The sequence below is a fragment of the Eretmochelys imbricata genome, chromosome 1 (genome assembly GCF_965152235.1).
Source record: "Eretmochelys imbricata isolate rEreImb1 chromosome 1, rEreImb1.hap1, whole genome shotgun sequence".
NCBI lineage: Eukaryota > Metazoa > Chordata > Testudines > Cheloniidae > Eretmochelys > Eretmochelys imbricata.
In genome coordinates this window covers 28,813,660-28,955,675 of record NC_135572.1, presented here as the reverse complement: position 1 = coordinate 28,955,675, position 142,016 = coordinate 28,813,660, and the positions used below count along the sequence as shown (strand labels likewise).

Below are 142,016 nucleotides of genomic sequence, written 5' to 3'. Positions count from 1 at the left end.
GCGTTAGGAATTTGATTAATTATTCCCCCAATGACTTTAATTCCTTCAGGAAACCTGATAACTCCTCCACTGAGCCAGGGATATAGTCACTAGCTTGCCCATAATAATACATATAACAGTTATCAAGTTGATACACTAGTTTTTAAATATGCCATGTGTCCATAGCATCAGTCAGAGAGAGTTTTGCTGTTGACTTGGATGGGACCTTGTGTGGCTCATAAGGATTCTAATCTCAGCCACTGTGCTAGTCTATGATCTGTTCTCTAAAGAAATAGCTAGTAAACTGTTTCAGAATGAGACAACCAAGAGGCACATGGTAGATAAAATGTGTAAGCAGAAACCCACATATGTGTAAGGTATGAGCTAAACACTGAAGGTGTTTGCCAGGAGAGTATATGTGAAAACCCCACCCACTGGCAGATATTCACCCATGCCTGCCAAAACAAACAGCCTTTTACATTATAGCGTTAGTTACATAGGTTTATAGCCACACCTAGTTTTTCCAGTTATAAGTGAGAACTGTTAAAGATGTCAAGGAGCCAACACAGTAGATAATCAAGTTGACTCCGCACCTCTGATCCAGAAAATTCAGGAGATTGTCATTCAGGCCTGGTCTACACTACAAAGTTAGGTCAATATAAGCTGCCTTGCATTGACCTAATTGTTCATGTGTCTACACTTAATTTGTCTCCTACCAGTGTAAGTACCCCATTACAGCGATGCAGTAACACAACCTCTCTGAGTGGTGTTGAGCCATGAGTGATGTACTGAGGTTGATGCAGTGAGAATGTAGACACTGCATTACTTATGTTGACCCTAACAGTCCTCTAGCAGCTGTCCCACAATGCCTGACACTGACCACTCTGGTCACAATTGTGAACTCCATTGCCCAGGGGTCATGGAGACTGGAAACCCCCTTGCTCCCCGCTTTAAATCCCCACAAGTTTTTGCAATGCCTTTTCCTGATTGTCCAGCTTGGCGAGCACATCTAGCAGATCTCCTTTGTTACGTACAACTGCCCAGTTGACCATGCCGGCTACACTCTCCAGATGTGCTCTAGCTTGGAGTAGATAGGAGATATTGGATCTCCTGCGCCTGTGGGGAGAAGCGGCTCCACAAGCACAGATATGGACAAGCTGTAGAAACATGGACATCTATGAGCAGATTGCATGGGGGATGCAGAAGGGGTACAACAGGGACCAGCACTCGTGCTGCATGAAAGCAAAGGAATTGCATCAGGCGTATCAGAAGGCCAGGGAGGCCAACAGTCAATCTGGTACCAAGCCACAAACCTGCTGCTTTTACAAAGAGCTGCATGACATACATAGGAGAGACCCCACTACCACCCCACAGACCACCATGGATACCTCCAAGGAGACTGAGCCACAGGCCCCCGGGGTGAACAGCAAGGATGAGGCAGAGGTAGAGGAGGCCTGGCTGATTGCATTGCTCCCAAGGGGTTTGAGTGATTCCCGGGATCTGTGTGTGTTGGGGCACTAGGGAGTGGGTGGTTCTGTGTGGGGTGTTGGGCAGTTGTGGTGGGGCTATAGGGGGGTGTTGGGCAGCGGTGTTGGTGTGCAAGGCACTGTGCCTTTATGGTGGGGGAATTTGTGGGGGGGGGGGTGCTGGGCATAACGGGTACGGGGGGCACTGGGCATAGGGATGTTGGTGAAGCTTCCTTGGTGATCCACCAGTTCTTGCATAGCCACAGAAAAGTAGCTCTTTCTGTTGTACTCTGTGACAAGGTGGTCTGGTACTAAAATAGGGACATATGTGGCATCTATTGCTCCCATGCAGTTCAGGAACCCCATTGCTGCAAATCCATCCACTCTGTCCTGCACAAAGCCGAGAGTCACAGTCCTGCATTGCAGCGGATGATTAATGGGTCCTGCACACTTGCATGACAACAGCACCCACAGTGGATTTTCCGACTTCAAAATGATTTTGCATTGACCAGTAGCAATCTGGCATTGCCAGTTTCCACAGCATGATCGCCACTCGCTTCTCCACTGTCTGTGCAGCTCTCATTTTGGTGTCCTTGTGCTGGACGGTTGGAATGAACCCAGCACCCAGATCCAGGAATGTAGCCTTGCACATCTGTAAGTTCTGCAGCCACTGTTCGTCATCCCACCCCTGCGTTATGATGTGATCCCACCAGTCAGTCCTCATTTCTTGGGCCCAGAAGTGGCACTCCACCGTCTGCAGCTGCTCTGTGAACACTATCAACAACCTTGAATTGGTTCTTGCTCTGTCTTACAACAATCCGTCCTCCAAGAAATCATCATGTTCCACACTGATTCCGGTCTTCTTATGGCTCTGCAAATACTGGTGGATTTGCATCCTGTGCTTTCAATGCTTATGACAATAGTACAGAGCTGCACAGGCTCCATGCTTCAATCAGAGATGGCAGACACAAAGAGGGCTCTGCAGGTTCCTGAGATTTTTTAAAAAGCACAAAAATTACAGATATAGATGACACTATGGGATGGAGACAGTTGCACATTGAGAAGTTGGCCCTTTGCGCCCAGTTACCCTTGAGCTACTCTTTCTGCTCCATCAAGCATTGCCAAATTCCCCAAAAGACAGTGAGCTGGATGGTTGCAGGTTGCACACTAGGATACCTAACCATGGTCCTCTGACAAAAGCACTCCTGGGGACTACACACAGCGCCACCACAAGTATGCATGCACACAAGCAATATACGACCTGCGGCGGCTTTATGCTGATATAAGTTGCATCGACCAAAGTTCGTAGTGTAGACGTGGCCTCAGTCCTTTTCAAACAAATGGGAATCGAGACTGAAGTGCTGGAAAATGCAGCCTAAGACTACCAAGCAGATCATAATTACAGAGCTGATCCCCAAAGATGAGAATATTCTCATGAGTAAGTGATACTCACTGGCAAGTAAGGGCTGCACAATCAGACTCTTAGCGGGCTCCAGACAATATATACGTTTTAAACACCAGAGAGAAACTCCTATTGTTCGAGGCCTTTGGGTGGAAAGTTTTAAAAGTGCTGGTTACAGCAATCGAAGGTCATTGTTACTGGATGTAGAAAATAGAGAGGGAACCAAACTATTACAGTAGGTGACCTAGACGCACCCTTGGCCAGTGCAGGATTGTTCCCTAGAATAGTACAATTACTTGTGCACTGTCCCATCTTGGTTTAAATGCCCTCCAGCCCTCTGACCATTTTTGTTGCTTTTCTCTGAATTCTCTCCAGTTAGTCAATAATAAGGCGCCCGCTCCCTCTCTGTAATATGATACCTTTGTCTCTGCTGCCCAAAATTGCATTGGCCTTTTGTTGCTTGCTATATCACATTACAATCACACAGTATCAGCCCAAAGTCACTGTTAGGCAGTGCTGTCTTCAGGTTTCTCCATTCAATTGAATGTCTGCTTTTTGGATTATTTCTCTCCTCCCCTACCCCTGATCTCTCAGCTTCCTTCCTCCCCTTCCCCCCCAAATCCACAGTATCCAGATCCCATAGCCAAAACCACAACACCCATATTCATGTGATAAGTGGACGATGACCTGAAATGGGATTCATTGTTGTGTGGTGCAATCTGTAAACAGTAGGAAAATCCACAGGTGGTTTTCTTTGATAGAAGAATTTTCCCTAACTGTTGCTGAGGATGGATTTTAACTTCAGTTCCATTGGCAGGTAGCCGTTGCTTTTTCTATAATCAAATTGGTCTGCTAAATCTCTTCTAAATCATTTTAAAATTGTAGCAATATAGCACATAAGCATGTATATCTCTTTGCCAAACTCCAGAAGAAGGAAATTCGAGCTGTAAAGGGAAGGAGACAACGTGTTTGCTGATTGTTTTTCTCTGACAATTGGGAGAGAGAAGGGGAGAAATTGAAATTCACCTGAAATGGCTGCTTTTAAACTTAATCAGTTGCGTGAGCATCTGATTTTTAAGAGGAAGCTGCATCTCTGCTGTATCAACCAGGCAAGGTACTAACAAGCTTCAACAGGACTTTATTTTCAAAGTGGAAACCTCTTTACCAAGCTGCTGCTGCACCCTCTTTTCTCTCTCCCAACCCCTCAGCTCCTCCTCCTCCTTCCTGTTTCCTGTCCTTTCAGACTCCCAGCTCCCAATTCTAATAATTACAAGCAACTTCTAAACACCACAATCTCCCCACAACAGCACCCATCCCTAATCCAAGGGAAAATTGAAGCTTTTTGTTTGCGTAATTGTTTTCTCTTAGTCCTCAGGAGAAGCAGAGCCATCTAGCTATTGCACATTGAAAAGTCTATAGATTCATAGTTCCCAAACTGTGGTCAGCAAAGAACTTAGTGACGTTGCAAAAAAGAGCTGGCTGGTCACCTTGTGATGCCTCATCTTCCTCATTTCCAGCTGCTAAACTGTATTAAAAGAAGTTTAAAATACATGAACCTAAGATTACTTTTGCATGTCTGCATTTTCTCTAGTTGCCACTGGGATGTGATTGTCATCACGGACGTAATGAGAGGTCATACATGAAACAATCTGTGTATTAAGGTGTGGTGCACGCTCTGAAAAGCCTGAAAACTCCTGATTCTGTTTTTATGGAGAGGAAGGGTGGTTCAGGGTTAGAGTGCTGGACTTGGGACAATCAAGTTCAGTTTCTTCCTTTACCACAGACTTCCTTTGTGACCTTGGGTTAGTCACTTAGTCTTTCAGTTCCCTCTCAGTAAAGTGGAATTATTACACTTACGTACCTCAAAGAGATGTTGTGAGGATAAATACATGAAAAAATTGTGAGACAGTCTGATACTACCGTGATGGGACCACATAAGTTCCTAAGATAGATAAACTGAAAACAAACCAGGAAGCAAAAATAACAGTTTCTTAAAGTAAATAGTGATTTTGGCTTCCCAACTTGAGACACCTTAAAGGGGCCCAGTTTTCAGAGAATGCTGAGCATCCATCCTTAGGCACCACCAAGGTGTCTCCAGTTGGGCACCCAAAGACTGAGGTACATAATAAAATCACTAGTCACTTAGGAAAATCTGTACCTCTCTTCCCTCTACCTTAAAGGAGGAATGCTACAGTATTGTTTAAGCCTGGCATTAGTCTGAAATCTGATCTGTTCCTGACCATTAGCCACTGTCATGCTGATCACTCTAAAATAATGTATGAACTGCCCTCACTATAAGTCATGCTTGCTGTAGTACTGCATCAGCACTCACTGCCCAACCCTCCCTTGTTTTTCAGCCCAAGGAGGAGTATCTTTATTAGTCCCGCAACCCAACATAAACGCCACTGTGGCACAAAATATTCTCCTCTCTGTTGAATATTCTTGCAAAGGCATAGTCTCCATTGAGTGGAAGCATGTATCGAGTTGGGGCACCAACAAAATTGTGGAGTGGAAACCGGGGAGTTATACTAACATATCCAAAAGTTACAAGGACCGAGTGAATACTTATGAAAATGGCTCTATACAGCTTCTGAACGTAGGCGTGAGAGATGCTGGCTATTATGTTGTCACCATAACAGAAGAGTTGGGAACGAACATCTACGGCACCATCGTATTAACTGTCTATGGTATGAACTAATCAGTAGTTCTTTTATTCTACCATTTAAATATATATGTGCTCATGACCAACTTCATAATGTTATGTTTTTCCCCCCTTAGAGATTATCTATGAAGATTTACATTTTGTAGCTGTCTTCTTTGCATTTCTCACTGCTGTGTCTGCAGTTTTAGTCTGCTGCATGTGGTTCTGTAATAAATCTGTGCATCTATTCCAGAATAAGAGAGACAAGCTTAAAGGTAATTTTCTGAGTGTGGACATCATCATGTAATGAGATTTCCATGCCTAAATTATGAACATTTGTTCACTTGTGATTTGGTCCTGGGAGGTGCTGAGCATCGATACCTCCCACTGACTTCAATGAGAGTTACTGATCCTCAAGATCAAGCCTCTAATGTAGGCCAGTGAAGACTGCTCGCTATTGTTAAAAGTCCTACTTATAATTAGACTTTTTTTAAAAAAAAACACTAGGAAATGTACTGTCAGGAACAACTCTGAATTGCAACGCTTCAGGCAACTTTTGTACTGGCTGAGTAACAAGCCGAGATGATACCAGATTATGCTACAGAGAATATGCTTCCTTCTGTACCCAGGTCCTACCCAACCCTTCACTAGTTTGAGGCCCTCAACCATCTTCCTTCTCAGTGCAGACCTTCCAGTGGCTTTTTCCTGTTGGTAAAAAGTCGGTATTTTTGCCTATCTGGGTACAATTTAAATTTTTTAATTGTGACCAAGCAGGAAAAATAGACCTTTTACCACACAAATAAAGAAAGTTTAAGTTCTGAGGCAGTGTGGTCCAAATCATCTTTTTTTTTAACTCTGCTGAAGTCAATGAGTTATAGAAGGGATAAATTTGGTCCAGTAGGTCTCTTTCATCTCTTACTTCTATGCTTGTAAGACCCCAAAAGGTTTTCATACATACACAACGTATTTCTGTAACTGCTGTTGCAGCTGAAAACTCTTTCATTATGTGCACTAAATATACATTGCCATGGTTTACCTAAGCTGAACATTTACTCAGCCTCTTAGGGGACGGCCATTTTGTACAACATACTCCCCTGTGGGCACAGATGCAGAAAATAGGATATTTGACTCAACAGGAAACAAAATTTGTTGTATCAGACCAACCCAATGATCCATCAGCTTCAGGACCTCACCCATGGGAATGGTCTAAATAGAGCTCAGTTCTGAGATTCCACCCCTTCCCCCATCTTCCATCAAGGAATTTGCAATCTAATGCTATTTTTGCTGTGAGTCCTGATTTAAGGAGTTTGTTCAGAGAAGGTCCACCCGCTCTGAAACGAGCCAGTGCAGGCATTCTGCCAGAGCCAGAGCTTTGTAAACATCAGAGTAAAGTGCAACCCTTATCTGGCTGGCCAAATTTGGGGATGACAGTGTATAGTCAGCCACAACAGATTATGGTATCTTAGTGGTCTTCTCTTTGAAGAAGCCAGTATCGTTTATGTTTTTAAACATGGTGAGGGGCAGTGTATGTGGTTAACTGAAATATTTTTAAATACCTTTACTAAATTTAAAAAATAATATACAATCCCAGAGTAATCATGTCTGAGCAAGTTTGTACTAATGACAAAAGGTTCAGAGCAGCTCTGATATTAACATTAGGTGGATTGTTAATTTTGGAATGTTGATCTTCTAATTGATTTTCAGATCAATACATTTCTTTTTTTATTTGCAGAAAGAACAGCTGAAGAGATTGAACTGCAAACCATTGAGTGTTAGCCAAGAACATTTCATAACAAATAACATTTCTACCTCAAGAAAAAATAATGGTAAAGGAAAGGGGGGGAACCCACAAAAGGTAAAGTTTTTATACAATCTTTTTTTAATATGACCGATATAGAAACTTCCTGACTTGGAAATAAGATGAACGTCAATTGGAGATGGAATCAGAGCTGTATGTATGGAGCCTCTTGCAACTGTGAAGATTTCAGTTCTACCATTTACACTGGACAAGGTCAAAGTGAACAGACTGCTTTCTTTGTTGAGCTTGGGCACTATTTATGGTCTATATAATAAGATCTATAGCCTGTATCTCTCTCAAAAAAACAAACCGATCATACTACATTGGCTACGTAATACTGGGAAATATAAAGAGGACTTGGTTAGGGTCTTAACAGACATTTGTTGTGCTAATAAGCATCCCAGCTAATGCAAGTTTCCCATCACAAATAGGCAGCAGACTAGACCTCAACATTCTTTCACATGTCGTAATTATGCATTAATGTATTAAATTATTAATTTAAAAAAATTAAGGACAGTATACTGTATACTACATATTATGCTGCTATCTTCAGGCAAAAAGAATTCGCTGAAGCCTCTGAAGACTATTATAATTCATCATGAGACAAAAGTGAATTTGAGCCAATGACCCCATGGTTGAAGTTCCATCACTCAGTCTCTTTATGATTGTTTACATTGCAAACACCTAGAAGATAATAAGTTGATAAATAACAGTCAGCATGGATTTGTCAAGAACAAATTGTGTCATACCAACCTGATAGCTTTCTTTGCCAGGGTAACAAGCCTTATAGATAGGGAGGAAGTGGTAGATGTGGTATATCTTGACTTTAGTAAGACTTTTGATACTGTCTTGCATGACCTTCTCATAAACAAACTAGGGAAATACAACCTAGATGGAGCTACTAGAAGATGGGTGCATAACTCATTGGAAAATCGTTGCCAGAGAATAGTTATCAGTGGTTCACAGTCATGCTGGAAGGGCATAATGGGGTCCCGGAGGGGTCGGTTCTGGATCCCGTTCTGTTCAATGTCTTCATCAGTGATTTAGATAATGGCACAGAGAGTTTGCGGATGATACCAAGCTGGGAGGGGTTGCAGGTGCTTTGGAGGTTAGGATTAAAATTCAAAATGAACTGGAGAAATGGTCTGAAGCAAATAGGATGAAATTCAATAAGGACAAACACTAAGTACACCAATTAGGAAGGAACAATCAGTTGCATACATACAAAATGGGAAATGACTGCCTAGAAAGGAGTTCTGCAGAAAGGGATCTGGGGTCATGGTGGATCACAAGCTAAATATGAGTCAACAGTGTAACACTGCTGAAAAAAAGCAAACATCATTCTGGGATGTATTAGCAGGAGTATTGTAAAAAAGACATGAGAAGTAATTGTTTTGCTGTACACCGCGCTGATTAGGCCTCAACTGGAGTATTGTGTCCAGTTCTGGGTGCCACATTTCAGGAAAGATGTGGACAAATTGGAGAACGTCCAGAGAAGAGCAACAAAAATTATTAAAGGTTTAGAAAACATGATCTATGAGGGAAGATTGAAAAAATTGGGTTTGTTTAGTCTGGAGAAGAGAAGACTGAGAGGGGACATGATAACAGTTTTCAAGCACATAAAAGGTTGTTACAAGGAGGAGGGAGAAAAATTGTTGTTAACCTCTGAGAATCGGACAAGAAGCAATGGGCTTAAATTGCATCAAGGGCAGTTTAGGTTGGACATTACGAAAAACTTCCTAATTGTCAGAGTGGTTAAGCACTGGAATAAATTGCCTAGGGAGGTTGTGGAATCTCCATTACTGGGGATTTTTAAGAGCAGATTGGACAAACACCTGTCAGGGATGGTCTAGATAATACTTTGTCCTGCCTTCAGTGCAGGGGACTGGACTAGATGACCTCTCGAGGTCCCTTCCAGTTCTGTGATTCTATGATTGTTCCATGATCTCAATGCACACTTAACAATCTTATGGAAAGTTCTTAAACAAGGAACAATGCAAATGTACAGAAGGTGACACCGTCAATAGACTATGATTAGAACAGTCAGAAAATTTCTGGTGGGGTCAAAAAGTGACATGGAGCTTAATCCAGAGGGGTACAAAGTGCCATGGATTCCACAAACTCAGGCCAGGGAACGATTGAGTCTACCTTGTATGGGAGAGCTGCTTAACAAGGTGGTGGTGTTTTTTCAGAATTTACGTTTTAAATTACAGCAAAGCGTCCTTTGCTTTTATTTTTTGTAAGCAAATATTAAATGAACTAACAAATACTGGACTGTATTTGTGTGCTGCACTTAAGGTTATTATATAGGTCTTCTGGGTGGAATAATACTGGCTCTTTGAAACAGAAAGCACTAAAAGTTTGTTTACTTAAGTTTAAAAGCATTAAACTCTAAATTACAGTACTGTATCTTGTTTTTGTAAGAAGAGAGGAATACTACATTATGAAATAAACCTTGAAAATGATGAGACGCACTAGATCAGTCTGTATCTGAACTGATATCTATAATCTTAAATACTTATATGGTCCTTATTATCATAGTATCTAAGTTCCTCATGCTCTTTAATGTATTTATCCACACAACACTTCTGGGAGGTTGGGAAGTGCTATTATTGCCATTTTACAAATTGAAATCAATGGAAGTGAGGCACTTTTGAAAATCCCAGTAGGCACCTATCTGCTTCTTAAAGCATCTAAATACCTTTAAAAAGCTGGCCTTAAGTAACTTGCCCAAGGTCACATAAGAGGGTTGTGATAGAATAGGGACTTGAACCCAGGTCTTTCACATGCTGGACTAGTGTCCTAACCACTAGAAAAAACTTCCTTTCATGTTAGATTTTATCATTGTAATAAAACATCACAAAAAGAATGTCATAAGTTTCAGGGGAGTTGCTGTGGTCTGCAGAGATGGTACCTGAAACACATGAAAGAATGCATTCAAAACTGTAACCTGCTAAGCAACTTGGAAAGAAAAACAAACATGTAACATCATGCAGTCCTGCCACCATACAGCGTAAGGACAGATCTGGAATCAGGCAGACCTACAAGCAACACCCAAGTGTACAGGAAGTATTGTTAAGGATTCAGGAAGTGGGATTTTTCCCCATTGGTTTTGAATCAACATGCCAGCAGGGAGGAGGATTATGCTACTTGAGTTGCCAACTTTCAGATGAAACATAAACTTTAAGTTTACCCAAGTGCAGTCACGAAAAATCCCATGGCGTTTTCTGTAAAGCAGAGGGGTGGACACAGACACAGGAGGAAGCCTTACTGTTCTAGCCAGATTCTGATTCAGGTTATTACGTTTTGCCTGCTCCCTGAAGTTTCGGCTGGACTCTTAGTATCCATCACTTGCTATTGTGCTGCACTGTGTTTCACTAATGGATAATGTGATTCCAAATCTTCCTGACTGCAGCACTGACACACCTTAATATCGGTAAAGCAAGACTCTCACTGCTGAAGCCTTCAGGATTTGTTACTTTTAAAATCCATTTCACAAATATATGTGCCTAATTTATAGGTGAAAATCACAGAAGCAATAAAATACAAAATTTACTTGAATGATAAAATTGCGCTACATTTTTATGTTGTGGATATTCCTACTGCCCCTTCTCTTAAAGCTAAGTAGAGCAGACCAAACCAGGAATAACTAGAAAATAGACTACAAATTTTGGCCTACAAGAAAGTATCTGAGCCATAAAAGAAAAACACACAAATAAGCTTTATAAAAGATTTAACTACCAGTGTCTTTCAGGCTATATTGTATTAATTTCCTCACTGGCACCCACTGAGTACATATCATATTCAGGGGGCATCATAGGGATTCCTTTTTTCCCTCATATCTGCTACAATAGACTGCAAGGATGTGGACAAGTCTTTATTACTTCAGAGATTTAGTGTCTAGAGCTTCATCCCCTGAAAAAAGAGAAGTGTATCTGAAATTTATTCTTGCAGAAAGTACACCATACATTGGGAAAATCTTTGACTATGAGAAAAAACAACATATGGCACAAAGAGGACTTGAGTTTTGGTCTGTTTGTATAGCATCCTTCCTCACAAAGTGCTTTACAGTGACCATGTATACATACAGCATAATATTGATAACGTTACAGAACAGTCTGCAGTTTTTGTTGTGTGAACATTTTGGTTGCTTTTGTGGCTTTATCCTTAAAGATTTAAGCCTTAAATGTGAAGTTGATCACTAAGACAATCCAAGTGCATATAGTACTGATGTTGGACATCAGCGAACAAAACAGAATAAGAGAAATAGGAAATACCAAAATGTCATCTCATTGACTGATATTTGCCCCCTTAACAATTACAGGGACTATTCAGCAAATGCATATATGTACAGTAATGCACTAAGAAAGGCTATTTGCAGCTATACCTTTGAGTTACAATACTAAAAATGCTATGATGAAGTATTAAAAAGGGACAATTTGAAGATTTAAAATGCATTATAACAGCATGAAAACTTTTCACAATTTTGCATTTCTTTCATTTTGGTTAATGAAATATTGATTTAGTGTCTCTCCCCTCGACTATTCAATTTTGCTTATAGGTGCTGTCACCCACTTCCAGATTCTAATGCACTAGCTGAATACTGTAATGGGTGGGTTCTAAACAGCCCAGGAATATTTAAAGCAGGGGTTCTCAAACGGGGGGGGGTCACGAACTGTCAGCCTCCACCCCAAGCCCCGCTTTGCCTCCAGCATTTATAATGGTGTTAAATATGTAAACAAGTGTTTTTAATTTATAAGGTGGGGGGGGGGGGTCGCACAGAGAAACTTGCTATGTGGAAGGGGTCACCAGTACAAAAGTTTGAGAGCCACTGATTTAAAGAGTAGCTGCAGTAGTTTATAAAAATAGTAGCATTTTTACCGTATATCTTACAAGAATCCTACATTTTAATCCAAATTTAACCTGTCGGTCTCCCTTTATGGAGAGACCCATTTATGAAATAAAAGAGTTTCTCTGCATGTACCATCATTGCCAGTAAGGTTGGGCAAAGCTAAACAACGCCAGAATTATGTCTCAGGTGCTAATGGTGGGATAATTAAGATATTTATAGTTTTATGGTTAAATAGTTGGGGGGTTCAGTAGTTGAAAGGTGTGATATATACGAATGTAGCTACCACAGCACACTAATTGCAAGATTTCTGCTTGGAACATTTCAACCTATCTGGGGGATTAAGAAACCTTCCATTAAAACATCCACTTCTATTAGATGGCTTTGAAAAGCTTAACCTTAGAAATGAAGGAGACACTACCAAAATTTTCAGATTTAGGTGTCTGAAATTAGGTACTTAGCACTTGTGAAAATAAGGCTCCTTGGAACTCCCATTGACAGCTGTAGAAATTCAGCACTTTTGAGACAGGCTCTTATTAAGGTGTCTAACTAAAGGTTTAGGAACCTAACTTTCGACACCCTGTCATGGGGCTCACTCAATCCTAGGGTGCCACCTCCTGGCTGCTCTAGAGATTAGCTCCTTCGCCAGGCGCCGTGCACTCTTCTGGTGGTCTCTCTACCCATTGTCCTCTCTCACGCTGCAGCCCTTATTGCTCCAGGAGCTGCAGCTTCCTCTTGTTGACTTGGACCTCCAGCCAGGTCTCTGTGGTCCTCCCCTTCTGTGGTATCACAGTCTCTTGGGGCAAACTATCCCAGGCTTTCTGCTCTCCACTGCTGGTCTGTGACACTTCCCAAGTAGCTGGTAGAGTAACCTGGGCTTGCCTCTACTCCAGGTTCCAATGCAGGGACCCTCTGATCAGCAGCCAAGGTCTGCACTATCCTAAATCTTGCTGCTTTTCCCCTGAGCCTTTCTGATCACCCTGCACCGCTCTGCATAAACTCCCTCCTCCCACGGAATAATTGTTGACTACATACCATAGTCCTAAACCCACCTCCCTTCACCCAGAGGCCTGCAGGGAAGTAGTCTGCAGTCAGTCCCTTTCTGCTCTCAGCTCCTGTTCCCATCCGAGCCTCATAGAATATCAGGAATATCAGGGTTGGAAGGGACCTCAGGAGGTCATCTAGTCCAACCCCCTGCTCAAAGCAGGACTGATCCCCAATTAAATCATCCCAGCCAGGGCTTTGTCAAGCCTGACCTTAAAAACTTCTAAGGAAGGAGATTCCACCACCTCCCTAGGTAATGCATTCCAGTGTTTCACCACCCTCCTAGTGAAAAAGTTTTTCCTAATATCCAACCTAAATCTCCCCCACTGCAACTTGAGACCACTACTCCTTGTTCTGTCATCAGCTACCACTGAGAACAGTCTAGAGCCATCCTCTTTGGAACCTCCTTTCAGGTAGTTGAAAGCAGCTATCAAATCCCCCCTCATTCTTCTCTTCTGCAGACTAAACATCCCCAGTTCCCTCAGCCTCTCCTCATAAGTCATGTGTTCCAGTCCCCTAATCATTTTTGTTGATCCTCCTTTGCTGTTCCAGAAACACTGCAGTGACTGACTATAGGTTTTACTGTTTAAGTTACTGCACACTGGCTCCTCCTCCAGGTGCAGCCTGGCAGTTAATTGGCCCACCTAGCCACCTTAACCCTTTCAGGCCTCAGATGGGGTGGATACCTCATTACAAATGCAAATCTCAACATCTTGGCCAATTTCTTAAGTACAAGTCCTTTGTGCAGTGCCTACAAAAACGTGTTTCCCTTGCATTTACTTTCCTTTTCAAAGTGACAAAAGTAGCAACCAGCAAAATTAGTTTAAAAAAAAAAAGTAGCCCCTCTGTGACCTCAATCTGACATCAGGGAATGCTTGTTCATTATTTCTGGGTGCAGTGGTATCCCTAATGTGAATTTACATTCCAAAGGAAGTCCTGTGATTTTCAGCCTAGCTCACAATCTCACATTTTCTTGTATTGAACTAGAGAAGCACGGGGTGGTAGTGTGAGCACAGGAATGGGAGCTGGGAACAACCTCATTCTAAATCATGTCTCTGAGGCAAAGGTCTCAGACACAATATCTCCTTCTCTACCTGGAATCTGACTATGACCAGTGTTTGTAAAGCCTTTGCAAGAGGGGGGGAAAAGTATCTTTAGTGTTATGTTATGGAGAAGTCATATGTATCCTCCAGTAAGGTTTCTATCACCTGTAAACTATTTTCAATTGATATTTTTTCATTGCTCCCTTGAAATGTCCCTTCAATAAGAAGCTAAAAGGAAAAGTTTTCATTTTTATAGATCAGTTATGATACAAACTAGTGCTTCAATGTATTGAAAAAAAGCCATATTCCATATTTGTGATTAATATTGTAATTAAAATAACTGGCTTGGAAACACACACACACACACACACACAGAAAAACCAATCTGCAGAATGTATTGTCTAATATATAGTTGCTATAGCTAGTCTCTATCACCAGGGGAAGATAGCTGAAATAGTCACTATTACCACAGAAGTAACATGGTTCAATCAATCCACACATTTTATCTGTGATTTATAAGATGTACTAACTGACCTCAGTGTACAGTATGCACATAATTCTAGAACTTACAGATGCCGAAACAAACCACTAGCAATTCAACTTCAGGCAAGAGAGAGACGCTTTGCACAATAACCTAAAAATAAACTAATGAGAGGTGTCAATCTCAACCACAAATGGTCCCCCATTCTTTCCTGTTTTGAGTACCACTAAAACCAATCACCCAAAAAAGTTATTGTGTGAGTGAACATTGAGGTCACCCAAAGTAGACAAGAACAGTGTTAGCTTGCAAGCACAATTACTACAAGAGGTGTTCATCACAACAGTTCCAGTCTTCAACCTAGTCTGGGATTTGCAAACATGGGGTCCATACAAAACAAATTCAGTTTAGGAGAGGGGACTTCTTGCATCTTCCTTCAGATGCAAACACAGAAAGACCCTCCCTTTTGCCCTCTTTCGGGTGCTACACAAAAACACTTCTGGAGAAAGCCAAAATCTGAATCACACCCAGGTAGGTCCATTCCAGGTCAGTGACCTCCATCCATGATTACTGGTGATAGAAAATTTGTCAACAAACAGGCATCGAAGAGCATTCCCACAGATACAGTCCCACATATACTTGCCCATACATTCAGGGTGAACAAACTTCTTTTCCCTTAAAAGAATAGGAGAAAGAACGTCCAGAGGCCACACCAAAGTAGGGTCCCACGGAGACACTCCAATTTAAGGGCTCATGTCAGAGGCTCACTCCAAAAGGATGACATGAATTATGAATCTTATGAGGCTTTAATAATTCATTATGGGCTCTGCTGTTCCCTTCATTGTCTATTTCCATCCAAATAATCCACTAGCAGTTAAAAGAGCAAGCCACTGAACACGCTATGACTATCAGGACTGCTCCCACAAATGCTCAGTGGTAGCATAACATATATTCTCTAAAAGCCAAAAACCATCACCTCTCAGAAGAGCTTATAGGTGGTATTTTGAGGAAAATAGCAAAGACACATGAACAGAGGTTTTTCCATACAGGAATGAACAGGCTGTTGAGCTTCATTATAAAGGAAAAATGGGATAGCCAATTGGATCTGAACCACTCTAAAATATTACCAGAAAGCTATATTATGTCTGTAGTTTATTAGCTCAAGTATCTTTAAAAATCTGATCACACGAATTAGTCAGATGTTCTCTCAGTAACTTTCAGTAGTCAAATGCAAAGGCAATTTTAGGCATCTGCAATAAACAGCAACCTTCAGAACTCCACCCCTGGTATCATATGAACACTACAAGCTAGAAAAATAAGGTCATATTTTAATGGTATTTTTAAACTAATTGTAAGGAACATTTAAAAAAATCATTTACTTCACATAGCAAGTAACACAGTTCTGACATAATCACAATGGATACACATCTATAGAGAACTGCAAAACTGAACACTTTTGCACTGTTTTCTATTTTCATGTATTGTCTCCCAGAGTAGGTTTCCCTTTATTGTGATCATTGATACCACTACAAATGAGTGGCAATCCAGTGTCCTCCTTAGTAAGATGTCAGGCAATTAGCATGGAGTTAGGGCAGCCATGAGGAGCTCCAATTTATATACAAAGTTACGCCCTTCCATTTTATTCCACTGAACTTCCTTGAATGGCCCACGAAGATGGTTCCATTTACTGTCTTGTAGCACATCACTTTTGGGGAGGTCTTTGCACTGACATCGTGGAAACTGAACCATAACTTTGCTGCCGCTTTCAGGACCATTACGTACTGCAATGAACAGAAAATACGTAAGTATAAAGCCTTTACAGCTTTTTTAATTCATCATATTAAATATCCCTATACAAAGTACACTAACCAGACACTTTCCCTTTAAGTACATTTCCATATTGTAACTAAAAAAAAATTAAAACACTGTTACTTCTAATGAAGTCTTCTTCTGACTTGCTCTCAAGTTTTCCTATTTTCCCTGCATGTTTTCATTGCTCTTTTGCACTACATTTTCCTGGTCAGAGCAAACCAGTAGTCAACAACTGTATTCAGGAAAGTTAAATGAGCACAGGAATCCTAAAATGTCTCCAACAATTCCCACTGAGCTTTATCCCAAGTCTGAATCTTATTTGTGGGCTTTCTCAAGAAGATTTTATAGAGGAATTCTTTTCCAGTGTAATCTTTCAAAGAGACAATTATGAAGTCTCCCAACATTTTTGTTACAGCTACTATCGGAGAGATCTTTGCCATTTTTTTAAAGTACTGTGGGAATCTAGCTCTCTCTCTAAGATAGCACAGTCAAACTGATTTAGTGAGGGGACAAAGCTTTTCAGTGCAGCAATATCAGTGCATATGGAAGCATAAGGGCTGGTGATCAGAGTACAAGACCAGGAATGATTAGTTCTAGTGGCCTTATACTATGTGTAATGCAAAGTTACTTTATCTTAAATATGCAACAATTTATTTCTCCTGCATTTATTACAGAACAAAATCAGAAAACAATATTTTAAAAAATGCTTTAAGCTGATTACCCCACGTACTAAACAGCAATGGGTAGCCGACTTGATTGAATCACTACTTTGCATAGATGTCAATGCTACCCATAAAATAAAAAGCTTGTTTATAAAGTACTCTGTTACATAATGATGCCATAAACTCTCAGGATTGATTCTATAATCAAACTGCTAGAAAGTTCTCATACATTTATTATAAATCATACAAAAGTCTACCTGAAATAGCATAGTCTCCACTTGGCGATGCCACAGTTATTGCTGATGCATTGCCGATACTCTCTACTGGTCCCAGACCCACATGATTACTGAAACTTAACACGTGCCATCCCATAACTTTAGCAAGCTGCTGAACTGCATGTACTTGATGTTGGGACATCTGAAAGAAGACAGAGGATTAGGTTATTTTTATCTTTGTCTCTTACTGTTTTTGTTGTCCCTGGTTCCTGTTCTTTGTTTCCTGGTAATAGCTCATCTTAAGTGATCACTCTCCTTACAATGCGTATTTTTTCATGGTCTGTGTGTATATAAATCTCCTCACTGTATTTTCCACTTTATGCATCCGATGAAGTGAGCTGTAGCTCACGAAAGCTTATGCTCAAATAAATTGGTTAGTCTCTAAGGTGCCACAAGTACTCCTTTTCTTTTTGTCCTGTATTACTCATTTAAGAAAAAAATAAGTGATTTCCACCTGAAATGCACCACCCTGTTTCAGAAGAATTGGTCATTTTATAGAAATACCTCAATACATATAATAGCAAGTAGAAATTTGACTTCATACATGCCTGTTACTAGCTCATTTGGCGGTGGAGAAGATAGAGTTATTCAGTATACACAAGCTACACAGTTCAATACATCTATAACTCTTTCAACGTATAGTTTTTGTGAGGTTCTCTTACAAGTTCTGGATTTTAAACTAACACAAGTCTCTAAAGCTACTCAAAAATCTTGTATATGGTTAAGGTTTCAGAAGTGTCCTTCCTTTAGTCCCACATCCAATTAAGAGAGACACCTAACCCTTTTTGTGAAGCATTTACAGGGTATTATGCAGAAAAGTGGTAATGAATCATTCCAACATGGCAAATTTGGGAAGATTAGAGTTGGGGTTACCAAACACACTTTACACCCGTGTAACATTCTAGTAGAAACTACAGCAATTGTTTATAAGAAAAAGCATTTTAGTTTGCTTTTAACACGATTTATTTGTTGGAAACAGAGAGGAGCCAATGCCATGTAACCAGCCAGGTCTCTGTGAACCAGTTTGAAAACTACTTTATTAGAGGAAAATAATACCTCCCTCAACAGAATCTGTTCCAACTTGTTTTGTCTGAGCATTCCACATTATAAACTGTAAAAAGGCAATGGCCTGCATCTTTACTACATAATGTGTATTGAAAAGACTGTCACATATGAACAAAAACAACAAGACTCATTGTAAACAGTTAAGAAACCACAGTTCATTCAAACATTAGTGATTTAGTAGTGTCACATGCAAAGTTGGAAACCCTGACACAATGTTGAAAGTGATGTTAATTAAGGGCATGTTAACTATTAAGAACTCCAGTCCTGATGGGGTTTGGCTAGAACAAGTTTGTTTTACATAAAAAAATACCTTAGTGTCCGACATGGCTCCCACCAAGTAGAATCTTATGATTAAGAAAAGCAGCATGCTTATTAGATTGGCACGGTGTTCTGAAGGCTCACATGGTGAACAGCACAAACAATGCATTTAAATGTATTTCAAATGAACTTCTTTGTTAGTATTTCTGTACTCACAGCCACCTGGCTAAAACGTGATCCCACAGTCGATACACAAACATTTCTTTATGGAGAATGTGGTCAATCATCACTAAACCTGCAAACTTACTGACATTCTTGTATGCACATGTGGAATTTCTACCTAGTTTCTATCTGACAATAAACAATACTTTTGTTTCAAATACACTCATGCTACTTATTACTGTTCGTCCCAATCGCAGACACAAGACAAACACATGCAAGAAAAAGTCCCAGGAATTGAACGTGAGTTTACCTGAGACAGAAGGAAATCCTGTAATTCTTGCTTTTGATGGGACAACGTAATAACTCTTCCATCTCTGTGTACTACCCTGATCTGTTCAACTCCAATGTTCAGCTGTAGCTGAATGGACCTTTTAAACAAAAAGATACAATCAGTATATTTATTGAAAAGTCATCTAGAAATTGGTAGTTTACAACTACATTAATAAAAGTTCCTAATTTAAAAAGTCACTTTTAAAAGACATCTTACAAACGCTAAAGGACAATCCAAGAGCAAGCTACCATCTTGACACCCTCATGTTCTTGATTAGGACAGACATGGGAAATGGCTTCTATCTGAATGAATAACAAAGCATGAACCTTGTTAGATATGGTAATATAGTATTGAGGCCTGTTTATTAGCCTGAGATAGAATTTTCAGTTTTGTTTGCCTTTTTGCCTTTTAATATTCTTATATCCTTACTAAGATATGTGAACAAAGACACTGTGTGTTGCTTCTGCCTACAGATGGGGTTTTTTGTATAATGAGAAAAGATAAGAAACAGAGCTTAAGTGTTGTATGGTGGGAGTTTAATATACAACTGCCTCGACTCCCAGTCAGGAGGGGCGGTATAAGAAACACTAAAAAACAAAGAAAAGGTAGCCTTGGCCAGTACACAACCTCACTCCCTACCCCTCCCATGGGGTACAAAAGAGGTGGTACTGAAACCCAGAGACTCAACACTCTCCAAAATGGAACATGACCATAAACTGTAATGGGTGGTACCAGGGGCGAGCACTACAGGTATGATTAAGCCTGTTAAGAAGGAGATGGTGGGGAAAAAAGAAAAGCTCTACTGGTGTAAAGAGATGGGATTATGCTTGCTTCGTAACCCCAATAAACATTGCATTGCCTGCACTTTGGACTCTGGCTTTCTGCTTTCTGTCTGTGTGACAAGAACCAAGGAAGGGCAGGGGGAGCCCTAACAAACCTTTCAAGGTTGCTTGGTAAATTCTGTTTTTAAAATATTTTGATTAACTTAGAACAGTGGATGTTGGTTTATCATCAGAGATGCAGGTGACATGACATACATCCGCTCTCTCCCAGCCAGCTCTATTCTTGTCAATATCAATCCGACTCTAGCTGGTAAGATTCCTGTTCGCTGAAGTGCTCCAAGAGCACAGAATCTCATCAACTGCAATTCCCTGTCAACTTAAAAGAACAGAGCCAGCAGAGGGTGAAGACCCAGTACAACCCACATGGGACTCATCTCTGCTCTCAATAAATTCAGGGTCACCCAATGCAGCACAGAACTGAGGACTTACCAGCATGGCAACTGGAACCAAAGTAACTAAATGAGTAGGAATTCATGCCTTTAATTATGTAATATTCAATTCTGCAATATGAATGTCTATTTTGGTGCAAGTCTGTGTACAGACACCTGTATTACAGAACGTCCACACACAGAATTGCACTGAAATAACTAAAGGCATGAATTTCAAGTGATTATTTTAGTTCCAGTTTCCGTACAGACAAGCCAACAGATATTAACAAGGTGCAACTCTTGGTTCAGAAATCTAGCAGTTTCTCCAGGCCACTAATGTGGAAGTAGAGGAAAGCGTTTTAAAGACACTTTTAGTAACCAGGCCCAACATTTGACTCTTCCCCTAAAGGAATACCGTCATAGACATTTGAAGAAAAAGGTAATATATATATGTACTAAATTCCTATATGAATGTAACATTTTTGCTACAGAAGGCAGATAGACTTTTAACTTTAGGGTTTCTCTTCTGAAAGCTGTTTTGGCAGAGTGTTACTTTTAAGACAAGGTTATCTTAATCTATGGAAAGTTAAATTTTCTCTCATTCTCTGCAACCACATTAATATTCCATACCTGAACATATAAAGCAAATACACAAATACTAAGCTCATGTTGGTCTGCCTGAAGTTGGACTGGATCTCATAGGAGCAACACAATGTTATATGCACTCAATCACCATAGCTAAAAGAGATAACTATCTATCTAAGTAGAGAATATTTCAGTTTTCATACTTACTTGCATATTTGCTCATATCCTTGGGAAGTTATTAGAACTTTGACACTGGATTCATAAACATCATTTATGTTTGACCAATGGGCCTGAATCTGTGGATCCTCAATACGACTAGCTAGGCTGTCAATGGTTCGAGCAGTTCTAAAAAAACAAAAGCAGAAAAACCACACCCCAGTAATTTAATTTTTTTAAATCGCTTGACAGCCCTAGTTCTATTATGACTTCCATGACTAAAGTGGATAGGGATACAACCTATCCTGAAGGATGACCCAACACTCTCACAAATCTTGGGAGACAGGCCAGTCCTTGCCTACAGACAGCCCCCCAACCTGAAGCAAATACTCACCAGCAACCACATACCCCACAACAGAACCACTAACCCAGGAACCTATCTTTGCAACAAAGCCCATTGCCAACTGTGCCCACACATCTATTCAGGGGACACCATCACAGGGCCTAATAACATCAGCCACAGTATCAGAGGCTCGTTCACCTGCACATCTACCAATGTGACATATGCCATCATGTGCAAGCAATGCCCCTCTGCCATGTACATTGGTCAAACTGGACAGTCTCTATGTAAAAGAATAAATGGACACAAATCAGATGTCAAGAATTATAACATTCATAAGCCAGTCGGAGAACACTTCAATCTCTCTGGTCATGCGATTACAGACATGAAACTTGCGATATTACAACAGAAAAACTTCCAATCCAGACTCCAGCGAGAGACTGTTGAATTGGAATTCATTTGCAAATTGGATACAATTAACTTAGGCTTGAATAGAGACTGGGAGTGGCTAAGTCATTATGCAAGGCAACCTATTTCCCCTTGTGTTTTCCTAACCCCCCCCCCCAAAGACATTCTTGTTAAACCCTGCATGTGTGCTGGAAACGGCCCACCTTGATTATCATACACATTGTAAGGAGAGTGATCACTTTAGATAAGCTATTACCAACAGGAGAGTGGGTTTGTGTGTGTTGGGGGGAGGGGGGGACGACCTGGATTTGTGCTGGAAATGGCCCACCCTGATTATCATACACATTGCATCCGATGAAGTGAGCTGTAGCTCACGAAAGCTTATGCTCAAATAAATTGGTTAGTCTCTAAGGTGCCACAAGTACTCCTTTTCTTTTTGCGAATACAGACTAACATGGCTGTTATTCTGAAACCTGTCATTGTAAGGAGAGTGATCACTTTACATAAGCTATTACCAGCAGGAGAGTGTGGTGGGGGGAGAGAAAACCTTTTGTAGTGATAATCACCCATTTTTTCATGGTTTGTGTGTATAAAAACGTCTTCTGTACTTTCCACAGCATGCATCCGATGAAGTGAGCAGTAGCTCACGAAAGCTTATGCTCAAATAAATTGGTTAGTCTCCAAGGTGCCACAAGTACTCATTTTCTTTTTGCAAATACAGACTAACACGGCTGTTACTCTGAAACCAGGGATAATAAAATCATGGTCTAGATATCTAGATAGTGTATGCCACCATCTTTTCTCCAAATAAAGTCAGGGTAGTGAGTAGACATCAGTTTGATCTAGCCGGTACTGTAAATTACACTGTAAAATAAACTTATTTCACAAAACTAAGTTTTATGACACCTAAAGCTACATTTATTTGCATTATAGGGTAAGCAGTTTGGGCACACACAAGGAGACCAAAACAGTTTTGGTGCCTGAATTGCAAAAGAAGCGTATCTGCTTATACTTTAAGACTATCTTTGGGGGTGCATGTAAAATATAAACATATGTTACTCAGCATAGAGATCAGCTATGTGTTTTTACACAGTGTACGGAGGAAAGTACTGAAAAGGACTGAGGTAGTGCTTTTGTTAAAGCAGAGACAACTATCATGATGTAAGTATCCTGTAGAAGGGTACCTTACAAGTAGTATTGAACTTTCTGTGTTTGCATTCCATGGGAGTCACTACACTCACGTACTTGGAGACAGGATTTTTAATCTTTAATATTAGGCACCAACAAAACTGTTAGAAAAGCATTCAGGAATAACAACAGTAATAAGTTTGGGGAACATTTTCAAAAATTAATTCACAGCCTGTGTGGAACACAGAAGGATTAGTTTTACTATGACTTTACCAAGAATAGCTTGTGCGCATACCTGTGCCTCAGAAAGATGTGTTTTGCCTGTTTAATGATCTTTTCCAGAAGCCCTTCATTTGGTTGTAAGGAACTAATGTCATTTTTATCAAAAGCCTGAGGTCCTGCCATTCTCATTCTCTTGTGGCCAAATGGTGCACTAGCTGGATGTGGCATCATTGTAGAGCTCAAAGTTTGCTTGTGGAACTGCAACAAACAAAAGCAGTTAGGAGGGATGACAGAAGGAGAAGATAACAAATCTCAAGTATGTGCTCTTCTAATACATGCCGCTAACCAATTATAATACACTGCCTCATGTTTTACAAGGATAACTTTAAAAAGTCACACTTCTTGGGGAAAAAAAACAAAAAACTGCATGCTATTTTAATACCTATAATCACAGTAATAAAAACTAAGAAAAGTATTCATTTTTCTAGTTTACTTTGTGCATTTGACTGCACTTTACGAACAGTCCTTTCATATTTCCCTGTATAGTCTGCTTCCCTGTTTATTTGGATCTTTTGCACACTGAGAAGGGAAAACTAAAAGGGAGGAGATGCTGCATTATGCATCAAGAATATATACACTAGTTCTGAGGTCCGGAGGGAAATGAGTGGCAGACCAGTTGAAAGTCTCTGGGTAAAGATAAAAGGGGAGAAAAATAGGAGTGACATCATGATTAAGGCTGCGTGTCTGTCACGAAGGTCATGGAAGTCACAGACTCTGACATTCCACGACCTCTGACTTCTGCAGCGGCTGTGGCCAGCCGCACCAGCCGCTGCTTGAGCAGTCTCGTGCCACCATGCCCCGTGTGCCACCCCGCCAGTAGCAGTAGTTTTGGTGGGGATCCAGCGCTGGGGTGCAGGACGGCACTTATCTCGGGGGGTTCCCTGGAAGTGGCTTGCATGTCCCTGCAGCTCGTAGGTGGAAGGACCAGGGGGCTCTGTGCGCCGCCCCCACCCGTGGGCACCACCCCCACAGCTCCCATTAGCTGCGGTTCCCAGTGAATGGGAACTGCGGAGCTGGTGCTAGTGGCAGGGGCAGTGCGTGGAGCCCCCTGGCGTTCCCTCCCCCTAGGAGCTGCAAGGACATGCTGGTCGCTTCTGGGGAGCTGTGCAGAGCCAGGTAGGGAGCCTGCTAGCCATGCAAACCCTCCCTCCCTCCAGCACCTGTGGGGGTCCCAGGCCAACCTCCCCCACCAGCACCCGCTGCCCAAGTTTTAGTTAGGGGTATATAGTACAAGTCATGGACAGGTCATGGCTGTGAATTTTTGTTTACTGCCAGTGACCTGACCATGACTTTTACTAAAAATACCCATGACTAAAACATAGCCTTAATCATGATAGAAGTCTGCTAGACTAACAAAATCAGGAAGAGGAGGTCGATGACGCATTTCTAGAACAAAACAGAAATATCTAAAACACAAGACCTGATAGTAATGGGGGGGGGGGGGGATTAACTGCCCAAATGTCTGTTGCAATAGTATGACAACACAAAATTTCCCATAAGTTCTTGGAATGTACTGGGGACAACTTTTTGTTTCAGAAAGTTAGGAAACTAACTGGAAGACAGCCATGTTAGATTTGATTCTGACCAACATGGAGGAGTTGGTTGCAAATCTGAAGGCGGAAGTCAATTTGGGTAAAAGTGATTATGAGAGGATAGATTTCATGAATCTAAGGAAAGCAAAGAGTAAGAGCAGCGGAATAAGGAAAATGGACTTTGAGAAAAAACAGACTTGAACAAACTCAGAAAGCTGGTAGGAATGAAAATGGAAAGAAAATCTAAGGGATAAAAGGAGTTCAGAAGAGCTGGCAGTTTCTCAAAGAGACAACATTAAAGGCACAACTGAAAACTATTCCGATGTTAAGGAAAGATAGCAAAAATAGTAAGAGGCCAATAGGGCTCCATCAAGAGCTTTAATGACCAGAAAATCAAAAAGGAATCCTAAAACAAAGAGAAAACATGGACAAATTGCTCAGGAGGAATACAGAAGAATAGCACAAACAGGTAGGGACAAAATCAGGCTAACATACAAAATGAGTTATACCTAACAAGGGACATAAAAGGCAAAAGAGGTTCTTTAAATACAGTAGGAGCAAGAGAAAGACAAAGGAAAGTGTAGGCCTTCTACTCAGAGGGGAAAAGAGCAAATAACTGAGGACATCAAGAAGGCTGAGGTGTGTAATGCCTATTTTGCTTCAGTATTCACTGGAACCATGCTGAAGAAGATGTACATATCCTGGTCATATGATCTCAGAACTTTCTAGAGTAGAACTTTCTACTGTTTTTTAAGGCTATGCATGTCCTTGTGCTTTCCTTGCTCCCAAAAAGATATATTAGGGAGCAAAGCCTCAATCACAATGCAGCTCCTTCTAATGAATCAAGAATTTATAGTAAGAGTTCAGAATAGTGAAAAAGAGGAGTGGGGAGAATGATCTCAAAAGAACCGTAATTATGGTAAGTAACTGTTCTTTCTACTTTAAGCATGGCCTGCATGGACCTTCTCCTGAAATGAGCATCCAACTTAGAGGCTACATCCAGGAAACAATATCCCATGAAGGTACAAGTGAAATTCCTGGTATCAGCTTTGCATATCTACACAATGGTGGCATTTCTCATATATGCAACAGAGGCTGCCTTATACAGCTGGATAGAAAATGACTGGCCTCTGGCATTATTATAGTTATATGATGTGCTCAGAGACTCTGAATGGGAAATAAGAGAACTTCAGTGTTCAACTAAAAATGCATTACCTCTCTGATCAGCTGATGCAAATTGTGTTCCAGAACATAGAGGTGATCCTCTGGACTTTGTTTTTCAGAAGCAGCTTTTTGGGATTTCTTATCATTAGAAGAGTGACACAAAGAAATAGACAATTGCAAACCTGTATAAAGAAAATGAAAAGCAAAAACACTGTCAACTTTTCCATGCTGATAAGTAGAAACAAGACAGGATAATTTATTCTTCTCTTCCCCTTATCCCCTTTCAGAATCATTAGCTTTGCAACCAATGTTGTTTCAGAGAAATTCAAACAAACTATCATGTCACACCGTGCAAACCAGAAAAGAAAACATGATCATTTTGCCAATTTGTAATTAATAAAGTGCCCAGGGATCAACTTGTGACTTAAGAGGTGTTTTTCATTTATAATTCCTTATCAAGTGAAGAAAAGGAAAGTCTCCTAAGGTCGAAACCCTGCAGCATACTGGGGAAGAAATAATTCTCATATCACCCAGTTTACCAACCATTATATTTTTTGAAGCAATCCAAAAAAATCTTCAAAAGATGGAGTCAGGATCACTCTCAGCGGGGGGGAGGGAGAACATGGTGTAGATTCTCAAGGCAACTCTGAGCACAGAGGATGCTTTCAGAGTCCCCATATTCTTGGGCCAGCCTGACTGAAGGGTATTAGTCTTCTCTCTATTCAGGTACCATTAACACAAGTCAATTAGAAGTTTTGTAGTCTCCCATAAACCTACCTCTGGAGAGAAGGACTGATAAAAAGCCTCAAATTCCAGTCCCCACAAGGTGGTGTACTGGACTACCACAACTTTTGTTGTTGGTACCATTACTACTGAAATAATATAAGTGCACCATGAGAGTCATTTAAAAAACAAAACAAAACACACTTTAGTCAGAAAAGATCAGATGCATAATGTGGTTTCCAGGGAAGTCTTACTTTTAAACCAATTCTTCATTTGGTATAATGAGAGAAGCAAGGAGGTCAACTGACCTTGCTTAAACGTCATACAAATCAAAGTTTAAGTCTGGATTAAAATAGACAATTCTGTGAATTCCATGTTCCACGACAAGAGTCTCGCAAGGCTTCTTACCTGGAAAAGGCTGGGAGATGATCTGGTTCTTCACAACAATGTGAGGAATTTGTGATTTAATTTGAACAGCTTCTCGAGACAACTGAGCAAATATTTCTTTACATAAGAGAACATTTTGTGCAGCCTCCAGTTTTGTCTGCCAATGTGGAGCACCTGAAATACACAAGCCATCCAAGTTTTCAAAGAAACAACAAAAAGCAACCCATTTTACTAATTCACATCTCAGCTGTTAGAGAATGACTAAGGCACCAGGTGATCAGTGTGACTGGAAAATCTAGCCTACTGTTCCCACCTGAGCTGAACCTTGTTATAATACAACAACAAAATATTAGTGAACATTGTTACAATACAAAACAAAATATTAGTGAATTTTAACCAAGCTTACATGGGCATTTTATTAACTATTTGTATTGCACTAGCACCTAGATAGCCCTGCTACACTGTGCTGGGCACTGTACAAACAGTTAAGATGACAGTCTGCTTACTTGGTTTGCAATTTCTTTGAGGCACACTTTCAAAACAGTACATTTAGACTTGCAAAGTTAACCCATGCACATAAACACACAACATTTTTTAAAATCAGGGAGGTGCTTCAGTATGGATTTAGAAGCCAAAATTTAGGCTCCCATTTTTTAAAATATTGGCCTGAATAAACAGATGGGCCTCATGCCCTGAACATAAAGATTACCATATGAGATCAGACCAGTGGTCTATCTAGTACAGCGTTCTGTCTATGAGCAGCCAGCACCAAGTTTCTTTCTAAGCCCAAAACTTAGTGACTGGCTTCTGAAGCATGAAATCTCATGTCTTAGTTTGAAATTGTAGAGGTCATTATTCATAAGAACATCTAGTTTTTTAAAAATTCTGCTAAGCTTTTAGATTCACTGATATCTTATGGAAAAGAAATTCCACAGATTCCGTAAGTGTTATGAAAAAACATTTCCTCTTATGAGTTTTTAAAGTATCATCTTTCATTCAGACTGGATGTCCTCCTGGGCTTGTATTATGAGAAAAGGTAAATAGGAGCATCCAATTCACCTGCTCTATACTGCTATCATTTCCCCTTATAATTGTCTCCTCGCTAGACTTAACTCCCAATGTTTTCACGCTCTTCCTGCATCTAGTACTTTTTATTGCTCACCTTTAAATCTCTTCCAATCATATTAAATCTTTTTTGAGATGGAGTGGCCAGAACTGACTATGGTATTCCAAATGAGAGCATACCATCAATTCACATAAAACCACTGGTCTGTCAGGCAAATGGGAAAGTTATTTCCAGCACTGAGCACTCCCCACTTAAAATGCCCTGCCCTGAAACATTTAAACCTCAGAAATATGCAAGAGTATCCAAGCTGACCACAGCTGTCACGAGACTGCCTCTCTCCATGAACTAGCATAAGTAGCCAGGTCCCAGACAATTCAGGACTTAATATTACTCTATAAACACCTTTAATTGCACAGGCAACTAATGCAGACCTTAAAGAACTGGCATAATATGCTCCTCTCATCCAACACCACTAAATAAGTGGGCGGCTACTGCTGAACATTGTACCAGTCGTATCTAATATAAATTTCCATTTAGCAAAGAATTTAATAACTCGCAATATAATACTTATTACATAAGCTAGTAACTCCAACTTAACTCTATGAAGACTATTTCATGTAGTTTTCTTTAACTGTACTGCGTTTTTTCCTGCGTTTACTTAATAGCAATACAAGAGATTGACGGGATAGACTTTGTGTTCACAATTTACAGATATCTTCTAAACACTAAATTTACAGTAGAATCTCAATTTTATGAACACCGATCTTACGAATGAACAATTATAAAGATCATTCTTTGCAACTGGGGGGGGTGGGGGGATGGTGAGTGTGAGTGCATGTGAAATCACGTAACAAAAGTGATGTCGATGAAGAACAAGTCAATATGCCCTCACATTCCAAGCCTTTAGAGCGCACTGGAAATTGCTTTGCAATGGGTTAAAGGACAAGACGAAAGCAGTGCACCACACCTACTGTAATTCTGAGATCAATTTTATGAGCTCCTTAATCCCCAATTAATTTGTAAAATACGGGCTGTCCTGTTCATATAAGTAAATCTCACAAACTTGCTCTTAATTTCTTAAACAATTCTGTAAATGGTCTGAGCTGACATCAAACGTCTCAATCTAAATTTTGGCTTGAAACACAATATTAAATAAACTGAGTTACCATTAATAACCTTTTCAGGCAAAATTTAACTACTCAGCTCCATGAACTACAGAAGGCACATGATGTGCTTTTTTCTCCCTGTTGCTCCTCCCCATCAAAACCACGAATATTATACCTTAGTTCATCCTGTTGTATACTTGGAATACTTAAAATATATAAGTAAAATAATTTGAGAAAAGGGTTTAAACAGAACCCATATTATGTAAGTGATTTTCAATTAATCTCAAGTTAGATGGTTGACTCTCCTTCTAAACAAATATGGTTTTAACATCTTCATTTCAGACGCCAAGCATGTGCATTAGAGTCATTGAAGGAATTTTAACACCTTCAATAGCATCATATCCATATGTACATTTTGAAAGGGTCACGTTTGCAAAGTCTCATTTTGCATTTAGGTGAAGAATTTCAGCTAAACCAAGAATGAGAAAATTATTTCCCCTTTTGTTCTTATTTTCAGGTACTACTCAAGTATTTCTCCATAATATGAGATTCACCAATTTAGTGTCAAATGCAAACTCAATCCCTAAGACCGGATCTTAAAGAATGTACCTGGTTTTGATTTTGGCAGAGGTCTTTTAAATAGGTTAACTGTGCCAAGGTCACCTATGTCTGGAGCTTGCTTTTGAATAGAAACCTATACAAGAAAATGAAAAAGAATGTTACTTGTCTTGTGTTCTGTATTACAACTACATGAATAGTACAGGAGCTATCCAACAAATGCTTCAGGCAAACCTTTATATAGGCTGATCCCTCTAAATCACTTGGAATCTGAACATCCAAAGGACAGTAATCCTCTGGTATCTTCTTATCCAGATCAATATCTGTGTTCTTTATCACTTCAAATGTCCCATGATGAGGGAAGAGGGATCCTAAAAAGGGAAACAGAAAATATCATGAAAACATCTAAAAGCTTTCACAAGACAATGTTTTTATGGATTAGAAGTCTTCTCATCTTTGCATCATATGAAAGATATTGCTTACATTTGACTAACATTGTTTCGGGGGGGGGGGGGGGGGGATTTCAATTCAGTAAAATGTCTTATCTCCACCCCATAATTGTCAATTGAAGAGGCTCTACGCGTTATCGCTGAGAAATACAGTGGAACAATATGATCTGGGCTATATGGTTTCCTTTCCTTTTTTCTAGGCATTGGGAGTGGGGGAGGTAAGAGAGAATGCGAGGAGAGTTGTTGGCTTAAATGTAATAGTACCTGTGATTTTACCACTAATGGACACTGCACCTGAATATTTTACTCCCAGCTCAAAATGATCATATTATGTTTCCACATAATGCTTAAAACTCTTTGGATTTATTTTTTTAACACAGATTAATACACAGATTTTTAGATGGTACAATAAAGTGGTTCTTTCATTTTGTCATGGTGATGCCACATTCTCCTTTAGGCCGCGAACACTTACACAAGGGCTTACCTCTAAGCACATGTATACTTACTGATTTCAAAAGGGACTACGTTTGTGTGTGTGTAGTTCATCACTTGCTTAATTACTTGCTGAATCAAGACATTAGGACATTATTAACCTTGTATGAACAACAACACAACCAACCACCTTTTGTGTATAGTACTAGAACTCTTTCCCAGGTTATAGTACGTAGTATGTTCTAATCAATAACATTTATCATCTCTCATTTAATACTTCATAAACTACATTTTAGTATTGTAAAGTCTGTACTTTGGAATATGGGGGTTGTATGTCAATTCAGAAAAGAATAGAAGTGACCAAATATCTTTTGAACAATTTTTACAGAACAAATCTAGATAACAGAAATCAGAGATGAAGAAAAATTACTATTCATCTAACCCACCCCAATGCAGGATTGATCCTTAAAAGTACCTTTTCATTTCTCCAAACAGTCTACTTTTAATGTACCAAAAGTGATGCAGCTTTATCACTATCTTTGAGATCTCAATATCAGGATGTTTCTCCTGCTATTAAATGTAAGTTCTCCTTTTTCTTAGTTCCTTCACAGTACTTATAGTATTTTACCACTTCAATCATTCCTTTCCAACTTTGGTGTTTACAATTAATCATCAAAAATGGTTTAGTGAAATAAAAGATTTAAGATTCATTCTTGATAACTGGTGACCTGCCATACCTGCACTTCTGTAGCTCAGGTCCCCGAGGATTTTGTCTCCCACTTTCCTCAGCTTCCAGTGCTGCCTCAATCTCAAGAGCTCGGAGTTGAAATCTCGTTGTCTCTTATTTTCCTGGTTTTCTGCAACTGATTTGGATAACCTTTCTGCTCCTTTCAACAGGATTTGGGCTGCTCCAGCTAGTGACTTCTTCTTTGAAATTAACTGTAAAGTCTGAGGATTCTGGAAATATGAAAATAAATTCCAATTTTGAGCTGTTGTAAATATTTTTAAGTTGTAAACAAATCTTCATAGTTCTAATGACTGGAAACTAGTAGTGCCTAAAAATTATTATCTGCTGTGCTATTTAGTAACTTATTTTGAAATTAGGCTACGTCTACACTAGAAACTTCAAAGTGCTGCCACAGGAGCACTTTGAAGTGTGAGTGTGGTCACGCGCGAGCGCTGGGAGAGAGTATGCTTTAAAGCATCAGTGTGGACAGGCTCCAAGTGCTGGGAGCAGTGCTACCAGCGCTCGGAGCTATTCCCCTCATGGAGGCGGATTACCAGGAGCGCTGGGAGAGAGCCTGTCCACACTGACGCTTTAAAGCATACTAACTTGCTGCGCTCAGGAGGGTGATTTTTCACCCCCCTGAGCCAGCAAGTTAGAATGCTATAAAATGTAAGTGTAGACAAACCCTTAGCTTCATATGCAGGTTATCACACTACTATAACTGGCACACTTGTTGGCAGTCTCAGCAGACACATCACTGAGACTGAGCTACCCTCTCCCCCCTAGAAGTGGTCCCTCCCGTTGGAAGATGAGGCACTGTGGTAGGACAGCATGGGGAGGCTTGCCCTAGGCTATACCTGTTTTGTGGTTATATAAGAAGTCCCAGTTGTATGGGATCTTCAGTATGAAGCTATCAGGATGTATTAAACAATAAGATCGTTTGTACCTGCTTTGGGGGAAGTGGATCCTGCACAACTGGATCCAGAGTCATGAATTTTTTATCTTTGACAATGCTGAGAACATCATAGAGCACACACATCTCAGTCAAGGCACCTCTTAAATTGTTTCTCACTGAATCCCAAGGCCAAAGAGATGGTTGAAACTTTACCAACCCTAAAGCACAAAAACAAAACAAAGGTTTATATTCCAAGAGCAAATACGGTGTCTATACCACACTGGTCCTTAAACTGAAACAGGGCATAAACAGTCTGCAAATAATCTGAAAATTCTGCATTTTAAAATATACCTTTTATTTATGTAGGTGTATGTTAAACGTCCTCCTCTGAGCCTAATCCAGAGAGAATAAGAGTCTTATTGCCCCAGCTAAAGAGCCATAGCTCTTCAGCTCAAAATGAAGCAGCACACGCTTTTTACTTTGGAGTCTCTGGTGCACTGGTCAAGTCATGTAAGTGGGAGTTTGTTCAGGATCTGAACTGCTTCAGGCCTCAAACGCACAGACCAGGTTACATTAGCAATGGGCTAATATAGGCGACTGCAATGACAGGACACCGAAACTCACGTTTTGACCAGTATGTCTCTCCCAGGAAAGCGTGACCACCATAGTTGGCTCAGCTATTGAGGGAGGAAGGTATCTCATACGACATTCAATGTAGAACCCACCACCCTAGTACCGCTTGGCTGCAAACACTAGCGGTCAGCATACACAGGCTCAGGCAGGGCATGGACCAGGACAGCTCCGGACTCTGCCGAAGGCGAGTTTAGTCCCGGAGTGGCATTTTCATGGCAGCTGAACCACTTCGTGGCATGGATCCTACCCGCCCTGCCGCACAGGTGGGCCTGCAAGGATCCCAGCGACTTCAGCGGGGCCACCCGCGCTGCGCAGCTCTCGGGTCAGGGCCAACACGGCAGGCCCATTAGGGGCTGGCCGGCCCCAAGTCACAGAACGCAGCGGGGCGGGTGGGCGCGGCTAGGGCGTCGCCCAGGGCGGAGGGCTGCCCCTGGGGATCCAGGAGGGGCACAGGCGCTGCCTCCCGGAGGCTGGGTCCCAGCGCGGGGCAGCGGGTGGGGAGCCCTGCGGCGGGGCGGGGGTCTCCTTGCTGCCCCCCGCACCGTTCTCTCTCTCACCCTCCTCGTCCTCGGCGTCCCCGGGCGCGGCCCAGTCGCGGGCCTGCGCGCCAGGCGGCGGCTCGTCCTCCTCGGAGCCGGAGCCCTGGCTGAAGTCGATGCGCTGCGCCAGGCGCGCCAGGTTCTGGGACATGGAGAGCGGCTGCAGGTAGGTCTCGCTGCCGTCCAGCCCCACCTCCTGCACCTGCTTCTCGCTCGCCGACTCGATGCTGATCCGCACCGCCGGCGCCCCCGACATCTTCCCGGCGGCTGGGGCGCCGCTGGCCACGGGAGAGCGGAGCGCGCAGCCCGCCGAGCATGCGCACCACCGCTACGGGCAGCGGCCGGGGACACACCGCATAGGGGCGCGGCCGCCACCCAGCGGCCGCCGCGGACTTCGGCTCTTTCCGGAGGGACCTCGGGAGAGTTCGGACTGGCGGGTCCGGGCGGGGAAGTGGAGACCAGAGGGAGGCGCTGCTCGGGTCCAAGCGTGGGGCGGGGCCAGACCCGGCGGCCTGGGCGGCGCTCCGCAGCCAGGTTGTCAGGCGCGGCGTGGGGAGGGCGGTGCAGTGCGTCAGGCCGCTGGAGCGCCCCTGGGCAGCACCGCCTGCAGCTCCTTCCACCGAGCACAGCTAGCCGCGGGGAGGGGGGATGCTGGCCAAGGTGGGTGCCTCAGCCCCCCCCACTCCCTTTTTTGTGGTAGGAAAGGGAGAGGTCTAAGTTTCAGCACACTCAGGGGGGGCACGGCTACCCTTGCAGATGTAGGGCGCTGTGAGTTAAACCCGCCTTCGGCGAGCGCCGCGGGGAAAGCCCTGCAGTCTGTCCACACTGACAGCTGCCAGCGCACGGGCGTGGCCACGTTTGCGGCCCTGGGAGCGGTGCATTGTGGGCCGCTGTCCCCCAGAGCACCTCGTCCCATTCTGGCGCTGTGGCTTGTGGGAAGGGAGTGGGGGGGTGCGGGGCATTCTGGGTCCTGTCCCAATGCCCCGTCATGCATCGGTTCGCATCCCAGCAATCCCTGTGCTTCCGCTCACATTTAGCACTATCTTTCAACGTGTTTTGTACTGCGTGCTCTGTCTTCCCTGTCGGTCTGCGGGAATGGTGCCCTAACTGCTGAGGAGTATGCTGACAAGTCTCGCCAGCACGTCACGTTTGGTAGTCGAGTTATTTGTTATGATCCAAAGTGACAGTGAGGGCTCCGACAATCATATTGACTCGAATAACGCATATGACACAAGTTTGCTTGTGGCATTCATGGACATGCTCACCACCGTGGAATGCTGCTTTTAGGCTCAGGAAACAAGCACTGAGTGGTGGGATCACATCCTCATGCAAGTCTGGGATGACAAGTAGTGACGGCAGAACTTTCAGATGAGAAAAGCCATTTTCATGGGACTTGTGTGAGGAGCTCGCCCTAACCCTGTGGCACAAGGAGACGAGATTGAGAGCTGCCCTGATGGTGAAGAAGCGGGTAGGCGTTGCAATCTGGCAACTCCAGACAGCTACCAATTGGTCGCTAACCAGTTTGGAGTGGGAAAGTCGACCCTTGGAATAGTGTTGATGCAAGGTTGCAGGGCCATTATCACATCCTGCTCAGAAGAGCCGTGACTCTGGGTAACGTGCTTGACATCGTGGATGGTTTTGCACAAATGGGTTTCCCTAACTGCAGAGGGATGATAGATGGCACACATATTCCAATTCTGGCACCAGTCCACCTAGCCTCCGAGTACATTAATCGGAAGGGGTATTTCTCTATGGTTCTCCAGGTGCTTGTGGATCACCGTGGGCGTTTCATTGACATTAGCACAGGCTGGCCTGGAAAGGTGCATGATGCATGCATCTTTCGGAACACTGGCCTGTTCAGGAAGCTGCAAGCTGGGACTTTTTTCCCAGACCAGAAGATCGCCTTAGGGGAAGTCAAAATGCCCATTGTGATCCTTGGAGACCCCACTTACCCTTTAATGCAGTGGCTCACAAAACCCTATACAGGGAGCCTTGACAGCAGCAAGGAGCGGTTCAACAACAGCCTGAGCCAGTGCAAAATGACCATGGAGTGTACTTTTGGCCGTTTAAAGGGCCGCTGGCGCTCTCTATATGGGAAGCTGGACCTGGCCAATGACAGCATCCTCACGGTTATGTCTGCGTGCTGTACCCTCCGTAACATTTGTGAAGGGAAGAGTGAACGATTCACTCAGGCATGAAACTCGGAGGTTCAACACCTGGAGGCTGAATTTGAACAGCCAGAGAGCAGGGCTATTAGAGGGGCCCAGCGCAGGGCTGCAAGGATTAGGGATGCCTTGAGGGAGCAATTTGAGGCAGAAAGCCACCAGTAATGTCTGGTGCCCTGCACAGGAGTGAAGTGCAGTGGTTCCAATGTTAGTAGGAATCTGTGTTTGCTACACTGACTTGAAGTGCCTGTTTCGTTCCTGGGCTAAGGTATCTTTTACTTTATGCAATAATAAAGAATGTTTTCAAAGCCAAAAAATCCATTTATTGAAAAGAAACACAAGTGCTTGGGAAACAGAAAGGGCAAGGGGGTGGGATGGGGAACGGTACAATCACAGATTTACATATGTCCTGTTATACTCAGCCTTCCTGTCTGGAGTGCTGTGCAATGAGTGCTGCACTTCAGGATGGCTATACTGCATGGTAATGGGGGTTGAGTGCAGTGGGTAAGAGTCATAGTTTTCAGGGCTGGGTGGTGAAGGCAGCTGGTAGCAGTAAGAACCCAGATGTTGGGGAAAGTGGGTTGGAGGTTACATGGGGGCACAAGGGAAAGTTTTGGGACAAGGGCTGCGGGGGGGACGGGTGAGATAGTGCTCCGCCTGCATGGCTACGAGCGCCAGGATAAAGACCGCTTGGTGCTCCATTATGCTTATCAGCCGATCCGTGCTTTGCTGCTGGAGCACCGCGCTTTTGTGTCGGCGCTCCTCATTCTGCTGGCGGAATCTCCTTTCAGTGTCCCTGAAACTGCACTTTTTGGTTTTCATTACTTGAATGCTTCATGCAACATGTCTTCCTTGCTTCTACGTGGCCTCTTTCCGATTCTTTGGAGTCTTTCAGCTGGTGATAACAGGGACAGCTGAGATCTCAAGGTTGTAACTGTAAAGGCAAAATGCAACATTTAACAGAGGCAGCATTGTTCACACCAGACAGAGCAATGATTCCCCTGTACTTAAGGGCAAGCACAGTCTACATAATACCATAATTTGTCAGTCCCAAAGCGAGCGCACATAACCCACGGGAGCCACAAAATGGTGAGTAAGCATAGGGTCAAGTGTGACTGATTGTTTCACGGCTGTACTGTCCTCTGGGTTTCTGTGTCTTGGGGAGAGCCAGCAGCAGCAGGGGGCCCCTATTCTGAACACTGTCCCCACATTTTCCACAGGAGTTCATCCTGGAAGATACCTCACTGCGGAGGTGACCTGGGAAGCAAGGGAGGGTCTTCTACTGCAATGCAGATTCTGCCCTGGCCCATATGCAGCAATGTCCCCCCTGCCCCTCATAGCACAGTGGCGCAGACAAGTTAGCCTTACTGAGACAAGGACCACAGTGGCTCTCCTGAGAAACCTGCGCAAGTGCATTGCCCAAGTTCTGGATGCGACCTTTGAAGAGATCATTGAAGCCGATTAATGCGATGTGAGAGAGCACATCAACGCCTTATTTTGCATCTCGGCATGCATGCAGCTCTAACTCTCCTCACCCCAAGAGCCTGCACTGAATAACTTCCTTCCCAAAATAAAAGCTGCTTATCGGGAACCTCCTGTGGTGTTTGTCCTTTCCCAAGCACCGGCTGCCATGACTGGCTACTTTCCTCCTGGCTGGAGAACAGCTCCTGGCTGCATGCATCTAGGGATTCTGGGGGGAGAAGGGGAGGGTGTCTTCCTCCGCCTCAGCACAGGAAACAGTTTGGAGTGAGCAAACAGGAAGGGGATTTTCAAAATTCCCAGAGAATTTAAAGGGTGGGTCTGATGACCAGAGTGGCTAGAACAGGCATTGTGGGACATTTCTGGAGGCCAATCAGAGTGTACTAACAGATCAGGGTGTCCACACTGCTGCTGCAGTGCTCCAGTGGGGGCGCACAAAACTTTATTCCACTCACCGAGGTGGAGTACCAGGAGCGCTCTAGCCACAGAGTCAGAGCGCTCTACGTGCCTTGCCAGCGTGGACAGGTAGTGAGCTAGTGCGCCTGGGGCTCCTTTAATACACAATATCTTGCAAGTGTAGCCAAGCTCTGAGTTGCTGCCACCTGCACTGCTGGGATAGGGGAAGCCAGCAGGAGTCGGGCTGAGAGTGGTGGTGTGGCTTGGTGTTTTCAGATCAGCAAGGATCTGTAGGCTGCTCTTGCCACAGGCACAGATAGTCCAGAACACTTTTGAGTAAAAGCCCTGAGACTTTATAAACACTCATGCTGGCAGCAGCATAGCCAAGTCAGTGGGCATACTTAGTTATCACTCCTTCCGAGGAGTAAGGGGGTTACAAGATACAGAGGAGTTAATGCTACACAAAGCAGTTTGCACCAGACATTACTGCAGGTTTGCTAGAAAATTGTCCACAACTGGTGCTTGACAGTTTCACTAGCTCTCTTTTCAAGTACTTGTGCTATCCTAAGGCCCAGAACACATGTTCTGTATTTTCTTTATTTCAATTAACACACCATGGGTTTATTGTAGTATGTATATGCATTGCTGTTCATATATGTGGCAGGCTGGTGACTATGTAGCTTTAAATTATATGTATGTTAGTGATTTATACATGTGTCTTACTTTCAGTACATAGCAGGCAGAATATTAAAAAATATTAAATACACTTCACATCTACATTTTTAGTGTGTTTTTGCTACAAAACACAAAGAGAAATATAACAAGGCTCAGACTTAAAATGTTAACTCCTAATCAGGGTTTATTCACAGCCTAGAAATATCCCACTTGACAGCAAGTAAGACAGTTTAAATTCAATTCAGTAAAACTTTATTGGCAGGACAAATGACAAATATCATCAGAGTGTAAAGGGAAAAAAAAAAAAAAAAAAAAAAAAAAAGAAAGAATGCTGACAAAATGCTCCTGTATTTCAGCCTTATTCAAAACTAGAAACAAACAGGGCCTGATCCTCCAGTCAGCCCACTGTAACTCCACTCGCTTCAATAAAGTTATTCCTCATTTAAACTGGTATGAGAAAATAATCAAGCACACATGGCATGATAGTAACATGAACATTTAAAATCCTAGAAATGGTCCTATGCTTGTTAAGTAGTTAGCTAGCTTGTAAGCACCAGTAAAAATGAGAAAAGTCCTTTTTTGACAAGTTTGCATTCACTCACAGTGAAATCAATGGGGGAATTGCCACTGACCCCTGTAGTTGTATGATTGCACCACCCTGTAGTTCTGCTGAGCTAGAAGTTACATGAGTGGAACTACAAGTGCCTTCCTCTTATTTCAAACAAGTTTCTTGTAATTACTGATTAAAATAAGTGGCCAATCCCATTACCCACATATAACCCACTAGGGCACATATAGCTAGAAGGACACACAGCCATGTCAATATCAGATTCTGAATTGTAGTGTAGTTACATGGTTCTTGATTGGCATCTCTTTTCCTCTTCCATTTAGAATGTGTAGCGCTCATTAATTCAGTGGTGGCTCTCTATAGCCAGAGAAAAATCGCCTAGTAATGCCTGCCTAAAGTAATCAATATGGAACAAAATAAATCATTAATACACACTATTTGGCTTTGATGTTTGTATAAAAATTAATTTGAATTCAAATAACTATTTCAATCACAAACAATCTAAACTCTGAACGTGTCCCTTTCTTTAAAAAGGCTAAGACTGCAATAAAATCCAAACTTTTCATGTGTGTGCTTGATGTCATTTCAAACACTGATCAAATCCAAATATTTAATTTTTAAAAATTAATTGCTATCCTTACACTCCAAACTAAGTGTGCATCCATGGATTTAATCTCTCCCAACCATATGAGACTCCTTGGGTCTATCAATACGAAAGAGAAGTTCTGCAGGCAAAAAATATCCCAGATACTGCACACTATCTGGTGTAGTGTCATTGTGGTAGTGTCCTCCTTCGCCATGGTGACTGAAACAATGGGTGTGCTCCACTCGCAGATCAAACCCCTAGAAAAGAGACAAGTTTATGTTATGGGAGCACATTTTCTTTTAAAGAAAGTATTTCAGTAATGCTACAGTATTTTGCAGTTCATGTTGTATTTAATTATTTAAAGACTTGCAACGTGAAGTAACCTAGTACTCTCGCTATTTTATAGACTGGTAAACTGAGGCAAAGAGTCACTTCCTGAGGTCACACTGAGACAGTGATAGAACTAGGAGTAGAATCTAGAAGTCCTGACTCCCAATCCTCTACCCAGCAGTTCTCAACCAGGGGTCTGGGGCTCTCTGGGGGGCTGCAAGCAGGTTTCAGGAGGTCCGCCAAAATAAACCAGAGAGCAGGGCCAGCATTAGATTCCGTGGGGCTCAGGGTAGAAAGGTGAAGCCCAAGCCATGTCGGGCTGAAGCCAAAGCAACTCAGCTTTGCAGGACCCCCTGTGGTGTAGGGTGGCCACAGACAATTGCTCTTCTTGCTACCCCTTAACGCTAGCCCTGGCTTTTAATCTACTAGACACGCAGAAGAACAGTTGTTGTGGCACAGGTGGGCCATGGAGGTTTTCATAGCATGTTGGGGGGGGTCCTCAAAGAAAAAGGTTGAGAGCCCCTGCTCTGCACTACAACACACAACTGTTCTTCCATGCAATCCAGTTGGTCCAAGCCAGGCTCTAGTATGTGTGTTGAGGTAGGGTCTATGGGCCCACAATCAGAGATTAGGGCCCCATTGTGCCACACACTGTACAAACACAACAACAACAACAAAAAAGATAGCGTCTGGCCCAATTTTGAGAGAGAACAGGTAGGTACTGACAGGAGGAAGCACAGGTAACAATAAGATGATAATGAACGATATGATAAGTGTTGGATTCTGCACACCAGCTGCCTAAATGAAGAAGTTCCCATTGGCACAATGCTATTTGCCTTCTAGAGATATAAGGCATTATTATATTGCAAAAATATTAGTGCAATTAGGCCTAACAGCTAAGTTGGTGGCACGTTGAGACTACTAGCTATTAGGCAAAAATATATCCATTTTATTATTATTTGTATTACCATAGTACCCAGGAGCCCTCATCACCAGGACCTCACTTTGCTAGGCATTGTGCAATACACATTCCATCCTTTTGTCTGTTTTTCTTTTCTTTTGCATCTTGTCACGCTCAAATTATGAGCTTTCCGGGACAGAGACAGTCTCTGTACAAACAAATCATGCTTAGCACAATGGGTCCTGGTTCTTAATTTCTCTGGGCACTAAATTTAATACAAATAAGAAGTAGCAATCATTATATAAAAACAGCACCTACATGTCAGATGCTTTCATTCAGAAGAATATTCCATTAACAGCTGTTGATATATGTCCATTCCTATAGTACTCATCACTAGCTTTTGGGAAACTATATGCAATTGAGCACTGGGCCCAAAGACTGCCAAATAGAGACCCAATGGAGTAAGGCACTTGAGTATGTGCAAACCAACACCATGTCCCACTAACGTACCCACCACTTGGCAGAAGTGTTTTTTAAATTGTTATAAATTTGTTTAAAAGATATACAAAATATGGATGGTAATTAGTTTTTCTCCCAAGACTCTTGGTTAATGTATATACTTTAATGTAAATGTAACAATATTCTTAATGATAGGGACACTAGTCTTATTTATAACATGGATTTTCTCATACTTTTAATATTTTTTACTATTGAATGTAGTGCTTGTGAAATATGCTCAGTCTATACTTTGATATCCAAGGCTGTAAGGCTCTGATTTGCTCACACTATAAATACAGTGCAGTGCGAATAGCAACTTCCCCACATAGCACTGCCAAAAAGTGTCCCGACCCATTTCTGAATGGGCCACATGAAGGTAAGGATAATTCAGTTTCCATCCCCTTTCATTCCTTGGTCTCTCTTCTGAGTGCCAAACAGATGTCCAAATTAATGCAAGTTGTGCTGGTTGTTTTGGGATGCAGACACCTACACACTAGGAACTGGACTGGGAACAAACATTTCACTCTTGTTACTGAACATGCATCAGCATTCAGTCACTATTGACCTGGGTTTAATTCAAACCAGTGAAAAGTGAAAGGCTTAGTTATATTCTATTACCAATCCCCTAAGCCACCCATTCCAACACCTCAAAGACTTCAATATAATCCATAAATAATTCCCATTCTTGAACAGAAAAAAAATAAAAATAAACAAATCCAAGACAGAATCATTACACATCAAGTTAGTAACTCAGACAAACACAAAATAGTGACTTACTGGATCTCTGGAAATTAGTACTGGCTGACAAATCAACGGAGCCCTCATTTCAAAAAAATTGAGCCAATTATTCACTTCCTCGTCAGTGTTTAAAGGACAGGCAGAAAATTCTGGGGGCTATAAAAAAGCATCATCAATTGAATGAAGATACTAGGACCAAAACTTCTCTAAGCTACTTTTCTTCACTAGCCCTAAATTATTTTCTGCTCCCTATTTCTTCTTAACTAGCAAAAGCAGTATCCACAATTGTTTCTCTATTCAGAATGATAAGCTTTTACCCAATGGCTGCCTCCACTGCCATTCCTCGGGTACCAAATGGGGAATTCTTAGAATCAGGTAGCCTGTATCCACATGTTACATTTGTCCTATCATGTTGGGATCAGAACTAGGTCAGTTTCAGCTATGTTTGAACACAGCTGAAACTCACAGGATTCTGGCATGTTTTCTTCAATTGATGCTGACAGATTTTTTTCTGAGAACAACATTAGCCAAACTGTGATTGCTATTCCTGGTACAATTGTAATCTAGACCATAATTTTATTATCCCTATCAACTTTAGTCATGGAAATTATAATAGAATTAGGGCTGTCAAGCGATTAAAAAAACTGAATCATGATTAATTGCGCTGTTACACAATAATAGAATACCATTTAAATATTTTTGGATGTTTTCTACATTTTCAAATATATTGATTTCAATTACAACACAGAATACAAAGTGTACAGTGCTCACTTTAAATTTTTATTACAAATATTTGCACTGTAAAAAATAGTATTTTTCAATTCACCTCATATAAGTACTGTGCAATCTCTTTATCATGAAAGTGTAACTTACAAATGTAGATTTTTTTTTGTTTATATAACTGCATTCAAAAACAAAACAATGTAAAACTTCAGAGCCTACAAGTCCACTCAGTTCTATTTCTTGTTCAGCCAATATCTCAGACAAACAAGTTTGGTTACAATTTGCAGGAGATAATGCTGCCAGCTTCTTATTTACAATGTCACCTGAAAGTGAGAACAGGCGTTTGCATGGCACTGTTGTAGCCAGTGTCGCAAGATATTTACGTGCCAGATGCACTAAAGATTCATATGTCCCTTCATGCTTCAACCACCATTCCATATGAATCTTTAGTGCATCTGGCACGTAAATATCTTGCGACACTGGCTACAACAGTGCCATGCAAACGCCTGTTCTCACTTTCAGGTGACATTGTAAATAAGAAGCTGGCAGCATTATCTCCTGCAAATTGTAACCAAACTTGTTTGTCTGAGATATTGGCTGAACAAGAAGTAGAACTGAGTGGACTTGTAGGCTCTGAAGTTTTACATTGTTTTGTTTTTGAATGCAGTTATATAAACAAAAAAAAAATCTACATTTGTAAGTTACACTTTCATGATAAAGAGATTGCACAGTACTTATATGAGGTGAATTGAAAAATACTATTTTTTACAGTGCAAATATTTGTAATAAAAAATAATATAAATGAGTACTGTACACTTTGTATTTTATGTTGCAATAGAAATCAATATATTTGAAAATGTAAATATCCAAAAATATTTAATACATTTCAATTAGTATTCTATTGTTTAACAGTGAGATTAATCGTGATTAATTTTGCGATTAATTTTTTTTTAGTTAATCGGGTAAGTTAACTGCAATTAATCAACAGCCTTGATAATAGAACCTTGATAATAAGCGTTGTGAATACTGTTCCCAATGTGAATACAGCCTAAGGCACACAAATTCAAGACATCTGTTTCAGGAGTGTTCTGGACATGGAGGACTCAGGAATGGTGCTTTTCTCCAAAGGGGAGCACCATTGGTATCATGTTTAGATCCACTTCTTGAAGAGAAAAAAAAAAATTCTTCAGAGTAATAGATTTTTTTAAAATTACCCTTTGAATTTTAGGTAGATGAAAGCAGCACTATAAGACGACAGGAATTTCATCTTTGACATTTGATAGGTTTGACAGAGACAAGAATCAGTGGAGACTTGTAAAAATTTAACATTTCAGAAAGTTCTGCTTGTAAAATGGAAAGCGAATTCTGTAATCATGCAAGCAAATACAATCAGTAAGAACTGTATAGCTATTGCATAAATATATTTAATACTTGTAATAGTTTATAAAAAATTATAAATCTCTAAGTTAAACCATATCTCTGATCATTGTTTAATTGATTTAATTATTTTTCACACTATTCTACTGTTTGTGTGTTTCACCAAGTCCTTATACATCTCCATTTGTTTCTACAGCTTCTTTGTCCCAACAAAAGATGGGAGTATTAGGGTCATGGGATATATAATTTTGGTGTTTTTGTACTTTCCGTTTATCACTTTTCAGAAAGTGCACATTATTGCAAAAAAATTAAGTGCACTAAGTCTTTATATCCTGAACTGTCCTGCATCTTTATCTTTTAGAAAGATAAAGAGCCTGAATCAAGAGCAACTTACCATGATATGAATCTTTGCTTTCCCCTTTTGAATGACAAATGTACCGCCTATCCCGACTGGTTTATCTCCATAGCATTTTTCTATAATTTGTCTCATACAGGTCACAAAGTTATGCTGTCCAGTTCTTCCATTGGCTCTCACTTCAATAACCTGGAGAGTAGACATACATTTATCATGCTTATCACATGCTGTAATGTTTTGTGAATGTTTGCTATGTACACCATGTATTTCAACGCTGCTGTGAAACACTCAACCTTGTATCCTATAATCTTTGTTAAAGTAAGTTCTCTCACAGGTGCTGCTTCCTTTGTATCCTTAAAATATTCAACAGGTTTGGTTTTGTGCATGTAAGAATTTGCTTTTCTGAAGTTCTTTAGTCAGTCACACAACAAGCACAGCACATGAAACAGAGGCGTAAGCTTCCCTCTCCCACCCAACAGGCCTCAAACCAGTCATGAAAGAAGAGACTCTCTAGGGATAAAAAGGTTTGTTCAATTTTCATGCGCAATTCGGTCGTTGCTTTTCTGTTGAGACCACCTAGTGCCAGTTGTGTTGAGGGAGACACTTGTCCACCAAGAACTGAACTAAGACCACAAACTTCAGTTTACACAGGCCAATCAAGTTTCAGTCATTATCAACCTGGGCTGGATTACAGTAGGTGATTTAAGGGTTAAAAATTCCATAACCCAGTACCAATACCCTGGGGAATCCACTCCCTCACATCAACTTCATTTTCTTGTGAAGGATATAATTTCTCTTATGTGATTTTTGGCATTAATATCAACATCAGTATTCCCTGAAAGAAAAGGCAGGCCTCAAACAAAGAAGTTTAACTTCAGCTATCACCTACTGAAGAAGTGATATTTTATCCAAATATGCACCTTGCCAGGTTGGCCCTGACTGGCAAACAGGTTGGCCAGTAGTCCAAATTCACAGTCACTATATTTCTTGCTGTACTTCTCCAGGAGGCACCCTCCATCTGCAGGATTAATCTGAGCGGTGTAACTTGCATTTACAGCAGGCTTTTGTTCACTCTCAGCTTGAACAACTGGGATAAACTGAAAAGAAGAGAATGTAAAATTGCTTAGTTCTAGTCAGTTGATTTTATTACTAGATAGATAGCATCCCAAGTTAGGGCCCAATCCTGAGAACTACAACAGAAGTTTCATCTCGCAGGATTAGGTCCATATAGATTAGCAAAGACACAACTATTTAAAGAAAACTCTCAATTTAAAATTGATTAAGTGTGAAACACATGTATTAAAACATTCTCTCTTATCTAGGGATTTGGATTCGAGTTCTTGTATAAATAACAGAACACTAAATGGGAAAGTTTCTCAATGAGGCAACCAACTTAATATATCACTGCAAGAGGCCCAGTTTAGTGATGATGACCAGGACTGAGCATTCAGTTTCTGTTAGAAAGCATTGAAATGAAAGAGTTTTCAGGTGGCATTTTCAAAAGTGTTCATACTATTAGGTTCCATAGACTTCAATAGAAGCAAAACTAGACCAACTTTGAGTGCTCTTGAAAATATCACCCTTAATGTTGTTGTAAGGCAAGGCCTATAATAATTTAAATGGTTCATTTCACTACTTACTTTTAAAATAAAAATATTTTCCTATTTTATTTAAATAAGAAAAACATGTAGCGACTTTGAAAGTCTGAGTTACCATTTTTACTACCAAGAGCTAAATTCTCTCACTCCTACTATGCATCAGGCTGTTAAGATACCAGCTTTCAATTGATTTAGTTTTTTTCTTTGATTGTATTTCACTCACCTAGGAATATGTTTAGTCATGTACTCTTCTTTTAATTAGATGTAGCATTTAGAACATTTTTCATATTACACTGGAGTTTTCCATTCACCTCAAATCAAAACTGCTTTCTTTATCTATTTCACCATGTAGGACAGATCAACTAAATCATGTTTTAACTGCTGATCCTTACCTGACCTTACAGCATAAGTCTTAAAGCAAAAGCATCTTGAGTAACACAATTTTTTCTCTTGTGCTATTTAAAATGAAGACCAGCATTGGGTATTTAAAGCAGTTTATCACTCAGCTCCTTGGCATCCATTTTTTGCATATTTTTCCTCTTCTCTGGAATTAAAAATGTGATCAGCTAATTACAAATTTCAGTATAGCAACAACTAGAGGCGGTTTCCTCTTAACTCCATAGTAACCATATGCTTCCCTGTAGAATTTATAAACACAAAAATGTGGTTTATTATCCAAGTAATAAGTAACCTTGTCTTTATTATCTTTGTAAAGTGCCATACAAACTTGTGGTGCTACATATGTTATCAGTGTAGAAATGTTTGCTATGTCAATGAAATAATTTTTTGAGAACTTCTGCATGTTTATACATATTTACTGACCTCAGCATTTACTCCAAGAATCCTAGAGGACCCAGCTCCAGCTCCAAGAATGAACGCTCCAGGCAATTCTATTTGCTTTGCAACAGTGTTCAGGTCATAAACCTATACAAGAGACATACATTTATGTACCTTTGACTTTCTTGCCTTGTAATTCTCATCTCAGCTACATTCCACTGCAATTTCTTGATGATTTTATCCAAATGCCATTATTATTTATTTGTACAGATTGGTTTGAACACAGTCCCCAAATCCGAACAGCATTGGCATCTGGTCAAGTTCAAACTTAATGAGTTGGGCACACATCCACCTATTTGCTGGACTGCAGTGTCTTTTTGCACAAGCTTGGCCCCATCCTGTCTAAGGGCCAAATTACTCTCTCTGGGCAAGTAACATTGTTTAAAGCAAAAAATGAAAATATCCTTAAGTGATGTCACATAAAATCAGATTCTGGCAGGTCCCATGCTCTACCAAAAGAAAATGCATTAGCAAGTATTAATGTGAACTCTACTTTGGCCTATACCGACCCCATACACAGACTGTTTTTACAAACAATAGTAATAATCAGCATGGAGGGCCATGGCTAGATAGCATACAATACATAAACATACAGATCATGCCATGGACTCTAAGTAATTCCCTCCAACATCCTCTGTGGCTTCTGTCAGACAGCTTTTGAAAAAACAGCCACATACTATTTAGCAGGTACCAGAAGAGGGACAACTTTTGCACGCAGTTTCTGCTGTGGGATTTCTGACATGTTCTTATGCTCAGCACAGGCCAGGATGCTTGGCCCATAATGCTTTCGCAATGTAAGCCTATTTTTACAAATGGAATCCTGCAGCTTTCATTCATCAGTGTTCGCCAGGATAGTATTTTAAAATAGGACTACATGTGTTTCTTTCTTTGGCAAATGCACTAAAAAGCCAGGACTGTAAATTAACTCACTTTATCTTTTTGTACAAGAGGCACAAGGTAAGGAACACCTCCCACATCTGCTATTCTAGGCTTCCCACAGATTCCTGGAACAAGAATAAGGCAAGTTAGCTCATCAAGAGAATCCATCTAAAATTCTCTCTGGGTACTGGAAGCATAATGAGGAACAAATTCTTTGTCTTAAAAGCTTCCTTTAAGTGTTCAGAAAGTCTTTTAAATCAGGGGTTCTTAACCTTTTTCTTTCCGAAACCCTTCTCCCCCCTCCCCCCCCCCCATGCTTTAAAAACTCTATAGCCCACCTGTGCCACAGCAACTGTTTTTCTGCATACCCTGTGGATTAAAAGCCAGGGCTGGTGTTAGGGGTAGCAAGCAGGGCAACTACTTGGGGCCCCAAGGCACAGGGGTCCCTGTGAAGCGAAGTTGCTTGGGCTTCAGCCTCGCATGGTAGGGTTTGGGCTTCTGTTTTCTGCCTGGGCCCCTGCGAGTCTAATGTTGGCCTTGCTCTTTGGTTTATTTTGGAGGACCCCCTGAAACTGCTCACAGACCCCCAGGGGGCCCCGGACCACAGGTTAAGAACCTCTGTTTTAAATCACCATTTTTTTTTTTCTGAGTACTAAGATAAATTGGGGTTCTACAAATCTATGTAAAGTAGGCCTGAATTGGAAGAAAAACATACATAAGGTAGGTTTCAGAGTAGCAGCCGTGTTAGTCTGTATCCGTAAAAAGAAAAGGAGGACTTGTGGCACCTTAGAGACTAACAAATTTATTAGAGCATAAGCTTTCCATGAGCTACTGCTCACTTCATCGGATGCATTCAGTGGAAAATAAGGTATGGGCTCACTTCTAAAAGCTAGCTAGCCAGCCTGTTTCAAAAGTAGTACTGTTCTACAAGCACACACAAATCTGCTAGGCAACAATTGAGGAACACTGGTTCTCCAATGAGGCATAGTTCATAATGTCATCATGCAAAGACAGCAGAAGGTACAGATATAAAAATGCTTTCACCTATCTTGTGTAGGGACAACAGTGGGAGTTTAAATAAACAGAGACTGAGCTCATTATTAGAAAGAAGTTGAATAGCAAGACAGTACTTGGTATCTACATAGCCCCTTCAATCTGAGGATGTCAAAACCCTTAACATACAATAGAGAATTAAACCTGTTAAACTCATTTTACAGATGAGGAACAATGATGCAGAGCACTGAGTGATTTCTTCTAGTCAGGGCACATCAAGCCAGTGACAGAGCCAAGAATAAGACACGGCTCTCCTACCTCCCAGCCTTGTAGCTTATCCACAAGACCATTCTTCCTCTGCCATCATCTTCAAGAGTTTCTAATTATGACGAATCAGCTATGAAATATTGGCAGTCATAGCTTATGGTTAGAACAGTATGTTACCTTTAACAGGGAAATTGAAGGGATCATGAGTCAGATCAGGGCATTCTACTACAGAGACCTGGACATCAGCAAAGTTCTCTGTAAGCCCATTCTGCAGGACTAGAATAGAGTAAAAAAAAAAAAAAATTATTAGTGAGACATTAGCTAGAGTTTGGCAAGTAATACACCAAATAAAACACATATTTTAAGGTGCCAATTCAGCAAGATACATAAGCATGTGTCACTTTAAGCACATGAGCAATTCCATTAACTTAAGTAAGGCTAGTCACAAGCTCAAAGTTACGCATATGTTAATTACCTCACTGAATCAGGGCCTCAGAGAGGAATAAATCCTTTTCTGCTAACCTGTCATATTGCTGAAGGACAGAAGGTTCTATTTTTTCTTTTTTTACACGATGAGGACCGGGGGGTTGGGGTGGGGGGGGTTGGATAGGTGTGGGAGTCCCGGGGGGCCTGTCAGGGGGCGGGGGTGTGGACAGGGGTCGATGCAGTCAGGGAGCAGGGGGAGTTGATAGGGAGTGGGGTCCTGGGGGTGCAGTTAGGGGTGGGGGATCTCAGGAGGGGGTGGTCAGGGGACAAGAAGCCGGGGGGGGGGGGGGGTTGGATGGGTCAGAAATTCCGAGGGGGACAGTCAGGGGGCAGGGGCCAGGCTGTTTGGGGAGGCACAGCCTTCCCTACCTGGGAAGAAAGTTCTTCCATCAGCATAATAAAAAACACCTCTGCAAGTAGCACAAGCTACGTTGGCAGGAAAAGCTCTCCCGCTGTGAACAGTGCTATGTCATTGTAACTTATGTCACTCAGAGGGGGTTTATTCAAGTTCAAACTTAACCCATTCCTGGATTTGGCTTTATTGATAGACCCAACAACAGAAGATAAAATTCAGCCTATGTTTTCTCCTTAGGCCAGGCTGTTTCTAGGGCTTCCTGAAGGATTTCCCTGTCTCCGCCCCTTGTCCCCCTGTTCAGAGATTCATACTGTGATGGGTTCGGTCACAGAGACCCCCTTGGGACTGTCACCTGATGTGCCGAGACTACCTCTGAGCCTGTTTTCTCTGCCAGTTTGGGCCTCCAGAACCCTGTCTTGTTGAGCCAGACACGCCAGTCTGCTCCAACACAGACCCAGGGTCTGAACCACACACCCCAAACCTGCAGGCTTAACTGAAAACAGCTTAAATGCTCCTGTCTTCAGCACCCAGACACCCAGCTCCCAATGGGATCCAAACCCCAAAGGAATCCATTTTACTCTGTATAAAGCTTATACAGGATAAACTCATAAAATTGTCCGCCCTCTGTAACACTGATAGAGAGATATGCACAGCTGTTTGCTCCCCCAGGTATTAATTATTTACTCTGGGTTAATTAATAAGCAAAAAGTAATTTTATTACATATAAAAAGTAGGATTTAAGCGTTCCAAGTAATAAAAGACAGAACAAAGTAAGTTACAAAGCAAAATAAAACAAAACATGCAAGCCTAAGCCTACTACATTTAAGAAACTGAATACACGTAAATCTCACTCTCAGAGATGTTCCAATAAGCTTCTTTCACAGACTAGACTCCTTTCTAGTCTGGGCCTAATCCTTTCCCCGGTACAGTCCTTGTTCCAGCTCAAGTGGTAGCTAGGGGATTTCTCATGACTGCAGCCTCCTTTGTTCTGTTCCACCCCCTTATATAGCTTTGGCACAAGACCGGAATCTTTTGTCTCTCTGGGTCCCCCTCCTTCTAAATGGAAAAGCACCAGGTTTAAGATGGATTCCAGTACCAGGTGACATGATCACATGTCCTGTGAGACCCCAAGCCTTCATTCTTCCTGGCCTGACTCACAGGAATGCTTGCAAGTAAACAGAGCCATTTACAACCAATTGTCCTAGTTGATGGGAGCCATCAAGATTCCAAACCACCATTAATAGCCCACACTTTGCATAGTTAAAATAGAGTTCAGAGTAACACTTCATATTTCTAGCTTCAGACACAAGAACGATACATTCATACAAATAGGATGAACACACTCAGTAGATTATAAGCTTTGTAAGGATACCTTACAAGAGACCTTCTTCATAAATCATATTCCAGTTACATTATATTTACACTCATAAGCATATTTCCATAAACATATGGAGTGCAGCATCACACATACCCACCTCTCTTCTAGCCTGGTGGAGTTAAAGCCATTTGCCATAACGAGTCAGCAAAATTTACTTAGCAGCGTTATGTGAGGTTTTAACTCCTGCTAGGTGAGTGGATCAGTAAGGAAGCTCTGAAAGGATCTCCACTGAGTCATTCCCCAAAGGTTGATGAGAGAGAGAGAGAAAATAAAAAGAAAGACAAAACTTTGGGTATGACGGCCCAGCCAGGAAGGGGAAACTGATTTCCACTCTACTTCTCCTGCTGCTGATGTAGGGACAAATTCAGCCTCCTGATCCTATCCTGGTTGCTCTCCAAGTGCTCCACCCCATCTCACCCCCGATCCTATTGCAACTCCTCACCCCTCCCTACCAAGCATTCAGCTCTGTGGGCAGCACCGGTTCAAGAGGCTGTGATCCTGGCACTGCTCCAATCAGAACACATAGTGGGTAAAAGTAGCACTCCCATACAACCAGGAGGTTCTTGCCAAGATCTCAATCTTGCAATTTTTTGAAGCTGCAAAGTAATGTGGGATGCAAGTGGGACTAGCAAGGTCTCAGTTGGAAGAAAAGCAACTGCGAACCATTGGGTATATGTCCAAAAGTGTTCACGGTGGTGGCTATCCATTAATATTATAACCTTTAGCCCAGTGGTTATGGCACTTGCCTCTCATGTAGAGCATCCAGGTTTGAATCCCTACTCTGGAACCTAGACTTGAATTCAGGTTTTCCCTCCTCCAAGTCCTACATTCATCTCCTACCTCCCAAGTGAGTGCCTTAATCAAGAGGTTAAAGAATTGTTCTGGCTCTCTTTGGCCCAATGAATATTAAGTTTATGTTTATAAAGTGGAACAGCTTCAACAGGAGAGATTATGAGCAACCCTTTCCAAAACAGTCTGTAGCCCAGTGGCCAGGATACTTCCCCAGACAGGTGGATCCGAGTTCAAGTCCCTACTCCAGAGTAGGGATTCAATTATGGGGTCTCCCATTTCCCAAGCAAGTGTCCAATCATTGGGCTGAAGGTTATAAATGGGATAGATGCACAGACACAGTTTGCGGTCTTAGAATAATTCAGATGGGAAAAACTGTATCAGGTCAAAGCCAGCCTCTACCCAGCTCTATTTAGGACACAGGAGCAAACAGCACAATGCAAAATTTAGTTATTTGTCATTTCTTATTGCAACAACTTCCATAACACTATAAATTGCATTACTTACCCCCAGAAAGTTCCTCTAGACTTGGGACATAAAGAGCAAACTTTTCAACTTTGGTCATTTTCTATTTCTTTCCACAAACTGGACAACTGATTTATAATTCTCAGTGCCTAATGTACTCTGATCTCTTCAGTAGAGACTTACTGATCTGTGAACAAACATAATGGTTTATTGATTAAAAAGGGCTTGCACAGCTGCATCCTACTTTTTGATATGTAGGGTTTTTCCCCACAGTTTCAATTGTTACCTCTGTTCCCCTAAAAAAACAACCCAGGGTTACACTTGTATTAGTTTTATTACAATGCAGCTGTTAGGTCAGACAGAAAAGGGAAGGAGCTCATTTATACCCCCATGTACCCACATGCTTACACAGGCGGAGAGTTACCGGAGACAGCATGGGAAGCCAAAGTGTGGTAGATCTGGTGTATCTGCCTGCAGTCACGTATCTGGGCTGGTGAGCAGGTCAAGGAGCAGCAGCTTGTGTGCGCAGCTGGTTCCTTTTATTTTGGAACTGGGTGCTCCTGTCATGTACACTGAGTTTTTCTTCTGTGTCCGTCACTGAGAAGCATTCCCAGTCCCTATTCCTTTCATGCATCTTTTCTTTACAGCACTCCGTGATTGCCTTCTCAGGGCAGATTATATCAGACACACCTGGCTCCTTTCTCCTTGCAGTTCCTCTCTGCCCAGTCTCCCCATACATTTCCTTGTTCACACCCCCTTATCTTCCACACACACACTCCCTTGTTCACACTCTCTCTGATTGCTTTATGGGATATTACAAAGCTTGGCAGTTCATACAAGTGGTAACTTGAAAAGGTTACAGAGCTTGCAAAGGTTACAAAACTTAAAAGGCTATGGTAACAATAACTGAAGTTACAATAAGGTTGCAGACCTTAATGTTACAAGTTACAGATCTTACAATCGCATTTGAGCGGCGGCTTTACATAACATTAAGAATACATAAACTACAGTAGACTAGACTTTTTGCTTCAAGTGAGATTGATATGTATATGCTTATAATGCTAATTTCCTCATATGTTTTGGAATGACAACATGCATAGCATGCAGTTCTAGAGAGAATTCAGAGCACTGTATCCATAAAGACTTAGACCCAAGCCTGTAACTGGGTCTGTGTAATCAGGCTCCGGACTTCAAAGAGCTCTGCATACATGCAGCTGTTTGCCCAGGTGGAGCCAGTTATAAGATTGGGGCTTTAATTTGTTTTGCTGTGAAAGCTTCGTAAGGGGCATAACCTGTCACACATTAACCATCCACTTCTGCACGATGCAAGTTTTAATTAAAAAAACATGTTTCCAGTCTTTATGGTCATCAATATTACTTTTCAAAAGTGAGCCCATAGTCTTCCTGAGTCCGCAGACACACAGGGGCACAGCAAAGATCAAAGAGTGGGGAGAGGGAGGTGAGCATACTTTATAGCAACAATTTCCCAAGTGAAAGGAGAAAGCTGCTCACTAAGGGCTGATCCAAAGCTCAGTGAAGTCAATAAAATACTCTGATTGACTTCACTAGGCTTTAGATCACATGACTTTTCATCACAGAACAAGGAAATCAGAAGGGAGCAGAACAGTGATTCCCCACCACCCCTATGAAAAACCTGTATTCTTCACCCCAATAAAAGTAGCAAAAATTAAGTTACTGACTTTTTTCAACTTTCTCTTCCTGACCAATGCCTTCAGTAGCCAAGCTGTTTGGGGGATTGTTAGCTGAGGGGGCACAACCCTTGGGAAGCTGGATGTGTCTGATTGACTGGGCTTCTGCTGAAAAGTCAGCTGAAATGTTTCCTCTCCTGCGCTGCAGAAAGCAACTCAGGAGGAGCTGTATCTCCTTCAGCAGGTAGAGGATTCCCTTACCTTCTCAGGTCAGGAGTTGACAGCTCAATAATTATTAGAGTTGATAGATAGTGTAATACAAAGCCAGGAAAGCACTCAAAGGGTAAAAAATATGTAGCTTGTGTTTGAGGTGGTGGGGGGAAAAATCCAGCGTGGAATGAAAAAGTGCGAGGGGGTATTTAGCCAGAGCAATTAACCAACTAGATGACTTTAGTAGCAACGTTTTGAATGGACTTGAAAGGAGGCCAGATTGTTCCATAGGTTGACTCTGCGCTGTGTGAAAAAATACTTCCTTTAGTTTGTTTTAAATCTGCTGCCTATTAATTTCATTTGGTGACCCCTAATTCTTGTGTTATGATAAGGAGTAAACAACACTTCCTTATTTACTTGCTCCACACCAATTGTGGTTTTCATATCCCCCTGGGTCATCTCTTTTCCAAGCTGAAAAGTCCTAGTCTTATTAACCTCTTCTCCTATGGAAGAGGTTCCATACCCGAATCATATTAGTTGCCCTTTTCTGTACCATTTCCAATTCTTTTTTTGAGATAAGAAAACCAGATCTGCACGCAGTATACAAGATGTGGGTGTACCATGTTTTATAGAGGTAATATGATTTTTTTAACCAAATTATTTATCCCTTTCCTAATGATTTCGCAACATTCTGTTAGCTTTTTTGACTGCCATTGCACATTGAGCGAAGTTTTCAGAGAACTATCCACAATGACTCCAAGATCTCTTTCTTGAGTAGTAACAGCTAATTTCGACTCCATCATTTTATATGTATAGTTGGGATTATGTTTTCCAGTGTGCATGACTTTGCATTTATCACCATTGAATTTCATCTGCCATTTTATTGCCCAGTCACCCAGTTTTGTGAAGTCCCTTACAAAACATAAAAGCAAAGTTTCAAATGAGAATTACTCAGTTCTGAAAGTGAGTGGATAGGTGAATAAACATGCCCAGAAAGTAAGGTTAATGCCTCATATAAAGAAAAGGAGGACTTGTAGCACCTTAGAGACTAACATATTTATTTGAGCATAAGCTTTCGTGAGCTACAGCTCACTTCATCGGATGCATTCAGTGGAAAACACAGTGGGGAGATTTATATACACAGAGAACATATTTCACATATAAAGTGAACAATGTACATTATATTAACATCTGCAGTCTCCTGGTTCCATTTAAGCCTACTTCTGAGAAATAACAAACCCTTAGTAGCAATCACAGCCTCACACACGCTCTTTTAAACCTTTGCCAAAAGGGGAGCTCCCGTTACAGGGACAGGGTTGCGAAGCAGGCAACTAACGGGCTGTAGGAAGGGTAGCGGCGCATTAGCAAGGCTTTTCCCGTACAGCACAACCTTCAGGCGGTCACTTCCCGATTAGCCTTGCCCTTTCCCCCAAAGCCACCGCTTTCGGACACAAACAGCGCCCTTGGCCCGGCGGGGGTAAGGAACCGCCCAGCACGGGGTAACTGTGCCACCCTCCCTACCCGCGCGATGGCGATCAGCAGGCTTCAGCCGCCGGCCGCTGTGCTACTTACCAGAGCGCGGGCGGGGGAGGGGCTCCGCGGCGCTCCTGCCCCGCGGCCGGGCTCTGTCTGCGCGCGCGCACCAGGCTCCCGTGCCTCCGCTCCCACCACCCGTACAACGCTGGGGAGGGAGAGAGAGGCAGCAGCCCTCAGTGCCTCTCCTAAGATGGCGCTCGCGGACAGCCCCTCTGCTCCCTTCTTCCCATCAGGCCAGCCAGCTCTCGCGAGATCAGGTGCGCTATTTAAGAAGCCAAACAGCCGTTGAGCGGCCTTTGCCTTGGCCTCCCAGAGAGCGTGGAGAGGGCGGAGGGTGAGTCTTGTGTGGGGGTCGCTTCCCCTATCCGGAGCCATCCGCGGCGCTGGGCCGGGCGGGGACCCTCACGGGGAGGGTCCAGGGCTTGGTTGGTGGGAGGTCATCGATTAGCTGCGGCAAGTTCTTGGGGTCTAAATGCAGCCCCACGCCGCTCTAGGGGCTTGGGGGGCTGGGCGGTGTCTCCGTCCTTGGTCCCTCCCTGCCCCAGGGCCGGTGGGGGCCGGGCGCCCCCCCCCATTGGCTCGGCAGCAGCATGGGATAAGGCGCGCGCTCGCCGAAGCGCCTACTAATGGTCTGGCCCGCTCCCCTGCTAATGGTACGGCTCGCCCCCCCGAGAGAGGCTTCCCCTCCCCCGGCCAGGTGCCTTGGAGCCTGGGCGCTCCCTCGACGCGGAGGCACCCGGCCGAGTGACCAGAGCACGGGGCCGGGGCGGGTGTCGGCTTCCTCCGTTCCCTGCGCTGCCGTGGGCTCGCTGGGGCGCGGGGCAAGTCCTTCACGTTGCTGTGCCCGCTTGACTGACTCACGTCTAAAATGCTCCTGACAACATGTGGGTGTAATTAGTACCGTGTGTAGAGCGAGAGGCTGGCTGACTGCACGGTGCTGTAGAAGTGGAAAGACAGCAGCAGTTTTCAGAAGGAGTTGTGTTTTTAATCAATTTGTGGGAGGAAATACAAACCCCCTGTTACAGCAACACGAGGATTTTGGGGAAAACTCTCAAATGTTCACTTTTTAACCCTATTATTTCTGTGGCAGGAGAGGTGGTGCTGCTAGTTGTCTGCAGCAGGGATCAGCCCTTGCCATGTTAGGGCAGGGAGAAAACTGGTGTTGTGAAACTGCATGAAAAAGTCTGACGCTTCTGCATGTTTGTATACACGTGTAAGTTTGAAAGCACCATAGTTAAGCCACTGGTGTGCTGTGACTACCCATTATTTTTCTGTTACATTGTGACCCCTCTCTGTTGTTGTGTTTTCACTTGATGTACCTCATCTTCTACTTGGATTGTAAACTAGACTGTGTCTTTATTAGGAGTACAATGACTAGCACATTGGGGTCCTGGTTTCTAGTAGAGGCCTCTAGGTACAATAGTACCAATAGTAATGTTTACGACTCTGGAAACATTTTTCATCAGTTATGAACGCCATGCTTAACACTTATCAAAGGGGTAGCCACTTTAGTCTAGCCACAAAAACAACAAGGAGTCTGGTGGCACCTTAACAGATTTATTTGGGCATAAGCTTTTGTGGGTAAAAAGCCCACTTCTTCAGATGCATGACGCTACTAAAATTAACAGTGCAGTTGTACCCAGTTGCCCTAACTGGGTAGGGCCCAAATATTGTGTTAGATGCAATAAGAGATGAGCTCTTCTCAAATGGTTAAAATTCTATTAGCTGAGATACACAAACAAGATATCAAACCTAGTCACATTTTTAAACTAAACTGCACCATCTCACTTTCCAAACTTTATTCAGGAGCTCCATCTGCCTACTACACCATCATTCCAGTATGCCCTTCTTTCATCTTTCTTACCCTGCGGGGTTAAAAAAGAAAAAAGCTTGTAACGCCATTGAGGAAGTTTTTTCCTTCTTACAGTTTGGAAGTCGTTTTTCTGTGGAAAAATGACAGTTATATACTGATGAGATCGTTGCAATGATCTCATCTCTGGGGGGCTTGAGTATTATAGGTAGTTAAATTAATGTATAGTTTATTCAACTTTCTATAGATAACTTTACACTTTTTTAAAAGCTTCATGTAGTAGCAAACACTGCCAGTATTAATTTTTAGTATTGTTACAAATTATTTGAGCTATCACAAGAGAAAGTAAAAAGTACCTGCACAGAAGAAAAAGCACCTTTTGACCTTAACTGATTTAATGTTTACTTTTCTTGTACAGATCACTTTTCTACTATTGTCCTTTGTCAGGGAAAATTCCTAATAATACAATTCCCTAAATGTCTTAAACTAGCCAAAGCAGATCCTACTCCCTACATCAACTTTTCCCTTTATCTGCAGGGATTGCAAATGCGTGTGGCTCCCCCTTTGGCATCACAACCCTGCACTCCTAACATTCTTTATTTCAGTAGTTAGCAGTTAACAGCAGATGCTGAAGGCTGGCACACTTTTTGCCAATGTCAACTGCTGATATTCGCCTGAGATCTGTACATGTAACAATGTTCAGACTACTTATCCAGCTTATTGGGTTAAACTTTAGGAGTTTGATCTAGTAGGGATGAGGTTTTCCAGTATGTCTGGTGGAGGGAAGGAGTGAACAAATCAATAGGACTTGTCTACTCTTTACTCCAGCAGGTGCTTCGGAAAACCTCACTCTTGAATTTTAATCCCTGCTTGCAACATGCATTGTCCATTGTTTTGGGTATGTCTCACCTCTCTGCCTCAGTTTTTTCATCCATAAGACGAGAATACTTTCCTATATCAGTGCTGTTATGAGACTAATTGGATGTTTGCAGAGCACTCTTTGGGACACAACTAAATATTGTTAAAAGTACACACTTTTTTAAACATTACAACTTTTTTGAAATATCGCTGGGAAATATAATAGGTGATTATCTGCAAAAACTTTTATTTACTGCTCCAAAAAACCTGAATGCTCAATATTGGGGCAGTGCAGGAAGGATATTTTATACTACACCCTGAAGATTTTTAATAAAATATTTTTTTTGCACAAAATGTCTTAGAACTGAGTTATTTGTAATAATTTTGCAGAATCCTAAAGGAATGGGTTATGTCCACCTTCTTATCTTAATACTAATGTTTTTCAAACTAGTCACTGCATACACTATGCATGTTGCAGTTATTTGGTTGCAAGTGAAGAAAATGAGTGTTATACCCTACATAGCTGAAAGCTGATGGTTATTCTGAACTTTAATACAAAGTAGCTTGACGTTCACCTGAATCAGTCTCTCGGATGTGCAAATAGTTAAGGGAGTGGTTCTCAACTGATTACACATTGTGGGCTGCATATGTGGCCTGCAGTGTGTTACCTGGGCTGCAGGGACTGGGCAGGGCAGCCTGGACCCCTGCAGTGCTGGGTCGGCTGGCTGCCCACTCTGCCCCATCTGCGTGAGGCCAGCTGGGAACCTGACAGACCCCGCACATGGGCTGGCCTTGTGCTAATTGGGCCACGGGTTGAGAACTGCTGACTTAAGATAACCTAAGTGTAACCAAAAAAACCCTTGCTGATTGATCCTTTATTGAATATTTTTTTATTTTAGAACAAATTGAAAGCTCAGAATGACTGATACTGATGAAGCCAAGACTTCAGCTTTTGACCACTTTGAAGATTCCCAAGATCTAATATGTATGCTGCAAGAACAACAGTCTAATGTGCATAAACATGCAACTGCAAGGAATTCATGTTTAGGCTCTGCACAGAAAGATTCTGTATGTGAAAATTCTTCACAGGAATCCTACACCAGTGGTATATCTTCCAAATGTTTCACCCACTTGACCACTGTCCCAACCAATGCCTTGCTGGATGACAGCGATTCAGAGACGTGAGTTTTTTTTCCCCCTCCTAAGCTACATGTCTGGTAAAACAGACTGAATGTGCTAAATCTCTTAAAATCCCAAAGTCAGGTGTATGAGATCTTGATTGAAAACAAACAATTCATGCTGCTGACTTCTGTTTAGGATGATGTACTTGGGTTGGTGCATATGCAGTACAGTTAAACCTCAGTTACAATCTGACCATTCAGCCACAAACCTTATTTGGAACCAGAATTACACAATCAGGCAGCAGCAGATACAAAAAACAAATACAGTAAAGTACTGTGTTAAATATAAACTACGAAAAAAAGGGAAAGCAGCATTTTTCTTCTGCATAGTAAACTTTCAAAGCTGCATTAATTCAATGTTAAATTGTAAACTTTTGAAGGAACAACTTCAGAACAACTTTTGTTCAGTTATAAATATTTCAGAGATACGAACAACCTCTATTCCTGAGGTGTTTGTAACTCTGAGATTCTACTGTTCATTTGAGTGATTTTTGGGGGAGGGCTGTTTCTTTGTTAGTTCCCCACATGTGTTAGGCAAGTATTTTCCAAACACAGGAAGACAGACTTTGTCCCGAAGAGTGAACCGTCTAAATATCCTATGTAATTAGTTATCTAGGATAACCTAAACTCCTAACCCATGTCATATCTACTTTGGCTTGAAAGACTTCATAGATCTACCTGCCACAATTCCTCCATGGAAGTAATAAAAAATAAAGTCAATATATTGACTTTCTGTTGGAATTTTTTCTTAACTCCCTTCCAGTTTTGCTCTTTTGGGGCCATTTTTTATTTAAACAAACCATGTGGTGATGGGGTACCAGGAATTCGCTTACATTTTAAGCTGGTTTTAATGATTTATTAAACAATATCATTACCCTTTGAATTACCTCTTTTGGTTAGGCAACATTATTAAGGCTCTAGGACTAAAATTCCACCTGGCTTTTTTCAGTTGGATATAAATTTTTTTTAAAGGCTTGCAAATACCCAATAAACTTGCTTTTAAAAAAAGTCAGCAACTTTCCAGTAACAATCTAGTGCTTGTACTTTAGTAAGGAAGTGACTTTCAGTTCCAGTATTCTGTTCCTCTGTAGTTCCTTGCATCCAAAGTCTTCCATAAATAGTGCATCTGATTCTGTCACCCTGTATCTTGTGTAGGCAATCCTAGTGCAAAAGTAGGAGCAAAATTTTGGATTTGGTAGCACTTGTCATTGTGCAGATAGATTGACTACACAAGGTTTTGGTAAGAGAATTCAGCAAAGAAATCTGTGATAGGTCTGTGAGATAGAGAAGTGTGGCTGTTCTCTAGCTGGGTTATGTGAAAAACGGGATGGCTTACCCAAGGTCAGTCAGTCACTGGCAAAGCTGCAAGTATGGAGTATAATCCAGGAGCTGGGGCTACCAGCCTCTTCATCCAAACCATTAGTCAGAGATTATTTCAAAGTAGCTTTACAGTGGGCATTTACTACTGAACTAAATTTTTTGTGTAAGCAGGTTAAACCAATTTTAACAGTTACAGAAATGAAGTTGCCCTAGTATCGTAGCCTTTCTCTGCAGAGTGGTAGCAACCAACAAAAAGCTAAGGAGAGCCATTATATAGAATTTTTAAGGTACAAGCAGAAGTTGGTTGTGGCAAGAAGTGTCTTACCTCTTAAACTTTAAGAATATGGTGGAGAAGAGGTTCTCAAACCAAATTGTGGTGTACCTTGGGGGAGGTAAGTGTGCACCCGGGGAGGTGCTAGTTCTCAAACTGCATCTCCTCCTTTTGCACACTCTAACATTTGCTAGTGGCTTGCTGCAGCAGTGCTGAACCCTTCTTACTGGGGAAAGGGTTGTGCACTTGCTGATGGAGCTGGCAGGGGCTGCCTCCCCACTGTGCTTCCATAGTACATGCCTCCCCTCCTCCCAGCAGCATCTTGCCTCCTTCATTCGTGCACAGCTCCCTTTAGGTTGGACCAAAGCTCATACTCCACTTGTGGCACAGAGGCTCCTGGCAGCTGTAATGCCCCTCTCCCACAGAGGAGCTGGAGAAACTGGCGTGGAGCCATCTTCCTGCTCAGCCATGCACACTGCGTCCCTTGCTATTGGGCAGAATTACACCAGCCCCACTCTAGTTGAGTGGCCATTGCCTGAGCATGCATTTGGTGGGGAGGGAGCCCTACATGCTCTGTGGGAGGGTGCCTGTCCACTGGCAGGGAAAGGGGCATACACCGCCTCCAGCTTGGCATTCAGCTGCACTGCTGCCCCTCACCACAGCAGTGCCCCTATGCACATGCATAAAGTGACCTTCCCCCACACACATATACTTTCTTTGCTTGTGTAAAACACCTGTCAGCCTCTCACATCTCCATCCATTGTGGTATCTAGGTCTCATATGCAAAAAGAATAAGAGAACACAATTTTCTCCATGGGACATACTCTTTGCCCCCACCTGTCCTGGGCCTTGGAACTAGATTGGGACCAACTCATTTCACACAGGTCACAAGTGGGCTCTGAGCTCTGCAGGAGCTCTTGATGCCTACTGGGAATAGCATGTTTGCCCATGCTAGGGAGGAAGTGATGTGGGATCCCTGAAGCTGGTCATGGGTTGGAGACCTGCTCCCCCTTAGACTCACTATGACAACATTTGAGAACCTCTGCTAGAGTGACCAAACAGATTGGCTTTCATTTCAAGCAGACATGTTACAGCAAGTTGCCATACGCTTTCCAATCAATATGAAGTTAAACTGGTACTAAACAGATTTTCCAAGGAAGGGATAGCAGTCTTGCGGTTAAAGCATGGGTATGGGAAGTAAGTTTTCTGGGTCTCTGTCAGATTTCCTATGTGACCATAGCCAAGTTGTGAACCCACTCTGCCTTAATACTTAGGTTTTTCCATCTGTAATACAGTTCCCTGCCTCGCAGTGGCATGGAGGCTTAATTCACACCTATAAAGCTGTATGAATAAAGCTTTGAAATCTCTGAAAGGCTCTGTATTCATACAAAGAATATGAACATAAGAGTGACCATAATGGGTCAGAACAATGGTCCATCTAGCCCAGTGGCCAGTGCCAGATGCTTCAGAGGGATTGAACAGAACAGGGCAACTATTGAATGAACTATCCCATTGTCCAGTCCCAGCTTCTAAATATTTGAAGTTTTACCTACTACTCTGTTGAGAATAGAACTCAGGTAATTCTTTTTCCATAAAGAATCTTACGTAGCTTGTAGTCAGTTTTCTACTTAACTCCCTTGTGGCTTCACCTGAAATTAAGATGCATGTTTACTGATCTAGTGCATTAGGTATTTCTAATGCATCCATTACTGTGGTATCTAAGAGCCATACTTAGTCAAATTTTTTAATAGTAATCATCATGAATACCTAATCACTCCAAAGCTACTAGGGTAGAGAAAATTTTGTTTGATAATGGGAGAATTCTTTGTAATCAGAGTGTAATTTATCAGAAACATCAACTGTGCCTTCAAAAAAAGTTAACAATTTACTCTTGTTTTATCATAGTGACCTTTCTGATTCGACTGGCAGCTTGTTCCAACCTGAGTGTAACATTACACCCTCAGCTCGAAGTTCAGCAAGACACTTGGCAAAGTCTCCAGCAAATACATTGGACAGAGACACTTCAACTGACTCTTCTCCAGATCCTGGATCACCATTTAAGTTGGTTAAATCCCCAGGGCTGTCTAGATCTGCACCCAATTTGAAAGCCAGTTTTGACAATCACTTGAGGAGGAAGTATAGGAGACGAGCACATCAAAGATCTAAGGAGAAACCAAAAGAGAAAGAGAAGAGGTATAAGAGCACAGGAAAGCCTAGAGGGAGACCACGGCTAACTGCTTCACAAGAAGAGCAGAAAAAAAGACTTCTAGACAGAGGCTTTCAGTTTCCTTTTGTGGAAAAAGAATATGGAAGGAAACATCTCCCCATGAAAATGATTGTTGAATATGAGGTGAGATTTTTTTTGTCTATGGGGTTTTTTTAAATTGCAGTGGTTTCTACAGGTAGAACAAACTTCAGTCTTTGCAAACAAAAACTGAAATGGCAGTTGTTACAAGGTAACTTGTGTTTTTGCACTTAAGAACTATTGACTAATTTGGGCACAGAGTACAGTGAATTAAATTCACACTTTCAGTACAACATTATAGATGAGATTGCTGTCAAGTAATCTGCATACATAATTTATCAGTTAGTACTAAATGCTTGATTTTCAAGGTCTTGCATAATGTAACAAGAAATCTTTTTCTTAGCAAGCAGCTTTAAAGGGATATTTCCAATACATTAAGATGCTCAAATATGAAGAACATCTCAAAAAGGCTTTAAAAAACCTGAATGCTAGTGAGGATTTAGAAAATGAATGTATGGTGATGCGGAAACACAAATACTTAGATGATGAAGGACCCATTTCTCCTATTCAGGAGACAAAGTAAGTTCACGCTTAAGTACTTTTTTTGGGCTTTTTTGGAAATTATAACAACTTTTCATCTATTTCCTTAACTGGCTTCTATCTATTTCCTATCTCTTTGAGGCAGGGAAATATATCCCCATACAGATCAGGAATTGAGGAATCAGAGCAAACTAGTTTCTCAAGGTCTCACAGAAAGCTTGTGGCAGACCAGGGCATTCAACTCAGGTTTTCTAAGTCTCACTGTAGTGTGAGACCATCATCCACTGTGTACATGTTTCTATCAGACTTGATCTATGAACTTTAAACTTTGGTAATTTTAGATTTAATAGAGTTTAAATCTGGATTGGGAATTACTAAAAGTACTTGTTTTGAGAAACTGTTCACACCTTAATTTCATGTAGTATCACTTTGTGAGGGAAGCCATAAGATCCAGCCCCAGTTCAAAAAAAAAAAAGGCCTTGGCATCTTGTGGCATAGGGATTGGATTGGGATTCCATGGAGTGTAACCTGTCAAGTCTGAGGACTGTTTTGTCTTTTTTTTTGGTCTTTTTTCCCCTTGCATTTTGTTTGATTCAGTAACCTGAGTGGAATGGGAAATAGTCAACTTAAAATCATGCTTGTCTGAAACTTGTCTACACTTATTACAAATAATAGCTGAGCTTTCTATAGCTGAAAGATCAGAGACTTAATGTAACTGACTAGGCATTAGAAAGTGTATTCTGTAAAGTTTTGCTGTTCTCTTCTACGTGGTCAGTCATTTCCCCCCCATTTACATGGGTGTTTCACACAGCCATGAGGGGAAGATGTAAAATCATAACAATTAGCAAGGAAGCTTGGGGATCAATAATAAAATCTCTTAACTCACTTCTCAAATGGAGTATGTTTCAAGTTGGCATGTTCCTTTAAGTGACAAGGTAATTTACAGTGGCTGAAGATTGGAAAAACCTGTTAAGAATAAGAACCCAATCCTTCTGCCCTTGGTGACGGTGGTAGTGTAGTTGACTGGAGGGAGGCCTAGTTCTGCGAATAAAGGCTGCAGGATGATTTGCCTTGGTCTCTAATGTGTAGAAGTATACCTTGTGTAATGGTTGTGCCTCTGACTACATTTTCAGAGAAAATTCCATTTAGAGAAGTAAAGGAGTACTTGTGGCACCTTAGAGACGAACAAATTTATTTGAGCAGAAGCTGTAGCTCATGAAATTTGTTAGTCTCTAAGGTGCCACAAGTACTCCTTTTCTTTTTGCAAATACAGACTAACACGGCTGCTACTCTGAAACCTGTCATTTAGAGAAGTGGAAAGCTGAAGAGTAGAAAATTTTTTGCAGACAGATTACCCTGCTCAAAATAAGAACCAGAGAGCAGTCAGACTATGCATGTTAAAGATTCTTGGAAGCTCATGCTCAAATAAATTGGTTAGTCTCTAAGGTGCCACAAGTACTCCTTTTCTTTTTGGGTAAAATAGTTGTAACTATTCCTTGCACATGTTACTCAGCTGTGGTTCACCCACAGATGTAATATCAGGCGAACCTTATCCCCTCACCTCTTTTGGCCCATGTTTGGCTGTAAAAGCAGTGTTATTTGGCTTTCTCTTCTTTTTCCTAATACAGACCTGTCCTCTTTATCTCCTCAGTGTACCAGTTGGCTTTTCTTCATGGCTGCCCTGTCCGCTTTCTCATATCTACTCTGAAGGCCTTCTCTCTACCTCTTCCTTCCCAATTATCCTCTTCTTTGTAATATCATTGAAAGCTTGTCCTACCTAGTTTCTAGTTGTTTTGTGAGGTGTCACTTGAGATCAGACTTCTGCAGGAGTGGCATCCTCATGTAGGTACAAGTAGTAGCATTGAGGCCAAGAGAAACTCAAGATTTGGTGGAGGTAAAAATCAAAGACCACTTGTAGTCTTCGTATTTTGTGCTATTACATAAACCTAACCAAACTCTGGACCGTTTTTATTTCAGTGAAGATGACCCCAACTTGGATCCTGATCAAGAAGAATTTGGTGCCACAATAGTTGTGAGTAAACCTTCGTTAACTTCACTACCCTGTGTAGCATTTTAAAGCAAATGAAACAAAAGAACAATCAAGCAAAATTAAAGTATTTTTGGATTAAATATTTGTTCCTAGAATTAGACTATATCTATGAACTATTATATATGCCATCTCTGACCCTGCTTCTTGATTTAAAAAAAATTATTTTTATTTGAAAATTCATGGTTTTGTCTTGTTTGGGGTGGCAAACAATCCTAAATTGAGGAATACAGTTATGAGAATTACTCATGGGTAGTTCTTGGGAAATACTGTTCTGTATCTCCAAAAATTACTGGCAAAATCCCACTTCAAACCTTGTCTTTATAATTGGCTTTTATTCTGATCAGTTTTATATCTTCCATTGACTTAGGAAAACAGCTGTTTCATATTAAGCAGCAAACTTCCAAGCAAGAAAAAATCAAAGACAAAAGCAAAACATGCAAATCTGATCAGAGAAGATGAAGAGGAAGAATATGCTGCTGATGGGCCCGGGCCTGTACATGAGATACTACATGGATCAGAAAACTAGTACATCATGGAACCCCATAAATGCTGGTTGCTGTGACCCTGACTCTGAGCATGCATGTCTGCATATGCTGCTCCGCCTAGCAAAAACACATTCACTTCAGACAAAAACTATGTTCAACATTCCAACTAAGGAAACTTTGTTATTGCAATTGATTGATCTAGTATCATCTAGGTTGTAAATATATAATTTGTCTCCTTTGGGTGAGTATGATTTGTTTAGCACTGTCTAGAGATAAAATTGTAAATGTTGCAATAAAACTATAGTAATAAAGAAGCTGCTCTTATAAAGCTTTGAGGTTTTAATTTGCTCAGTGCTATCTGTAGAAAAGGAAGGTAAAATATCAAACTAACTTGGTTCAGAGGTTAACCTTGCCTCCTTTCATCCTAACCTTAGTTTAAAGAAATCATGTCTGAACAGCCTTCTGCCTCCGTAGAAAATAGTGATATAAATTGAAAATTGTGATTGAAACTTAATGCATATATTCCATACAGCATATCACTTTCAGAAGCACTTCATTCTTTTGTTTTTGTCTAACATGGACAGAAGCTTTGAATTCTGTGCTAATAATAAAATGACTCTTTTGCAACCCACAACTGATAACCATATGAGTTGTGCTACTTGTAAGTGTGGACAGTAATTTGAACACATATATTAATGGTGTTAGAAATGCTGAGTAGATAATACAATACCTTTTCTTTCTTCTTTATGAAGTCTCAATCTTTCATCCCTCAATCTGTTCAAATTCTAGAGCTAAATGACCCCAAACTTCTTATCTAAAAAAAATTAATACGCAAGACTTCCTCAGTGCTGGTGGATCTAACAAAAATGTTTAAGGTGTGAAAATGTCATCTCTTAAATTGTGCAAATAAGGCTAAAGCACATATAGGACATAGTTATTAAATTGTTATAGTGGTGTTCAGAGGCCCCAGTCTGGAGTGATATTGTACAAACAAGTTCCTGTCACACAGCAAACATAATCCAAAATTGGGGACAGGGTGGGATATTGACAGTAATAGAACACAAGCTTGTATATTTTAGCTGTTATATTTATATTTTAGTTTGCAGGCTTCATATATGGGCTTCTTAAATAATTATCTCATTTTGAGATCTTAGTTGAATCTCATTAGTAAGACATGAACAAGTCAGGTGAATCATTTCAATCCTGGTAGAACCTTTTCTGCTGGTTTGTGGTGTTCAGCATAACAAAACTTGTGGCTTTACGTTTATCTACTGAATTATGCTAGCTATGTAGAGTAAAACTGCAAGATCAGTTTTTAGGCTGTAGTATCAAACTATCTCTAACGCTGGTCTGAGAACTGCTTAACTTCTTTCTTTCTAGGCTTGAACATGGGAAACATCCTCTCAGCATGATTTGAAAAACTTCATGCTGGATCTGGGACTGGAGTTTTTGCTGGGTAAGGTATTGCAGGTGCCATATATAGTACTTGATCTACCTGACTTCACATTGCAGTTCACGTGATGAATTTCTCTGTTCAACTGCTGGGTGATTCACAAATGAACTAAATTCTAATTCTGAATAGAACTGATTAAATATCCCATGAAAGCTAGCTTTTTACAAATGTAATGGTTAGAAATATTAATCTTTGATGCTAAAAACCTGAGACTTCATCTGGCTCTTTTCCATTTCTGCATTTTAGTTCAATTGGCCCTTTTTTTGGAGGGAGAGAGAGAGGAACCATTTTAGTTTTTCTGCTGCAAGAGGTAAGTTGCTGCTTTCGTTGTATTTCTTTTCATGATTTTCTTTCAATAAATTGAAATAAACTATCTGAATGGCTCTTTGAAAAGATACAAATCACATGTGTTCTAATCTTGCTTGCTTGATACTTGATTTGGTAGAAGGAGGTTGAGTAATGGAAACAGATTAAATGACTTGGCCAAAATTAGAGTGTCTGTCTGAGATGGGACTAGAACTTGGAACTCTTGATTACAGTAGTGGTCAGACAGTTACATGCAGTTATCCTTATGCTCAGAAAGAAATACTACAAATAACTTGGCATCTGGAGTTCTCAGGCTGCTGTGCTTGTTCAACCTGATATCTTGCTTTCTCAATTTAAGATTTCTGGTAAACTAACTATCTTCTAAAATCTTTCTTGTCCTCCTGTTCTGCTCCCTCGGACTAATACTATCTTATATGCCCTACATCTATAGTGTTGTGACTTCCAATTTCATATTGGATATAATTCTGCCCTGTGCAGGATTTGCTGACTCTGTAATAATCAGTATTCAAGTGCTTGTGAAGGCTTACTTGGTCCATATAATACTCCTGGGAGAATTCTGCCCCCAAAATTAAATATTCTGTGCACAATATTGTAAAATTTTGAAAAATTCTGTATTTTATTTGTCAAAATAACACTATATAATCATGTTAGTTTCAATTATTTTGGTAATTTATTTCAAAATATCTATCAGCAACTGTCTGTAACAGTACAGATACACACATTCCTCCAGGAGTAGTGTGTTAAGGAAACCCCTATGACAACCCTGTTCCTGTTTCTCTGCCCCTTCCCCCCAGAGCCCAGTAGTGAGGCCAGACACCCACACCCTATCCCCTCAGAGCCCACCTGTGGGGCATCCCAATGCAAGAAACAGGCTGATGCTGGGACCCAGACATTTGTGGAGATTCCTGTATGTTGTCTCCTTCTTTCAGGGCATGCTGAGAACTGCAGTTGCCAGGAACCCTCCAGCTTCCACTTCTCCCTCCAGCAAGCAGTGTCATAAGAACATAAAAATGGCAATACTGGGTCAGATCAAAGGTCCATCCAGCCCAGTATCTTGTCTACAGACAGTGGCCAATGCCAGGTGCCCCAGAGGGAGTGAACCTAACAGGTAATGATCTAGTGATCTCTCTCTCCTGCCATCCATCTCCACCCTCTGACAAACAGGCTAGGGAAATCCTGGCTAATGACCATTAATGGACTTAACCTCCATGAATTTATCCAGTTCTCTTTTAAACCCCGTTATAGTCCTAGCCTTCACAAGCTCCTCAGGCAAGGAGTTCCACAGGTTGACTGTGCACTGAGTGAACTTCCTTTTATTTGTTTTAAACAATTAATTTCGTTGTTTGGCCCCTAGTTCTTATGGGAACAAGTAATAACTTTCTCCACACCACTCATGATTTTATATACCTGTATCATATCCCCCCTTAGTCTCTTCTTTTCCAAGCTGAAAAGTCCTAGTCTTTAATCTCTCCTCATATGAGACTTGTTCCAAACCCCCAATCATTTTAGTTGCCCTTTTCTGAACCTTTTCTAATGCAAGTACATCTTTTTTGAGATGAGGGGACCACATCTGTACACAGTATTCAAGATGCAGGCGTACCATGGATTTATATAAGGGCAATAAGATATTCTACGTCTTATTCTCTATCCCTTTTTTCATGATTCCTAACATCCCTTTTGCTTTTTTGACTGCCGCTGCACACTGCGTGGACGTCTTCAGATAACTATCCACGATGACTCCAAGATCTTTCTCCTGATTAGTTGTAGCTAAATTAGCCCCCATCATATTGTATGTATAGTTGAGGTTATTTTTTCCAATATGCATTACTTTACATTTATCCACATTAAATTTCATTTGCCATTTTGTTGCCCAATCACTTAGTTTTGTGAGATCTTTTTGAAGTTCTTCACAGTCTGCTTTGGTCTTAACTATCTTGAGCAGTTTAGTAGTTGCAAACTTTGCCACCTCACTGTTTACCTGTTTCTCCAGATCATTTATGAATAAGTTGAATAGGATTGGTCTTAAGACTGATCCTTGGGGAACACCACTAGTTACCTCTCTCCATTCTGAAAATTTACCCTTTCTTCCCTGTCTTTTAACCAGTTTTCAGTCCATGAAAGGATCTTCCCTCTTATCCCATGGCAACTTAATTTACATAAGAGCCTTTGGTGAGGGACCTTGTCAAAGGTTTTCTGGAAATCCAAGTACCCTATGTCCACTGGATCCCCCTTGTCCACATGTTTGTTTGACCCCCTCAAAGAACTCTAATAGATTAGTAAGACATGATCTCACTTTACAGAAACCATGTTGACTTTTGCGCAACAATTTGTTCTTCCATGTGTTTGACAATTTTATTCTTTACTATTCTTTCAACTAATTTGCCCGGTACTGATGTTAGACTTACTGGTCTGTAATTGCCAGGATCACCTCTAGAGCCCTTCTTAAATATTAGCATTACATTAGCTATCTTCCAGTCATTGGGTACAGTAGCTGATTTAAAGGACAGGTTACAAACCATAGTTAATAGTTCCGCAGTTTCACATTTGAGTTCTTTCAGAACTCTTGGGTGAATGCCATCTGGTCCTGGTGACTTGTTACTGTTAAGTTTCTCAATTAATTCCCATGCCTCCTCTCGTGACAATTCAATCTGTGACAATTCCTCAGATTTGTCACCTACAAAAGGTGGCTCAGGTTTGGGAATCTCCCTAATCTCCTCAGCTGTGAAGACTGAAGCAAAGAATTCATTTAGGAATCTACAAACCTTTTGATTGCTGTGAGCGTACCTTCAGTTAATAAGGATAAGTTCATCACGAGTCCCCACTTCAGCCACTCACTTCAAAACTCCTTTTGTCTTAAGTTTGCCACAATTTGTAAGTCATAGGTGACAATTTGATTTTTATAATCAAAATATTTGGGGGTGAATGGGGCTAGAAAAGTGAATGCTTCCTGGGAGGGTTATAAGAGCAGCAGGAGGAAGGAGAATTTGGGGCTGCAGTGAGGTGAGAGGGATAAATGGGGACAATAACAGGGCAGGGGAAGAAGTTGGGTGCTCGGGTAGGGGAGGCATGGCACCCCAACCCTCTGCATCCCCTAATGGTGCATGTCCTGTTCCACAACTACCTAAATGATTACTAACTCCTACCAAACATTTTCTCCTGTCTTAAAAATAATTCTAAAATTCAGTACAAAATTTTTAATGCAAAGTGATTGTATGTTGTCCCCTGCAGAATGTTGAGTTGACTAAAACTCAAACTTCTGAAAACCAGGAAATGCATAGTTAGTGTTTTCATGCATCCTTAACTCTGCCCTTTTTCAGCAATGCCCCAACATAGAATCATAGAATATATCCGGATTGGAAGGGACCTCAGGAGGTCATCTAGTCCAGCCACCTGCTCAAAGCAGGACCAATCCTCAACTAAATCATCCCAGTCAGGGCTTTGTCAGGCCTGACCTTAAAAACCTCAAAGGAAGGAGATTCCACCACCTCCCTAGGTAACCCATTCCAGTGCTTCACCACCCTCCTAGTGAAAGTTTTTCCTAATATCCAACCTAAACCTCCCCCACTGCAACTTGAGACCATTACTCCTTGTTCTGTCATCTGCTACCACTGAGAACAGTCTAGATCCATCCTCTTTGGAACCCCCTTTCAAGTAGTTGAAAGCAGCTATCAAATCCCCCCTCATTCTTTTCTGCAGACTAAATAATCCCAGTTCCTCATTAAATGCCTTATTAAAACACATACTACTTCTCTATCAACCCCACAGTTGTTGAATTATTGCATGGGCAACCACAGCTGCATTTCTTGATTTTCAGAAGTTTTGAGTTTTGCTCAGTCTTTGTTCTGCATGGGGATGACATACCACCAAGCAACCCTAACTTTGTGCTAATGTAGTCTCTTGCTATTAAATTGGAAATGCATGTTTGTAACTGAAGTAAATACTGCCAGATATATAACCAACTACTTATTAGAACCACCTGCATTTGAACAGTGCATAAATATTCTACTTTCAACTAAAATGAGAAGTCCCATGGAGGACTGTTTAAAAAGTTTGTTTTTCCTAGCACATCTCCAGTTTTTGTTTTTTGCTGTGGACAAAATCTTGGAGTAAGTGCTAAGAATAAACCCTTCTCTTGCAACCCACAACTCATCAATATATGAGCTGTGCTACTTTTCAGAAGGGACAGTCTTTGAATTAGAACAGAATTTCTGTGAACACTGGAGAACTCCAGTCTCTGCTTGCATCAAGTTCAGACTCTAAAATGGATAATATAAATATTCAGTGTTTGCTCGTAATCTCAGTTACATTGACTTTGTTTTAGGCCCTCCTAATGTAAATTCTGAGAAGACATGCAGCTGCTCAAATACCATAAATGTCTACAGTCAGCCAACTTCTTGGATTGATAATTCCACAGTCTTACCTGTTGGTCTTTCTCTTATGTCAGTCTGTTTCCTTTAGCAGCTGGATAGTGGAAACTTTTTTTTCCGGCAGTGTCCCCTACCATTTCCAGGGGAATTGAATAAAGCATCAGTTCTGAGTAGGCAGATTGGCCAGCCAATCTGTCTATTTCTAGTTGATAATTGGCCCCCAAATGCAGTTTTAAACAAGTGACTGGCATTTATTAACCTACCAGTGTGAGAGAAATAATTGCTAAATATATAAACTCTTACATTAGGTGAGCCAATATTGAATATTTATTGTGTTGATTTCAAAAATAAATTTTTGCTTGACTAATGTAAACTGTGCTGAACAGAACATAAAACTCTAGAAAAGTTTGTTTTTTTCCATTCTAGTTTCTGGAACTTCCAAAATACATTGATGAAATCAAAATGGAAATATGTAGCTGGTTGGTGAAAAGGGTAAGCTGTGATGCATTCCTGTTAAATTACCACATTCTAGTACACTAATTTTCTTTAGGGAAATTAAAATTTTAAATGCATGGCTTTTTGGAGAAGGTAGTTATCAAGTGAATTGTTGCACTGTTTTGGTATCTGCATCCAGCAGTATTCTCCTGATGGGGTGTTCAAAAAAACAGTGCCACAGTAATTCAGCATCTGGCATCGTTGGTTTTCATGCTGTTATGCATGTTAAACCTGGTATATCTGTTGGAACATGTAGATTTAATTAAATTGTAGGTGGTTTTATTCGGAAGCTGGTGAAATAATGTTGCCATTGAAATATTGTGGAAGTGCCAATACAGACTTTTATAAATCTCAGTAGTAGAAAAATGAAGTGAACTTTGCATCAGAATATCTTTGATTTTGTGTTTTTAAAGGGGGGGAATTTCCTATGGCGTTCTGACTGTAGAGAAACACAAGCTGACTGCGGTCACGGTCAGGAAGATCATCTTCATACTGAGAGGGTATGTACAGAGCAAATGTACATATTTGTAATCAGGAAGGAAACTAAGGAAAATAGCTAGTGTCAAGATAGGGATAGGTCAGTTGATGATCATGCTCAAGTCTTAAACTGGACTTGAAGGTGCATTTTTGTTTAAAGCAGAAATAAACCTTTATTTTGAAAAGGGACACCATATCTTTTTTACTATAAAGCCACTATGAGAAGAGCTGGAAGCCTTCCCACAAGTTTCACTTAAGTAGGTGTTGTCTAATGACCTTTTCCTTCATCTTTCCATATGCTGTGCATTTCTGCAAACTTGGGTGCTGGTTCCATTGAAGCTCCTGATATCAGTGCCCTAGAATGACTTCTTGCAGACCAAAGCCAATTTGAGCAAGCTTTAGGATCTGAGGTAGACAACTAATTTTGAAGCTTTTAAAATGTCCCTTTTCCTCTATAGGGATCATTCAACACATTATGTTACTTCCATTTTTGTCAAGCTACTTGCAGTTCATTTTAATCTTTTACTTCTTGCCTGCAGTAATTTGGCCCTGTCTACTTGGGTAAAAATGTGTGGTTTTTTAAAGTTTGGGTTTTTTATTGAAAACCTCTAACATCTGTGTAGACCCATTTGAACTATTTCCCTCCTAGTGTACAGTATGACCAGCTCAAACAAATTCAAAGGTGGCGAACTTTTTTTCTGTGCAGGGGTGCCAAGGTTACACAATCTTTCTTGTGAAAACAGAGCCTTTTAAAGCTAAATCTAATAGGGGAAGAAAGCCAGCAGTATATGGACTACTAATTTAGGTGAATAGTTGAATTTTTTTTGTAATATAGTTGACTATCTTGTTTAAAAAGATGAATTTTTGATAGCTGGGTGAAACTGCCTCGTTACACACTAAGAATAGGCACAATTAATGGTGTGTGTCTGAACTGAGCAACGTGGCTACAGAAGTAACAGGTTATGCTTCCATCACTGTAAAATGAATTACAGTGGTGACAATGAGACCTGTGACAAACTAGTCTTAAAATGAATTTGAACTTTTTGTCCAGATAGAAGGGTAAATTCAAACATAGGTTCTGAAAAATGGTCCACTGTATTGAGATTATCATAAAATACTCATCTGCTTCAATTTATTTTGACATGCGGGTTTTTGTCCGGTAGGCCAGCGGTTCTCAACCAGGGGGCCATGTCCTGCAGCTGAAGCACAAGCCCTTGTACCCCCATTTGGTTGAAACTGGGAGTGGAGTCCTGGTGTGTCCTGGAGGTTTTATAGCATGTTGAGGGGGAAAGAAAGAAAAAGGTTGAGAACCCCTGCCCTGGGCAGCAAAACAAGATCTGTGGTTTAGATCAAGTTTAGCCATAGACTTTCTATAAGAAATCCAGGTAGGTGCAGGTTAGGGATGTAAAAGTCTAACCCAGTTAACTGATAAGCGTGATGCTTACCAGTTAACCAGTAACTATTAAACTCCGCCCAGGGTCCTGGCTGCTGCCCCCACACCCTTAGTTCCCTGATTAAACATTTAACTGTGTAACTGATAGAATTTTAATTGGTTACACAGTTATGTTTTTAAATGTTGTTTACATCCCTAGTGCAGGTTAATATCTAAATACATATGGTGCAGCATGCATTTTGTCAAAGAAATTGAAGATGGGGATTACAAGACCACTTGACTCTTCATATCACTTTCTTGGAAATTGGGCTTTTCATATTTAGGGCATTTATCTATGTTTCTGGAGTCCTGTTGGAGGATTTAGAGGTTTATGTTAGCAAGGTTTGGTTCTGTAGTGAACAGGGAGGTCCCATACCTTCAAAAGACTTGATAACTATGTATTTTGCAGTATTACTGTAGCTGTTTTTGTTCCAGGATACTAGTGGGACAAGGTGGGTAAAGGAATATCTTCTTATGGGACCAACTTGGCTGTTGGGAAAAGACAAGCTTTTGAGTTTACACAGGACCTGAACAAGAAAGCTCTTGTGTAAGCTGAAAAGGTTGTCTTTGGCCAACAGAAGTTGGTCCAGTAAAAGATTACCTCACCCACGTTGTCTCTTTCATTATTTAATGTCAGCATTTGAACTGCAGTTTGAAAGTAATGTAAATGGATGATTGTGAACCACATCCTGCCTAATGCAAATTGTGTAATAAAACTACTTCTATAACAATTCCAGGGGAAAGGTAAATTTTAAATTGTAGAGGCCACTTAACTGGCATTTGAGTATAACAAACTGAATTCTCTCTGTTTTCAGGGAGTCCAAATAACTCTGGAACACGTAGTCACAAATCACATTTTCTTCTGGTGTCTTGGTAAGAAATTCTGGTGTGACTCCTTGAATGAATTTTGTGGTAAACTACCTGGTTAAAGGGTGTTGCATGCCTCATTAACTCAAAATTGATTTGCATGCTATAGGATTGGATTATGCTAGGGTGTGTAGCATCAGAATAGAATCTGCAGTCCTTGTTGGAAAGCAAAAGGCTTCATAATGAGGATTATGCACAGACCTGTATTCCTCTAGTTGGCTCTTTTGAAGAGCCATATAAAACTCATTGTTAATTAGTCCTATTAAATTTGCCATCAGATTGTTTTGGTATAGGAAGAATTAGAGCTTTGTTTTCATTTAACTGGCATCTGTTTCTATATTGGAAGAAATAGGTGGAGATGTTTCATAAAGTAAAAGTGTATTCTGCTCCGGAATATAGAGGATATTGTGAGGAAATGTTATGATGATTGGCAAAATGTTCAACTGCTCTGAAAAGAGTGAATGATGACAGCCTTTCTGAACACTTGGGTTATGTGGATCTTGTCTATCTTGCTCTAGTTCAGGTACACACTTGCTGTTTAATGGTTTAAGCTTACCTTAGTATCAGACTAAAGGAAAAATGCATTACAGTTGGGACAATCGTGTTTGTTGCCACTGCTCTGTGTGGCAAGTGTGTGGTGTTTTTTTGTTAACTTTATCCCCTGGGTTCTAGTTTTTAGCTCTCCAAAAGTAGGGTTCTGGCTGGTAGTTGCATGGGTGATTTTTCAAGGAGAACACAGGTGCTTCAGGAAATGTATGGTGGTACAACCCCATTGTTAAAAATTGCTGCTGCTTATGTGTGTTTGTGTGGCGGTAAACTGACCTCGATCTTTCAGGTGGATCACATGTTTAGGAAGCAAGGCAAGTGAAGTGATTACAAAGAAGCCTGGTCAACCAGAAATGAGGAGATGCCTGTTCATGAGGTAGGAAATTCTACCCTTCACCCTTTTATTAAAAATTCAGTGAGTGGTGGCTTTTGGTTTTAAGTAAAAACTTATCTTCTATCAAATTTATTTGATTTGAGAAGTATTCCTTACTAAATAATTTAATTGTAAATATCATAGAATGAACACTTAGTTTTATCAGTGCTATCTCTGCACATAAGTGAAGGATTTTTTAACTTCACTGGCATCTCCAAAGGACATCTATACAAAAATAGCCAGCTAAATAGTAACATAGAACTACGCTTCCGCCTGAAAACTTAATTGCTGTTATAAATAACACATGAGATGGCTAACTGAAGAAATAGCAGGGAGTTTTTTGCCTTTTTTCAGTCACTTTGTGCAATTGATAGCAGTTTGTGTATAGTCAGTTTTCCTGTCCAGATTAATAATCTGGATAAAACTAAATTGCTGGCCATTATCATCAAGCAGTCTCCAGTTCCAGATTATAACCAGTTCAGTATTAACCTGTCTGGATGGGACATAGAGCAGATGGCAGCTGTTAAAATATTTGGGCAGCATTGTAGACTGTACTGAAGGATCCTCAAAAGACGTGGACATGTGTACAGCAGCAGCTGGTGCTGCTGTAGAGTTTTTGGGCCTGTCAGCTGTCTGTGGGGAAGCTGTGATATCAGGTTTTCTACAAAGCTTCTGATGTATAGAGCCACAGTTGTATCAACTCTGGCAGTGAAATGGATTGTGAGGAAAGATCAAGAACGCCAGATTGATGCTGTTGATTCTCGTAGTCTTTGTTCGATGAAGACTTCATATCAAATGGCAGGACAAGATCAGAAATCATTATACATGATGGAAAAAGCAGGCTTTTACCTTTTCAGTAGGTGTTCCTGTTGAAGTTAATCTTTAGGCTGGTTGATATTGGCAAAGCTTGTCCTATATTGGAAATTACAGAAGCTGTAGGATCTCAGCCCTGTATTTCTTACTACAGTACCACATAACTGTTGAGGTCTATCCCGATGGAGCCTCTCGTATAGGTTCATGTCGTTGGAAATACCTCATAGAGCAAACTTGTGGTTTCGCTTTACCCATTGAACTATTTGTTAGCTCTGTGGGATAAAACTGCAAGACAGATTTTAATTGCGGGGGGCGTGTGTAACTATTTAACTCTCTATGCATGGACACTGAGCAATATATTTTCTGTCCTGTAGGCACTAGCTTAGTTAACACTCAACATGGATTGAAAATCTTATCTCACAAGGAAATGAGCAAATTGCTGGGTAAGATTTAGTGAGTGACTTGTCCTGTGCTTTGATTTCTCATTGTAACTAACTTGTTGAATCACATTGTCACCCTGCAGCTTAAACTAAAACTAGGATCTCATGTGTTCTGTTTCTGCAGCTTCAGAAATTGTGAAATCAATCCTTCACCCAGCCTTTGCTGGAAAAACTAAGTTTTCTTTTTAACAGATTGTACACTGTCTGGTCTTGACAAACCATGAAGGTTAGAAACAAACAGACATATTAAGTTAGTAGACAATTTGAAAGAATAGCTTTGAGGTGTGAATCTCTCTTATTTTGCTGGGCTGCTAATGCTAAAATCCAAATGAAAGTAAAGCAACATTAATGGATTTACTAAACTTTAGCAGAATTTATGTATCCCAAACTGAACTTTCCATGACCATGTGCCAAAAGTCAACTGTCCCTTCTTTAGCTGCCAAACTCCCATCTTCTGAAGTGCTGTAAGTACTCAGAATAAAAACGTACAACACATTGAAAAGGTAGAGGCAGCATAAAATCAGTGTCAAGTAACAGATGTATTTTCATTCAATGAAATTGCTGCAGAAATTCCAATTCACTGTGCTGGAGTGTTGCAGAATCCAGGGATCTTGCCACAGAATTACTGCAGATAGCAGTGTCTTGACTAAAACTAGCTAAATGTTCTGTTTTAAAAAATGCATCAGTTGGAGTACAAATACCTCTTATAATCCTGGAAACAGAGTTTTACTAGCTTCATTTAATAAGAACTCCTCTTATGCTTCTGGTTACTTCACAGCTTGCAAAATGGAATTTTGCTCGGAGTTTAGTACTGTTAGATCATTAACTTCTAATTCAATGCTTACAGAAATGTAATTTTAAAATGGGCTGATACTTTGGGATGGTGGAAGCTGTTACAAACTGTTTTAACTGCGCACTGCAAGGTATCTGCATCCAACAGCATTCTTCTGATGGGATGCTCAAAAGCCAGTGCTACAGTAATTCAGCATTTGGCATCGTTGGTTTTCATGCTGCTGTGTGCTTGTTAAACCTGGTATTTCTGTTGACACAAACTGGAGTCATCTATATGGATTGAATGTATCTGATTTTAACTTATCCATATAGTAAGCCATTGACCAGCTGTAGAAGACTGACAATCAGTGGTGCACTCACTACTTTATTCTTTTTAGAGGGACTTCACTACACTAGACAGACCAGATTTCATTATGACGAAAGAATTGTTTGAAACACAGTATCATGACACCAACTTGTTTGACAGGTAATATACTTACAACAGCCGAAACATTTTTCATTCAATTTGGAAGGTATAGAATTGCAAATAACTCAAAATACAATTAAGTTTTGAGAACATCTAATATGCTGAAACTGCAGCAGTCAGTGAGTGTTTCTACTTTATTCCAACACTGCTGAAGTGTAGTCTAAACCTCAGAGACTAAGGCAATCCTCATCTCTAATTGTGATAACATTTTTGACTTGGGCAAAATCAATTTGGAATTGTTACCCATATCTGAAATTAGGATAATTCTTACATACGTACCTGGCATTGCATATGTACCTTGCGTGGGTATTGTGATTTAGTGCCTCAAACAATTTTGAAGATTAAAAAATAACCTGAAGTTCCAGGCTGTGTGAAGGAAGAACTGATGTCTACTGTGAGGAGTAAGCACTTGTAATGCTTCGATCTGTCAAGGACGACTGTTCCAATTCTCAGCTTAATTTTTAGAGCTTTAAGTTGCCTTCCGCATCATCATATAACAACTCTGGCCTTTTCCATTAAAGGTTTTAATGCTCAAGTATTACTCAAAACTCCAATCAGTGGTCATTACCAAGGATACTAGGAAATACCATTTCTGGTGTGCTGTGGACATGACCATAAAGTAACTCCATCAGATTTTGGCACTGCTACTTTAGTAGCACTAAATCTGTTGGAAACAAGTAATGTAAGCGATCAAAGAGCACTCTTTCATGTCATGCTCTGTTTTTGCATAAATCCTCACTGAGAACCTTTTTACATAGGTTTGTTCTGTTAAGAATAGCCAGATTTCAGCTAAAGCTATCTAAAAAATATTTTTAAAATATTAACTATGGAAGAATTATCACTTTGACAGTATGTTCTTTATCAGGATTACAGGCAAAAATCCCTGACTTTATTGAATATTTCTAATAAAGATCTGTTTTGATTTCGTTGGAAGCTCCTCAGATGGTTCACTGAAGAGCAGCTTATCACAGGACTCCTACATTTAAATGTAACTAAAGAAAACTGACAACATTAGCTAAACTGCCTCTGAATAGTGCTTTTCCTGGCTTATCTTCAGGCAACTCTCACCTTGCTGTAATTTATTATGGCTTGATACTAACCAAATCTGGTGACTCTCACTTGAACCCTTTAGTGCCTATTGCTGACAAATCATTGACCGCAAATTCCAAATGAAGACCAGGCGCTGACATGGGTATGGAAAACTTTCTAGCTGTATTGCAAAGGTAAGGATGTGTGCAAGCAATTCTGATAAGCAACAGCAGCCACTATACTTAAGGTCATTTCAAAGAGGGTTTGCATGGCTCTGAAACCAGCTGCTCTTAACGCGATGACCTAATATTGAAATCCTCTGTGGGATGCCATGAGCACTTAGTGTGCTACATGGCCTATTTCTGAGGAGATAGATGTAGTGCAGCTAGGGTGTTGATCAGGTGTAAGAGGTGTGCCACTAAACACTCCAAATTACAGATCCAATGCAACTGTGCCAATTAATGGGAAAACTTATGTTGGCTTCAGAATTTAGGTTACATTTTAAGTTCTTCAGGCTTCTGACCTCAGAACTGGAAGAAATGGTTTAAATTAATATTTAAAGTATGATGGAAAGCAGCTTGATGCTGAGTCCCATACTTCTAGTGTACGTGTCACTTCAGTCAGTTGGTGGTCTGGCCCTAAGTATTCACATTTAAAACAGAAATAACAATTGTAAATGTTTTTTATTCTAAGCCCTTTTGTCTATGGGAGATTTCCTCTTGCTAGTTGAGGACCAACTCTGGACCCAAAAAACCTTGGAAGTTTTACTTGTATTACCTTATCTTCACATACTTCACTTCCAACAACAATCCGTTCATAAATGACAATCTAGCAACCAAAAGCCAGCTCTAGGTAACAACCCTCGAAGCAAAAGCAGACTTGCAGATGAGGGTGAAGGTTGAACCAAACCAGGGGATGTTCATTTTTAATCCACTAATCACTGATTGTGGGAACCTCAAATGTGTAGCACTATAGAGGTAGCATCCATAGGCTTGGGAAATGGATAGAGTAACTCCATACCATCTTGTAACTTGACTAACCCTACCTCCAACATATGAGCTGTAGTGACTTTTTGTTTTTGTTGAGGGAGCTGTATCCAGAATGCAGACTGAGCCATCCTTTTTGTCAGAAGGGAGAAAAGGGGGTGAGGTTTTGGAAGGTCAGCTATGTAAAGCTGAGATATCAGAATTATCCTTGTTAAATAGCAGTCACTCAGGCTCAATATTCCTTATTCACTCTTCATACAGGTCATTTAGAAGTTGACCTGCAAGTTGCTCAACTTCTAAATGAGGGCTAGTCAATAAGCAGACCACACACCAAATCCAGACTGCCAGGTGCTTTTGAACAGACCCAACATTTTTATTTACTTATTAGGGCTGTTGATTAATCGCAGTTAACTCACATGATTAACTCAAAAATTAATTGTGATCAATCGCAGTTTTAATCCCACTATTAAACAATAGAATACTAATTTAAATTTATTAAATATTTTGGATGTTTTTCTACATTTTCAAATATATTGTAGTCTGTAACTGAAATCAGTGTCACCAGAAAGTAACAAGCATTTGCATGGCACTTTGATTTCAGTCTTGATCATTTTTAGGTATCAGTGGGGAGACAGTACCAACTAGTAGCTGAAGTTTTGAAGAATATCACTAGTATAAGTTACAATTCCAAAGTAATTGTTACAAAGTCCTTGTGTTTAACAGTGTATGTTATGTGCTTACCATTTACTGATGCATTCCAGTAATTTCTGGCTGAAAGCTTGTCTTAACCAGTGCCTCATTACAACACTGTTTGCATAAACAAAGCTGGTACTCAGTACCATTGGACTGTTTCTTTGCCAGTGCAATACTGTAACATTTAAAAAACAAAACAAAACACTGATCAGGATTCTGATCTGAGCATTAACTGATAAGGCAATACTGTCAGTCAGGGGTCATGATTTAACTTTGTAAGGGCTGCATGTTTCACATACCTGTGATAAAGTAAATTTTAAAAAATTGGATTTTATGTATTCATTTTTTATGTTTGACACCATTGTTAGTGGGAGAAAGGGCTTTCGAATGATACCCAACTTGACCCATTTCTGATGTATGAATATTTCCACCAACCGGTGGAGCTAGCTGGAAGGGCAGTGAGGCTCCACTACAACACTGCAGAGGGTGACAGCATTTAAATTATAATTCTGTAGAGTTAGGAATCAAAGGATACCTCCCTTACCTCTTTATCGTTAACTAGCCCATGGAATTATGCATGCTCCCAGACTAATATAGACAGTGTAATGCTTTATTTTAGGAAGTGGTATGGCCCTGTTACCAGATCGTTTTTTGATCATTTCCTTACATGGTTAAATATCTATTAATAGGAGACATGACTAATTGTATGCACTGACTTAATCACCAGAAGCTCAGCAATGTTACCTGAATCTGTGCTTTTTTTTAGGTCAGTGAGAGACCCCTCCCTAAGCTGTGGACAACCTTAAAACGTCTTGAGTTTGCACTGCTCCACTGGATGCTGCTGTAGTAAACTTGATTACTGAATCCTTTAACCTAAACTTGATAACTGTCACATGTATTTTTAAAAACATGCTTTCGAGGATTTAATGGAATGAGTCACCTTCTAATCGACAGGAAACTTCAGGGTGAACTGCTACATTGGCTTCATGATTGAGTCAGTTGTATATTGTGAGCCCTGGAAAATGACACATTCTAAAGTTATTTGAGAACTTACTTGCAAATAAGTGGCAGTCGTTCAATAAATACCATACTATGTACAAAGTCTAGTTTTTCCTCATACTATTCAGTTACCTGTAACTTAGCTGAACACACCTGTGCTTAATTTTCAGCAATGCAGCTGCTGCTGACACTTGGTTACCTACAGGTCAAGTTTACTGAAGGCTTAAGGCAGGGGTTCTCAAACTGGGGATTGGGCCCCTCAGGTGCTTGAGGTTACGGGGGGGGTCATGAGCAGTCAGCCTCCACCCCAAACTCTGCTTTGCCTCCAGCATTTATAATCTGTACACTAAAAACACTTCTTTAGAGAAGGGGGGTTGCACTCGGAAGCTTTATGTGGATGGGGTCACCTGTGCAGAAGTCTGAGAACCCCTGGCTGAAGGGATGGCAGTAGCACCCCAATTCTGCACAGAGCTAGAATCTTTCATTATTGTTTAAACTGGGTCCTGGGTGCCATCTTTGAGTTGAGCCCAGGTAACTTGACCCCATCAGGAGCTGAACCCACCACAACTGCATTGTAAGGAATTCAGTAGCTAGAACACAGGCTGTCTTTTACAAAGGTCACTGAATTGGTGACTTCCCAGGACCTCCATGACTGCAGCAGCAAACCTGAGGGCTGCCGGAGCAGCAGGATCTGCTGGAGCACAGCCCAAGTACCTATGTTTTAGTTAAGGGTATTTGTATAGTAGAGACATAGGCAGCATTGCCTCTAATTTTTCCTAACAGGTGGAATGAATTTTATGTCCACCAGTATGGAGGCAGAGTGGCCTATAAAATTCATGTTGTGGGGGGGGGCTGAGGAGTTGGGAGCGTGGGAGGGGGCTCAGGGCAGAGGGTTAGGAAGAAGACCTGTGTGTCCCCTGCTGTAGTAGCTCAGGTTGGGGCCCTAGGACAGCTGCCTCCCCTACTCACAGCAGGTCTGGGGGCAGTGTATCTCTTCTCCTCCCCCCCCCCAAAAAAAACACCTCTGAGCAGCTGCAGTGCTTAAGAGGCTGATACACAGCTTAGAGGGAACTTAGGTGATAGGGCATGACTTTGAGTAAATACCCAGGCTCAAGCTTAACTCCCCTTCTTCCCTCCCCCCACTGCCATCTACACAAACCCAGGGCTCAGTCCCAAAACCCTACATCAACCCTGGACCTAAAGTTCAAGCCCTGTTTCTTTGCAGTGGAGATGTAGCCTCACTGGTTCATGCTGGGGGAGTCCACCAAAGGAAGCCCATACATAGACTTTTATTTGCCCAGTGGACAGCCAGTTTCCCATACTGCAGCATGATGGGCTAGGGCAGTGGCAGCCACCTTTTGGGAGGGTGCTAGGGATGGTTGGTTAGATTTACATCCACCTAAGCAGTGTAGACACTGGAGCCCCAGATGGGGATCTAAGGTTCAACCATTCTTAACCTTAGCATCTACATATTTGTAACCCTAGGTCAGGGGTGGGCCAACTACAGCCCAGGGGTCACATCCAGCCCTCCAGCTCCTGCTGAGAAGCAGCCTCCAGGGCTTGCCTAGATCTGGCACTCCAGCCAGGGAGTGGGGTCAGGGTCTTGCCCCACTCCACATGGCTCCCAGAAGCAGCAGTATGTCCCATTCCAGCTCCTACACACACAGACAGCCACAGGGCTCAGCACACTGCCCCCACAGCTCCCATTGGTTGGGAACCACTGTCAGTGGACAGTGCAGAGCTGCCTGGCTGCACCTCCCCATAGGAGCTGGAGGGGGGACATGCTGCTGTTTCTGGGAGCTGCTTGAGGTAAGTGCCACCTGGAGCACCCTCCAATTTTGTGAGCAGTCATAGCCCACCATACAATTTCCTTACCCAGATGTGGCCCAAGGGCCAAAAAGTTTGCCCACCCCTGCCCTAGGTTAACAAGTCCAGCAGCTGCTACTTCAAGTTCTAATGCAGGACTTAATGTAGACACAGCCTGAGGCATGTTCTTCAGCTTCTCTATTTAACATTTGTAAATGTTGACACTAGAACTAGATACAATATTCCACTATCAGTCTCACCACTAGAGTACACAGAGGTAAAGTGATCTCATGTTAACTGTAAGACTCTACAGCCTTTCCAGGATACAGTTTATCATTATGTGTCAGACTCCTTTGAGGGACTGCAGAGTTTCAGTAAAATGCATTGGGTAAAATTTTCAAAGGTAAAAATGGCAAGGGTTTAATTTCAATGGGAATTAATAGTAACAGGCCTAACCACTTGTTTACCCTTCCCTTTATATTTATGACACCTTTAAAATCCCTCCTGGCCAGAGGAAAAGCCCTGTCACCTGTAAAGGGTTAAGAAGCTGGGATAACCTGACTGGCACCTGACCGAAATGACCAATGAGGAGACAGTTACTTTCAAAGCTGGAGGGAGGGGAGAAACAAAGGATGTGTGTCTGTGTGATGCTTTGGCCAGGGACAGAACAGGAATGGAGTCTTAGAACTTAGTAATCTAGCTAGATATGCATTTGATTTTCTTTAAATGGTTGGAAAATAAGCTGTGCTGAATGGAATGGATAGTCCTATCTTTTTGTAATGTAAGGTTTTGCCTAGAGGGATTCTGTTTTGAATTTAATTACCCTGTAAGGTATTTACCATCCTGATTTTACAGAGATGATTCTTTACTTCTATTAACATTCTTCTTGTAAGAAACTGAATGCTTTTTCATTGTTCTTAAGATCCAAGGGTTTAGGTCTGTGTTCACCTATGCAAATTGGTGAGGATTTTTATTAAACCTTCCCCAGGAGGGGGGGTGCAAAATTTTGGTGAGAATTTTGGGGGGGAAAAAACATTTCCAAATGACTTTCCTAATAAACCCAGTTAGACATTTGGTGGTGGCAGCAAAAGTGCAAGGGCAAAAGGTAAAATAGTTTGTACTTTGGGGAAGTTTTAACCTAAGCTGGTAAAAGTAAGTTTAGGAGGTTTTTCCATGCAGGTCCCCATATCTGTACCCTAGAGTTCAGAGTGGGGAAGGAACCTTGACACCACTATTTTCACCTTTGAAATAAATCTCCCCTCAAGTGTCATTGAAAGGGTGTATCATTTTAAATTAATAGGAATTAGGCAAATTGGACTGTTTTACCTCTGTATCCTATGATTTTCCAATAAATTGACACATGCACAGGTTTCATTACAAAACTTTATTAAAAAGATTCAGCTGACTTCACTTTTAAATGCAGACCATCCTCAATTAAAAAGCCTTTGTACAATCTAGATCTGGTTAATCTGAGTCATAATACAAGCAGAAATGGAGTATAAACTGGAAGATGAAATCTAATTAGGCAAGCTTTGGTAGTGGTTATCACTCAAATCTTGGGAACAAACTACTGAGGTTGCTACATATTTAAATTATGAATTTGACCTATATCAAAGCTCAGTACTTCACAGCCACATAATGATATTGCTTAATGTGACTTTGGCCTTATCATACATTCCTTGGATTGAACTGAGAAAGGAGTCAAGCACTTTTTATTCCCAGAAGTCTCCTAAAGGATCTAGTGTTCAATGTGTCTTTTTGGCTCGTAGTTTTTCCAGTGTTTTCTGTAAGTAAAAATAGATGTTTAAATATCTAGCAGATTGATTTAGATGCGAAGTACCTAAATAACGGGCTGGCAGTGTTATGAATAGCTAAATGCTCAATAGGAAGGGCATCAGCTAAGCATCAATGTCCTATTGAATACTTGCCACAACAGCAGATTGGTTTATTCAGACAATGAGGTATTCAGTGTTTAAATACATCAGTGTATATTTGGTACCAGGCAACCTTATGTAAATAACAGAACAAGCACAGTAATAATTATATTTCTTAAAGTCATGCAGTGGATGTTTTAACTGCGTCCCCCTGGAGGGAGTTTCTCAGGCTAACCCTAAATTTGTTGCAATGAATGGAACAGTGTGCCAACAGTAGCCAGAAGTTTAAATCCTGATACTATGGTTTGGTTTAAATCAAGTGAGCAGTTCCATTTCAAAAACAAAACTAGTGTAACCTCTTAATAGCTAGAAGTGGAACACTTGGACTGTAGAGGCACCAAGCTTTCAAACACTGACTCCTAATTTGGGAGGTTTTCACCAATGCACTCTTTCCAGCAAAGTTACAGGAGGGGAAAAATCAGGATCAGATGATGCTTAATCAGATTTAATTTGTAGGGAAGAGTTTAGATAGTTTTGTTTCTTTCCCACTGTTGTTTTGCCAGCGTTCATAATTTAACTATACACCTTAAAGACCGTAGCTCTCTATTGCTATTTTTCAACCTGGTCTTCATTGAAAAATGCAAAATTTTAGTATGTCAATTTAAAAAATTAGTAGCTGAAAGCCTATAAACACGTCACATGGCTGTAATTCATCACCATGAGATAGGGTGGTAGAATTTCATCATTACTGCACGAATGGCTTACCACATTTGCTTTAGATGAACTCCAGTTTTTAACAATACGACGTAGATAGCAGTCTCATTAAAAAGGGACTTCACCGACAGCTCAGTGGAATTAGAACTGCTCAGAACAACAGGCATTAAAATAGAGAAACGCTAGGCCAAGGGGTTTAAGATACTGTACCAGATGCAGTTACCTTTTGAAACTCTTTAGCCTTTTCCCTGTTTTTAGCGTAGGTTTGTTGTCTTGATTTCTCTTCCTTTCTGATTTTCACTTCAGCTAGTTGATTATAAAGTCTGCCAAACAGTAAAAATGTGTATACTTCTTATTAATGGGGGCTCAATTTAAAAATTAAAGTGTTTGTATTACATATACAGGGTTAAACTGGAAACGATTAAAAATGCAACTTTGGTTTACTTCTCTAGTATGCCAAAAATCCTTATTAGTATTTATATCCAATAAGTTTAATTACCCAGAGTTTTGAGGTTATATTTGTAATTGTTTTACTATATATTATCATCTTGACATTTGACAGAATGTGAGTGGCAATTTTCCCAATGTTTTACTGATCTAAAATCCTGAAGTTAGATTTAAATTGTAAACACATTGGCATGAATAATTATTTTAGCTGTAACAACTCAAAGTCACAGAATGGGAAAAAACTGTTTGCCTGGAACTCTGTAGGTCAAAAGTCTTTTCACTAAAGAGTGAAAACACTATTTATACAGCATAATTTATAATTATGGATAGCGAATGAGGTTAGATGCAGCAACACTTAGGCCAAGGTCTCAGCCTAACTTTGCCTGGCATGAGTGGTGTTTTGCCAATTTTTTCCTCTCTTACGTAAATCTGCTTAAGTAATGCTACAGCTGGCTGGGAAAAAGTGATGTTTTGTTCATGGAATGTGTTACATTAGATTTTTGGTAAAAGGAAAAGTTAATTAGTTTAATAAATATACAATCCTGTAATACTAAAAGTGCCTTTTAGTGGGGAAAAATAAGGACAAGGTGACATGAAAACTGTATAAGCAGCCTAGGTTGTGTACATTGAAGCTTGCACATGTGTACTGTATGGGTTACATTAATGCTGAATGGAGAAAAATTTAATTAATGGATTCTTATACTTGTCCACATTACATATGCAAATGAAGTTTAGTAGAACCAAACTGGAGCAATACTGGAGCAGACACTGGAGGAATAAGTCTGACCGACCAGACCAGGGGTCAGAGGTGGCAATGATAGTCAGAAAATACAGGAGAATTTCCTGGTAGCCCAGAATTTGGTAACTTGGGCCTCTATCTATTTCATCATGTATGTCTGAAGTTTTATAAATAAAGGTGAAAATGATTAAGCCTGAACTGAGTGGACTCAGACTCATAGATTTTAAGGCCTGAAGAGACCAGCACGATCATCTAGACAGACCTACTGCACCATTGCAGGACACAGAACCTCACCCACCCACTCCTGTAATAGGCCCATATCCCCTGGCTGAGTTACTGAAGTCCTCAAATCTTGATGTAAAAACTTCAAGTCACGGAGAAGCCACCATTTACTCTAGTTCAGGGGTGGGCAAACTTTCTGGCCTGAGGGCCACACCTGAGTGGGGAAATTGCATCCAGGGCCATGAATGTAGGGCTGGGGCAGAGGGTTGTTGTCCAGGAGGGGCTCAGGGGTTGGGGTGGAGGAGGAGTGTGGAGTGTATGAGGGGGCTCAGGGCAGGGGGTTGGGGTACAGGAGGGGTGAGGGTGCAGCAGGGGGCTCAGGGCAGGGAGTTGGGGTGCAGGAAAGGTTTGCAGTGCGGGCTCTAGCCTGGCACCACTTACCTGAAGTGGCAGCGGTGCGCACCGGGGCCAGGGCAGGCTTGCTGCTCCCGGAAGCGGCCAGCACCACATCCCTGCAGACCCCGGGGACGGACACACGGACCACGACCAAGGGCTGCGCATGCTGCCCTCACCTGTGGGTACCTCCCCTGAAGCTCCCATTGGCCACAGTTCCCGTTCCTGGCTGTGGGCGTGTGTGCGTGCCTATGCCTGCAAGAGAGGGCAGCACACGGAGCCCTTGGCCCTCCCCCAGCAGGGGCTGCAAGGACGTGGTGCCGTCCACTTCTAGCAGCAGTGTGGGGCCCGCAGTGTCATGGAGGTGGCAATTCCACGGGCTGGATCCAGCCTACGGCCATAGTTTGCCACCCCTGCTCTAGTTCAAACCAGCAGGTGACCTGTGCCCCACACTGCAGAGTAAGGCAAAAAAACCCAAACAAAAACAAAACAAAAAAAACCCCCAAAACCAGGGTCTCTGCCAATCTGACCTGGAGAAAAATTCCTTCCCTACCCCAGTTTCCTGCCTTGCACTCCCAACAAAAAGCACAAAATAGTAGTCTCCACAAGCACTCATCTAGTCTAAGGTCTAAGGGGCTGAAATAAATGGGAGATCAGAAACCATTGCTAAAATTAAGGTTCTATATTAGTGCAACAGGTATTATTTCAGAAACAAAAGTAGTTTAGTCTAATTTCTACCAACTATATTCACACAATACCTTAAAGTGCGCTGCTGCATTTGAACATCTGCAGACCTTTTGTCCTCTGGAGAGCACACTTTCACTTCCCCCACTTTCTTCAACTGACTGATAACTGCACCTTTGTTTTAAACAAAATATATTTTTTTTAAATTTAAAAATGCAACTATGAGGCCAACCCAAAAGTGGGCTCATACAGATCAGTGACAACAACTGTACCAGTGACAACTATATAATCTTTACCAGGACAAGTTTACACCTTTTACAAAATTGAGTGTGTAGTGATTGACAGACAGCAGGTAAACCCTGGCCTCAAAAGGCAGTAAGGTCTGAAACAAAAACAAGAAAGACTAAATCATGTTTCCTATTTTGGAGAAAACACATTTGAAAAGAAACAGGCTGATAGAATGGACTCCATAAGGCAGAATTTTCTCTTTTGAGAGTAAGTCTCCAAATCTCAGCCAAGGACAATAGTAACGGTCTTATCTCCTACAGGGAACCACCACCAAGTTGTGAGGCTCTCTTAGTTTTTAGATTATTGTCTATAGCAGGCCACAGAGTTAGCCTGTCATAATGGTGCTAGCTATGCTCCTTATTTCCAGCTTCTAATTCCCATTAAAAGAAGCTAAAAATATGTTACGCTCTCAATACTGCTTTTTTATGTAAGCAATCACGGTTTTTCCAGGGATTTTATATAACTAAGCTGGTGAAGAGGTGATCCTAGGATTATGAGAGGGTGAGGTATCTCTGAAACGCTCTTAAGATGTGATCCAGGCAGTGAAAAAGTTTGAGAACCCCTGTTACAGAATATTCTGATCTGCAAGAGCAAAGATCCAAAAATAGCAGACTCTATCCTGCTTTATGGAATAATTACTAGAAGAATCCTTAATGCTTTACCCTACTTCCAAATGAAATTTACCAGAAGTAGAAGAATCCTCCTTTGGCATGTTAAATCTTTCAGTCTTGTCCCTTTGAAACAGCTTGGCCTGATGCTTTTCAGAACTTCTCTCTCTATTTTTTATTTCTTCCACTCTTTTAGAGGACTTCTGGATGAAGTTTTTCTTTCTCCTTAAAAATGATTCTTGTAAACTACCTGGTGTGGAAGTGAACTCTAACAACATGACTGTGAAGAAAGAAGGAAGGTCTCAGTACTTTTGATTTTATCGCTGATAGGATAATCACCTGTAGTAACCTATGAATTTAGATAGCTGTCCTAAAACTGAGCTTTACTGTTTTCACGGATTGTATCAAGGTTTGATTTGAGGAGAATTAGGAAATTTACTAAACAAACAGCAATTCAGATTTATGGTTCCTACAGTTATTTTAAAGCTACAGTGCACATATATAGCATTTTGGATTTGCTATACATGTTACTAAATCTTAATACCTTAAAACACACTATAAACAACAGGGTCCAAATTACAGACATTCTCAAAACACAGAGCAGATCTAGCTTGTCATTTTAAGAAGGCCCCAAAGTGTATTAGGCACCCACTCATGCAGATCCTCAGATCTTTGGTCTGAGAAGCTTACAAATTAATACTAAGGGGCAGGGGACCAACAAGAAATTAGGAAAGATGGAGAACATTACATATTATGCAATAGCTCAGCAAAGCTGGTGGTACATTATGAAGGAGTGAAAGACTATTTTCTAATTAGTAAAAGGGATAGAATGTGAAATGAGAAGAGTTAATAAGCTTCTTGTTGAAGTAAGCCTTCAAGACAGGCAATGTTGAAACAGACTTTTCAATAGGAACAGGCAAATAAAGCTGTTTCCATGGTACGGTGGTATACATTGGACCTGGACCACATCTAGTATGATGCTGTAATGAATGGCGGCATATACTTATATAATTACAAGTCTCCCATAAGTGGAGCTGTATTTTACCAATGTTTTAATATTTCAGAGATTCTCTGTTTCAGTTCTAATGAGTATACTGAAGTTACACATGAGTACCTGCAGATTGACGTAATGGAGACTGATCCTCATTAGGACTCTGAGCTATTGCAGAGTAGTCAGGAAGCGTGAAAACAGAGTAATCTGCTTCTGGGTCTAAAGGTAAAAATTCTCTCCCCTATTGCAAAACAGAAGAATCGATTGGTATAATGTACTTAGAACAGGCTACACATTTTAGTGAAGTAATATTAATGCATCTCCATTATTGTCAAGGAACAAACAATTAAGGAGCCAACAGAAAGATCTTTCATCATTAGCATAGATACAAGAAAAACGTAGTTAGCACACAGCAGCAGGGAATCCAGACTCCTGGCACTAAAAGCCATTTTATAAAAACTTCTCTTAAAACAAAAAAACAAAACAAAAAAAAAATCAGATCCTTACCCATAAAGCCGCTTTTCCCCATCAAGTTCAAACTTCTCATTTTTGCCTCAGGATCCAGTTTTGACCCCACTTACATCTGTTCGCTTTTCTTCCTGTTCCATCTCTATTTCCCACACAGTTCTGTCTACTTCTCCTATTCTCAGATAAATGTTACTCCCCAATGCTGCCCCAATGTTTACAACAGCCTCCAACTGTCTATTCTCAATTTCTTCCAGTGTCTAATTGCTTCTTAAAAGCTACCTTCATGCACTTGGAGCTCTTCACTGTCACTATTCCCTTTTGCAATTTAATTATTATTCATTTGAATGTGTGTGGTCATCTTCCCAAGATAGCAGCTATGTAAGCATGTTGCTTCAAAACACTGGCTGGCATCAACTATATTATAGTCATCCACATAGTCTTGAGAAAAGGTATCTTTGAATAAATTACCCTGTGATCATCCACTGTCAGAATGGTTTAATCCTAACTGGCATTATCTGTAGAGTTTGGAACTGGTCAGGGACAGTTTGTGGACAACATATGAGCATCTGAATAGTGACAGAATGATCTAGGTCAAAGAGAACCACCAAGGAAATGCCTGGAAAATTGGCAGTCCTCAAATGAGGAAATAATCATTCACAACCTGATTTTAAAGTTTTATCATTAGCATCCTCATGGACCTTTCCAGAGCTATTAAAATATCCTGAGGATGGAACAGATGATACACTAGCTTGAGTCATGCAACTCTGAGGAAAAGCTATAGTTTATCCACTGAGAAGGAAAAGGGAGGATTGGATAGAGAGAGGCCCCTAAACATTGTCTGAATTTCAGTTCCAGAAGTCTCATTAAAAGTCTACTACAAAATACCCCGAGGCAAGTTTCTTAAATTAGAATAAGGAAGCATGCAGTCAGAACTTAAATAGCATACTCACACCCACTGACTTAGTCATTCAGTACCCTAGGGGTCTGGGGACATCATTCACTTAATTTGAGCAAAAAAGACAAAAGGATACTATAATAAAAAAAAACTAGTGCAGTAATGCAATGAGCCCATCCTCTTCTGTCTATTCTGAGAACTGCAGATGGCTCTGAAGTGTGCCTCTATGCAATACCTGGATGCCCTTTCTCTAGTAAGGTAATAGGATTTTTGCCTTTCCCACTGAGTCTTCCAGGAATGGGTTATTGTTCTGCCTTAACAACGGGGGACATTTTTGTTCCTCTGACAGTGTGAACTTTGGAGTACTCCATCTCAACTAAGCTGCTGGGGTAAGGCAAAGGACTAAATGAAAGAAGCAGGATGGATTTCAGTTCTCTGCATCAGCCCAACCTACCAGACATGGCACCATCACCAAATGGCGCAAAAATCTGCAAATCTGGAGAACCCAAAACATGCTAATGATTTACAATATTGTATTACATGTTTTAAAATTATGAAGTTTCTTCTTCCTCCTACTAAAGCAAAAAATCTGCAGTACCAGGTTCAAAATGATGAGAGATAATCAAGATTTACCTCAGAACAACTTTTAAGTTCAGACTGACTAGCATATGCCAGGCTATCAAACTTATTTTTTCTTTTTTTCTCTTGGCTAATGTGTTCAGAGTCCGATTCTGCAACACTGATGTCATTTGAGCTTATCAGAGTCAGTTCAGGTTCTTCCATAATACCATGCCCTGACTCGGTCTCCTAGAAAATAGAGAAGACAACATCAAGGTAAAAAATCAATATTTCTAGCAACAGCAACATTTGTTAGCCTGTTACAAAGGAAAGAATTATTCAACATACAGATAAAAAGAAAACGTGCCCCAGGCAGTGAAAGAAATACCTCAGGCAAAGTGCTCTTCCCACATTTATTGATGTACTCAGAACGCCTCTAAAGGAGCTCAGTCCAACCTAAATATTTTATTTGCCATTGTACAAAACCTCTTTTCCACCCCTCCTCTAAACCGGAATTCTAGTCACAGCCTGAAAGCTAATTCTTGGCAAACAAAAGTAGCTTTTATTTGATCCTTAAGGGAACAGCATTTATAACAAAGTTTGGTTGTTTTTCTAAATTAACCATTTTAACCGTATCTTCCTTTACCATAATGGCTAGCCTTTTCTCAATTAAAATCTAGACCTAAAATGACCAGGATCAGTATAATTTCAGATTAAATTACACAAATTTTGAGAAGTCTCAAACTAAAACTGTAAAGTGAACTTTGCTAAATTTTCCAATTACAAAAGGTCTAAAATATCATGGAGCAATTGGTTGAAATCTGAATGGCATTTAACTCACTAACAATTACCTTGTGAAACCTTTATTTCACTCACCCAGACTGGCACACGGCTTTGTAAGGAATGTGACCCTGAACATATTGTGAGCACTAAATTAGAATTTTGGTTTTGGGGTATTTCTGGCAAACCACCATTTTGTTGTATAGTTGCTTGCGAAGGGCTGACGGAGATTTCTGAGTCTATTGCTCTAGGCATTCTAGATGACATCTGTACTTCCAGAATGCTTTGTTCTTCCTCCAATATATTTGTACTGCACTGTAAACGGTCACCTTCCACAATCCTATTTGCTTCATTTCCAAGAACTGGAGTTTCAGTAAGCTCCTTGTGCTTATTCAATGTCACAACAGGTAATTCTTCAAAACACAAGTTCTCTCTTCTCAGTTCCACAACGTCTTTTACTGAATGTTCAGTCAGGAGAGTCTCATTTTCTGTAATCTGTGTTGTAAGTAGCTGATAAAATGAACCCTGTTCTTCCAATGAACTCAGAGTTGGACTCCGCAGGTTTTCCACTGAAGACTGGAGATTAGTATTCTTTATATTTCTCGCCAGCCCCCCATATTGGTCTCCAAAAGGTGAAAAGTAGTTCTCATTCTCTGATTTTTTAATTTTAGAATTTTGTTCAAATACAATGCGAAGACCTGTTGGTGGTTCAGTTCTCTGTCTGTGCTCATTCAGGGTAGATTCCAACTGAAGAGGGTGAAAAGATTCTTCAGAACCTGCTTGAAAAGTCAGACTGTCAGAAAAGTCTAACTACATACAATAGAGTTTACAAAAAGAAGGAAGCCATGGTCTAGAAAGTAGCTATTTATGCATTTAAGAAAAGCATAGTAAAATAGGCAACAATGTTTTAAATATAGTAATTTCATTCCAGTACATAATATTCACATTTATTAAGATATTACAGTGTTTTTTATGTCAATTTGGTGAATTAGAATGAAATTCTAGATAGCCAAATATCCAAATCATAAAAAAACTGAATACCAGGAAAGTATCTTCATTTAAAAATAAAGTTATTTTACATAAAATAATTTTGGTTTCTTTTAAACACGATCTCTAATAGATTTATATTTCTTGACATAGTAACTTGTCTTTTTCTTTAATGTTTAGGACCACATTCTCTGCTGGTGTAAGCTGGCACAACTACACTGAAGTCAATAGAGCTGCACCAATTTATACCAAGCAGAGAATTTGGCCCTTGGAAGCCACTCTCAATTAGAAAGCCGTAGCATTTCAGGCCTCTCTGACAGTGTCTCTAAAGGAAGCAAAAGAGAAAAAATCATTACTGGTACTGTATACAGTAACAGTAGAAAAAGCATCCAAATCAGAACACAGCCTGTTCTTTCTTATGAAGGCCAATTACAGCAGGTGGTTATTCTCACTTGGATTTCCCTTAAGATCTACACATACAAAACAAGTTATACTTAGGAGTCACTTAGATATTACAGCAATGGGATTATATCTATCTAATAAGAGGTTTTGATTCTATTTTTTTTTTAACTGAGAATATTTGGAAGTTAGCAGATAAGCATTCTTTCAAATATACATGTCTCTAAACATGGTGATAAGATACCATTGATAAGCAGGCTCATGTCACACACACAAATAGACTTTGTGATATGCAGACAACTTTCAAAATATTTCTGTATGGCCAAATCCTGCAAGCCTTAACACAAGCAAAACATCTGTAGTTTTACTTGAGTAAGGGGTCATCCCATGGTGAACAGCAGCAGCAAAAAAATTAAAGTCCACAGGAACAACTCATACTTTGAGATTAGTCATTGCTTTAAAAAAACTTCAGATGACAGACCTAAAATTTGATCTACCTTAAAAGTGTTCATAGTAATGCATGTCACATAATTTTATTTGTTGTATTTTCAGTACATGAAATAATTGGTTTTGGAGAGAGGGAATTTACAAGGATTCAGAAAATAATGATTTAAGCTAAAATTACAAATTTAAATTCTACCCTTAAGTAACTATTATGTCTAGATATTGAGCATCATGCATTCCGCATTTGGATCTCTTCAATACCCAGAGACAGCAAGGTGAGTTACACAGAATGTGTGCCCACACCTTTAAAAAGTGAACAGTGTATTTTTTCCTTTTGTTTGAGAGCACTGTATCAGTAAATAAGCAGTATCTATACATTAGAGAGTGGCCTGAATATAAAAATTACATATGCTCTCAAAGGAAACATGTACCAAAGTCAACAGTCAATTTTAATAATTGGGAAGGCAAACAACTGGATTGTGTAATTCCTGGGAATATCACCCAACAGCAGAAAAACTAAGGAACCAGGTCTGTGGACACAGTCTTGTTAAACAGCAATGGGGGCACAGAGTAAGAGCTAAGCTATGACATTGCAGAGAAGACAGTGTATATAACAAACAGCTAGCAGTGTCACACTAACTTCAAGAGAACACAATTGCAGGGGACCAAACAACTATAAATGTCCACGTTTAGACATTAAAAACAGATCCATACCCAGAGTAACAGTTTCCTTAATCGACTCCTCTGCTTGTGATGTAGTATTGTTTAGCTTCTTTGTATTAAGGGAAGAATGAAGATTGTAACTTCTCGCTTTCAAGCTAGAGGTTGTGGCTTCAGGAAATACAGATGTGTCTTGACTTTGGATTGAGAAAGCTAAACTCTAGTAGCAGAAGAATCATGGCAAAGAATTTAGTTATTGATCATGGTTAAATATTCTCAGAAATATAATACAAGAGAAAAACTGCAACAGTAATTTTTAATTTTTCTTTCAGATCCATTTCTATCACAAACAGCAAATTATTGTGAAGTGAACTACATTGTCAGTTCTAGATAAAAACACAAAGTTGCCATTATATTTTCTGTAAATGTCAAAAGATTAAGTTTCTAATCACACAACACTGTAACCTTACATAAATTGCATGCCAAAGCATTCCCTTATTTCAAAACTGTGTGTAACACCTTGTTGAAATCCTTGCTGTCTTCAGAAATCCTATGTTGAGAAAGAGATGACGAGATATCAAAGTCAGGACTTGGTTCCAAAGGTTGAAAAGGCGGACATTGAAAGTTAGGGAAATTTCTTTCTATATCAGAAAAATCGAGTCCAACTGCTGGAGCTTTAAAAAAAAAAGTGGAAAATTTATTTTAAAAAAATGAAAACATGGCACCTACACCTCAGGTGCTACAAATGTAATGCATAAGATTTAAAAAGTTTATGAATAGTTTTGCAAGTATTTTGTGTTAATACAGGCTATTTACATCACTGTCTCTCTGAAGTGATGCATGTGTATACACTACCAATACAGGTTGTGCTGAGTCAATTCAAAGTAAAAACTAAGATTGTTTTAAAGTATTCTGGGACAGTGACAAACTAAAATGCTGAAGCTAAACACTAAGTAAAAAGAAAAGGAGTACTTGTGGCACCTAAGAGACTAACAAATTTATCTGAGCATAAGCTTTCGTGAGCTACAGCTCACTTCATCGGATGCATGTAGTGGAAAATACATGTAGCTCACGAAAGGTTATGCTCAAATAAATCTGTTAGTCTCTAAGGTGCCACAAGTACTCCTTTTCCTTTTGCGGATACAGACTAACACGGTTGCTACTCTGAAACCTGTCAACAAACACTAAGTAGTAATTCATGATCATACTCTCATACTTTCATGCATAGTCTTCTAATTTGAAGGCATAGAGTATTAACAAAAACATAAAGGATATATAAATAAATGCTATATAAATTACACCTCATTTTCTTTAAAAGATTTGGTTTAAATACTAGTATTTACTATTTACCGTTACCTGTACATGTGTGTGTTTTCCACTACAGACTGAGATAAATCAGTGGCAAAAAATATCTTGAAACCACCCAATTATCCTACCAGCTGCATATGCACAACTTCCTCTGAAGCCAGTGGAAATTGCACATATGCAACTGACTATATAATTGGGCCTCTGATCTTTTTGGCATTTGGCCACAGGGTGCAGAATATCAGCAGAACAGGGAACATCAACATGTATATTATCTAGTGATTAACAAAATGTAATTAAAGTTTGAATACAGATTAAATGCATGTTCTTGTTAAACTCCTTCTCACAGTATACTTCTAGTTCTTGTATTCAGTCTCCATATTCTAAACAGGTTATTACCATGGAAAGATGTACTGTGTTCAGGTAACCAGTTCAAATCTTTCGTATATTTGTCTATGATCTGCTGAATTTGACTTCTATTAGAGATAAAATTCTCTTCTGCAGGCAGATGAAATTCAGAAACTTCAGAAGAATTCTCTTGCCTCTGCTGAGCAGTGGTAGGTGTTAGAGATGCTAAAGAGTCCCAAGGGCTGCTTGCTGTTTCTCTCAATATCCTATCCTCTGCACTATTTGAAGATAACTCTGGAAGATAAACCATAAGTCTGACACCCAGTTTTTCAAATAAGCCCCTTAAGTGAACTTGTCTGAAAATAAACTTTTGACAGCCTTGAAACAGTGTAAACTGAAGATTTGAAAAAATGATGGTCTTCTATCACAATTCTCTCCCATACAAAACTTAAAAGTAATTTCTATAAATCTACATTGACAATACCTAATCACATAATGCTTGATGGAGCGTAGCAACTTCAAAGGATGAAGATCTTTACCCTCTCTCTCAGGTACATATGTGGCCCGCAATGCCACAGCATCTGAGTGCCCCACAGTGTTTTAGTGTACCCTTAAACACACATTATGTAGGGCAGTGTCAGTTTGCCATTTAAAAAATTTACATAACACGACCGGTAAAAGTGTTATTAAATATTTTCAGAAATCTTGAATCAGAAGACTATATTCAAAAAGAATAAAGAAAAGTTAGGTCTCATAATGCTAACTCAGTCACACCCATGTGAATGAAGAACAGGAGGACTTGTGGCACCTTAGAGACTAACACATTTATTTGAGCACAAGCTTTCGTGAGCTGCAGCTTACTTCATCGGATGCATTCAGTGAAAAAAAACCCATGTGAATGTTTCATGTTTACTAACTTGTCATATCTAGAATATTGAGGAAAATATCTGACTTGTATTGTTCAAAGTAACTCAAGACCATGGAATTTCTTCCCAAAATGAGATTTTCCCAGAAAATTATGAACATATAAAAATGAGGAATTAAAATACTGTATCAGACCTGATAAAACCATACCTCTAAGGCTTGCTACAAAGTGTATGCTATGAAAAAACATCTGAAGTTTGTGATCACTGTTCAGACAAATTGTCAAGTAATACTGAAACTCACAGATCAGGGGTCGGCAACCTTTTAGAAGTGGTGTGCAGTCTTCATTTATTCACTTTAATTTAAGGTTTCGCATACCAATAATACATTTTAACATTTTTAGACTCTATAGACTCATTTTTAGACTCTCTCTCTAAGTCTATATATTATATAACTAAACTATTGTCATATGTAAACAAGGTTTTCAAAATGTTTAAGAAGCTTCATTTAAAATTAAATTAAAATGATGATCTTACACTGCCGGCCCGCTCAGCCCGCTGCTGGCCTCAGGTTCCATTCATCTAGGCCGGCAGCGGGCTGAGCGGGGCCGGCGGCCAGGACCCCAGACCAGCAGTGGGCTGAGCAGCTCAACCCACTGCCGCTCAGCCCGCTGTCGGGCTCGGGTCCCGGCCCTGTCCACGTAAGAGTAGGTACCTACGTTCTCCCTGGTTCTAGCCATTCTCTTCCTCTCTCTCTGCACTGAGAGGAGGGTGGGAGTGCGCTGAGCACAGGGCTGTGGGTTGGGGTGCAGGGTCTGGCCAGCAGCTAGAATGAGGGAGGGGGCTCAGGGTTGGGACAGGAGGTTTGGGTGTGGAGCGCTTACCAGGGCAGCTCCCATTTGGTGTGAGGGGTGCAGGTGGGAATGTGGGGGTGTGTGTGCGCGCAGGACCTCCTGTCTGGTGCTCAGGGTGGGATGTGGGGGATGCAAGAGTCAGGGCATGAGGTGTGGGGGTGTGTGAGGAGGGTGCCAGAGTCAGGGCATGGGGTGTGGGGGGTGCCGGAGTTAGGGCAGGGGGCTGGGTATGTGTGGGGGTGCCAGAGTCAGGGCAGGGGGCTGGGGGTGTGGACTGGGGTCGTGGGGGTGCTCCCAACCCCCTGCCCTGAGCGGCTCACGGCAGGGGGCTGGAAGGGATACCCCGATTCCACCCCCTTCCCCAAGGTCGCCGGAGCAGAGAGCGCACTGCAGCTCCACTTTTCCCTCTCCCCCTCCGTAGCCGCAGGGACGGAGAGGAGGAGGGGCAGGAACCCAGCACACTGGGGGAAGAAGCAGGGGGAGGGGGAAGCTTGCCTGCCCTGCAAGGAGAGATCGGGGGGGAGGGGGGGACGGAGAAGAGCGGGCCGGGCAGGATTTTTAATGACATGCTACTGTAGACAGCAGCGTGCCATTAAAAATCAGCTCTCGTGCCCTCTTTGGCACGTGTACTACAGGTTGCCGACCCGTCATAGACAGAGCAAAGACTTACTGTAGAAGAGCAAAGACTTACTGTATGTGCATGTATGAAATGTTAAATTCCTTTTCTGAGCAAACAATTTATAGTTTGCCTTTTTTCAGTTTTGCCAACCTGAAAACCAGAGGTACTTCAAACAGTACTTGTAACTTCAGTTGCCATTTGCCAAAACTAATGTAGTTGTAGTTAACTTGCTAATATATTCAGCTTTCTTGAAAGTCAAATAAAGCTACAACCATAGAACATGCATTCCATTTTATCTATGCTCTATTTCAGAGGGCAACATTAACAAGGCTTAAGTAAAGTTTCACATTAATCAATCTTCTTTCAGAAGAACTCACTAATGTCAAAGTATTAGATTCATTTTCCTTTATAATATTGTAAATAAAATCCAGTTTATAAGAAAAAAACATTTACCAGTGTTAGCACGGCTTAGGTCCAACTTTTCACCGGTTAAAAAACTGCCAGTGGAAATGGTTGTTGAAGACAAATAATCACAGGCTGCCTCTCGTGCACAAGCCTGTGGAGCAAAACTGGCTGTCCATCCTTTAGAAAGTTCTACCTAGGGTCAAGAAACTATAACTATAGCATTGTGTATGAACAAGACAAATTATTTAAAATACAAACACTTAATTTTGAGCTCAGTTCAAGTGTAGGAACCTTCATTATTTGAAGACTCAGGCAAAATAAAGGTTCATCATTGCTCAGTACAAAAATTTCTCACACATGCATGCGTGCGTACACCCCCCCCCCCCCACACACACACACCCCCACACACAGCACACAACCACATTCTCAGGATCCGTTATATTGCTTCCCAGAACTGTATATAGATCATACACCATGTAAACCAGGTGATCTACTGGTGCTCAGATTTGGCTATTTCTCATCATAGATCCACTTCAATAATAAAAGAGCAGATCTCAGAGGAACAGAAGTGTAGTATAGGAAAGCCTCCATGTTCATTTTATAGGTGACCTGCAAAGGAAGACTGCTGGGTTTGTGCCTTTTTTGTTTCTTTATGTCATATAAATGGGGCCTGGAAAGGTTTATTTTATTTTTTAGAAATTGCGTTTTGTTTTAAATTGTAAAAATATCAGGGATACAAAGTTCTCTCCCCTGTTTTTGCTGGACAAATCCTTAGGAGACCAGAAAAGCTGGAATAAGTGCTTTCTTAGTCCTGAACTGAAAGGGACAAGATATTTGAATATTTCAAAGATTTTGCTGCTGTCTTTTTTAAAGTGTTAACAAAACAGGTTTAAATTACTTAAAAACCCTTTCATCCATTAGCTGCTCAGAAACTTGTAATATTCACACCACTTCTCCAGTAGTCTATGAAAACTTGCAGGAAATAAAGGGTAAACAAGACCTGAATTTCTACTGAAAAAAGAAGCAGAATTGCATGTGTGTTTTACACATCACAAAGCAACAAAATTATGGTATAAATAACTGCCCCCACAAAACACTTTGCAGGTCACCTTCAAATTCATATTTCAAATAAATAAAAAAGGTTTAGGATATACTAAGACAGTCAACTGAATTTAAGTAGTATAGTTATTTTAAAAGACATGCTATATTAATTTCCAGCATAACTAACCGTACTATCAGGTCTAAATGATGGCTGAGAATCTGTAATTACTCCCCTTCCAATGTCAGCAGCATAAATTGGTAAATCTTGACCCATGACAACAGAATCCTTGGGGCTGGCTGTAAATCAAGAACAGGAAACAGCTAAAAGTCCAACATTACCAAACTTTGAACACTAGATGGCAACCAGACTTAATCCTGCTGCCTCAGTTCCTATATAACTTGTTGACTTCTGTTCATGTTTACCTCTTCTTTATCGACTATAAAAAAAAACTATCTGATCCATTGTGTTACCTCCAGGAACAGCAATTGCACTGGTAAATACAGAGTGCTTCTCCTTAGTTGGCTTTTCTACAATTTACAAATGCGAACGATACATTCTTTTTTGCAAAATATTATCTGAAGAACTTAATCAGTGGGGGAAGTATGCCATCAAAAGTTAGAGAAAGAAAACTGTTACGTAGAACAGTGGTTCTCAATCAGGGGTATGTGTACCCTTAGGGGTACGTAGAGGTCCATCAACTCATCTAGATATTTGTCTAGTTTCACAACAGGCTACATGAAAAGCATTAGCGAAGTCAGTATAAACTAACATTTCAATTTATTTTATAATTATATGGTAAAAATGAGAAAAGCAATTTTTCAGTAATAGTGTGCTGTGACACTTTTGTATTATGTCTGATTTTGTAAGCCAGCAGTTTTTAAGTGAGGTGAAACATGGGGGTATGCAAGCCAAATTAGCCTCCTGAAAGAGGTACAGTAGTCTGGAAAGATTGAGAATTACTGATCTAGAAGGCCAAGAGCTCCCCCTTTGAGGCAAACTAGAGAATGTACTCTCAGATCTCACCTCCCAATCTCTGAAGTAGAAACACAAAGACTGGTGCAGATAAAGATTGGTGGAGTGATAAATAATGAGGACAGGGCAGTAATACAAAGTGATCTGGATCGCTTGGTAATGTGGGCCCATTTAAACAAAATGTGATTTAATACAGTCAATAATGCCTTTATGGGCAGATATTTTGGATTAAAGTGGATAGCTAGGTAAAATGAAAATGGATCAGAAAAGGAACAATGTTCAGTTAGCAGTTTTGACTGGGATAACAACGTGGAAGTAAAATCACATCTGGAATAATGCTAGCAGGGTTGTTTGGGATTGGGGGCTGAGCAGATGAACATGGATTGGAGCTTAAGGCTGGAAAATTTAAGGTGTTTATATATAACGTCTAGTTACTATTTTAAACCAAAATACCAAAACCCACAGCTATCTATAAATTGCCTACCCCTTAACACATTCAGATTTTTTTTTTAAAAAGTGTCTTTAGTCAGTATCTTGTTAAAACCAGAGTTATTCAAAGGAAAATATATGGTTGGCAGGAGTACCAAATTCAGTCCTGAAATCCAGGACCACATGGATGAAAGCATCTAAGACCACAATTACCACCCATACGATAGGTGGTTCGGTTCCTTGAGGAAGTCACCATAATATGGAGGAATAAATCTAAGGGAAACTCCCTAAAATACGATCTATAAAACTGAGTATTACATTTAAATGTATGTAGAGTCAAGCGTGCGTGCGAGAGACACACACGCACACTTCAGACCCACTGTACATCCTCTAACAAATCAGGCCAGACATAGTTAAAGAGCTGTATATTTTACAATGATAAAATAACTACATATACCTTAAAAAAAGATGGATTCTCCCACCTGGCTCATGTGAACTACTAGCATCCACCACCAGTCTTTCATGCCAAGAACTGCTTAGTTGGTTAGTGTATCTTGGGTTCTCATTAGAATCTCGTACTTTGCAGTTTGCTATGGATAAGTCTCTTTCCTCATGAACAGATTCACTGTTGCACATGCCAGACATCAGGTCTTCCACAGATGAAATGAGAGAAGCTTCTCCACCAACGGAATCTGTCTTATCTGAATTTGAAAGAATTTTTACTTACTAGAGATAAGAGGTAATGTTTCATAAAAAGACGTGCTGTGTTGAAACGCGCATTTTGAACTACAGAAATACAGTACTGAATTTGTAAAGTGTTCGATTTCAATTAAAATGTTTAGCACTTGCTAAAATGCATTTAATTTCTAGGTTTAATTTAAAGTGATACTGTGAACTTGAACTCTAGTCAATTAAAAAAATTAAAACTAATTTACTGAGTCCCTCTGCCCATTTGTGTAGTTTTAGAACCAGGTTTTCCTAGTTTTGAAAGACCTAAGCAATTAAGGAAGCTACCTGACTTTTCAGGGGATACAACAGTGAAATGGACAGTCTACAAAGTATTGTCTAATGTTCAGAGTACATAAAGAGAAATACTGTTTCCGATCATAGACATGTAGGACTGGAAGGGACCTTTAGAGGTCATCTAGTCCAGTTCCCTACACTGAGGAAGGACTAGGTATTGTTTAGATCATCCTTGAAAGGTGTTTGTCTAACCTGCTCTTAAAAAACTCCACTGATGGAGATTTAACAACCTTCCCTAGGTAATTTGTTCCAGTGCTTAACCACCCTGACAGTTTTTCTTAATGTCTCACCCAGGGGCAGGCAATCTGCGGCACGCGAGCTGATTTTCAGTGGCACTCATACTACCCGAGTCCTGGCCACTGGTCTGGGAGGCTCTGTATTTTAATGTAATTTTAAATGAAGATTCTTAAACATTTTAAAAACTTTATTTACTTTATATAACTAAACTATTGTTGTATGTATTAAAGACTTCTAGAAAGAGACCTTCTAAAATCGTTAAAATGTATTACTGGCACGCAAAACCTTAAATTAAGAGTGAATAAATGAAGACTCGGCACACCACTTCTGAAAGGTTGCTGACGCCTGGTCTAACTTAACTGCCTTGCTGCAATTTAAGCCCATTACTTCTTATCGTGTCCTCAGTGGTTAAGGAGAACAATTTATCACCCTTTGTATAAATACAAAATAAATACCTGAACCTCAATAAAGCTACAGCTGAGACCCCTGCTTCACCCTCAACCACCTCAAAGTCTTAAAAGAAAAATGCTCATTTCTTACTTCAGGAATTATATTTCAAGCACACCAGAACATCTAGTAAGTTTTGTTGCTTTTTTTTTTACCTGTAAAAGAAACTTTGCCACTCCTTGGCGTGTCTAGCTCTGGTATTACACTTAGTTCATGTTGTTCCAAATCTAGCCCTAACTTGATTTTAGCCAGAGGCGGTTTTGAAGTTTGCCATCTCTGTTCTCTTCCCAGAATTCTTTGAGACTGCTCTGTAATATAAAAATAAATGTTCTGCAATTTACATTTTTGCAACATACTATAAGCAGTTGAAGATCCAATTTGAGGGAAGGGAAAAAAGAAAGCAATTATAATTGAAAAACTGAGCAGCAGCATTATAATATGATAAATGGCCTCACCGATTTGCTCAGCTTGACTGATGCTTTGTGAAAGCCATCTGTTTTCATCATATTTGTTCATATCACCACAATTAACTTCTTGAGATTTATTTTCTGCATCTTTGAAAAGGTAAGTCATCAGATTGAAGTGATCAGACTTCTGTATTTCTGTCATCTCTCTGTACGTGACAGATTCTTCTGTCTTAAAAAAGGAAGTAACAGTGGCTAAGATAATTTTCACACCCATTTTACTAAACCTCTATTTTTTTCCATGTGTACCAAATACACTATACCTCAGGACTTTCCAGAAGATGGAAAGAGAAAGGTTCTAAGAGCTCAACCCAGAAAAACATCTAAGCATGTGAATACTTGTTAAAAGTTAATTACTTGTGTGTTTAAGTGTTTTGCTGAATTGCGCCAAAATAATTTGTTTCTTGCAGGATCCAGTCCTGAAATAATATTTCTATTTGCTTCTCAGTTACCAACGATAGGGATTTTAATTCTCTGAAGACTCCACAAATGAAAGGCAGAGAACCAAAGCAGCGTGAAGTCATTCTTTATGATGCCTACTGTTCTAGACCGGTTTAAATAAAATAAGGCAAAAAAAGAGTTTCTGTATAGCCAGCTTTTATAAAGAGACTTGCTTAACTTGAAGATATTGTGGACCATATTGGATAGAGTTGAGCAAATAACGGAGTTTTTGGTTCAGTGGCTGAACCAAAATAAGTTCATTTTGAACCAAAATTGAATTATTTTGGTTTCTTGCTTAAATAAAATGGGTTGTTTCAAAATAAAATGTCAAAACAGCTCATTACACACACACACACACACACACACACACACACAGTCAAAGTGTTTCAACTTGCAAAAAAAAATGCACTCTTTTATTCCAATGAATTATTAGCTGAATTCAATTCTACCTTGAATAGTTTTAGTCACCCTGAACCATTGGTTTTCAGCAAATTTACTATCTGCTGAAAAATTTTCATCCAATTCTAATCTTAGAATGGTAACTAAAGAAATCCCTTAGGTGACTTTATGGACAAGTTTTATACTGGAAAAAATTGGCAACCTGGGAATTTTTAGTAAATGAAATTGATTCTGTAAGTTCAAACAAATTTTAATCATCAACGGTAGCTTAGTTCATAGACAATATGCTCTCTTTGCTATTACCCTCCTCCCGCCCCAACCTCCCCAAAAAAGGAAAATTCAGCAAAGAAAAAGCTTTAGAAAAGGCCCCATAGTTAGAGGGTTGGGGAGAGAGTTTTTCTTAGATTACAAGGGACAGTTATGAGTGCCCCAGCCTAAACCTTAATGGATATTTGTCCGTATCGCAAATATCACACTAAAGCTTTTTGCCTGCTCAGGAGAAGCTGCAAATTTAAAACAAGATTAGTTAGAATTGAGATGCAGAACAGGAAAGCTGCCTTTTGAAACAGATCAGCCTTTACAAATGTGAATTTTTAAATTCCTTTGTGAAATGAACAGGGGTTATTTTATATCGTTAAGTGATTAAAAAACAATTCAAAGCCAGAATGTTACTGCTATTCAGAAACAATTTAACAAAACAGAAGGCAATATAAGCAATTTTAAAATCAATTTTCCTGTTTGCAGGTATAAAAAGTGTAGCTCAGTTTTTTAAAACCGTTTACCTGACACAAGTGTTCATTATATCCTTAATGTTAGAGGTATCATTTAAAGGTTGTAAAGCTGAATAATGATGCCTGCAAATATTTCAAAAACTGTAACTACTTCAGTGAACACTACATTCAGAGTTCAAGCTAAGACAAACTTAGCACAGTTCCTGTATCCTTGGACAGACGAGCCACGAGAGCCTCTCTCTAACAGAACCACTGATTACAGATCACAAAGGTCACAGATCGCTAGTTTGAGTCTTAATTTCAATAAAGGAGAAACGCACATCCTCAAAGTCTGCACATTACATGGGGAACTCTGCTAATCGGCAAAGTCCACTCTGTAGCTTGGACACCTACTAGCAGACAACTCATTATACTACATTTACAAAACATACCTGTTTATTAAGAAAATCCTTCAAAGCCTCTTGTTGTCTCTGCATCTGTTCCTTCAATTTAGCCTGCTTATGTAAAAGCAGTTCTTCCTGCATTCTCTGCCTAGAAAGAAGAGCTTCTCTTTGTACATCCAGTTGCTCTTGCAGTTCTTTCAAATGGTCTTGCTGAGCCTGGATGCTCTCTGAAGAAGCTAGCACTCTCTCTCTTAACTTTAGTATATTGGAATAATTTAACAAAGATGTACCTCCATTTTTGGATGTCAACGACTCCTGGATTACCCCAGTCTCAGATTCACCAGGAAATAATGAAGTAAGTCGTTGAAAAGGCTGGGGGATAGTTTGTTCAAAGGTTGTCTTTATGCTGCTCTCTGTAGGTACCTGCTGGTATTCTGAAGAAGCAAATGATGCAGCCTGAGCTATCAGAGACCCCTCTGTTGCTGGCATATCAAGAAACATAAGCGAAGGCTGTTTTTGTGCTTCTGTCTCTATTAGTAGGTTTGACATCTTCGGAGACGTTACTGACTTTTTATCAAGGTCTAGGGTTTTTGAAGGCTCAGATGACTCTTCTGTGGGCAAAGCTGAACTGTCCCGTTGTATCTGCGCTTCTGTTTGCATCATAACTGAAGCATCTTGTGAAGTCATCATGACTGACCCTCGCAGCTTCTGGGATTCTGACAACTCTCTGACCTGATGATCAGAAGGATCCAACATTTCCATCTGTTCTTGTGAAGGGTAATTCTGTTGTGGCAAATGAAACTGCCTTTGCTCCAACTGCAAGGCCTCTATAGATTGTATCTGTCTACTAGAGCCCATGTTATGCCTTTGCTCGTCATCTCTCTGTTCAAATGACTTTTCCAACACAAAAGGTGTTCTTGAATGTGTGGTTAATGGCGGAACATATTCTTGTACATGAACTTGCATAGATGACTGGTTAGCTGATGGATGATCTCTATGAAGCACTGCCGGACCACGCATTTGTAAAACTGATTCACAGGTAGTTGGTTTTAAGTTAATAAATCTTGACTGCAACGTAACCGCAGAGCCTAATGGCATAGAAATAGATGGATATCTTTGCTTCAGCTTATTCTGATATTCCTGCAACTGTTTTCTGGCTTCTTCAACTGACTGTTTGTGCAATCTAAACAGAACAAAAACATTTCTTTCCTGTGTAGCATGAAGACAGTTTTCATTATTGGAACAGATTTCAATTACAAAATAATTCTCAAACAATCCAAGATATTAATTTTACCCAGGGAAAATACCTGTTTTGCAGTAGAAGACATTGTTGATAGTTACGAATCATCTGTATATGATTTTCTTCATTAGAACTGCTAGTTTCTGGCACTGCAGCAGTTTCAATCTAACAGGAAATGAATTGTTTAGGTGGGAAAATTCAAACACCACGTATAAAACCTATTAAATAAGATTAATGCTAGGCAGCATGTTCACTCTTACTCTAAAGCCAGCAGAAGCCACTCTGCATTAGTGCTTGTTTGAAAGTCCATGAAATTTCAGCTTGAGGCAGTGGAGCTGGGGTGCATTTCCTAGAGCAGCTGGTCTAAGGCTACATTCTCTCCTGCCAAAGTGGTATTATATACTAGCACATACTGTGGAAGTTAATGCTCTCAGTTGATCTGCCGCTTATTTCAGAGAGGTACAAGGGTCCAGCCACAGACTAGGGGACCAATGATCCAAGATGGCTGCATTTAAAGGAGGAATGGGGGTCTAGAAAGAAGATGCCTCAAGATCACTTAAGAGCAACCATTAGACCATACCCTTTCCATACCCTCATTCATCTCCCCCTCCTCCTGAGGTGATAATGTTTGGGGCTTCTATGTAGCCAAAAAGGCTTTTTTTTTTTTTTTTTTTTAAAGAGTAGTTTCCCTCTTCCCATGCGTTTCTGTACAGAAGAGAATGATATGGCTCACTGCACAAGTCAGCCACATGACCTTGGTTTTTGTGCATAAAAATGTTCTAATTTCCATGATAAATGTTCTATAATCCTGCAGAAATAAATCAATACCCAAAGTCTGTGGATGTCAAGCGAATCAGTGCTTACACATTAGCACAAATACATTTTGGAGCTAGGAAATCCTGCCTCACAGCAAACAAGTTGAAAATAAAGTTTAAACAATTACTCCAATTTAGTAATGGGAATCAGCTCTCAATTTTGATACAAAGTATTCTTACTTTACCTTTCAGAGTAACAGCCGTGTTAGTCTGTATTCGCAAAAAGAAAAGGAGTACTTGTGGCACCTTAGAGACTAACCAATTTATTTGAGTATGAGCTTTCGTGAGCTACAGCTCACTTCACGAAAGCTCATGCTCAAATAAATTGGTTAGTCTCTAAGGTGCCACAAGTAGTCCTTTTCTTTTTACTTTACCTTGTGTTCCACTTCCCTCTGTTGGTTCATAAGTGGATCAGGACTCCACTGCGACTGCTGAGCTTTCTCCTCTTGCTCTTTTTTCTTTATTTCCTCCAGCTGAGCCTGCATTTGGACATTCAGGAACTCTGCCTCTAAGCATATTCTCTTTTCTTCAATTTGCTTAAGCAAAATTAGCTGCTGCTGTTTTTGTTGCTCTATTCGCTCTATCTATCACAGAGAAATACTACAGTGATTCTCCAGAATTAAATGACAGAAGCATAAAACATAGTTAATTCTTATGTCCCAAATCACTTGCAGCGAAACCTACAATAGGCAATCCCTATTGCAAGAGACCTCTAAAAGTAGCCCTAAAGTTTACAGTATAATTTTGCTTGATTTTGACTAGAACAGATTCTTACTGTCTGTGTGGTGGTTGCTTTAAGTAAAATTTCACTGTACAGAGCTATATTACATATTGCTTCGAATAATTGCTATTAAACTGATAAAATAAAAGTGATCTATTCATTTCAGTTCTATTGACAATTTTCGGGTGGGAGGGAATGGGGGGACAAAGTCCCCATCTTGCAACTGAATTCAGAATAAGTGTACTTTGCAATTCTTTCGTGCTTTTCAAAGATTCTCAACACATTTTGCTAATGTTGATGCAAGTCTCACAATACCTCTGAAGTAGCTAAAAGGTACACAGCATAAATTGCACTTCACAAAACTCTGAAGTGGCTTATTTTTTTGGTCTACGAATTTGTTATGCACAAGTCACTGAAGTACCTGGGCACAACAGCAGCTCAAAACCCCTTGGGACAGGTAGTGAAGAATACAGAATCTATTTGAAATTGTTGCCAGGACACAGAGGTTAACACATACTCTTATACAACATGCCACAAGATCTTTAATGGTCACGGTCACATTCCGGGGTGCACTGCAGACCAGTGATGGGGTGTGTCACCACCTGCACTGCAAAGTCGGGCACCGCACAATGCTTTGCTGTTGTAGCTCACAAACATGAAAATCAGATCTTGAATATCTGTGTATAGCTACAGTCCCAGTACAGCGACTCTGACCCCAGCAGCCTGTCAGCGAAACACCTGCCATGCTCTGGGTTCCAGCAACCTTGGTTATTACTTGCAGGGTGGCCCCAGCAACTTCCAGTTCTAAATTTTCCCAAAAACTTGTGTTCTGTACTGTCCAGCCCTCTCCTGGGCAATTCAGTTATTAAAGGTCTGTTTTCCCATCGGGGTCAATATGCAAGTTTGCCACCTTAACTCGAGTTACCCTAAGAGTTCAATTTAAACACAAACACTGGACTAATTTTGATTAAAAAATAAAACAAGTTTATACTTGTGCTCACTTAAAATCTCTTTGTAGTTAAACAGGGTATTAAAGTCAGCAATTGTCACAAGAGAACTAAAGATAAAACTCTTTATAGCAGCTAAACCTTAAATTAGACTTGGTTCAAGGTAAAATCCTTACCACATGTTCCCATTGCTGACCAAATTCTTGGGTCAGAACTGCCCCCCTCCCCAAGGGCTGGTTCCTTTGTCATCTTAGGTTAAAGAGAGAAGTAGAGAGATAGGGAAAGAAAGAAAAATAACCTGGGGTGCTTTTGCCTCTCACCACTTTTATAGTCCAGTCTGCCTTTGAAATGCATTTTCCTGAGGGTTACCCCTAAAGTTACTTCTGGCTGTGGAGTCTCTGAAAGAGCTTCCATGTTGTTGCTTGCTAAAATGGGGATTAATATGTTCCTGCTCCCCTTCCTTGCCAAAGGATGGCCACTTGACCAATGATTGCCCATCAACTTTGATGACTCCTGGCTAGAGGAATCAGTTTTTCCATTGTCTTTGAGAAACAAGTTTACCTCCTCCTGCTGTCTCATGGAGACTGTTCACTACTTATATGTAAACTGAGGTAAACACACATTCCTTTGTTTAGGACAGACCTGTTTAACAACTTTTGCCTAATCAGGGCTGTGTGCGTTTGAACATGTGCTACCATCACCATACATCACTTCACATATAATGTTGCTACCATGATATTATTGACCATCAACTTGTTAGTTTTCAAATGATACTTCACAAGGCATATTTTGTACAAAGACTATTAGTAGAGTATATGGTGTGACCATGGGGGACTTTGCACAACAACTAAGTGTGGTATGTAACCTATCAGTTTTATAAGCTTCTGTACCAGATGACTGGAAGACAGCAATGTGACACCAATTTTTAAAAAAGGCTCCAAAGGCAATCCTGGCAATTACAGGCAAACTGGTTTAAACTATAGTAAAGAATAAAATAATCAGACATATAGATGAACACAATTTTTTTTTTTGGGGGGGGGAGGGGGGGGGAAGAGTCAACAGTTTTTGTAAAGGGAAATCACACCTCACAAATCTCTTAGAATTCTTTGCAGGGGTCAATAAACATGTGGACAAGGATGATCCAGTAGATATAGTGTACTTAGATTTTCAAAAGCCTTTGACAAGATCCCTCACTGAAGGCTCTTAAGCAAAGTAAGCAGCCATGGAATAAGAGGGAAGGTCTTCTCATAGATCAGTAACTGATTAAAAGACAAAGAAAGGGTAGGAATAAATGGTCAGTTTTCTAGAATGGAGAGAGATAAATATTGGTCCCCCACAGGGATCTGTACCGGGACCGTGCTGTTCAACATCTTCATAAATGATCTGGAAAAGTGGTAAACAGTGAGGTGGCAAAGTTGGCAGATGATATAAAATTACTCAGGATAGTTAAGTCCAAAGCAGACTGCGAAGAGTTACAATGGGATCTCACAAAACTGGGTGACTGGGCAACAAAATGGTAGATTATATTCAATGCTGGTAAAAGGTGAAGTAATGTACACTGGAAAATATAATCCCAAGTATACATATAAAATGATAGGATTTAAATTAGCTATTGCCACTCAAGAAAGATCTTGGAGTCTTTGTGGATAGTCTGAACACATCAGCTCAATCTGCAGCAGCAGTCAAAAAAGCTGATAATGTTAGGAATCATTAGGAAAAGGATAGATAAAATGACAGAAAATATCATAATTCCACTATATAAATCCATGGTACATCCATACCTTGAATACTGCATGCAGTTCTGGTTGTCCCATCTCACAAAAGATATATTAGAAATGGAAAAGGTACAAAGAACGGGTAACGAAAATGATTATGGGTTTGAACAGCTTCCACATTAGAAGAAAAGACTGGGACTGTTCAGCTCAGAAAAGAGATGAGTAAGAGGGTGGAGGATATGACAGAGATCTGTAAAATCATGAATGGTGTGGAGAATAGAAATGTTATTTACCCCTTCACATACCACAAGAAGTAGGAGTCATCCAATGAAATAGGCATCAGGTTTAAAAACAAACCTAAGGAAGTACTTCACATAATGCAGTCAATCTATACAACTCGTTGCCAGGGGATGTTGTGAAATCCAAAAGTGTAACTGGGTTAAAAAGAATTAGGTAAATTCACGGAGGATAGGTCAATCAATGGTTGTCAGCCAAGATGGTCAAGGAAAACCCTATGCCCTGGGTGTCCCTAAACCTCTGATTACAAAAGCTGGACTGGATGACAGGGGGATTGATCACTTGATAAAATTGCTCTGTTCGGTTCGGTCCATTCCCTCTGAAGCATCTGGCACTGGCCACTGTTGGAAGACAAGATACTTGGCTAGATTGACCACTGATCTGACTCAATATGGCCATTCTTAGATTTGAAATATAGCAAATATAATGTAAAGCACATGTTAAAGGATCCTGAGAAGTTTAAAAAAAAACAAAAAAAACCCCACATACCTGTTTTTGTCTCTCTATTTCCGTTCTAATTTTGGCTGCTTGTTCCTGAGGGTGGATTAGGACTGAATTTCCAGCTATAACAGTATGCTCCAACGTTTCTGGAGATTCTGAAACACATGTATATATTTAACAGATAGCACAGTCAGGAATATTACTCATGTCGGGGCTTGGGAACTACTAGCCAGAACACTAAAAACGTAGGTATTACAGGTCAACCCAGTGTTTCATCTGGGGGTGGGTTTCCCTAATTGAGTCTAAGGAAAACACCCTAATGAGAAGTTCCTCCTCCAACATCCCCACTGGCTCCTGGGAAGGTGGAAATTGGCACTTCCCACCACCTAGAGTTCTGTCCCTGAATCTTGTAGAGGGGCCCCATCTTTTATATTGGTTGGGGTTTAATAGCAACTTCTAAGATGGAGAGCTTCATCTTTCTCCTTTTCACTGTTCTCCCAGATGCAGGGAGATGGGGAAGGGGCTTCTCTTCCTCCACACACGCTCCTGAAGCAGTATTTACACTTTCCAACCCACCATCTTCCTAGCTGCTAAAGAAGAACAGCAAGCTTCTCACATTCTTTTTCCTCCCCTAAATTCATTCATAGCTTTCTGGAACAGATCAATGAAATCGGATCATGATTTGGTTTCACTGCTTCTGCCAAAATTCTCTAAGTCTTCAATAAGCTACTGAAAAAGCAACAGCAGCAGCAACTCAGGTCTCTGCTGCCAGAAGGAGAGATATAGAGGCAGCACTGCCAGGTAAAGACAGAAGAGACTCTCCTCATGCACCCTCAAGCAGAAGAGTTTTGAGCCTCTGCTTCTGCCTTCTCAGCATCCCCATGAACACCAGTCAGCTTCAATGGAGCATTTAAATTGAGAATGGTCACTTATGACTAGCTCTCAATATTCATGAGAAAAGGTTTCCTGCTCCCCTCTAGCAAGTGTATTTCTCACACCTTATCGATGAAGTAATAAAATTACCACATCTACACACACGCCTTAATGGCAAAGCCATTCCAAAAATTTCAGGGAATGCCTGTTCAATTTAAACAATGAGATTACAGCAAATACATTCACGAGTATAAGTAAAATTCTAATATGTTAAAGGTACTTGATCATTTACTTATTAAATAACTACAGTACTTGTGACTGAACTGCCTAATAGTTAGACTCTAAAAACCAATCACATGCATTAATCCAATGACATCCCAGAAGCAAATGGGCGATAAACAAATAGTTGCAAAGTAATTACAAATCAAGCAGTAAACCCAATCTATTTCATGCTAAAGATAATTCAAAAGAGCTTCTGAATCCAGGAACAGATGTCCTTACAATTTATTGCTACTTGATATCCAGTATGACAAGAAATATGGGAGAAAGGGAGTTCAGCCTCCCTCCAAAGAACTTTCTTTTAAAAGAAGTCCCTTTAAAAAAATTCAGAAGTGGACCAATGGTAAAATTTTCAAAAAAGTAAGTCTCACTGAAAATCAAATGGTCTTTCTTAAAGCCAAGTCACGTAGCCACTTTTTAACCCATATCTCCAAAATGAACAGAACAAAGCACCAACTTTAGGCTGTTCACTAACAAGTTCTTATGGGTAAAGCAGTATTCACAGCTCTGCTCAGCCAGGCCTTCTTTGCTCTCAAAGCACATTTAATTTAGTTGGAGAGCTACACAATACTTACCTATGGCTTCAGAGACTGAATCAGTATGTTGTTCATGACCAGGATCTGAATCACATAATCGTCTCTCTTCACTAGCAAGTGTTCCTGACTCAATTGTCTCAATTTCACTTTGAATCTCTGCATCACATTTTGAAGTCCACTGGTCTTTTTGGCTCCGGATCTTATTTAGCAATTTTTTTAAGACCAGTTTTGATTGTGGTTGGGGAGCCACTCTCACTTCAAGATCTAGGAGGAACACAGACCTCAAACTCTTAAAGGTATAAGAACAAGACAAAACAAGGTACACATTATGTAAGTCACTGATTGTAAACAAAATCATCCTAGTAAGATATTTACCGTGGCAAAATTTGTTTTCATTAGCTGCTTATACAAACGGATTAAGGAGACATAAAAAACTTTCTGATATGGAATAGAGACAGGTTCTCAACATAGATATCTTAAGGTACCTTTTCAAAATATTTATAATGTGCATGTATTACAGTCAACATGCAATTTCACTAGTTACATTTACAAATCCTGCAACTTCTTAGGATAGTCCTCAGTACTACTCAACACAATTCATAGGACTGAGACAAAAAAAACGAGAGTTCACTTTTTCATTTGAAGTTTGTATTTATTACTTTCCATTCCAGAAATTGGAGTGTATCAAAAGCTGTTAAGGATGCACAGATTTCATATCTATAATTACAAAAATACTTTAATAACTAGTTAATCTACATTCAACTTAAACTACTCAAAGCCATGATTCCAAAGAAACTGTAGCTCATCCCCCTTCTAAATTCAGTAGTTCTTATTCTTAGATGTTAAAATTAAAGAGAGATGAAGATACCATGATCTCTGGTATTTAATAAACTTTCTATTTTTATTTTATTTAATTCACTACTACATTTTCCAAAATTCCTGTACAAAAACAATACCTCTCTTTTTCCTCTGGTACATCCAAATGGCTTAAATAATTAAGTATATCCAATACAAGAGTTAAACTTGAAAGTTTCTTACTCTCTGGTTCACTGGGGTGCTGGGCTTCCTTTTCTGCCACCTCGTCCAAATTTGGTTGAGTCTCACATGCAAAATCTGGCTCCAGGGAGATATCCAAGTCCTCATCCTGAGACCGATCAGAGGGAATTGGCAAAGGCTGTGGCTCTAGGTGCAAAATCATGTCTCCTTTCATTTCTAAAGAAGAAATGAAACCATGTGAAAGAGTCATATATTCTAATCTGTAATCGGAATACAACCACTTTAAATTGTAAGATTAAGACCACCACATAAGAAGATCCTCAAGAGTTCCAAAATTAAAACTTCGTTTCAAAGAAACTAAGAAAGTTGTTTGAATCTTTCAACACATCTAATTTAGATCTCCTACTACAAAGTTGGTTTTTTTTTAATACTGTATGCTGACAGTGGCTCACTTAATCTTTCAAAATAGCTTACTCCTATCTCCACTGTACATATCTTCAAAGGCAAACTCCAGTTCCCTCTGCCAGTCTTCTTTAATTTCCAGGCGTCTGTATGCAGGTTCGAACAGCTGAGGTGGCATCTGTGCCACAATCTGTCTTCTGCGTGCCAGGTCCATATTCTGCATCTGTTCAAGTTCTTTCATTAACCTTTCCCGGTCCTTCAAGCAGCAAAGTAATCAATTAACAATTTAGCATTCACATCCAGACAGTCTGACATTAAAAGTAATAAAACATTTTCATTTAGCTGCCACGAGATTTGTTTAATGCTTGCTTCATATTGGAATACAAAATTCCTGAGCTTAAATATATACACACAGAACACCTCTTAAAATATATTAATCTAGATATCCTACACTCATTTATTGGCATCAAGAGAGTCATTAATAGCACTGAAGGATCAGCTACAATATTAAAGATCAGAAAATATACCTGTAGGCCAACTTTCCTAAATACAGGATAACTCCAAGTTTTCTATTTTATAGAACAAAACATTGGGTGTTGTTAAATTGCTGACCTGCGAAGGATTTTTTTTTTTTAAAGATTGGGCTAGTACTCTCTTTGCATTGTCATGATATATAAAAGAAGTCAAAGTCTGTTTTAAATGTTTCCTTCTATTTTATACCTTAGAAATATCAGCAGTCAATTTTGGTCTTCCCTAGTTTTGCTGGATGACTGGTTGGGGTCTTGGAGGAGATTATATAGATCATTAGCTCACACACCTTGCCTGACAGATTGGAGTTATTGAATATTTAAGGAAGACTTCTTTTCTCCAAAATGTTAGTCAAGTTAAACAAGTGTTAAAACAAAAACTGGGGAGTTACAACAGTGACTAAAATCCATTCCTTTCTTAAAAGCCCAACTTTTACCTCATCTCTTTCGATATAATTTTTCTAATTCTCTAGTCACCATCAAGACCTTTATGCTAAACAGAAGCAGAATTGCTAATGTAAAATAAAAAAAGGCAGAAAAAATGTTTTAAGAAAACATTTCAGGCTTCTCAAATTATAAAGAAACAAAAAAGAGGCAAAAGTCTCATTTTTCTCTGTGCTGAGCATTCACCTCCAACTGAAGTCAATAAGAGACGCAGTTACATAGAACCTTAGAAAATAATCAAGCCTTATATGACTCAAGTTGGGTAGCCAATCACCATGGCTCCAAAAATTAGTGGACACTTTTGCAAATGTTGGGCTTAATCTGTCTGTGCCTTCACTCATCATTTGGAAAATGAAGATATCTTCCCCCCCTTAAGGGCTTGTTACGAAGATAACTTCTTTGATCTTTCTGAAGTACTCAGATACTTTGATAAGCACTACAGAACAGCCAAAAGGCAATTAACAATTTTATATTCACTGCAAGGGATAGATGGTGTACAATAAATAAGGCATGGGTTCATTTACTGAAAAATTATAATAAACTATTGATCCCTCGTTCCTATATACATAATGAGGCACAGATGTTCTGTGGAAAAAAAGTAGTAAGTGATCTAGGCACCCTAGATATAATTTAATTATATCACAAACATAACCCACCACTAGTAAGTAAGTTAATTTAATAAATTAAATCCCTCTTCCCCATACAATAGTTTGTCATCTCTAAAATTCCCCCCATTTCCCATTTTGGGGAAAAAAAGATGAGCTCTGCAATGTACTCAAAAGATCAGGGTATTTTGTATCAAGGGAGATGTGAATTCCAAAGTGGTAGGATGATCACTGGAAACACTCAGCCAACAGCGCTTTTTCATTTGTATCAACAGACTCAAAAACAAACAGAGCCCTGGTCTACACTAGGAGTAGAGGTCGAATTTAGCAGCGTTATATCAACTTAACCCTGCACCCATCCACACAACGAAGCCCTTTTTTCGACTTAAAGGGCTCTTAAAATTGATTTCTTTACTCCACCCCTGACAAGGGGATTAGTGCTGAAATCGGCCTTGCCGGGTCGAACTTGGACGCAATTAGATGGTATTGGCCTCCGGGAGCCATTGCTCCTTGTGACCACTCTGGACAGCACTTGCAAACCAGGTAGACAGGAAAAGGTCCGCGAACTTTTGAATTTCATTTCCTGTTTGGCCAGCGTCGCAAGCTGCAGGTGACCATGCAGAGCTCATCAGCAGAGGTGACCATGATGGAGTCCCAGAATCACAAAAGAGCTCCAGCATGAACTGAATGGGAAGTACGGGATCTGATCGCTCTATGGGGAGGGGAATCCATGCTATCAGAACTCTGATCCAGTTTTTAAAATGCCAAAACATTTATCAAAATCTCCCAGGACATGAAGGACAGAGGCCATAACAGGGACCCGAAATAGTGCCGCGTGAAACTTAAGGAGCTGAGGCAAGCCTACCAGAAAACCAGAGAGGCAAATGGCCGCTCCGGGTCAGAGCCCCAAACATGCCACTTCTATGATGAGTTGCATGCCATTTTAGGGGGTTCAGCCGCCACTACCCCAACCGTGTTGTTTGACTGCTGCAATGGAGATGGAGGCAACATGGAAGCAGGTTTTGGGGACAAGGAAAATGATGATGATGATGAGGTTGTAGATAGCTCACAGCAAGCAAGCGGAGAAACCGGTTTTCCTGACAGCCAGGAACGGTTTCTCACCCTGGACCTGGAGCCAGTACCCCCCAAACCCACCAAAGGCTGCCTCCCAGACCTGCCAGGTGGAGAAGGGACCTCTGGTGAGCGTACCTTTTTTAATACTATACATGGTTTAAAAGCAAGCATGTGAAAGGATTACTTTGCCCTGGCATTCGCGGCTCTCCTGGATGTACTCCCAAAGCCTTTGCAAAAGGTTTCTGGGGAGGGCAGCCTTATTCCGTCCACCATGGTAGGACACTACCACGCCAGGCCAGTAGCACATAGTCAGGAATCACTGCAGAAAAACGCATTGCAGCGTATGTTTGCTGGCTTTCAAACAACATCTGTTCTTTATCTCTCTGTGTTATCCTCAGGAGAGTGATGTCATTCATGGTCACCTGGTTGAAACAGGATGCTTTTCTTAAGGGGACATTCAGAGGTGCTCGTTCCTGCTGGGCTGTTTGCCTGTGGCTGAACAGAAATGATCCCCGCTGTTAGCCACAGGGAGGGGTGAGCCACACGGTGGGGGGAGGCAAAATGCGACCTTGTAACAAAAGCACGTGCTATGTATGTAATGTTAACAGCAAGGTTTACCGTGAAAGAGTGTACCCACTGTTCTATAAAATGTGTCTTTTTAAATACCACTGTCCCTTTTTTTCTCTCCACCAGCTGCATGTGTTTCAAGGATCACAGGATCTGCTCCTTCCCAGAGGCTAGCAAAGATTAGAAGGCGAAAAAAACGCACTTGTGATGAAATGTTCTCTGAGCTCATGCTGTCCTCCCACACTGACAGAGCACAGACGAATGCGTGGAGGCAGACAATGTTACAGTGCAGGAAAGCATAAAATGACTGGGAGGAGAGGTGGCGGGCTGAAGAGAATAAGTGGTAGGCTAAAGAGAGGGCTGAAGCTGAAAGGGGGTGGCAGCGTGATGAGAGGAGGCAGGATTCAATGCTGAGGCTGCTGGAGGATCAAACGAATATGCTCCAGCGTATGGTTGAGCTGCAAGAAAGGCAGCAGGAGCACAGACCGCAGCCCCTGTGTAACCAACCGCCCTCCTCCCCAAGTTCCATAGCCTCCTCACCCAGATGCCCGAGAACGGGGCATGGCGGCCCCCGGCCACCCAGCCACTCCACCCTAGAGGGTTGCCCAAGCAACAGAAGGCTGGCATTCAATAAGTTTTAAACTTTTAAAGTGCTGTGTGGCCTTGTCCTTCCCTCCTCCACCACCCCTCCTGGGCTACCTTGGCAGTTATCCCCATATTTGTGTGATGAATTAATAAAGAATACATGAATGTGAAGCAACGACTTTATTGCCTCTGCAAGCGGTGATCGAAGTGGGGAGGGGAGGGTGGTTAGCTTACAGGAAAGGAGAGTGAACCAAGGGGGATGGAGGCATCAAGGAGAAACAAACAGAACTTTCACACCATAGCCTGGCCATTCATGAAACTGGTTTTCAAAGTTCGTCTAATGCAACCGCCCTGCTCTTCTAACCGCCCTGGTGTCTGGCTGCACGTAACCAGCGGCCAGACGATTTGCCTCAACCTCCCAACCCCGCCATAAACGTCTCCCCCTTACTCTCACAGATATTGTGGAGCACACAGCAAGCAGTAACAGTGGAAATACTGGTTTCGCTGAGGTCTAACCGAGTCAGTAAACTGCGCCAGCGTGCTTTTAAACATCCAAATGCACATTCTACCACTATTCTGCACTTGCTCAGCCTGTAGTTGAACAGCTCCTGACTACTGTCCAGGCTGCCTGTATATGGCTTCATGAGCTATGGAATTAAGGGGTAGGCTGGGTCCCCAAGGATAACTATAGGCATTTCAACATCCCCAACAGTTATTTTCTGGTCTGGGAATAAAGTCCCTTCCTGCAGCTTTTGAAACAGACCAGAGTTCCTGAAGATGCGTCATGTACCTTTCCCGGCCATCCCATGTTGATGTTGGTGAAACGTCCCTTGTGATCCACCAGTGCTTGCAGCACTATTGAAAAGTACCCCTTGCGGTTTATGTACTTGCCGGCTTGGTGCTCCGGTGCCAAGATAGGGAGATGGGTTCCGTCTATGGCCCCACCACAGTTAGGGAATCCCATTGCAGCAAAGCCATCCACTATGACCTGCACATTTTCCAGGGTCACTACCCTTGATATCAGCAAATCTTTGATTGTGTTGGCTACTTGCATCACAGCAGTAGATTTGCCCACTGCAAATTGATTCCCAACTGACAGGTAGCTGTCTGGTGTTGCAAGCCTCCACAGGCTATTACCACTCGCTTGTGAACTGTGAGGGCTGCTCTCATCTTGGTATTCTTGTGCCTCAGGGCAGGGAAAAGCAAGTCAAACTTCCATGAAAGTGCCCTTACGCATGCGAAAGTTTCGCAGCCACTGGGAATCGTCCCAGACCTGCAACACTATGTGGTCCCACCAGTCTGTGCTTGTTTCCCGGGCCCAGAATCAGCGTTCCATTGCATGAACCTGCCCCATTAGCATTATGATGCCCACAGTGCCAGGGCTCGTACCTTGAGAGAAGTCTGTGTCCATGTCCTCATCACTCTTGTCACCGTGCTGACGTCGCCTACTAACCTGGTTTCGCTTTGACATGTTCTGGTGCAGCATATACTGCTGGATAATGCGCGTGGTGTTTAATGTGCTCCTAATTGCCAAAGTGATCTGAGCAGGCTCCATGCTTGCCATGGTATGGCGTCTGCACAGAAAAAAGGCGCAGAACAATTGTCTGTCATTGCTCCAACGGAGGGAAGGGCGACTGACGACATGGCTTACAGGGAATTAAAAATCAACAAAGGCCGTGACTTTACATCAAGGAGAAACAAAAACAATTGTCACACAGAATGGCCTCCTCAAGGATTGAACTCAAAACCCTGAGTTTAGCAGGCCAATGCTCAACCCACTGAGCTATCCCTCCCCCGGCAGGAGTGAATCTCCATTAAACTTTTCAAGGTGCCCGACAGACCTCACCGAAATGACTGTAAGCCGTTGATTGCACGGAGGGAGGAGCAAATGAATACAAAACAAATCTGGTCTATTTCTTGTTTTGATCCACTCCATCTATCTTTTACATCTTTGGCTGGCAGCAGACGTGCAGCAGGGACTGCTAGCTATCCTCATCTCCTGCCTGCTCGGCAGAAGACAGTACAATAGAACTGCCGGCAGGACTAAAGAGAATGACCTGGTCGACTCACTCCTATTTTAGTCCCTGCACCCATGTCTGCCCTAGCGCTCCTGACCGACCTTACCGAGGTGGCCTGGAGCACCTCGGACACGATGACGATGGTTATCAGGCCTATTGCACCGGCTGCTGCCACAAGGCAATGGGTTGCTGCTGTGTAGCAATGCAGTACCGTGTCTGTCAGCACCCAGGAGACGTACGGTGACAGTGAGCTGAGCGGGCTCCATGCTTGCCGTGGTATGGCGTCTGCACAGGTAACTCAGGAAAAAAGGTGCGAAATGATTGTCTGCTGCTGCTTTCACGGAGGGAGGGCCTGACGACACGTCCCCAGAACCACCCGCGACAATGTTTTTGCCCCTTTAGGCATTGGGATCTCAACCCAGAATTCCAATGGGCGGCGGAGACTGCGGGAACTGTGGGATAGCTACCCACAGTGCAATGCTCCGAAAGTCGACCCTAGCCTCGGTACTGTGGAAGCACTCCGCAGAGTTAATGCGCTTAGAGCATTGTGTGGGGACACACAATCGACTATATAAAAACGATTTCTAAAAAACCAACTTCTATAAATTCAAACTCATTTCGTAGTGTAGACATACCCAGAGATGCTTAGGGCTGAACTATGGCAGTATGGAACGTGGGCTGGATTGAAGACAAACTCATTTACCGTATATACTCATTCATTAGCCTGTTCATTTATAAGCCGACCCCACAAGATGGATAGGTAAGAAGAGTAAAAACTGTATGACCCTTTCATAAGTCGACCCTATATTTCAGGGGTTGGCAAACTTTGGCTTCTGGCCCGTCAGGGTAAACTGCTGGTGGGTCAGGACATTTTGTTTACCTGGAGCTTTCACAGACACGGAGCCGCTCAGCTCCCAGTGGCTGCGGTTTGCCATTCTGCGGCCACTGGGAGCTGAGGAGCTCCGTGCCTGTGAACGCTCCAGGTAAACAAAACGACAATGTATTAAATATTCAATTCAATGATTTCATAGCGTTTAAAATCATCAAATTTTGGTGTAGACGATCCCCGCTCTTTGATGCGTCACTTTTTTACCAAAATATTCAGTTTATGAATGAGTATATACGGTAATTTGTCACTAAAGTTAATTTAAACCCAGGCTTTTGGAGGTAAAGTTTATGCATTCCTACTAAAAGGTAGCTGCTGCTTCAGATTCCCCCACGTGTAAAGTGAGAATAATTACTTTTCTCCCAGCTAATATTCTGTGGATTAAGTCTTATCAGTCATGCTGCCTTTAAAGAATGCTGGGTTAAAAAGTACATAGTTTGCAATCACCTTTACTATGCACAATTAGAAGGGGGAACGTCCGGGTTCCAGCAACGCGGACACAGGTAACTAACCGCTTTCATGTTCTCTCCACAGGTACCATTGCGGAGAGTGGACCAGATGATATGTCTGGGGGGAGAAAGCAGAAGGAGACTCCGCTGATTGGAAGGCATGAGATGCACTGTCCTGAGATGGGGGGTTCCACGACCACCACTCCCAAGAGAAGGAGGCGGGTGGTGGTGGTCGGGGACTCTCTCCTCCGGGGGACTGAGTCATCTATCTGCCGCCCTGACCGGGAAAACCGAGAAGTCTGCTGCTTGCCGGGGGCTAAGATTCGCGAGGTGACGGAGAGACTGCCGAGACTCATCAAGCCCTCGGATCGCTACCCCTTCCTGCTTCTCCACGTGGGCACCAATGATACTGCCAAGAATGACCTTGAGCGGATCACTGCTGACTACGTGGCTCTGGGAAGAAGGATAAAGGAGTTGGAGGCGCAGGTGGTGTTCTCGTCCATCCTCCCCGTGGAAGGAAAAGGCCTGGGTAGGGACTGTCGAATCGTGGAAGTCAACGAATGGCTACGCAGGTGGTGTCGGAGAGAAGGCTTTGGATTCTTTGACCACGGGATGGTGTTCCATGAAGGAGGAGTGCTGGGCAGAGACGGGCTCCACCTTACGAAGAGAGGGAAGAGCATCTTTGCGAGTAGGCTGGCTAACCTAGTGAGGAGGGCTTTAAACTAGGTTCACCGGGGGAAGGAGACCAAAGCCCTGAGGTAAGTGGGAAAGCGGGATACCGGGAGGAAGCACAGGCAGGAATGTCTGTGAGGGGAGGGCTCCTGCCTCATAGCGAGAATGAGGGGCGATCAGCAGGTTATCTCAAGTGCTTATATACGAACGCACAAAGCCTTGGAAACAAGCAGGGAGAACTGGAGGTCCTGGTGATGTCAAGGAATTATAATGTGATTGGAATAACAGAGACTTGGTGGGATAACTCACATGACTGGAGTACTGTCATGGATGGTTATAAACTGTTCAGGAAGGAGAGGCAGGGCAGAAAAGGTGGGGGAGTGGCACTGTATGTAAGGGAGCAGTATGACTGCTCAGAGCTCCGGTACGAAACTGCAGAAAAACCTGAGTGTCTCTGGATTAAGTTTAGAAGTGTGAGCAACAAGAGTGATGTAGTGGTGGGAGTCTGCTATAGACCACCGGACCAGGGGGATGAGGTGGATGAGGCTTTCTTCCGGCAGCTCGCAGAAGCTACTAGATCGCACGCCCTGGTTCTCATAGGTGACTTGAATTTTCCTGATATCTGCTGGGAGAGCAATACAGCGGTGCATAGACAATCCAGGAAGTTTTTGGAAAGCGTAGGGGACAATTTCCTGGTGCAAGTGCTAGAGGAGCCAACTAGGGGGGGAGCTTTTCTTGACCTGCTGCTCACAAACCGGGAAGAATTAGTGGGGGAAGCAAAAGTGGATGGGAATCTGGGAGGCAGTGACCATGAGTTGGTTGAGTTCAGGATCCTGACACAGGGAAGAAAGGTAAGCAGCAGGATACGGACCCTGGACTTCAGGAAAGCAGACTTCAACTCCCTCAGGGAACGGATGGATAAGATCCCCTGGGGGACTAACATGAAGGGGAAAGGAGTCCAGGAGAGCTGGCTGTATTTCAAGGAATCCCTGTTGAGGTTACAGGGACAAACCATCCCGATGTGTCGAAAGAATAGTAAATATGGCAGGCGACCAGCTTGGCTTAACGGTGAAATCCTAGCGGATCTTAAACATAAAAAAGAAGCTTACAAGAAGTGGAAGGTTGGACATATGACCAGGGAAGAGTATAAAAATATTGCTCAGGCATGTAGGAATGAAATCGGGAGGGCCAAATCGCACCTGGAGCTGCAGCTAGCGAGAGATGTTAGGAGTAACAAGAAGGGTTTCTTCAGGTATGTTGGCAACAAGAAGAAAGCCAAGGAAAGCATGGGCCCCTTAACGAATGAGGGAGGCAACCTTGTGACAGAGGATGTGGAAAAAGCTAATGTACTCAATGCTTTTTTTGCCTCTGTCTTCACGAACAAGGTCAGCTCCCAGACTGCTGCGCTGGGTATCACAACATGGGGAATAGATGGCCAGCCCTCTGTGGAGAAAGAGGTGGTTAGGGACTATTTAGAAAAGCTGGACGTGCACAAGTCCATGGGGCCGGACGAGTTGCATCCAAGAGTGCTAAAGGAACTGGTGGCTGTGATTGCAGAGCCATTGGCCATTATCTTTGAAAACTCGTGGCGAACGGGGGAAGTCCCGGATGACTGGAAAAAGGCTAATGTAGTGCCAATCTTTAAAAAAAGGGAAGAAGGAGGATCCTGGGAACTACAGGCCAGTCAGCCTCACTTCAGTCCCCGGAAAAATCATGGAACAGGTCCTCAAAGAATCAATCCTGAAGCACTTACATGAGAGGAAAGTGATCAGGAACAGTCAGCATGGATTCATCAAGGGAAGGTCATGCCTGACTAATCTAATCGCCTTCTATGATGAGATTACTGGTTCTGTGGATGAAGGGAAAGCAGTGGATGTATTGTTTCTTGACTTTAGCAAAGATTTTGACACCGTCTCCCACAGTATTCTTGTCAGCAAGTTAAAGAAGTATGGGCTGGATGAATGCACTATAAGGTGGGTAGAAAGTTGGCTAGATTGTCGGGCTCAACAGGTAGTGATCAATGACTCCATGTCTAGTTGGCAGCCGGTGTCAAGTGGAATGCCCCAGGGGTCGGTCCTGGGGCCAGTTTTGTTCAATATCTTCATAAATGATCTGGAGGATGGTGTGGATTGCACTCTCAGCAAATTTGCGGATGATACTAAACTGGGAGGAGTGGTAGATACGCTGGAGGGGAGGGATAGGATACAGAGGGACCTAGACAAATTGGAGGATTGGGCCAAAAGAAATCTGATGAGGTTCAATAAGGACAAGTGCAGGGTCCTGCACTTAGGACGGAAGAATCCAATGCACAGCTACAGACTAGGGACCGAATGGCTAGGCAGCAGTTCTGCAGAAAAGGACCTGGGGTGACAGTGGACGAGAAGCTGGATATGAGTCAGCAGTGTGCCCTTGTTGCCAAGAAGGCCAATGGCATTTTGGGATGTATAAGTAGGGGCATGGCGAGCAGATCGAGGGACGTGATCGTCCCCCTCTATTCGACATTGGGAGGCCTCATCTGGAGTACTGTGTCCAGTTTTGGGCCCCACACTACAAGAAGGATGTGGATAAATTGGAGAGAGTCCAGCAAAGGGCAACAAAAATGATTAGGGGTCTGGAACGCATGACTTATGAGGAGAGGCTGAAGGAACTGGGATTGTTTAGTCTGCAGAAGAGAAGAATGAGGGGGGATTTGATAGCTGCTTTCAACTACCTGAGAGGTGGTTCCAAAGAGGATGGTTCTAGACTATTCTCAGTGGTAGAAGAGGACAGGACAAGGAGTAATGGTCTCAAGTTGCAGTGCGGGAGGTTTAGGTTGGATATTAGGAAAAGCTTTTTCACTAGGAGGGTGGTGAAACACTGGAATGCGTTACCTAGGGAGGTGGTAGAATCTCCTTCCTTAGAAGTTTTTAAGGTCAGGCTTGACAAAAGCCCTGGCTGGGATGATTTAATTGGGGATTGGTCCTGCTTTGTGCAGGGGGTTGGACTAGATGACCTCTTGAGGTCCCTTCCAACCCTGATATTCTATGATTCTATGAATTAAAAATCATTCTGTCATCTCTTATAAGATTAGGAGAGGAAGGGAGCAGAGTAGCCTGTATTCTGAATATCTGTTTTAACTTTAGAACAACCTAGTTATTCACACTCGCTACTGGGTGTTGCTGAGCACTGTCATCATTATGTAGAAACACAGTTAAATACCTAAATGGGGATGACAAGGACTATCAGAATTAGATGTCAAATTCCAAAGTCAGGAATTTCACTATTACTTAATATAAAGCATAGGTCATTTTTAAATGTTTAAAAGAACTGTATTTTGCCTAAAATTAAATATTTCAATATTCAGTTTTTAATGTTCATTTAGCATTGAAGCGAGAATTAAAGTAGGAAGAAAGACCGATTATAGTGTCTTAAAGCTTTTATAGATGTCAAGTATGCCCAAGTGATTATAAACCTTATGTCCCGTTGATTTTCACTTATGCACTTTTGAAAACTTTACCCTTCGTTAAAACTTAATCTAGAGTTGAAGAAAATCAATACAATAGTTTTATGAACATTTTTAAAGGTCACTAAAGGAACCACTACAGTTCTTAGAACACTGCGAGAGATGGGGATTCTGAAACCCTTAAGCTTTGAATCTGCTAAACTGTTCCTGCTGTTTGACCACCTCATTGGTTTAGACCACTTTAAGCAGTTTATTCACACTGCAGTACTTCAATTAAAAACCCTTTACATTAAAGGGGCAGCAGTGTTCAAGATCAAGCCAAACAATTCTGAAGCAAAGAACTTAGAAGCATACCAGCAGAGTCTGCAAGCTTTGCAAAATAAATAGCTCAAATTCACTCCACTTTTTTTTAAAATCAATCTAAGGCATTATTACTATGTATATGTTTGTGGGCAATTTTGGTAAAAAAATAAGTCAATTTAAAAACAGAATGTACATTCCCACTTCTTATACACTCATTTCAACGTTCCTTTTCCAGTGTTTGCAACTCAAGACCTACACCTAACCAAAAACCTTTTTATTTATTGTTTTCATATATCAGGTTTTGTAAAATTTGGGCATTATCCACAAAACCTGAACTATCTGCAGCATTCCTTTAATTTTCAAATCCCTGTCATTTTACTGACAGAGAGAATTGCTTCTTACCTCCTGAACGTTCTGATTGCAGGGCTGAGCAAAATGAGAACAGTTTTCTTTTAAGGATATGCATTTTGAAAACATCCATTATTCCAAGGTCTTTCCTGAAGTCAGCATGTTCTAGTTCCAACTAATTAATTTAGAATCCAGTTTACTACTGTTTGGTTTTTTAATTGCTGGTCATTTTGACATTTATGAAGAATTACAGTGTACTACTTCTACTTTGCTTACCTGTTCCAAATGGACTATCTTCAAGGCATGACTTCCTCTCAGATGTGCTTTTTCAAGCTGTTCTCTCCTCTCTCTCTCTCCCTCTTTTTGTAGTTCGTCCAACCGCTTTGCTTCCTCTTCAGCTACTAATCGAGCATCTGGCTGGTAGTCAATTAGTAACAGTTCAAATATCAAAGAACTGTGCAGACTCAAAATATAGCAAACAACAAATCAGTAATTCTGTAGTCAATTATTCAGCCAAACTACTTTAAAAAGTAGTTATGAGTGGCTATACACAACTTGTAATGTATACAATTGAAGCAGTACAAAATTGTTTTTATACTGTTGAAAAAGGCACATGTACGTAGTGACATCTATAATCCTCTCATTTTGAGATGTCAAGTTGTTCTAATTTCAAGTGCTACTGTGGAAAATGCCTTATACAATATTTATAGTAGCTTGGCTACACCAAAAAACACCCAGGATTTTTCATTCAATACAAGGTATAATGCTGAATACAGACAGTGCTATACATTTGATTTCATACTAAGTTGATTTTTTTTTTTTTTTTCACATAACAGAAAATACAGAAGTCTTCCCAGATTCATATGGAAAATGAACACATTCTGTGAGTTTTGTAAAGTAAGAGCCTTCTGAAATCTGGCCACTGAGCTGAAAAAAGTTAATGTGAAAACTCAAGGCCCATACACAAGGATGCACAGGCAACACCACAGGGAAAACATTTTCCAAGTTTTACATATGAAAAACTCTGAGGCATCTGCTCTTAGCCTTTAGGCCATGATCCTTCAAATATTTAACAATCCTGGGTAATTTTAGGCAAGCAAGCAGTCCCACTGAACATAATGTGACTACTCAAGTAAGTATTTGCAGGATTGGGGCCCAAATACATTCGCAAAATGTACGCTGTTACAAGTCTTCACCATTTGAAATCCAAAATAGCTGACGTCTTCATTATAATTATGTGATACCAGCTCCTAGATCATTTAAAACAAGTATTGCGAAACTAGTATCTGTTGCCACAGATTTAAAATCCATCGATGCAATACAACAGTACTGAAATAAGGGAGCATATGCCATAGACATATTTGACATCTGTCACCTGCTCTGTGTCAATTTCTCTATCCACATAAGGTTCAGAAAGATGGTGATGAGTAACAGAAAACTTGTCAGCATTATAGACCTTCACCGTAGGCACTCTTTTCACTTCAAAGTTCTAAAAAGCAGAAAGTACAAATTATCAGTTACTTTACCAGCTGCACTGTTCCATTATGAGCTACATGGAACATAAATAAATGATTTGCATAGATTTTCAAACTTTACGTATATATTAACTAACAAACCACATTCAACATGAGGCATAGAGAGGGTTTAATGACTGACAGGGTCTAACAGCCCAAGACAAACTCCTCCCTGCCAACTGTCATTAATCTTAAGGCCATGGTTCCAATTTTCAACAGTTATTACCTTAATTTAAAAGTGCTTTGTTTTTAATGTACTAATACAGATCCCAATTATAGCAACTGTCACAATGTAGGACAACCAAAACTACACAATATACTTTCAAACAACAAAGCAAAAGTAAAATCTCTCAAATATACTCAACTGCAGACTACATTTACAAATGCCTAAACGTCTTATGGTGGTGTCAGAATTACTAGTAGTTCTGTTCAAGAAAAGACATTCCTTATATTAGCAAATGTCTACGCTGTTCCTCCAAAATGTGTGCAATTGAGGAGAGGAGGAAAACAGGCAACACTTAATTGAAAAATCTTCTGACTTCGTTTCTGAATTTCCCTGGGCTTTTTAAAATAAGCGCCAAAAGGTTTAAATTGGGTTGATATAGAACGTGTGCAGGAGAGGGCCTCAACCCACCAAAGCAAGGTTTCTCTCTTGCAGATGTTAGTGGCCCACAGATGGTGTGAGAGAAGATAGGAGTCGTACCCGAGTAGGATATGATGCAAACAAATGCAACAGAGGCAGCGGTTGGCCTTTATCCCCTTTGAAAACGTCAACATATTCTCCCCATGTCTCATGCATATATATCCTGTACCTCTGCTCCTGTGGTCCTCTGTACTCCCCACCCACACTCATATCCCACCAGTGTTCTGTCTCCTTCATGTGCATCTACCTCATGTCTCCTTTAGAGGCCCCCATTCCAAGACCAGGGAGCCAGACTCCATGCCACCCGTTCATATGCCTTCCTCAGTCCTCTACTCCCATCTCTATACCTTATTTTATTTATATATATCATATTATATATACACACACACACACACACACAGAAAGAGAGCGCACCAGTTTCGACTTTCCCAATGGAGTGAGACCACCACCACTCTAAGTATTGAAAACACATGCTTTCTAGTCTAGAAATATTGGTGATGCATCAATAATATAGCCCCACTGACAATTTAACTACTTGAAATGTTAAACAATACAAAAATGTGTTACTGGAATTATCTGGGACAATAAATCCAAGTAATTATAACAAAACCACATAAACTAGAATATTTATAGATACTAACTATAGCTTTGAAAACAGACAATTCCCATAATTAAACTTAATTAGATTACGTATTGCTAGCCCTCTTCCCTACAACTTTAAGAATATAATTAGATATAGTTCTTTTGAAATATTTGAAAATTTAACATTAACCAGCCATTAACAGATTACGTTTTAATCAAATCTCCAGCATTTTATGCAAGAGTTGCAAATAATATTTGTTGCAAAGATGAGAAAGTTCTGTCACAAGTCTGTAATTTTCCAATTAATGCAACAACAAAAAAAATCTCCTTAGGATGCAAAGACGCTTAGTGGCCTATTTCTTCATTTGTGATCAATGTTATTACTGCTCCTGTAGTTAAGAATCTGCCAGAGTTTCTATTAGGGGTTTCCAATCCAGCCTGAAAAAAATTCACTCTACTTCAGCACACTGATCATAGCGGCAGCATTTTTTTCTGCCATTTAACAGAACAAAACACAATTTAAGCTATTTTTAAGAGTGCTGAAATCAAGAAGAGTTTACCAATTCAAAACAATTTGAGGTGCTTCTGTAAGAACCATAACAATTTTTCAAAGGAAAAAATGTTATGGGCCCCAGCAGTCCCCCCCCGCGTTACTAAGATTTCAATCCAGCATAGCGCTTGCTCAATTTTAATTATGGAAGTATTCCCACCGAAGTCAATTGGACTATGTGCTCAGAGTCAAGCATGTGCATAAGTGCTTTGTTGGATCAAGGCCCAAATTATTCACGTCTAAAAGCCACTGTCATGAGAGTAATTTCTTAGGCCTTCATACACTTTATGATAATATATTGTGATCCTTCAATATTAGAAGTGGATATACTGTCAACAGGTATATTAAGTGAGCTAACAGCAGGCACAGTTTTGAAAGAAACTTCTTTCTCTAATATTGAAATGGTTTACAATAAATAGTATTGTCCAGTTCCAGATAAAATTAAGTAGAAATGTATTTAATATAAAATCACCACAAGATTAAAAATATGTTTCGTGTTATTTTTCAAACTTAGGCCCCAATTCTACAATAGACCTCTGTGGTGCACAAAAGCCGCACAGCAGACAATGAAACTCCAAGTGGGTGTATGTCTGTGCATGCAAAATTACTGCAGGATCAGCATCTTAGTTTCCATTCGCTTTTCTAAGCCACTGGTTTTAACAAAATGAATTTGTGACGTGTCACTACCTGTTCGTTATGAAAATATGCATATGATATGAATATGACATAACCCAAATGTACTTTACGCAAGATGGCTCATGTGAGATATCATTGGAAAGGAAGGGGGTCAAGTTTGGGAAACAAAGGATTCCTGCCTTATGTAAATCCTATTTAAGGGTGGGAAGGAAGGCAAATGGGACTCCTCCTTTCCATGGCCTGTCTGCCCAAGAAGAAAGATTGCAAAAGCCACCTGAAGGGAAGGCAAGGGAGGATTCCAGACTGAGACAGGGGTCCAGTCTGAAAAGAAATATAACAAACTCTGAACCACAGAAACTTTGCAACCTGCCTAAAACATTCAGAATAAGAAATTACATTGTGTAACCTGTTTCTTAAGTATATTGAGCTTAGTTTGCGTACTTTGGTTTAAATGCTCAGTAATCTGCTTTGTTCTGCCTGTTATCTCTTATATTCACTTAAAATTCACCTTTTGTGGTTAATAAACTTGTTACTTGTTTATAATATAACCCCTTTTATGTAATTTCTAATGGCGGGGGGAAGAAGTCGTGCATATCTCCCTCCACATTGAGCTAGGGGGCAAATTTCATAAAACCTTTGGGTTTGTACCCCTTAAAAGGAGTGGGCATCAGAAGGCTGGAGCAAGCCCCTAAGGCTGAATCTGTCTCTCTGTGCAGCTGGGTGTGGCCCTGCCTGTGTGCTTGGCTGGAAGAGGCTTGTGAGCATAACCCAGCAAGGCCAGGTAAAGGGGACCCAGGCTGGCATAATAGACAGGCTCAGTGATGCCTCAGCACCTCAGGTGACACCCCAAAGGACCCAAACCCATCACAAAATTGTTCTAGCATATATTCTGTACTCCATATTCCACAAGTATAACAAAGAAAATGCAAAAACAGCTCAAGAAAAAAAGCTAACAGAATCTTAAAGCTCTCAGTTACACACGCAAACCAAAGTATCACATTATAAAATCATTAAAACGGGATTGGGGCTGTATATGTATTTTGGGGGAAAGAGTATTTAAACTTTCATTTAATTGCCTCAATGGTAATAAAGATTGAAAGAGCTCATTAATCAAGAAAAATCAGATCAGTCTCACAAAACAAAAAACACACCACCACCACAAACCAAATTAAATATAAAAAACCTAATGACAAGGAGTATGTTTGCGCATAAAAATTAATTCTTTAATTTGCCCTTGAAGTCTTTGGTGCACTATTGCAACTTACAACATGCAAACAGTGAATTCAGACTTCCAGAAGACAGAATAAAGCCATAGTAATGCTTATATTTTACCCTGAAATTATCACCATCCCCACATATTGGATACTCACCTCAAAAGGATGGGGTGGAGGTGGTGGCAGGCTTGCAATTTTGGCAGCTCTCTCTTTTTCCACATACAATGCATGCTTACGTGCATTTGTTCGCCTTGGGCAAGAATGGTTGGAAAAAAGTGTTCAAACAGGAATATTAGCACTGTAAAAATCAAAGGTAAACCTAAAAACTTATTTTAATTAATCTTTGTATGTACCCTTATAACAACCCTCAAGAGGTGAGTGAACAGAAGTAATTTGATCAGTGAACAGGCAACTGAAAAAGAAAGGCAGCACTGAATAATCAATATCTTGAAATAATGCAGATGTTCAGAAAGTCATTAGAATTGCAGAGAGCACAAGCTTCTGAACAAAATCAACCCTTCTTTTTAAATAAGCTTCCTGAATATTACTGGGTTGCATGTGTCATTTTGGTCAGCCCACTAATTTTTCATATGTACACAAACTTACCTATATAGTGCCTCATCTCCTCTAGTAATACTATCTTCTAACACATATCATTTATTTTTTCATGCCTGTACAAATTTGAACTCATCTGCTGAGAACACTAAGAAGCATGACAGCCAGTGGATTAGTGGATTTTATGAAGTGAATATCTGTCCCTCAGGAACTGAACTGAGATCAATTCATTTCATATGTCACTGTCAAATGTCAACCACACAAGGGGGCTGAAACTAGTGATGACGGTGAAAAGCCCTTCATCACACTGATAGCTCCCTGAGCCATCTAGTTCATTTGACCATTTTATCCCCTTGTTTTTCAAGCTAGAATTTTTACTAAACTCCATAACTTCATCAAGCACTACATGGAATTCCTAAACTATGAACGTACCACACAAGAAGTCTCAAGGTTCCTGCATTTCACTCTTTATACGCTATAATCTGCATTTTAAAGAAAAGTAAATTACCACTATATACCATGTTTGCTCTTTCAACAGTTTTTCTTTTTGATTTTTCTGTTCTTTCAGGGCTTCTTTATGTCTCTTCTCTGCTCTTTGTTTCCTTTCCTCTGCTTCCTTTGCCAGAGCCACCAAATCAGGTTCCTTTACAATGAAATGTAACAAATGTTATAATAAACACTTCGCCCAGATTCTAATTACTTATAATACTATCAACATGACAATTCAAGTATTACTGCTGACAAACAGCACGTCATATGATAGAAATGCATCGTGTTTAATCCTGTACTATAAGGATCAAAATATTCTGCAAAAAGAAAAGGAGTACTTGTGGCACCTTAGAGACTAACAAATTTATCTGAGCATAAGCTTTCGTGAGCTACACGAAATCACTTTCCCTTACTCTATTGCTTTCCTTATTCGTTCTTTGTATCATTCTGTACCAATAGCAACAAATTTGCCATTCCCTTCCCCTCCCCCGTCCTTCATTGAAACAGTTTGAAAAGCTTAGTTTTCCTCTGCACCTACTCACTGACTGCTAGCTGCATCTATTAGAAGCAAGAATTTTTCAAAATACTAATTTCATACCAAAGTGATGCTAGCATTTCAAAGAACCATTACCACAATTTATCAACAATGTAGTATTTTCGCAAAAACTCCTTACAATGCCACATCCTTTTTGTGCCTCCTTTTCCACTGTTGCCGATTCCTAGGATATATCAACAGTAACTCTATCCTTCGTAGTTAGTTGCCTCCTCTTACTATAGTAGTAATATGCAATTCTACAGCACATTCCATCCTAGGATATTAAAGCACTTCAGTAATAATTAAGTCTCAACACCAGGTGAAGTAGCACGATCCCCTTTTTATAGATGGAGAAACTGAGGTAGGGGTTAAGTGACTTACCAAAGGTCATGCAGGAAATCTGTAGCAGAGCTAGGTCTCCTGACTTCTAGTGTAGGTCTACACAGCAACTAGACATTTCCAGCTGGCATGTGCCAGCTGACTTGTGCTCACAGGGCTCAGGCTGTTTGAGCCCACAAGTCTACATAGCAACTGAACAACCCAGCAGCCCAAGCCTCACAAGCCTCAGTTGGCTAGCACAGGCTAGCCACGAGAGTCTAGTTGCTGTTTAGACATACAATTAACACATGGACCTAGGGGTATGACAATATGACAATCCTTCCTCTCTACAAACCTGATCTAAAGTCCACAGAAGTCACTGGAGAGATTTTCCTTTATTTCAATGAGCTCTGAATCTGGTCCAGTGTAAGTTAAGAGGAAAAACAATTAAGTTTTTGTGTGGTTTACAACCACTGATGGGACTGTGACAAGACCCCAGCACAGAAAGCTGAGATAAAGTCCTCTGCAGCCCATAACAGGAGCTATGAGATGGGCTCTGCACACGATTTTTGTAAAGATGTTCACGTACATTCACATGTATGTTTCAGAAAAGATGTGAGAGTGTATTACTATATAACAGTTTTTTTGGTATGTGTCTGGGATAACTGTTTACACAAGAAGCAAACAAGTCATCCCAAACACATACAAATAAAACCTTTATACTATCACACACCATCATGTATTTTGTTTATGCCACGTTTTAAACATGTTTCTTCTGAAGTTTGCCTAACAGATTACATTTCTGTATCAGACCAGCTGTCCATCCTGTCTGACCGAAACCTGTACCAGATTCTTTAGAGGAAGTCACAAAAACCCTGTAGGCCAATAATGGTATAACCTGCCTATAAGAGAAGTTGCTTCCTAAAACGTATCAATTAGTGGCTGTTTTGCGCTGTGAGGCCTGAAGATTTTCATCCTTCATAAAGCAATGCAATTGTAAATAAATGCCAATAAAAAGTGTTTATAGTACCACACACCATGCCTTATCTCATGCACACTTGTTTATGTATAAAGGTGTATGTCAATATTTTTGCTTTTCAAGTGGCTTTTTTTAAAACATATCACTTCAGGCATTATAAATGCAAGGTCAGAAGTGTCACAGAAACTTGTAAGCTGTAATCTTTATAATTTTAGTTAAGTAAATATTTTCTGAGAGCCTTGACTATGACACAATATCAAATGACTTGTTTACTTACATTTTCCTTTGCCTGTCTGTGTCCCTCTCCCACAGCTCTTAAACTTGATAGATAAAGTTTTTCCAAGGCTTTAATCTTCTGATTTTGTGCTTTCCACCACTCTGCTTTCAGTTCCTCTGCCAACTGATGTAGCTGTTCATCTTTCCTCTGCTTCACTTCTTGTCTTATCTGTACAGCAATGTACCTCTCCTGCTCTCTAACCTGAGCAAGTAAATTATATTTTATCAGAGGACTTACCACAGTTTATTTTTGTAGCAGACCTTTAACCAACTTGCTAGTGACACTTTCAGTCTCATCCACCTTAGTGACTACTCAGATCAACCTAATTGGGTTCTGAGCATATTTAAGTTGCCATTTTCTCCCTTTTCCAAACTAAAAAGCTTAAATAAATGTGCAAAACTATTCATAATGAGCTACAGTTGACCAACCATTAACAGCCATAATTCAATGATGCATTTAATATCCTTCTCTCCATATAAGACAAAAGCCACCTGTCAGAGAGAATTAAGAAGAGGCTAGCAAACAAATCTCACATGCTATTACAACATACCCCTGCCAAATCAGCGAGTACCGCTAAATGAAAGATTTATTAGCTGTAGAAAGTCTCTGCCCAAAAGACCACACAATCTAAACAGAGAATGTACAAGGAAGTAGGAAATGCATTTTTTTTCAGAAAGTTACGAGGGTGGAAAAGCAATTAGAAGCCAGGTTGTGAAAAACTTTAAAGGCAAGGTGCTTACATTTCCTCTGTACCAGGAGGAGCCAATAATGACATTTAAAGAGGGGACGGACACAGCAGTAGCTAAAGTAGACAATTTAATGGCAGCATTTTGGATAGACTGAAGGAAGACAAAATGAGAATCCAGAAAACCAACAAAAGGAAAGTTGCAGTAGATGAGGGATGAAATAAGAGTAAGAGCAGTAGATATGGAGAGAAAGAGGTAGATTTTAAATATGTTACCTAGGAAAAAGTTACAGGACTTAGCCACATGGACACAAAGAGAGGGGAGAAGAGTTCAATTTTATATTAAGGCATCAAGCTATGGTACATGGAGAATCACAGAATTTCCCCAAAGGTGACCAAGGAGAAAAGAGAAGTTTAAGTGGAAAAATTCAGTTTTAATAATGTTTAGTTTGATTTGGCAGTGCATCATCTAGACGGAATGTCTAAAAGGCAGTCAGGAATGTGAGTCTGTATGGAAGTGATACCTCAAGAGTAAAGAGACATATCCAAGTGGTCACTGTCAACATAGATTGGTGGTAGTTGAAGAGAGACATTCACATGTGATTGTTTAGGAGTAAGGTGTAGAGGAAGGAAAGGAGCAAGGACAGAGCCCCCTGGGGCCTGGGAAAAGAGCAGTGAAGAGAAAAGCCACCACAAAAGGTACAATGAATTGACAATGAAAGCATTTCACAAACTTACTCTGCAAAACACAACACAGTATGTTACCAAACTGCAAATTTTGCTGTGTGACAGTATTGTTTAAAGAAGCATATTCCTAAACTGTAGATGTTCTTTTCTGCAACCATCTAAATGAAAACTACTGCTGATAATGCAGACATACCTGCTGCAGCCTTAGTCTTCGTCGTCTTTCATATTCTTCTTTCAAAAGTAAAGCTTCTTCGTTAGGACTAAGCCTCAGTCTCCCACCCTTTGCCACTTTTCTTTTCATCTTTGCATACATTGAATATTTGACTTCTGTATCAAAACATCAGAGAATAAAGTAAACATACTGTATTTAAAAATACTTATAGGAAATCCTAAAAATTTATAAAGATATTCATGCTCATTGCACACTTTGCCAAAAAACTCAATGGCATTAAGCATAAGTCTTTGCTACAAGCTTACAGTAAAACGTATTTATCACTTAAGCCACTAAACCCGCAATGAGCTCTGCATGGACAACTCCTACATTCACATGACAATCACTGAGCGATTGGGGCCTCTGAAAGCATGCATGCTACAACTCCATTCAACTTATGAAACGTATCAATAAAAGGTCATTGTACTGGGTTATTTGGACTGAAACAATCTGAGACCTCCTGCTGTAGAAGGATATTTCAAAGGGTGGAAGGACTAACTCCTGACAGAGATTGCATCATTGCCCTTATCTCCTCCTCCTCATGCAGACCACCTTACCCACTCTTTCCCAATTACCTCATATCCTTATACTAACTACAGCAATTACTTACAAGAAAAAGTTATATTATAAACAAAAGTATTTTAAACTGGTTTTAATGTAATTCAGCAGCTGGAAACAAGGAGAGTGAGGATTACATGACCTGTAAATTCTCCACAGACCAGATGGGGAATCTCTACCATATGAAGTTTTGAGCCAGATCAGCAATAGTCTGCTTGTAAAAATGACTAGACAATAACCAGTTTCTCAGTGACCTTTTAACTACTATATACTTTTTTCATGTGCTACTGGTATCTGTCCCTAATCTGCATCAATGCTAACAAATTATAAATCAAAAATTTGACATAGCCAGTAAGGGAGAAAAACACTGAAAAAAAGAGAGCAACACGTTCTATTTCCTACTGAAATAGAAAAGGATAATTTCAGTGCAAAAACTGAAGAACTGAAATTTCAGGAACACAGAAGCAGCATAAACTAAATCGGTAAAGCAGAAGCCACTTCTAAATGTTTGATATTTCAGATTTTGGTACAATGTAGTGCAAGAAGAGAGTGTAAGAAAGTTGAAAATAAACTAAATTCATCTGTTCACTAGAACTCTGCATTGTAAAAGCACCTGTCAGCATCACTGGAGTAACCACTCCTCCTTTTCTTTTTGTGGATACAGACGAACACAGCTGCTACTCTGAAACCTGTCACTATAATGAAGGGACATAACACAGATGCAAGCTGGCATGCACACCAAGCACTCTTATTTGGGAGGGGCTGTTTCCATTGTTCTGTGTCTTACCATTTCCCCACACTTGCCCTCTAAAACCCGACTTCATTGCTTTTCTCCCAAAAGCCCAGTTTACATCAGCCATGGGTATGCAGTCTACCCACGTGGTCTGTCTACACTGGCCTTTTTGACCTTGAGATCACTCGTTGACCTTCAGTGCAGGGTAGTTAGCGCAGGTGGGAAGACACGGGAGGGGGCCACTCCCGAAACGTTTGTTCCAGGCCAGCAGCGTTTGTGCTTTACCCCATGGCTCAGCCTACACCTGCATCTCCGGCTTCCCTCAGGAAGGGGCCCCGAAGCACGCGCAGGCGCTGGCAACAGAGAGGTGTGGCGGGATTAGTGTCTCCATATTTACCCTACCTCCCCTTACAGCGATTCGCAGATAGGGCAGCCGTTCCGCCCCCCGCCCAACGGGGCGCCCAGCCCAGCGGGGTCCTGGCCGCCACCTGAGGCCGGGGAACACACGCACACAAAGCCTACAGCGAGGCGGGCCGACCCGCCCGGGACCCCAGGGGCCTCCCGCTGCCAGCCCCCTCCGCTTCCCCAGCGCTGCAGCTCTGGCAGTTGCGGGGGACGGGACCGACCCAAGCCGAACTCGACACCCCCCGCTGCCGCCGCAACCGCAGCACGGGAGCGGGGCGAGGCTGGGGAAAGGGGCGAAGCTCCCGGGAGCCGACACGCGCCGCTCCCCCTAACCCTGCTAGTTACTGACCTACCGCGCCCCGGCCTTCGTCGTTTCAAACGGCTCCTTCCGGTCACTGGGTAGGGGGCCCACGTCGTCACATCCGCTGCCGTTCGAACCGCCCGGCAATGGCTAAGGGAGCAGCGCGAAGCCGGCCCAGCGCATGAACCTACACCACGCAGGCGCGGGGGAAGCTTGGACGCTAGTTCCGCTCACGGCTGCGATTGCGCACGTGCCAATCAGAGGGTTTTTTCCCAGGCAGGAGACCAGAGGGAATAAGCCACGCCCCTGGGGCAGCATCATGGCGCCTGTTGGCCAATGGTAGCTAAGAAGGGCGGTGACTGACTGGCGCAGTCCAAGAAACGTCTCTAGCGGCGGGAAAAGAAGGCGCCGGCGCGAATGTAAAAGGCCGCGGTGCCGGGGGTGAAGAGGATGGTTGGGTTGTTACAGGGATGGGGCCCAGTGGGGCAAGACTGGCCAAGCTTATCATAGAATATCAGGGTTGGAAGGGACCTCAGGAGGTCATCTAGTCCAAGCCCCTGCCCAAAGCAGGACCAATCCTGAATTTTTGCCTCAGATCTCAAATGGCCCCCTCAAGGATTGAGCTCACAACCCTGGGTTTCGCAGGCTAATGCTCAAACCACTGAGCTATCCCTCCCCCAAAGACATGTAAACGGCTCCTTGAATTGTGCAACCGAATGATATTAGCCAATGTCTCTGGTCCCAGCTAGTAAACTGTGCTTTGTGGGGCGATGGAGGCTATAAGGCAGAATACTGACTCCAGGCTTGAAAATGAAGGCGCTAGCAGAGGGGAAGGCCGGTCACAGGTTAGGAAAAAGAAATGGGTGGCTGTGCCAGAGCTGGAAAAGAAACAACAGGCAGAAAGGCAGGG

General features: G+C 41.0%; 5 protein-coding genes and 10 non-coding genes across 33 annotated transcripts; 11 read left to right on the top strand and 4 right to left on the bottom strand.

The window, feature by feature from the left end:
* Positions 1-1,146: 1,146 nt before the first annotated feature.
* On the top strand, positions 1,147-7,264 carry VSTM5 (V-set and transmembrane domain containing 5). Its single transcript, XM_077822718.1, has 4 exons — positions 1,147-1,459; positions 5,205-5,534; positions 5,626-5,763; positions 7,221-7,264. Exons 1-4 carry the CDS (start codon positions 1,147-1,149, stop codon positions 7,262-7,264), a joined length of 825 nt encoding a protein of 274 aa, XP_077678844.1.
* Positions 7,265-11,560: 4,296 nt separating this feature from the next.
* On the bottom strand, positions 11,561-33,916 carry MED17 (mediator complex subunit 17). Of its 2 annotated transcripts, none has more exons than XM_077808128.1 (12): positions 33,604-33,916; positions 32,465-32,631; positions 31,529-31,748; positions 30,145-30,281; positions 29,962-30,046; positions 27,202-27,354; positions 26,122-26,252; positions 23,388-23,572; positions 21,268-21,405; positions 19,245-19,362; positions 17,432-17,591; positions 11,561-16,481 (listed from the first exon to the last, which is right to left on the bottom strand). In XM_077808128.1, exons 1-12 carry the CDS (start codon positions 33,839-33,841, stop codon positions 16,276-16,278), a joined length of 1,938 nt encoding a protein of 645 aa, XP_077664254.1. In that variant the 5' UTR covers positions 33,842-33,916; the 3' UTR covers positions 11,561-16,275. The 2 variants fall into 2 exon arrangements, with proteins under 2 accessions (XP_077664254.1, XP_077664263.1); XM_077808137.1 differs by lacking the exon at positions 33,604-33,916 and adding an exon at positions 32,765-33,542.
* Positions 33,917-36,100: 2,184 nt separating this feature from the next.
* On the bottom strand, positions 36,101-55,995 carry BKGD (beta-keto-L-gulonate decarboxylase). Of its 3 annotated transcripts, XM_077808257.1 has the most exons (10): positions 55,855-55,991; positions 52,466-52,610; positions 49,128-49,226; positions 47,742-47,815; positions 46,797-46,898; positions 45,297-45,473; positions 44,416-44,565; positions 41,961-42,077; positions 39,510-39,711; positions 36,101-36,684 (listed from the first exon to the last, which is right to left on the bottom strand). In XM_077808257.1, the coding sequence occupies exons 2-9, from the start codon at positions 52,521-52,523 to the stop codon at positions 39,538-39,540; spliced, it is 951 nt and encodes a 316-aa protein (XP_077664383.1). In that variant the 5' UTR covers positions 52,524-52,610; positions 55,855-55,991; the 3' UTR covers positions 36,101-36,684; positions 39,510-39,537. The 3 variants fall into 3 exon arrangements, with proteins under 3 accessions (XP_077664383.1, XP_077664376.1, XP_077664389.1); XM_077808250.1 differs by lacking the exon at positions 36,101-36,684 and having other exon boundaries at positions 38,530-39,711; positions 55,855-55,990; XM_077808263.1 differs by lacking the exons at positions 36,101-36,684; positions 41,961-42,077 and having other exon boundaries at positions 38,530-39,711; positions 55,855-55,995.
* An 84-nt stretch (positions 55,996-56,079) lies between these two features.
* On the top strand, positions 56,080-88,911 carry TAF1D (TATA-box binding protein associated factor, RNA polymerase I subunit D). 10 transcript variants are annotated; one of them, XM_077808188.1, is made up of 18 exons: positions 56,080-56,152; positions 56,909-57,031; positions 59,386-59,667; positions 63,164-63,608; positions 63,907-64,082; positions 66,021-66,075; positions 66,461-66,819; positions 67,959-68,034; positions 68,278-68,341; positions 73,152-73,217; positions 73,634-73,720; positions 74,037-74,107; positions 75,945-76,002; positions 76,832-76,918; positions 78,103-78,171; positions 79,338-79,426; positions 80,559-80,649; positions 82,901-88,911. In XM_077808188.1, exons 3-7 carry the CDS (start codon positions 59,405-59,407, stop codon positions 66,617-66,619), a joined length of 1,098 nt encoding a protein of 365 aa, XP_077664314.1. In that variant the 5' UTR covers positions 56,080-56,152; positions 56,909-57,031; positions 59,386-59,404; the 3' UTR covers positions 66,620-66,819; positions 67,959-68,034; positions 68,278-68,341; positions 73,152-73,217; positions 73,634-73,720; positions 74,037-74,107; positions 75,945-76,002; positions 76,832-76,918; positions 78,103-78,171; positions 79,338-79,426; positions 80,559-80,649; positions 82,901-88,911. The 10 variants fall into 10 exon arrangements, with proteins under 10 accessions (XP_077664314.1, XP_077664285.1, XP_077664303.1 ...); XM_077808159.1 differs by lacking the exon at positions 74,037-74,107 and adding an exon at positions 69,288-69,466; XM_077808177.1 differs by lacking the exons at positions 68,278-68,341; positions 74,037-74,107 and adding an exon at positions 69,288-69,466.
* On the top strand, positions 68,090-68,161 carry LOC144259744 (small nucleolar RNA SNORD5). Its single transcript, XR_013344890.1, has one exon. It is a non-coding gene; the product is annotated as a small nucleolar RNA SNORD5 (small nucleolar RNA).
* Positions 72,420-72,545, top strand: LOC144259736 (small nucleolar RNA SNORA40). The gene has a single exon (XR_013344883.1). It is a non-coding gene; the product is annotated as a small nucleolar RNA SNORA40 (small nucleolar RNA).
* Positions 73,334-73,474, top strand: LOC144259728 (small nucleolar RNA SNORA8). The gene has a single exon (XR_013344875.1). It is a non-coding gene; the product is annotated as a small nucleolar RNA SNORA8 (small nucleolar RNA).
* On the top strand, positions 74,580-74,715 carry LOC144259730 (small nucleolar RNA SNORA1). The gene has a single exon (XR_013344877.1). It is a non-coding gene; the product is annotated as a small nucleolar RNA SNORA1 (small nucleolar RNA).
* On the top strand, positions 76,410-76,482 carry LOC144259726 (small nucleolar RNA Z40). The gene has a single exon (XR_013344873.1). It is a non-coding gene; the product is annotated as a small nucleolar RNA Z40 (small nucleolar RNA).
* On the top strand, positions 77,895-78,026 carry LOC144259733 (small nucleolar RNA SNORA18). Its single transcript, XR_013344880.1, has one exon. It is a non-coding gene; the product is annotated as a small nucleolar RNA SNORA18 (small nucleolar RNA).
* LOC144259727 (small nucleolar RNA SNORA8) lies at positions 79,081-79,221 on the top strand. Its single transcript, XR_013344874.1, has one exon. It is a non-coding gene; the product is annotated as a small nucleolar RNA SNORA8 (small nucleolar RNA).
* On the top strand, positions 79,985-80,105 carry LOC144259731 (small nucleolar RNA SNORA32). Its single transcript, XR_013344878.1, has one exon. It is a non-coding gene; the product is annotated as a small nucleolar RNA SNORA32 (small nucleolar RNA).
* Positions 80,701-80,833, top strand: LOC144259729 (small nucleolar RNA SNORA25). Its single transcript, XR_013344876.1, has one exon. It is a non-coding gene; the product is annotated as a small nucleolar RNA SNORA25 (small nucleolar RNA).
* On the bottom strand, positions 86,309-141,240 carry CEP295 (centrosomal protein 295). Of its 7 annotated transcripts, none has more exons than XM_077808060.1 (29): positions 141,155-141,240; positions 139,092-139,225; positions 137,527-137,727; positions 135,447-135,571; positions 134,530-134,623; positions 130,610-130,723; positions 129,511-129,651; positions 117,387-117,570; positions 116,955-117,128; positions 115,956-116,180; positions 114,277-114,383; positions 110,482-110,691; positions 109,360-109,457; positions 108,101-109,235; positions 106,090-106,270; positions 105,790-105,942; positions 104,410-104,628; positions 102,713-102,822; positions 101,533-101,677; positions 98,795-99,037; positions 97,610-97,764; positions 97,145-97,310; positions 94,697-95,379; positions 93,896-94,069; positions 92,023-92,140; positions 90,985-91,188; positions 90,087-90,186; positions 87,751-87,850; positions 86,309-86,723 (listed from the first exon to the last, which is right to left on the bottom strand). In XM_077808060.1, the coding sequence occupies exons 2-29, from the start codon at positions 139,209-139,211 to the stop codon at positions 86,685-86,687; spliced, it is 5,718 nt and encodes a 1,905-aa protein (XP_077664186.1). In that variant the 5' UTR covers positions 139,212-139,225; positions 141,155-141,240; the 3' UTR covers positions 86,309-86,684. The 7 variants fall into 7 exon arrangements, with proteins under 7 accessions (XP_077664186.1, XP_077664202.1, XP_077664194.1 ...); XM_077808076.1 differs by having other exon boundaries at positions 94,697-95,376; XM_077808068.1 differs by having other exon boundaries at positions 141,159-141,179.
* LOC144259735 (small nucleolar RNA U2-19) lies at positions 101,931-102,013 on the bottom strand. Its single transcript, XR_013344882.1, has one exon. It is a non-coding gene; the product is annotated as a small nucleolar RNA U2-19 (small nucleolar RNA).
* Positions 141,241-142,016: the final 776 nt, after the last annotated feature.

What these genes read in the sequence shown, in the direction of transcription:
- TAF1D (XM_077808207.1), top strand. Translation starts at nt 59,405, where the DNA reads ATGACTGATACTGATGAAGCCAAGACTTCAGCTTTTGACCACTTTGAA. An exon ending in GATGACAGCGATTCAGAGAC is followed by an intron (nt 59,668 to 63,163) that starts GTGAGTTTTTTT and finishes GTTTTATCATAG; the next exon opens with TGACCTTTCTGATTCGACTG. An exon ending in AAATGATTGTTGAATATGAG is followed by an intron (nt 63,609 to 63,906) that starts GTGAGATTTTTT and finishes TCTTTTTCTTAG; the next exon opens with CAAGCAGCTTTAAAGGGATA.
- BKGD (XM_077808257.1), bottom strand. Translation starts at nt 52,523, where the DNA reads ATGACCAAAGTTGAAAAGTTTGCTCTTTATGTCCCAAGTCTAGAGGAA. An exon ending in TCTAGAGGAACTTTCTGGGG is followed by an intron (nt 49,227 to 52,465) that starts GTAAGTAATGCA and finishes ACTCTATTCTAG; the next exon opens with TCCTGCAGAATGGGCTTACA. An exon ending in TACTAATTTCCAGAGATCCA is followed by an intron (nt 39,712 to 41,960) that starts GTAAGTCACTAT and finishes TCTCTTTTCTAG; the next exon opens with GGGTTTGATCTGCGAGTGGA.
- VSTM5 (XM_077822718.1), top strand. Translation starts at nt 1,147, where the DNA reads ATGGACATCTATGAGCAGATTGCATGGGGGATGCAGAAGGGGTACAAC. An exon ending in GATTGCATTGCTCCCAAGGG is followed by an intron (nt 1,460 to 5,204) that starts GTTTGAGTGATT and finishes CTTGTTTTTCAG; the next exon opens with CCCAAGGAGGAGTATCTTTA. An exon ending in CATCGTATTAACTGTCTATG is followed by an intron (nt 5,535 to 5,625) that starts GTATGAACTAAT and finishes TTCCCCCCTTAG; the next exon opens with AGATTATCTATGAAGATTTA.
- CEP295 (XM_077808060.1), bottom strand. Translation starts at nt 139,211, where the DNA reads ATGTATGCAAAGATGAAAAGAAAAGTGGCAAAGGGTGGGAGACTGAGG. An exon ending in CTCCACCCCATCCTTTTGAG is followed by an intron (nt 130,724 to 134,529) that starts GTGAGTATCCAA and finishes TCTGCTTTTTAG; the next exon opens with AACTTTGAAGTGAAAAGAGT. An exon ending in GGAGGATTCTTCTACTTCTG is followed by an intron (nt 90,187 to 90,984) that starts GTAAATTTCATT and finishes TTTAAAACAAAG; the next exon opens with GTGCAGTTATCAGTCAGTTG.
- MED17 (XM_077808128.1), bottom strand. Translation starts at nt 33,841, where the DNA reads ATGTCGGGGGCGCCGGCGGTGCGGATCAGCATCGAGTCGGCGAGCGAG. An exon ending in CATCTCCCAGCCTTTTCCAG is followed by an intron (nt 26,253 to 27,201) that starts GTAAGAAGCCTT and finishes TTCTTTATACAG; the next exon opens with GTTTGCAATTGTCTATTTCT. An exon ending in TGGAGACTATGCTATTTCAG is followed by an intron (nt 16,482 to 17,431) that starts GTAGACTTTTGT and finishes TGTTCATTGCAG; the next exon opens with TACGTAATGGTCCTGAAAGC.